We start from the raw sequence: 144,179 nt of genomic DNA on the forward strand, positions 1-144,179 counted from the left end.
GCTTATTACACTGAAAGCACATGGGATCTTCTTTAAGATCTTTTCTTTCCTTGTGCCTGTTTGGAAGCCAGTTCCTTCTCATGAAGCGCTGGAATGTTTTGGTAAGTAGCGCAATTTCTGATTTTTTATCTGAGTCTTCATTCTCAGATAGGGCTGGGAAAGCTAGAGTTTTCTTTACTGGTTGCTCTTCTTCCCTTCTTTCTTTCATGTGGACTTCATAGGCCATAAGATTGCCTATTAAGTCGTCCAAAGTAAGTTTAGATAAATCTTGAGCTTCTTCAATAGTAGTAGTCTTTTTCTCCCAATCAGTTGTGAGAGATCTCAAGATTTTCTTCACCTTTTCAGTCTGGGAATATGTTACACCCAGAGATTTGAGATCATTGGTGATGTTGGTGAATCTGGTAAACATCTCTGTGATGGGTTCATCTTTGTTCATTTTGAACAACTCATATTTTCTAACAAGAGATGATATTTTGGCTTCTTTAACTTTGTTGGTTCATTCATGAATAACCTCCAAAGAATGCCAAATGTCATATGCAGATTCACATATAGATATTCTGTTGAATTCATTCTGATCAATGGCACAATATAAGGCATTCATAGCCTTTGCATTTAGGTTTGCCATTTTCTTTTCTTCATCAGACCATAAGTTATAGTCTACGGATGGAGATGTGTATGGATGCTCAACAATTTTCCATACAGCAAAGTCTATGGATTTGAGAAAGATAGCCATTCTGCACTTCCAATATCCATAGTTGGAGCCATTGAAGAAAGGAGGACGAGATGCGTGTTGACCTTCAATATCACGAGCATAAGAGGTAGATGTCATTTGTGCTGGAAGACTTGTTACGTCGAAACCAGCAAACCTGCTCTGATACCAAATAAAATTCCACTAGAGGGGGGGTGAATAGTGAAATATGATTATGATCGATAAAATAAAATAATTAAGCAATAAGGCACAACACATAAAACACAGAAGTTATACTGGTTCGGTCAATATCTAGACCTACATTCAGTCCCCAAGCAAACCACTTGAGATTTCCACTATAACATCCGAGTCACCGGATAAATAGTACAACACCCTCTTTCCAAGAAGTCTTCTTCTCTCAACAGAGAAGGGGCACACCCTCTTCCCAAGAGGTCTTCTTCTCTCAACAGAGAAGGGCAACACCCTCTTTCATAGAGGTCTACTTCTTTAAACAAAGAAGGAATACAGTGAACAACAGAGTTACAATACTTCCTATAGAACCTTCAGAATGATATGAATGCACGAATGAAGGATTCTAAGAATGTTCTGTTTGTCACTCAGAGGATACTCTTTGTCAAAAAGCTGGACTTGACTTTTTCTCTTTTCTTTCTTTTTCTTTTTCTTTTTCTCTTTCTTTTTCAAGGCTCTCTTTTCTAATCACGAATAGAAAATTTTTCTCTTTGTAAGCTCACACGTCTATTTCATTCCATTGGTTTGAATAGTTTGTTTGTGTGTGTTTATATAGCTTATAAAAAGTAGTCGTTACATTTTGGAATTGTAATTTTTTGAAATGTGAAATGTTAGGTCATTTCAAAAACATTTTTTTAGAGAAGTTCGAGAATGCCTTTTTCCATAAAGGTGAAATAGAGGGTACACTAGTCGTTGTATTATTTTTAGGTAATACATATTTTATGTAAAAAGTCTATTTCTTACAATAGTACATTGAACGTTGGGTTGTAGTTTTGTCTTTATTCTAATTAATGATTTGAGGTACATTAGTACTTCTTTACTTTAAATGAGTGTAAGTACTATGAGTGCTTTGAGATATTTATTTGTACATAGTCATGTCAAGTGTTTTCTTTATGTTGTGTATTTCAAAGTCTCCAGAGAGAATGAGGACCAAAAAGTAGGTCGACATTCTTTGGGAAGGATATTTAGAAAGGATTTGTTACAGAAGGCATTTAATGCTTTGTAGAGAGAATGATGACTTCAAGTAAGTCGACATTCTATGGTTATGAAAAAAGGTAACTAGAGTCCTTTTAAAATCATATAATATTTGTTTTTCTTATGTGTAGCCGATTTATGTTTTTTTTTTGTCTTCTTCTTGTATTAAGAAACATTTCATTAAAGAAGATAACTAAAGTCTTTTCAAAAACATATTTTATTTGTAGTCGTTTTTATGTTTTTGTCTTAAACAATATTTCTTTAAAGAGGGAAACTAGAGTCTTTTCAAAAACATATTTTATTTGTTTTCTCCATATAGTCGATGTTATGTTTTTTGTCTTTTTCCTACATTCCTTTTTTCATGTTGTCTTGTATATAGTGTAAGGTATAATGACAAAATGTCTTTTTCATAAAAGGTTGTAAGAAGGTACAATTATTATATGACAAAATATCTCTTTCATAAAAGGTTGTAAGAAGGTACACTTATTGGTTTTCAAAAAAGAAGCTTTTTGAAACTATCGTATACTTTTATGATATAGTTTTTATGAATGAGTATGTAATATGCAATATGCAAGTTCCTGAAGGTTCTGTTACATATGACTCTAAAGAAGAAAAAAATCTTCATCTTGAGGTAGCCGATTTCTTCATTTGAACTTTAGGAAAGCATGGCTCATCAAGCTTTTTCTTCAAGGAGTATGATTGCACCATAGTTGTACTTGAACAGGAAGTCTTCATCCTTATTGGGTGAGATATCCTTGCATCAAATACTCGTTAGATTTAAGGCAAAACATATTCAGTCATAATATAACATTATTTCAAGAGAACATATTATCATATCATATAAAATCAAATGAGACAGTGTATCATATTATGTGACATCAAAACCGAGTTTCTCAACATATGTCAAAGCCTCAAATGAGCTCTCAGTCTGGTCACGCCCAGACTGAAATGAGTCAAAGAAAGAAGAGGAACATAGAGCTTTATATCTAGCCCGACTCGGTTTGGAATACCCAGACTGAGTCTAGTCACATGGAGGTGAGACAAAGAGACCAAACTCTCTATCTCGGCCCATAGTTTAGACCAACTAGGTCTGGACAAACCAAGTTGAGTAGAAAAGAGGATGAAACAGATAGTGAAAACTCTTTGTCTCGACGTAAAGTTGGAGACCAACTTGGTCTGGGCATGCCAAATCAAGTCAAGTCAAAAAGCAAGTGAGACAAAGAATTTCACTCTCTGTCTCGGCTAGGTAACAGACTTGAACGGACCTGGGTTCGCCCAGTATGAGAATCAGTTCTTTGTCTAGGTTGGATCCATATTAAAGTAGATTTAAAACTAGATCTGAGTTAGAAAATCCAGAATTGAACCAGAAAGGTCCAGTTTGGATTAAACCTAAACCAGGCTGGGTTAGGTTCAGTTTGAGGATTGAGCACAGATCAAGCTGGGTCAAAGATAGGTTCAATGAATCTAGAATTGTTAAAAACAATATTAGTGTATGAGAGGATGGGGTTAGGGTTTGTACTTTCAACCTCTCATGTGAAGAAACCTACACGTTACCAGTAGGCCAACCATGTCTAGTTTATCAAATAGTGCAAACAAAATATATATATTTACTTGTTTTCGGTTGGATATATAGAATTCATATCAGGGTCAGATGTGATCTAGAATTTGAGAATCAGATCAGAAAGAAAATTTGGATCTCTCGATAATCTTGTTAATCGGATCCTGACCTATTTGAAATATAAAAAGATCATTTTGTCCTTGTTATGCTCATTTAGTAAATCAAACATAACTCTTTACTCCAATATCGAATTCTAATGGTTTTTGGACTCCTGAACTTTTCTCTTCGAGAAGGATCTATTTGCATAGGGCAAGATGGCAAACTCTAAGAGTTTGATATCAGAGTTTGGCAAGGAGGCTTATAGGTATTTCTATAATTTTTATACAAACATCAACTTTAATGAGGCTTTTAGTAATTGCTTGGGATTTATGATCATTTTATATCAGGATTTGCAAAAAGACTAAGGATGATCCTTAGTTTGAGATTTGGGTGATCTGAGGTAAGTACATTTGAAAATAACTCTCTAGATAAATAAGATATAGCTGAATATATGGATCCAAAGCTGATATGATCACGTAATGATCAAGTTGTAATTCACTTTGAGACAGTAAGTAAATAACTTTGATTGCATGTTTAATAAAGAATATGATTATGCTTTTCATAAGGCACATGAAAAGGGGGAGCATTTGCCATGTTTTAATTGATTAAATAAGCTTTGTCTAATATATTTGAAGGCTATGGATTTAAATTGCATGCAATGTGATTCAATTTTAATTTGAATCAAGATAAGGGTTCATTAATTAGTGTTGATTTTAAGCATGAATATGCTTAAAAATTACTATCAATATAGATGTTGACATGGATAACTTGCATTAATGGGTTGATAAGTAGTATGGCAAAAAACCTATTGTTGGTCAGCAATATATGGACAGTTGGTATTGAACTAATTGTTAGGTCGTCATCCCTTGGGTGGTTATAAAAGGATCATGCATTCCTCTTAAAAATGACATGTTAGGAGGATTGGTGTCCATGTTGGCTTTTCTTAGAGTTCATGTGGTTAGTGGAGGCTGGCCACCTCTACTAACCGTGTGAGGAGATAACCGTGATTATTGAAGGCTAACCACATCTACTAACTATGTGACGAAATCTTATTTTACTGCACATAGGATGCAAGAAAAAAGTGGCATTACAATGTGCATGTGTACGTAGATATCTAGCATGAATGCTTAATTGAATGCATGAATGAATATTTCATTTTTCATGCTTTAGATGCTTTATGCATTGTATGCAACAAGGTCATGTTAATTTTTTAATTATATTTATGATTATTTGGATCTGGATATATTGATCCAAAATAATCAGGTGTGATTAACTTGATGAGTGTTTTAACATGTTGCATATGATGATGATGCACTTGGATAGTGAAAGTATAGTATATGGTAAATTCTTGAAAAGTGAGAGCATAAATCATGTTTGGCAAATCATTTTTTATTAATTCATAGGATGATAAATTTTTATGAATCTATAGGATGATAAAAAATCATAGTACTTCACTAATGTGCTTGAAAATTTTGTGCATGGTTATTAGGACAAGATGATGTCCTATGACATGGTCATGAAAGAATAATATGAATCTCATGATTATCTAAGAATGTGAGACCTTAGCTATGTTGAATATGCAAAATAATTCACCATGGTCTTCTATAGACTAGATCTAGTGAATGTGAAAATAAAAATAAATTTTGCATATGATATTGCACATTAAGGGTTATGATTAAAAAAATTTACATAATGTAAAACCCATATAGTTATGTGAAATGAGTGAATGATGAAAAATCAACTTAGTCTGTAAAAATCCCCATGATAAAGATATATCATAAAAAGAAAAGTCGAGCTAGTGTATGTAAAATCTCATGATATTATGGCTAAACTCATACTATATGTGAAAAAAATCATGATTCATGTGATAATGAAAAAACCATATGTCTATATAAGAAATAACTTATAGCATGTAAAAAAACATCATATATAACTCTTATAATTGTGTAAGGTCACTTGGTGCATGCTTTGCTATATATGATACATGATGCACCAATTGTGATATAATATGATTGTTTGCCCCTATTGCCAAGTGAAAGATATTAGATCTAAATATAGCCATTGGGTCTCACTAACTACTAAGGTAGTAGACCTTTGGAATGCGGTAATAATGGGAGTGGTTATTGGAGACAAGGTAAGTTATTTACAATTTGTGGTATAACTCCCCACATTTTCTAGGCAGATGACAATACCAAGGGGTGTAATATGTAAGGGCCTAGAGATCTCTTCTAAAGACACTTGATTGCAACAACAAAGGAGAAAACCCCCTTGAAGCAAGTCATCAATCCTCTCATCCTTTTTATCTTTCTAGATTCGCTGCAGGTATTTAATATGGGCCAACACTCTTAATTACATAGAGGAAGTTTCTTTGTCATAATCCTTTAAGGAAAACCTCGAATACAACCTTAGAAGAATGTCAAGGATCAAACTAGCATGTATTAGTCTTCACTGGCAACAAAGGTTCAAGCATCTGAATCCTCCACATGAGCATGTGGGATACTCACATGTGACAAGTTCATCCCAAAATTTGGTGAAAAAGACTGCAACAGAACTCTACATTTGCTTATGGCTGATTATTTTATATTGAATTTAGTGTATCATGGGAGCATTGGATTGTGAGAAGCGATTATAAAGTTTGCATCGGGTAATGACACTGGCAGCAAGGTTCTTGTGCAGATAGTCAAGATACATGATAGGATCATGTTGTTGCAGTGTTCCAGTGTCACTGCCATGGAAGGAGGTTCACTCAGTTTTAAGAAGAGAGCCATCAACAAAATAGAGTTTATTTTTAGCATGTCGGGTTCTTATGGGGCCAAATTAAGCCGGCCCGCCCCAACCCGACGTCCACCCCTACCTACACAGTCTATACACCTTTAACTGTGAAAATTATTTTTATACATTAAACATGCAAAAGAAATATTCATGTACCATCCTTTGAATATCTATAGCATAGACACACTTCTTTGGGTGCAATCTTAGGTGACATGCCACAACAAGATATATGAAATGTATGATGATTGCCTTATTTTTTAATAATTAAAAAAAGAAATAGTTTTTAATGGTGCATCTACAAGTTTGGCTTCAGTCCATCAGCGGATTCTTCGTGAGGTGCCCAATATTTCTTTTGGCTAATATATCGCCCTCTTTTCTTTTTTCGGTTGATCCCTCTTCAACCGATCGCTAATTTTTTCCTATCTATAAAATTTTCCTGTCTTCTTGTCAATATATATACGTTTTTCTACGTACATACAATATCTAAAAACATTTTTTATCAATTTAAAATTAAAACATTTTCACCGTGCCACTTTTTTAAAAAATTAGAACGATTCGTGCCAGCGATTAATTTTGTTGACAGATAACCTAGGGATGCCTAATCGCCACCATCTTAAGGTTACCTCAAACAATCGATTAGATCCCTCTCTCATATTATATTAATTTTTGTTGATAAATAACCTAGGGATGCCTAATCGACACCATCTTTAAGGTTTCCAATCTTTCGCAGGTTCAGTTTGCCCAACCTTTCAAGCAGGGGACCTTAACCAAGTGGGTCAGACTTGGGTTGGATTCGCAGAGCCTATCTATTTGAACGAGTTGGACCTGGGCCGCAACCTAGACCCAGGCTCTGTTCAGATTCAGATGAGCTGAGCGTTGGCCAGCTGCCGAGTTACGAAGGTATTAAACCGAGCCATGCTACTGAATAAGATGGTCAATTCTTCTGTCATGTACAAGCGGTATAAACACATGAACATGTTTGAATTATTTAAAACAATAGGTGACAAAAAAAAGCTGAGCCAGGACTCTATGACCTACCAGATGAGAGAGAGAATTCATTCAGCCTGAAAATGAACGGCACCCAAGGCACTCATAAATTCCAAAAGACCATATATAATCTATGAGTCTCTCACCCGCATTGGATTTAGAGTGCTACTAATAGGGATGCAATTTTCTATAAGCAAGGGCCTTCAGGTTCCTTACCTTGGTGTTTGATTTGTTAAGATATTTGATATTCTTCACCAGGCACAAAAACCATAATCTTGCTTGTACAACCAACCCCCATTTCATAGTCCCTGGATCAAGCCTATCTAAAAGTTTGGTATTCATCATAAATGTGGAATTCGTGAAGACCATGTTTGAATTCATGGAATCAGGTGGAATGTGTCCAGTTCCATCAAATTTTTTTCTACCCAAAACAGGGGAAAAGAGGATTCTAATGTGAAAAATCCAAGCACCACAAAAGGGTTCCAATTCTCAATGTAACCCATACAAAGAGAGTTCCAAAATGAGGCAAAGAAATTTAAGTCCGGGTTATCAAGGAGAAGATGCAACATAAAACCAGTATCCCTTTCTATAATTCCAACTAACTTCTCTGAAACAAGCAGGAACTTCTGAGATGTCAATGGAGTGAACAAGCTTGAAGTTTCACATGGTTACTAAGGGTGATGGAGACGTGAACAAAAGATGCATCACTAAACATTTTTTATTTCATCGCTCAACCAAAAGTTGACAAACTTAGATGAGCTAATAAATATATGTAATTAGAATGAAAGATAAATCTAACTGAGGCATCACTCTCATCTAAGGTTATAAGAAAACAAGGAAAATGTTAAGATGAATCCCGTTCTGTACAAGACTACCTTTGACTATTCTTGAGCTTGAGCCTCTTTGCCCCTTTCCTCTGCTGCTCTCTCCTCTCTTCCTCCTCAATGAGGGCAAGTTCCCTCTCATCTTCCTCCTTCGCAATCCTTGCACTATAGAAGCAAAAGAAGAAATGCATACATTAATCTGCTGGAGAAATCTATTCAAATGCATTCAGGATTCAGCAGAGAAAACAAAAGATTCTGTATAAATTCTTTCCGCAAGATTGCAAAGTCCAGCCTTTGATAGAAGCTATGTAACACGGACACTCCATTTGGGGTGTCGTATCCGTGTCGACACGGGTACCGCCACCAGATGCAGTGTGGGCGCGCTGCAGATCAGGTCCCGCACTGCATCTGGTCAGGTCCACAAAAAAACCGACCCGTGTTGGGTTTTTTAAAGAACTCTCTCTCTCTCTCTCTCTCTCTCTCTCTCTCTCTCTCTCTCTCTCTCTCTCTCTCTCTCTCTCTCTCAGCTCTCTCCACCCCTCGCAGCATCGCCTCTCTCAGCACCTCGCAGCGTCGCCCTCTCTGCACAGCTCAGGTACTCGTCTCGTCTTTGTCCCTCTCTCTGTCTCCCTCTTGACAGAGACCATATTCCTATCAGCGGATTGTCCCCTCATGTAGAGAGGGGTTACTGTTGATGATACTCTAGCGGTAATCATCTGTTGTTGTCAAACACTTAATAAATATTCCTATCAACGGATTGTCCCTCATGTAGAGAGGGGTTACTGCTGATGATGTTCATGAATTTGTATGACAAAATGTGTGAGGGTTGTATGGGGCAATAATCTCTATGTTTCACATTTTTAATGGCACAAAAGTGCTTTCATTAAGTGTTTAATCTACAAGGTCTTGGCTATTGCAGCTGCCACTTGTCTCTTTTGTTTTTCTGTTTAAACCAAGGTTGTAAGTATCATATTGTTATCCATATCGGTCAGGCCTAAAGTAATACCGTATAGTAAAATATCATATTTTTTAATACAAATTCCGAAAAAGCAAGAAAAAACAGAAAAAAATTACAAATATTCTAATATATATATATATCACATTAAACAATGATGAATTGCACAAAATACAACCATAAAATCACATATGAAGCATTTATGTCTCCATAAGCTGCTATGAATGGCATGCATATCTCATAAGCAGGGCACCGCACCCGCGTCGCACCCAGGCGGGTGCGACACTTGGACACAACTTCCTTTGTGTTAGGTGAAGTCAACCACACTGAGATCCATTTCTATCCAAAAGCAGATTCAGTTAGCCCTAATCAAGTTCATTTTTATCAATATTATATATATAAATACATAAATGCACACAAATACATATAGTGTCAACTTAAAACTGTTAAAAAAAAATTATATATATATATCCTCCCCGCACCCAAGTTTTTTTAAAGTGCCGCGTCGCCGCATCCGCACCCGCTTCTGCACCTATGTGACATAGCTCATAAGAAAAATGTAAATTGTGAAATAATAAACAACACTAAGCTAACAAGTCATCTGATCCATAATAGTGCATGTTTACGTAAACAAAAACAAAATCCCTAAGTGTTTCTCAATACTTAAAAATTTTACATAACCAAATTTTTTTAAATTCAAACAAAAATGAAGACTTCTTCTTCTTGCAAGAAATCAAACCCTAAATCGAGGACTCTTCTTATATATTTCAAAAAAAACAGAAAAAAAATGAATTGAATGCAACATAAAATACGTTAATCGTATATCGTAAGATACACCCTGTATCGGGGTGTATCGTAGGATACACCCCAGATAGGTACGATACACACCCGTGTCTCATATCGATTAGGCCCAAAGTAACGATATGTATCGTATGATACGGTACGATACTTACAAGGTTTAAACTTTAAACTAAACTTTTCTTTAAGTAGTACTTTAAACCTTTATAAGGAAATTATCTGACTGAATATATTTAGATTATTTAGATATTTCAGACTGAATATATTTAGACTGCATAAATATTTATTATTTAGATTAGATTCAGTTTATAATTTATTAATTTAAATATATTCAATTTATATTCACTATTCTGTTGTTGTTGTTGTTGTATTCTGTTTGCTAAGTACTAATTGTTAGGTATTAATATCTATTATCTATTTATCTGAAATTGGTATTAGCTTGTTATAACTTGTTTCTTAAATGTTAATTTGTTAGTCGTAGTTTAGTTGGTTGTTATTGAATTTTGATTCTTTGAATAAAAGTTGTTAGCACCTTCTCTTACTAGTTTAGTTGGTTGCTAAATATTAATTGATTAAATGTTAAATTAGTTTATGTTGTCTTGTTAGAATAATAGATTTTGATTTTTTGGAATTTATTTTATATTTATGTAATATATATATATATATATATATATATATATATATATACCTCTGTGTCCCCGTACCTACATTTTTTGGAATTGCCATGCACCCTCCGTACCCGCACCTGTACCCGTACCCATGTGACTTAGGATAGAAGGCATCATAACAATTCAGAATAACCAGGAATCATCAAAGCCCTTGTATCAATAAAGTTCTACCTGGATAACAGGACCACAGACATGGCTATGAATTTCAATTGATAGGTGAACCACCTCAAAATAATCTGTTACCTTCTCCTTTCTTCTGCTTGAATGCGGCTAAAGCCAACCTCCATGTCACTGTCATCATCATCCATCCCGCTGTATTTTTTAGGATCATACCTGTACATGATAAGTGAAAATCACAAACGTAAGAAGTCATAAAAAGGCATGGTAAACCAAGTAACCAACTCTTTGCAACCAATTCCTAAGTTGCAAATTTATATAGGGCAGTTCAGAGTCTTCAGACTATGAATGCCCAAGTTCCAGGACAGGTCCACCTTTTGATGAAAGCAACCAGCTTAACCAAACTTCAGACCCACTTTTCACCAAGAATGATACAAAAGGAAACACTCACCGAAACATTTGCCTGATCAAACTGCGGTAATCCTCTCCACCTCCTTCATCTTCATCTTCATCAGAATACTCATCTGCAGGCCTCTTCTTTGGCCGGCTGCTGCTCATAGGCCGTGAAGGAAGTTGTTTTGGAGGCTTCACATTCTAAAATGAAAAATTACAATGAGAGAGAGCAAATGATAAAAAACAAAGTTGTCAAAAAGATCCACATAGGGAAGGCAATCAAATGCGCACCTAGTACATGCCTAGGGATGTCACCGGGTCGGATCTAGGTATTACTGAATCCGACTTAAACGGATCTGACCTGATCAGATTCGGATTCGGATTTGGAGTATGATGGAAAAAGATAAAACCGAATCCAGATCAGACTTAGCTTAAAAGCCGATATTTATACTTAATCGGATTCAGATTTTAGTCGTCACTTTTTAATCGGATTTGGGTCTCAATGCAAAACTCAATACAGAACCCAAATCTGATTTTTAATTGGATCTGGATTTGGCTACAGAATCCGACTAATCAGATATGGATTGGGGTCAGATATTGGGTTACATCTGACCCGTTGACATCCCTATACATGCCCATTTGTATGCTAGTTCCAATTCCTGCAATATGCAATATGAACTTCGCCCATGCAGCGCCATGGTGAAAAGAGGTGAGATAATTTTATTCTCCCACATGCAAAGTTGTCGCTGACTTTTTCTCCTACAATCGCACCCTATACATACCCCTTGAGAGTTCAAAAATGACAACCCCAACAGTGTTTGTTTCAACCATTGGAGATTAATCCAAAGTTTCCAGGAAAGAAAGCAGCAATCGAAAAGCAATGATGGAAGCAAGAACTTTTCAAGTCCATGTGAAGTGGGACATAAAAACTGAATTAAGAAGTGAACCAAAAAGCATTTAGTGCTTCTCATACAATGATACAAACCACTGCAATGGACAATATGAAGTGTGTGAAAAGCATGCTTGAAGATGCAGAAAGTGCATTAAAAGCATGTAGGCATAAAGTAAAACATGTCTGCTTCCCGTGGTGCACCAGAGGCAAGAGAACCGTGACATGATTCTAAAGTAAGGTTCCAAACTTAGCGTGGCATTTCCAGTAGAAATAGATTAATCATAGACATCAGACAGCATATCACTATATTCCCTTGCAGCCAAAAGCAAATCTGAGGTAGCCAATGAAACATTTCCGCAAACTCAAAAAGATACAGAAGAAAAAGATGAAACCATGGACTGCCATCAAATATTAACAAATACGTAAAAGCCATAGACCCAAATTGTGCACCTTGGCTTCTCAGTGTCTGCGTATCAGAGTGTGTGTGTGTGTGAGAGAGAGAGAGAGAGACCTGTTGTTTTACAGAAGGTGGGCGTTGAGATGTTCCTGCAGGTGGGCGTTGAGATGTTACTGTAGGTGGGCGTTGAGATGTTACTGCAGGTGCACGTTGAGATGTTACAGCGGGTGGGCGTTGAGATGCCACTTTAGTAGATGTAGATGTGAGTCGTTCAGACATCATTTTATCAATTGGCCTCTCAGCCTTCTGGGGTAGCCTTCCCTGCTCTATGTGCCGCTTTTGGACCAGTGTTTGTTGCTTTGGCAAAGGCATCTTTGGTGCACCAACAGAAGGGTTACACTTGTTATTAGCATGGGAAGATTTCTTCTGATCCGATGTAACACCATGTGACTTCTGACCTGGCAGTGACTTCTGATACGTCACTTTTGTTCCAACAGGCCAGCCGGGTCCAGCACCTGTATTACTAGCGAGAAGTTTCCTAGGTTCGCCTGAGGGTTTAGGCTTGTTTGGAGGAGCCCCTTTTTGTACCCCAACCTTATGTAGCAGCCTTCCAGCTGAAACTGTTTTATTTTTATCACGAACAGCATTCGACAGGTTGGCAGGCTTGCTCACTGATGGCTTTCCGTTTGCAGTCACTTGCCTTGGCCGAGCATCTTAGACATCAGAGTGACCTGCATAAGTACTCCCCGTGAAAATATAAGAAAGAATAAACTCAAACATAGTGGACATAAGGGCACCATCGACACACCAGAAGTAGGGATGATTTTCTGTTGAGGTGGCCCCTCCTTTACAGGGGCAGGAAATTCTGCATCTCCTGACAACAAAAATGAATAATCTCTGGCTTCTTTAAGTTTCTGTATTTTCAACTTTGCCTGCAAGGATACAGTGATTCATTTTGATGTGAAATTTGCACCTTGTCATAGATAAATCAACGGAACAATTATTTATCGCCTTCATACCTTGTCAACAACTTTCACTGGCCGCTTACTTTCAGTAGACCTTATATTTGCATTTGGAGTGGTAATGACATTCTTGTTCTGCAGCTACGAGTATTCATAAGTTGGGTCAGCAGGAGAGAAACATGCAACAAAGCCAGCAGGTTCACATGCTCATACCTGTGAAGCAGCCTTTGGTCCAGTGGCTGTAATATGTCGTAAGTCCAGCATTGCACGCCTTTCTTCAATCACCCTTTTTGCAATAACAGGCTGAGAAGGTCCAAAAAAAGAACCAAAGCTGCAGAATACAGAACTTATCATTTTGGAATTTGGAACGACATGATCACTACAAATATTCCATAAATTTGAAAACGATTAGAAATAAACCAATGCTTAGATCCAGCATGATAACAGCCCTATGACATGCTGCAGCTATACAAGGACAAGTAATCGTTAAAAATCAAAGTACTGAACATACATTTCATCAAATTACAAAAGTTCTCCATTCTTCTCTATGTCAAGCTCAGACATATTTACTCAGGAAGTAGCTAATGCATATGAAGCCAACTGCTTGTCATTAGGATGCTATTTTAGGCTATGTCTCCAAACACGGATAAAAAACCATTTTGGCAAAGTTTTCCATTAAGAATATATAAGAGGATATGGTACAGGAGTAAAAATAGAGCATTTACGTGATTTTCGGCACTCCATCCAAGTGCAGAGGCAAGACTTGAACTCAAGAGTTGCAACCATCTGCATGTCACGGCCCAAGCAAGTCTCGGCAAGTGAACAAAAGGAAAAAAACAACTGCTAGAACCATCTCAAGTTAGAAGAGAATAAGCCTGGCAAGGCAGTGGAAAGGCTAACAAAATATTGGCCTTTTGTCCTCAACATGGACTGCTGCACAAAAAGAATAAGACGAGTCTAGCAGGATGTATTCAAGAATGCAGACTTGAAATAACTGAAAATACTTGAAAACACATCACCAATGTTGTGAAAAGAGTGCCTCAAGGTGCAAAAAGCACTGATATAGCGCAATTAGCCTTGAGGTGGGCACCTCATAGGCCATGAGGGATACACCTCAAAGTGAGGTGTGCTTCAGGCTATTTGGGTCCAATTGGGGTCAAAGCCCAAATTTGACCCAAAGGTCTCTCTCTCTCTCAAGAAGAAGAAGAAGGTGGAGGCAGAGGCTCCCCAAGTAAGCACCTCTCTCTCTCTCTCTCTCTCTCTCTCTCTCTCTCTCTCTCTCTCTCTCTCTCTCTCTCTCTCTCTCTCTCTCTCTCTCCTCCTTCTCTTCTTTCTTCTTTCCTTATGATCTTCTTCTTCCCTCCTTCCTTTTCTTCTTTTGTTCTTCTTCTTCCCTCCACGAATTCTTCATTTTCTTCTTCTTTCAGTCTCCTTCTTCGTCCCTTATTCTCCTTTTCTTCTTGCTTTGTTTAGTCCTTCCATGATGTACACCTTATGGAGGTGAGATAGGCTCCATGAACTCGATTTGGAAGTAAGGCCCTACCTTTCAAATCTGCTGAGATGTAGCTTCTTGAAAACAAAAATGAAAATGTTTGTTGTTCGTACTCATGACATAAAGCACAACCTATGTCACAGGGATTCGGCCAAGACAGGTGCCGCACATGCGTCGACGCGGGTGCGGCACCGGGTGCGGTCAACCCGACCCTGGGTGCGGTCAACGCACCCAGGGTCATTTTGGTCCATTTTTTTGGATTTTAAAAAAAAAAATTCTGTCCGCTCCGGGGGGAACCCCAGACCCCCTTATATATATATATATATTAAAAAATTTTGCCGCACCCCCGCACCCAAGGTTTTTGAAAGTGCCGCACCCGCACCCATGTGCACAACATAGTTCAAGAATTTTTAATTGAAAAAACAAGTTTAAGCTCTTTTTTTGTGTGTGAGAGCAAGCATAGATATGGATTATTATGTGTGATTTTAGTCATTTAATAAAGCTAATGTTTCAAGCAAGCAAGCATGCATGAAAAAACAGCTTGATGTTTGTTTAGAAAATAGAACTTTAGATGAGTTTTGTGTATAGGGTTGAGAAATTTGTTATAAAATTTGCTCTTTACATAACCTAGTTGTGTGCATATATATATATATATATATATATATATATATATATATATATATATATATATATTAAAAGTTAAAATTTGTTGTATTTACACATTAAAATGCACTTGTGTGTGTATATATATACATTGATTTAGTAATTTATTGATCTACTTCCTTATTTGTGTTTTATATGTAATTATAATTGTAATTGATTGTTTGTTTTTATAACTCTTTATTTGTGCGTTATATGTAAATTTTAATTGATTCTTTGTTTATACAACTCTTTGATTTTTTGGTCTTTGCTTATGAGTTATAATAAATATATATAATTTTCATTTGCATTGTTGCAATTGAACAATGGAAAAAGATGCTGAATGTGATCATGGAACTAAAGTTCCAAATCCCACCGAGGATAAAAAAACCCATAGGGTATGTAATATGCAACTACTGTCAGAGAGATTACAGGTGGCATTTCGAGGTTGAAATATCATTTAGTTGGCACAAGACAGTGTAATTCCATGTGACAAAGTTTTACCTAATGTGAAAAGGTTCTTTCAGAATTATCTATGGGATCATAAGGAAAGGAAACAAGAAGAAGAACAAAGTTAGAAATTGGTAGGAGTTTTATTTTGGTTCAACAACATCATGGCCGATAATGTTGAGGTCGGTGGATCAAGTAGTATGGCAAAAAAAACACAGCAGGACCCATAGACCAATTTGTACAAAAAGAAGCACGACAAACCATAATTAATAGTGCATTCAAAAGCGATGAGACAAAAGGTATATGGTGTGTCATAGGGAGGGTTTTTTATGCCAATGCTGTACCATTTAATCTTTGTAAGTCTATATTTTGATCTAATGCTAAATGTTGTTGGAAATTAAGAGTGAGGGTTCAAACGACTTTCTTACCATAAGATCAAAACATGAATTTTAAAGGATGAGGTACAATCTACACATGAAATGTTAAAAGATATGTCACATGGGTGCGGGTGCGGGTGCGGGTGCGGGTGCGGGTGCGGGGATTCGGCACTTCCAAAAAACCCGGGTGCGGGGGTGCGGCAGGGGCAAAAATGTAAAAAATTATATATATATATATATATATATATATATATATATATATATATATAATTTTGAAGTTTTAACAGTTTAACATTTAACAGTAAACATTGTCATAAACTCATAATATGATTCATCATGCATGCAGTATATCAACCTAAATATCAAATTATCAATCAAATAAGTAAAGCAATTACATAAATCGACCTAAATATCAATCAAATAAGTATTGCATAAAAGAACTAAATTACATACCAAAGTATATCCTGATGAAGTAATGAATGCTAATAATTTTCTTCTTCATCATCAAATGCATCATTAGAAGGAATACTGGGTTCAGCTAAATCCATGTTTGTTACGTTGAATTCATGTTCTCCCTCGAAGTCACACTCTTCTGGGTTTACATCCCAAAATTTGGATGTTCCTTGTCTGCATTATAAACCCAATTTGAAAATGATAAATACAATACAACTATATTTAAATGAAAACTAAGAAATAATCAAATAACTAAGAGAGCAAATTAGTACATGTATTCATCATTGCTTCGCGAAAGTAATCGAAGATTTGAATGAACATATACTAAATCCTCTGCACGCTTGCTGGTGAGTTTATTTCTCTTCATGTTGTGGATTTGAGAATATGTGCTCCAATTTCTTTCACAACAAGATGAACTAGCAGACTGCGATAGCAATCTTAATGCAAAACGTTGCAGAAGAGGTGTTTCTGATCCAAATGTTGACCACCATGTGATAGGATCTATATTATCTTCTTCTCTCGCGAATAATGCCGATGCATATAATCTCGAAGATGAAAATTTTCCAAACTCTTGTGTGACTTGATGTAGAAGATATGCTTCTGGAAAAAGTCTTGTCATACACATATTTCTATGTCTTGATAGCTCTGGGTCTAAATTTGGAGGGACACGACCAATACCACCAGCCCACCACTTATCTGCATAATATTTTGGATTAAGAGAATGTGTCATGCAATGCAAAGGAGTGTTGCTCTTATCTCATCTTCTGACTAAAATTGAATGAATATGATTAAAAAATTTGAATCATCCAATGCAGGATTTTTTTCTTCATGCATGAAAACTATAGCTTGTATTTTTTCAATCATATTATCCCACATTTCATAAACTCTGTGAAGCATGGGCTCATCCTTATCAACTTCTCTTAACATTTCCCAAATAGGTTGCGTAAATTGAAGGAAGTATACCACTATGACCCAAAACTCATCATCAAGAATGAATTTCTTAATTTCTTGAGCCTTCATATCATCATCAACACGATATAATGTCCAATTTTCATCAGTCACCATGTTAATCAAAGCATTCTTCACTCTTTTAATCATCTTCATCATCACAATGATGGATGCAAAACGTGTTTCAGCAACCTTCAACAATTTCAAATCAGAATGACTATTAAATATAGCATTAGCACGATGGTGGTTAACAACAAAATTCCTAATGCTTTTGACATTTCTTTCTAAATCTTCAATCTATGAACATAAAGCATATGCTTGTGAATTTTCTTCTTCTTTGGGGTTGCATATGCTCTTTAGGGCTAGATTTAAGCTGTGTGCTACACAGGGAGTCCAAAAAATATGAGGGTACTCACTCTCCAAACTCAACGCTGCACTTTTACAAACCGGAGCGTTGTCTGTAATGATTTGTACCACTTTCTGATCACCCACTTCTTTTATCACTTCTATAAAAAATCCCTTCAAATACTCTGCATTTTTATATTCCCCAGATGCATCAACTGCTTTTAAGAATATTGGGCCACTAAGCGAACAAGCAATGAAATTGATTAATGGACGCCTTTGAATATCTGTCCATTCATCAGACACAATGGAAACTCCATTTTGCTCCCATGAATATTTTTTAATTTCTAGCAACCTCTCCACGTTTGCCCTCTCTTCTGCAAGAAGTGTGGTTCGTATTTTTTCTAAACTTGGAGGCACATAACCACTCAAATTACAATTTGCCAAGGATGTAACTAAATCCTTCCAATAAGGATTTCTAGCCGCATTAAATGGGAGTGAACCAGAATAAAAATACCTCCCAACTTTTCTATCCAATTCTTCTCTTCCATATGTATTGAATGTTGCTTGTATCGTTCCTCTACCTCCTAGATTGACTTTTCTTTTTTTTCAGCATCTTCTTGGTGGCTTGCAAATGGCACACTGAGTGCAGAAGAATCGTCCATTGCCTTTCTCTTCTCATATTCTTCTTGTATTTTCTTGTATTGCCTTCGCATTGCCTCATCAACTTTTCTGCAAGCTGAAATGCCATGTCTTGGTATCTTCAACAAATGAGCCTTCACTCTTGTGTAAGACCCAACAAAATCTTTTTCGCAGAGCTTGCATCGAAATCTTTTGTTTCCACCACCTCCTTCTCCAGTTTTTGCAAGTTTATTTACATGTATCCATAGTGGCCCCACATCTCAATCCCACTGCAACTATCAGCAAAACTAGCAGCAGAACTCACATGTTGGGATGAGGATGACGCAAGTCCTTTCCCTTTATCGGTCATTTTTATCCTGAAAACACAAAAAAAAATACATTACAATTTTCAAATCAATTCGAAAACACAGGGAGAAGGGGGGGCTCAGCCCCTCCCCTGCCAACCCAACAAGAGAGCGAGAGCGAGGGGGGCTCGGCCCCTCCCCTGTCGACCCAAAAAAAAAACATATGGGGGAGGGGCTCGGCCCCTCCCCTGTCGACCCAAATAAAAAAACAAACAGATGGGAGAGGGGCTCGGCCCCTCCCCTGTCGACCCAAAGAAAAAAACATATGGGGGAGGGGCTCGGCCCCTCCCCTGTCGACCCAAAGAAAAAAACATATGGGGGAGGGGCTCGGCCCCTCCCCTGTCGACCCAAAAAAACAAATGGGGGAGGGGCTCGGCCCCTCCCCTGTCGACCCAAAGAAAAAAACATATGGGGGAGGGGCTCGGCCCCTCCCCTGTCGACCCAAAAAAAAACAGATGGGGGAGGGGCTCGGCCCCTCCCCTGTCGACCCAAAGAAAAAAACATATGGGGGAGGGCCTCGACCCCTCCCCTGTCGACCCAAAAAAAAAAAGATGGGGGAGGGGCTCGGCCCCTCCCCTGTCGACCCAAAGAAAAAAACATATGGGGGAGGGGCTCGACCCAAAAAAGAAAAACATAAAAGGGAGGGGCTCGGCCCCTCCCCTGTCGACCCAATCGACCCAAAAAAAAGAGGTAGATGGGGGAGGGGCTCGGCCCCTCCTGTGCCGAAAAACGAGGGAGCAGGGGAGGCTCAGCCCCTCCCCTGCCGACCCAACAAGAGACCGAGAGAGGGGGGGGTGCTCGGCCCCTCTCCAGCTGACCCAAGAAGAGAGTGAGAGACATACCTGCGAGCCGAGAGGAGGAGCCGAGAGGAGGAGTCTGGGCGGCGACGCTGGGGGCGACGGAGCTGGGGCGGCGATGGGAGAGCTCGAGCTCAGGGGGAGAGAGAGGAGAGATTAGGGCAAAAAAAAAATTTTGCCCTAATCCTCCTCCTTTTCATCGAGGGGAAAAAAAATTTTCGCCCAAAAATGTGGACAAAAATGACCCTGGGTGCGTTGGCCGCACCCAAGGTCGTGTTGACCGCACCCGGTGCCGCACCCGCACGCGATCCCGCGTCGCGCCGCGTCGACGCGGGTGCGGCATCTGTTTTGCCGAGTCCCTGTGACATAGGTTAAAAGAGATCGAAAAAGAATAGCCAAAAGTTGATTGCAACAATATGGTAGATGATTGGACATATGGCAAGGAAAGAAATTTAATTAATTTTCTTGTGAATAGCTCATCTTGCATTAGTGACATGAAAAAACTGATGAAAATTTGTGTAAGTTATTTGAAGTTAAAAAAGTTTGTTAAGAAAATGTGGTGCAATTCATTACACATAATGCACCAAATTATATGTCAGCTAATAATATATTAACAACAGATAATACATTTTTTTGACACCACGTGTGGTGTATTGTTTGGATTTGATGTTAGAAGATACTGAGAAGGTGTCAATTTTTAAAGATACAATAGAAAAGGCAAAAAAATACAAAATGCATCAATAGTCATGCATAGATATTAAATTTAATGAGAAAGTTCACAAAGAAAATAAATTTTATATTCAATCGTCACTCATTTTGTCACATCACATCTCAAGCTTCCTAGCATTGGCAGCCACAAGAAAAAGTTGAAGTTGATGCTCTTGTCTTAAGATTTTAGATCATCTAATTACATGAGGATAACAAGATTGCTCATATTGTTATTAATGATCATAATTTTTTTTGTCATATCATATGCAATTAATGTTACGTTGTTCCGTGAAATTATTGTGATTAGAGGATGAAGATGAGCCTACTATGGGATTCTTGTACAAGGCAATGGATATAGCAAAGGAGGAAATTTGCTTTGAACCTTGGTAACGTGGAAAGAAAATATAAACCTATTTGGGACATCATTGATAAACGATGGGATGCAACCGAGTATTTAAATCTTTAATTTCATTATGTTGAAAACTACACCCCAAATGGAGAAGTTATGATCATAGTTTAAAAACTCATCGGGTTGACCTGGTGACTCGATTGACTTGGCCCAGATGGCCTAGTCACTGGGTCAAAAAACATATGTAACTCTGTTATTACAAAACTCGGCCGAGTCATGGGCAAGTCAACATATATATATATATATATATATATATATATATATATATATATATATATATGAAATATAATATAAATATTGTGTATATTATATATAAAAATATGATTATACATGTATTAATAAAAATTATACATTAAATATATTATAAAATTATCATATAATATATATTATATATAATGTATTGGTAAAATACTATAAAATATAAATAGTATATACATATATTTATATATTTTATATAAAATATAAAGTTAACATGACTCGACCGAGTCACCGGGTTTTAAAACCATGGTTATGATTGGTTTATATGATTGTAATGAAAAAATGGTTTCTGATGCAAATGTTTGATTGAAAATTACAATACAAATAGATGCATTTAAAAAGGCAAAGGGGTAGTTCGGTAGAGGCAACCAAAGGAAAGTAAAAAGTCATGGTAAGTTTATAATTATGTTAATAAATATAATATTATTTTTATGTTTTGTTTTTTGTTAATTGTGAGATTATTATTGTATCATTTTTTTATTGTTTTATTTGAATGTAACTTGGAGATCATTTGGGCATGAAAATCATGAACTAAGGAATTTTGCAATTCGAATTATAAGTTTGGCATGTAATGCATCGGGATGAGTGAAAATAGAGTATGTACGTGACTTATAATTGCATTCAAAACAAAGAAATAAACTTGAACAAGAGAAGATTAATGCATTGGTTTTTGTCATGTACAATATGAATGGAGCAAAATATGAGAAAGACTACCAAAGAGCCAATATGTCTAGATCACATAGACTCAAATAATGAGTGGATTGTTGAGAATATCCAGTATTGGTTAGCGATTCTAATTGGTTGGAGGATTTATGGTTGGACCCGAACTTCAACATAAGAACCATTGAGCATATGCTTACTAAAAAAGTCACTTTGCATCACGGTTCACAAAGTGGTTCTAGGAAAGACAATACTACAAGGTCATCAAGAGCTCTAGGTAAAGCTATATTCATTTTACCTTGTTAAGAATATAAATGTATTTTTTTAATTATATAAAATCAGTATCTAATACATGAATTTTTATTAAAAAGAAAAATAAGTGATTGAGGATGTGAAGGAAGAAAGTGCAGCTGATGAAGAGACACAAAATGAGGATAAAGAACTTGTTTATATAGATTCCTCAAATGATGACATTGAAGGCTTGGATATTGATGATGACGAGACACAAGTAAAGCCTAGGGTCTAATTCATATCATAGGACTATAGACATTCCTATGTTTTTTTGGTCCTTCATTTGCATTTGTGAATGTTGTAACTCTCATTTTGGAGAGTTTGAGTTTTGAACAAATACATTAACTTGTGGTTGTTAATGCTAATACGCATTATATGATGATGACATGATGTTGATGAATTTGATTGTTAGTGATTTTGTGGCTCATATTTTATTTATTAGATACTTATATAGATAGATCAAATTATTGCATTAATGTTATTTTTACATGTTATTCTCATATTTTTCAATATTTATTTGAGATTTCCTATTTTTTATTGGTTGTTGCTTCGTCAATAAAGCATTTATATTATTTATTTGTATTTTATATATTTTTTAAAGTTTTTTGAGTTTTTACAAATATATTTTTTATGCTTACAATTTACACCTTCAGGCTTACACCTCACTTCATATTTTTGTGGAGCGCTTCGCTATGCCTCAATGCTTTTCACAACATTGCACATGACAAGACTTCATGAACTTTATCTACTGCAAGACTTACTCCACTTGATATATTAAATAAACAAGTCTTACCAAGACTTTTAATGACCATAAATCTAGACCCACTTGCCCAAGACCCTAGTCAGCCAAATTCAGCAAAGATTGAACTCTGCATAATCTCCATTCAACGTATGATACTGGCACTGATACAAATTGAGTGATCAGCAACTTCTTGAAACTAGAGTATGCAAGGAACAAAATCACATTGTCATGGATGGCTGCCTATTTGGATTAGTTGAATCTTGAACACTTTGAATGGTACCATAGATGTAAATCTAGCAGTTCCCACGGCAAATATGAATACATGATCCATATTAATATGATACAGATTTGTTCATGAAACCAACTTTATTCCATCACGTACAGTTTATCCTATATTTGCATTGCTGGATCTTGTGTGCTAGAATCGACCTATACAAGTATACAAAGATAGCATGTGAGGGGTGAAACTGACAACTGACTCTAATAAGATGGGCAACTGCAAGAACATTTTCACACAAACATGCATGCCTATAGTTAATGGATTTGGGTTTGGATCCATGGACACAAAACCCAAAATCATCACTTCACTTAATCCTCTCACGTCCCTCATTTCACTCCTCATTCCACACACCTTTCACCTCAGACCCTTTTCTCCCCTTTTTCCTCACCTACCCCCTCTCAAATCCCTTGTTTCACGCATAATTTTATGCATGCAATCACCATAACCCACCCCCCTTAACTCACTCGCATTTTCACTCTCGTGTCTCTCCTCTCATTGACCCTCCTCCATTCTCAGGCGATGAGAGGGGTCAATTCACCCCTCCCGTCCTCTCTCTTCCGGCGAGCAAAGACCCCCAGCAGCACCAGTCGGTGACACCAACCTATGCCTCAGCCGGAGCTCGATAGAGCCCGGCCATCACAGCTGAGCGTTGCTATCGCTGTCTACCCCCCTTTCCTTTCTGTGTGAACACGTTCGGCCACTGTCACCTACCTCCTCTCCTTTTCTGTGTGAACACAGTGTCCGAATAGCCATTGTCACCCACCTCCTCTCCTTCTTTTCACTATCACCCACCTCCTCTCTCCTTCCTCTTCTTCTTCCAGGTTTCTGTCAAGCACCCCGGTCGTGGGTGACTCAGCCCAGCCAAGCCGTCGCCCACCTTCCAGCTCCCTGCTGTCGCCTGACTCGTAGGCCCGGCCCAGCCAGTCGAGCCTCTTCACCTCAACTGCACTGCGGGTGGTGCAGATCAGCCCGATTCCTCCTCGCTCATCATGGCATTACCGGTTGGCAGGTGCGGCCTGCCAACCTCACTGTCGAACCACCGATGTTGTAGATTGTTGCCTCGTCGTTGCAACCCTTCTCCCTTGGTTGTCGCGAGGGGTACGATAAACCGCCCTTCATAGTGGTTCGCTCCACTTATCACTGTCCAGTGCGATAGACCATGCACGCACTCCTGTGCTTGTGACACGAAACCTGAGGCGCGTGTAAGACCGCGCCCGCTTTCACATCTGTCGGCAAGCACGATCCACATTGTGTAATCCTAGAGGGAAATCCCTAGGAATATTTTTGGGAGTTTCTGCTTCTCATAAAAACTCCACGGATTACCAGGTAGGATTAGTTTCACTTAGCATGTATGCATAGCCTTAGGTTGCAAGATTCAAAGTTCGTATATTTGTTAAGTACGAGTATTTTACGCACAAAATACCAAGGTTTTAAAACCCGTGACTCGGAACTCGACTCGTTCTTTATTGACTCGTGACTCGGCGGGTCAACTCGGTGACTCGGACCGGGTTTTGTTAACTTTTGATTTTAAAAGAAAAACAATATATAATCTGTCTGAAACCATGTTTTTGAGTAAACAGTCTCCAAACGTCTGTAAGAATATAAAAACAACTGCAAAGGGCTATAGAGGTTTGCTTGAATAATTGAATTTGATATCTATACAAGCACTTTGACTAATTCATGACTTGAATTAGAGGATTTGGTCACCATGAGTTCAGTCTGCTACTACCTAAGGTTCCTAAAATGGCCAATCATATATGCTAGCTTGTTTTAAAAGTTTTAATTCCCTCTCTAACAAATCCATAAATGTAAAACAGGGATATATGTGCATATTGAAAGTTTACAGAGTGCCCAATATCAACATAAATAAGCAATTTTCTCATGTATAAAACTATGCAGGAAATATATTAATGGCACAACTATTAAAAGACTACTAATATTTGAATATGTACAATGCTTGTTCACATAACAAATGGATGATGAAACCTAAATGTGACTTCCCATAGGCACAGTTGACCCGCCATATATAGTGAGAATCATTTCTTTAAAATATTTTGCTAGAATAAGTTGATAACACAGGGTGAACAGTAGTTCGAACAACATGGCGATTTTATTCTATGGATTTAAATGCTTTTTTATCTTTAAATGATTTTTATTTTCTTTTTTATACAAAATCTGGGGGTAACCCTTGTTAAAATATATGTACTTATATATTTCGAAACTGTAATTTGAAACTCAAAAAACAAATTTCAAACATCCCAAAACTCGCCCGAGTCAGGCCGAGTCAGGCTGAGTCAAGCCCGAGTTTTGGCAAACCGAGTTTGCCTTGCCGGGTTGACTCGCTGGAGGGGCGAGCCGAGCCGAGTCAGCCGAGTCAACGAGTTGACTCGGCGAGTTTTAAAACACTGCAAAATACATATGCATGTTTTGGATTTCATAGACTTGTTGATTTACATATTACGAAAATGTTGGTCATGCATGTTCTGTATTTCAAATGATACTAGATATTAACTATGCATGTTTTCGAACTATAAGTTGTTCAAAAAAATGAGTTTTGTTGCAGTGAAACCGATTTGCTTAGTTGATTATAGTTGTTTAATCAGATTTGTTTTAGGCATGTTTATAAATGAAAAATCAGATTGTCAAGGCATGAGTGTAGTTGTAAAAATCGAGATTTATAAAGTGTGTTAGCATGATGCTTATGCCTATGACATGATGTAGTGCATAATGAATGATGTAATGCATGTTGAATGATGCATGTATGTATTGCATAATGATTAAACTTCACCATGAAATGTAATATGCAACTGTTTCTTTTCAAGTGAATGTTCGAGCTCAAATTTGTGCCTCCTAACCTTGTGTATGGTCAACTAGATCGATATGGGTTGGTGTCCTAAAGTGGTGGCCGACAACCTTGTGACTGGTTAATTAAAATCATATGTGCTTGTACCTTGTGGAGGCCATTGATCTTCAAGAGAATTAATTAAATAATGAATGATATGCATGTTAATTCTCTTTTGGCTTACAATGAGAAGGTAAGCGGTATATTAGGCTTCGTGAGATTTTGTTAAGCACGGAGTGTTGCTTCCCCAGCCACGAAGATAGGGGCTAGCTACCACCGATGTCGCAGGGTGGTAGTGAGATTGTTTCAGCTAAAATTAAATTCAGATATATCACGTTGGGGGTGTTGGGGTCTTTCTCTCGACAGGTTCGTCCCTCACCCAAAACCAGAAAAGATGTGCAAGGCCAAAGTAATAAGACACAGATTGATTAAATATATCCTTGTGTTTCTAATCCAGATATTGTTTGTGTTTACCCACAGAATATTGTGAAAGAGAAATGAAAATGTATTGTGCATATAATGAGGTATGACATGCATCATCTAAAAATATATATATAAATAAAGGAATTATAAGTTACTCATGCATAAGGTAAATGTTTTGCTTGCACCGGTAAGTCATGCATGAGTAAGATTATTGCATATGATATTTAATTGTTGCATTACAATTATTTGTTAACCGGTTATGCACTGATAATTGTTTATTTATCATATGTGTATGAAAAGAATGTTATTTCATATATGCCCGTTTCTATGCATATATGTTTTGTCATTGTATTCTTAACGGGGCTTGTGTACATCTGACGCCTACAAAATTTCAGGTAAAGAGTAGTCTATTGGAGTTGTTGCGAGAAGCTGTGACGACATCGAGAGCCAGTCATTTTTCTTTCCCGAGAACTGAATTATGGATACATATTATTACTGATTTTGTAAAACATTATGGATTATTCTGAAATAGAAATACTCTATTTACTAAAATAAAAATTTTTAGAAATGTTATCTGCATTAAAATTCAGTATTATCATTATTGTATGAGCAGTAACCTGCCTAAGGTTTTAGACCAAAGTTAAAAAGATTTCGGCTGATGAAAAAAATCATGTGTTTTTCAGGTTTTAAAAGCCTTGGGGCATAACACCTTAGTTCTCTCAATCTTTCTGCAACTCATTCCACCACACCTGGGTTGGACCTCGAAGCTGTGTCGCCACCAACGAAACCCTATCATGCTCTAGAATATTGTTGACGACCCGAAAGCAAATGCAGAAATCGAGGCAGAGAGAGAGAGAAAGAGAGAGAAAGAGAGAGAGAGAGAGAGAGAGAAAGAGAGAGAGACGGTTGTAGGAAACAATTGAACATCTTCTTTGATTAGGGCTCCTCTCTATGTTAAATAGAGAGAAAGGCCAAAGCATTGAAATTACACGTAAGTCCCTCATTAGAATAAAAATTCAAATAGCCTCTAGTTTAGGAAAACTTAACCATAAAACCTCTTAATCTCAACACTCCCCCTCAAGCTGGAGCATAGATATCGATCATGCTCAGCTTGTCACAACAATGGGAGAAACTAGGCCTCGCAAGGGCCTTGGTGAAGACATCAGCAACTTGATCTTCGGAAGATACATGATCTGTGCAAATATAACCAGCCTGGATCAAGTCACGTACATAGTGATAGTCAACTTCAATATGTTTAGTCCTTTCATGAAAAACTGGGTTGTTGGCAATATATGTAGCAGCCCTATTGTCACACACCATCACTATAGGTAGGGATACGTTCACCTGAAGTTCGGTCAAAACTGATTTTACCCACATGATCTCAGCTGCGGTTTGAGCCATAGCTCGGTATTCTGATTCGGCACTAGACCTGGCTACAATAGTTTGTTTCTTACTTCTCCAGGTAACAAGATTTCCTCCCACAAAAACACAGAATCCAGTTGTTGACTTTCTATCTTCGATAGACCCCGCATAATCTGCGTCAGTGTAAGCAACAACGTCCAAGGAAGGATTTTGTTTAAATAACAGTCCTTTACCCGGAGATGACTGTAAGTACCTGAGAACCATCATAGCTGCATCCCAGTGAGCTTTGGTAGGTTTATCCATGAATTGACTAATTTTACTCACGGCTAATGAAATGTCTAGTCTAGTAACGGTCACATATAACAACTTACCCACCAAGGATCTAAAACTGGTACTATCCACATATTCAGATTTCTCATCGAACATATGAGTTTTGGGATCCATAGGAATGTTAGCTGGCTTCGCTCCTAGCATTTCAGTCTCTTTTAATAAGTCCATCACATACTTTCTTTGTGACAAAACTAAGCCCTCTTTGTTTCTTGCAGCCTCAATACCCAAAAAATATCGAAGGGAACCAAGATCTTTAGTAACAAAATGTTCCTGAAGGTGATCCTTTGTTGCGAAAATATCTTGGGCACTGCTTCCTGTTAATATGATGTCATCGACATATACCACCATAATCACAATTCCAAAACTAGTTTTCTTGATAAACAAGGAGTGGTCTGAGGCTGACCTGACAAATCCAAAATTCGACATTACCTCAAATAATTTTTGAAACCATGCCCGAGGACTCTGCTTCAAGCCATAAATAGCCTTATTCAGCTTGCACACTTTCTGACACTCCCCCTGAACCTCAAAGCCTGGGGGTTGTTGCATATAGACTGTTTCATGTAAATCTCCATACAAAAAGGCATTCTTGACATCCAACTGAGACAAGGGCCATCCATAGTGCACTGCAACAGAGAGAACGAGACGAATAGTGCCAAGACGAGCGACTGGGGAAAAAGTTTCAAAAAAGTCAACACCATAAGTCTGAGTATAGCCTTTTGCAACCAACCGGGCTTTCTACCGTTCAATTGACCCATCCGAGTTATATTTAATGGTATATACCCATTTGCAGCCAACAATATATGCATCAGTTGGAGGATCAACCAAGTCCCAAGTGCCCCTAGAGCATAGGGCATCCATCTCATCCTGCATAGCCTGCATCCATTTGGGGTCGAAGAGAGCCTGACTGTGATTAAGCGGAACAGAAGAGGCAGACAAAGCCGAGATAAAATTCTTCATAGATGCCCCAAGATTAACTTCAGAAACAAACTGAGAAATGGGATGAAGGGTGCACTGTCTTTTCCCTTTTCGCAGAGCAATAAGAAGATCCTCATCAAGAGCAGAAGCTTCAGTATGCTCAGAGATACTTACCTCAGGAGAAGGAGATAATGGGGGCATGGAGGTAGGTGGTAACCTGTGAGTATACACTATAGGAGGGTTTCTATATCGAGACTCCCCAGAGGATGGAGCCACAGGCTGTGGAGTGAACGACTCTAAAGGAAAAGGAGGAATTGGCAGAGGAAAGACATCACCCTGACTCTCTTGTAACCTTGGAGTAGTACTCGTGAAATATGGGGTAGACTCAAAGAAGGAAACATCTGCACTGACATACTTTTTATGGGATATAGGATCATAACAACGATATCATTTTTTATTCTTAGGATACCCAAGGAAAACACATTTAATAGACTGTGAAGCAAGTTTATCTCGTTCAGGACCCAGCTTATGCACAAAGCACACACATCCAAAAACTTTAGGGGGGATAGGAAAAAGAGGAGCCTCAGGACGGAGAATTTGGATTGGGATCTGTTCTTCTACAGAACTTGAAGGCATGCGGTTTATAAGAAAACCAGCAGTCAAAACTGCATCTCCCCAGTATGACGCAGGCATATTGGATTGAATCATTAGGCATCGAGCGACATTTAGAATTTGTCTATGTTTTCTCTCAGCCACACCATTTTGTTGGGATGTATGAGGACATGTAAATTGAGGTTGAATCCCTTTCTCAGAATAGAATTGAAGCAAGTCTTTGGATTTGAACTCAAGAGCATTATCAGTGCGAACAATTCTAACACACACGTCAAATTGAGTTTTTATTTCAACAATCAAAGATTTAAGAATGACAGGGCCTTGAGACCGATCTTTTAACAAGAACACCCACGATAACCTTGAGAAGTCATCAACAATGACCAAATAATAACGACACTGAGACCTACTAGGAATCCTACTCGGACCCCATACATCGACATGAAGGAGGTCAAACAATCTTTGACTCGATGGACTTTGACTAGAGGGAAAAGAGCTTCGGCAATGTTTTCCCAATTGACATGTTTCACACTGAAGAGAAACTGAGGGAGGTATATGAGAAATGACACGACGAAGTTTTGTCACTGGAAGGTGACCCAAACGATGATGCCACAAAAGAGGACTTGAGGATGATGTAACAGCAGAATTGGCTGAAACCTCTGGTTGGTGTAGGTAATACAGACCACCTTCCTCATAGCCACCACCAATCCTTCTCCCCGTCAGCAAGTCTTGAAAGGTGCATCCCATAGGATCAAAAATCACTCTACAATTTCACTCTTTTGTCAATCGACTGACAGATAATAAATTTTGTGAAAACGAAGGAGCATGAAGAACATGCGACAATTGAAGAGTAGGGGTAATAGACATGTTTCCTTGCCCTACAATTGGGGAAGAGCTACCATCAGCAAGATGTACCCCTTTTTGACCTGTCACAGGTTTTAAACTCACAAAGTTGCTCGAGTTTCCGCACAAGTGACCAGAGGCTCCAGAATCAATGACCCACCTACCACCTTGGCCAAGAAGGCCATCTCTTGCCGAGCCTGCAACCTCTGCACCAGGAGGCTTCGAAGCGGATGAACATACGGCAAGGAGCTCATCATATTCAGCCCTGCTAAGAGTTACAGAGTCATTGGAATAATTTTCACCTGGTTTAGCCCCTTGAGCCATAAGATAAAATGATGGGCTTGATTAAAAAAAAAGGTACAACCACACGTGCACCCAGTTTGCTGAAAATCCAAATCTGATTCACAACCAGCTATGCAACTGGCTATATCGAGTTTTAATTTCACAGATAAACCCTGAGATTCATGACCACCGACTGTAATATGACGACTATTCAGACCCAATATATCACATCCACCTTAACAATGAACTGCTATAGGCAGCATATCACACCATCACCAGAGATAGCACTAAAGACCTGCTCCACACTCCGCAGATCAACGACAGCTGATGGCCTTCACCGAAATACCTTGAAGCTTCAGCACAACTTTCTTCCAGACTTGACGTCAAACCTAATTCCAGATCAACGTCTAAAAAAAAACTTTTAGCAATCCAGATCTCCACCTGATCTGGTTCCACGAACATTAGATTTTTCTCTCCACCTTCACGCGACTTCAACCTTCACGCTATCTCCTGGTTGGGTCTTCAAACAATTTCCAGATCTGGCAGCAGACAACTTCAACTACAATAGAAGCAATATCAGATATGAATATGATCTGATTTTGAGAAATCTGACTTTGATAGAGAATATCAGATCTGAAGGAATATGCAGGACCACGACTTATATAAGAATCCCTACAGTTTTTTCTTTCGACAACCAGAACATTAAAGAAATGGCGATATAAGCAAATTAACATCTGTTCTCACAGCACTCCTGCTACTGCCAAAAAAAAACATATCACGACATAGCCTGCTGCTTCCACGAACAGAAATCGTTATTAACATTCTGTTTTCACATCACTAATGCTACGACCAAAAAAAAATCACGAACCAGCAAGAATCACGCCTGCTGATATTCATGTCCTGAAAGTGAACAGCCAAATAAGATCCGAGAAGAACTCGGCACCCAGATTCACAACCAATGACAGCATGTTATTAAAAAAAAATAATTTCAGGACTCAGCAGGGAACTTGGCAACCATATTCACGACCCACGATGACAGGTGCACGCAGAAGCATAGAATCACGACATCCAGAAACTGTCAGTTGTTTTTTTTCAGCAACAAACAAAAACTTTTCATATTCCGATCTTAATGACACACACTCATCGTGTCAAAGATCTATCATCAGAGAAAAAGGAGCGACACACTTGTTTCCACCTTTTTCAGTTTTATTTGAATATTTTTTTTTTTGAGTAGGTCGATCACGCTCCCGGGATCTACCGCTTTGATACCATGTTGACGACCTGAAAGCAAATGCAGAAATTGAGGCAGAGAGAGAGAGAGAGACGATTGTAGGAAACAATTGAACATCTTCTTTGATTAGGGCTCCTCTCTATGTTAAATAGAGAGAAAGGCCAAAGCAGTGAAATTACACGTAAGTCCCTCATTAGAATAAAAATTCAAATAGCCTCTAGTTTAGGAAAACTTAACCATAAACCCTCTTAATCTCAACAAATATAATGATACTTGAAGTAGAACCACACCGCATAGACCCAATCAAAGAATATCTTGGTATCCAAGGGATCATGAAACTCTGAAAACTCCACTTTGAACTTATAGGCATTGGCATGCTTGTGTTAGATCCATAGTCACAGATATCGCCGATATTTTGAAAATATCGCAATATTAACGCGGTACAATGGCAAAACGATATTAAAGTTAAAATATTGCAATATTTTCAAAATATCAAGAATTTATATATATCATGATATTATCATGATCGCAACACAGCAATGGTGTTTTTTTAATAGAGATGTTGTAAGGGTATTTTAGGGTTTTTCTAAAAAGGGGATACATATGTCTTTCTTAAGTTTCTTAATAGGTTAGTTTGGGTATAAAGTTTATACATGTTTTACTTTTGCGAGGGTTTTGTACTTACCTGTCACCTTTTAAAAAAGAAAGAAAAAAGAGAGAGAAAGAAAGAAGAATAAGAGGAAAGGACGAAAGAAAGGAAAGAAGAAAGAAGAATTTATGTTATATTATGGCTCATTTGCTTTATATTTATTTTTTTTTCTTTTTCCAATTTTTTTGTTTTTTATCCCAATATTTTCTCAAGATTTATTAGAAAACCAATAATATACTGATATTATACCTCACTGAGATATAGCTGATACCGATACTTGTGATTGTGGTTTGATCTTAGTTAATTGGGATCACGGGGCATGTCGATTATTCTGGGCTTGAGAAGGTTCAACAGAGTTGAGGTTAGGCTGGGTAGGCTTAGGTGGGCCATGTGAAGTAGAAATGGGTTGGGTTTGGGTATGGTTTAAGTAGGGATCATTATTTGGGTTAAGCAGTGTTATTAAAAAAGCACCTCAAGGCGCAAAAAGCGTGCCTCACCTCAAGGCGAGGGGCTTTAAGCCTTGAGGCGCACGTAAAAAGCGCAAAAGCTCAGAGGCGTGCGCCTCATACGCCTTGAGGCGCACACCTCGAGGCGAGGCGCGCCTCACGCTGAGGCATACACGCCTTAAGTTTTCGTGGTCAAATGAGGGTCAAATCCCTCATTTAACCACAAAATAGGGTTTCGACTAGGTTAAAAAACAAATTTAACCTAGTTCCTCCTCCACGCACGCTCTCCCTCTCCTCTCCCACTCGCTTTCCCTCTCCTCGCCCACTCGCTCTCCCTCCCCTCACGCTCCTCCTTCCCCATCGTCGCCCACGTCGCCACCACTTCCACCGCTGCGCCCGCTTGCTCGCTCTCCCTCTCCCGGAGGTCAGGTAAGCTCTTTTCCACCGCTGGGATGAATTGATATCTGAATTATTTTGCTTGTGATTCTTGTGATTAATGTATCTATGAAAGTTGAATTGAAAATGGTAGCTAACCATATTGTTAAGTATGTGTTAGTCATCTTTTCTACTTGCTGAGTTTAAACTCTATAGAGACAGTTTATTTTCTTAAATTTCTGTAACTGCTAAGCTGGAGGATACCCTTGGATCTGATTCAACCCTTTGAACCTGGGTTAAAGATAGTGCAACTGCGGGAAGCTATCACATGAAGCCCTAAAAATTATGTAGTTACGCATATGATTATTTTGGTTGAGTTATTATTTTATTTTTTTCCTTTGTGAAATTTCTGACGTAAGTTTTTCTGTTTATGATTTCAATTCAAGAAGTTACCTGTCAATGTGTGATTTCACTCACTGTGCACTCCAGGATGTTCAATAAGAACATTCAAATTTTGACACGGTCCTTATTGAACACTGATTTATATCTATAAATCACCTTTCCATTTCCATTAATATATGAGTAAAACATGACACGGTCCAGAATATATATATATATATATATATATATATATATATATATATTAGTCTTGTTTAAAGTGGGGATGTCAATAGTTTGAATATGGGGTCAGATACCAACCGTAACTGTAATGGGTATGATTATATGTTTTATAATCGGAGACAAAGTCATTAATTTTCTGTTATCAGGAAAGTAGAATTGGTTACACACCAGAAAGTACACCCGGCTCGTTGGGACAAGAAATCAGGTGCAATCACATTTACTGTATGATAGGCACCAGAAAGTACACCAAGTTTTTTAATTAGTTTTAAATTTATATATGTTGATTTTTATTGAATATGAATATAATTTTTTGTGTTAATATATATTTTCTTATATGCATTTTTGCAGTTGAACAATGGGAAAAGATGTAGGATGGGATCATGGAGTTAAAGTTCCAAATCCCACTAAAGATCCCAAACTCGTAGGACATGTAATTTGCAATTACTGTCATAAACAGACTACATGAGGCATCTATAGGATAAAGCATCACTTAGCTGGCACAAAACATAGTGTAAGCATGTGCGAAGCGGTTTCACCTGATGTGAAAAGATTTTTTCAGAATCATCTAAAAGATCAGAAGCAAAAGAAACAAGAGGAAGAAGAAAACAAGTTGGATATCGGGAGGAGTGTTTATTTTGGATCATCAACAGGCAATAATGTGAACAAAGAAACCAATGGATCATGTAGTGATGCAAAAACAAGCACGGATAGTCCTATAGACCTCTTTGTGAACAAAGAAGCACGACAAATCATAATAAACACTGCTTTCAAAAGAGATAAAAGAAAAAATGTATGTCGTGCCACATGTAGATTTTTTATGCAAATGCATTATCATTTAATCTTTGCAACAATCCATATTTTGGTGCAATGATAGAAGCTATTGCAAATTATGGGCGAGGGTTCAAACCGCCTTCTTATCACGAGATCAGAACTTTGATTTTGAAGGACGAGGTAGATTGTACTCACGAAATTTTAAAAGAGTTCAAAAATGAATGGCCAAAGGTTGGTTGCAGCATTATGGAAGATGGGCGGACGGATGGAAAAGGAAGAAAATTAATTTTCTTGTGAACAACTCATTTGGGATATTATTTTTGAAGTCCGTTGACATTAGCGATATGAAAAAAACTGGTGCAAATTTGTGTAAGTAGTTTGAAGAAATTGGTGAAAGTAATGAGGTGCAATTCATTACATATAATGCACCAAATTATGTGGCAGATGGAAATATGTTAACAGCAAGAAAAACATGTTTTTGGACACCATGTGCAACGCATTGCTTGGATCTTATGTTAGATGATATTGAAAAGATATCAATTTTTAAAAATACAGTGAAAAAGGCAAAAAAAATTACAATATATATCTATAGTCATGCATGGGTATTAAATTTGATGAGAAAGTTCACAAAGAAGAAAGAACTTCTACGTTCAGAAGTCACTCGTTTTGCTACAACATATCTCATGCTTCATAGTATTGGATGTTATAAAAAAGAGTTGAAGTCGATGTTCTTGTCTTCAAATTTTAAATCATCTAATTACTATAAGAAATTTGATGCTAAGAACATTTCTTATATTGTTCTTAATGATCATAAATTTTGGGTTGCTATATCATATGCAATTAAAGATACACTTCCGCTCGTGAAAGTGATGCGATTAGTGGATGTAGATGAGCCTGCTATGGGATTTTTGTATGAGGCAATGGATATTTGGGATATCATTGATAGCCGATAAGACTTACAACTTCATAAGCCTTTGCATGCAACTGCCTATTATTTAAATCATCATTTTCATTATGCTGACAACTTCAACCCGGATGGAGAAGTTATGAGTGGCTTTTATGATTGTGTTGAAAAATTGGTTTCTGATGCAAATGTTCGGTTGAAAATTATGACACAAATCGATGCGTTTAAAAAGGCAAAGGGGTTGTTTGATAGAGAAACAATTGTTACAACAAGAAAATTAAAAAGTCCTAGTAAGTTTGCAATTATAATGTTATTTGTTAACATTTTTGTATGTTTTTGTTAATTATGACATTCTTAATGTTTTTATCAATTTTTTATTGTTTTATTTAATTTCAGCTGACTGGTGGAGTTCATTTGGGCACAAAAATCATGAGTTGATGAATTTTGCAATTCGAATTTTAAGTTTGACGTGCAGTGCATCGGGTTGTGAGAGGAATTGGAGTACTTTCTCATTGGTTTATGACTTTGTATTTTATTTTTAAAATACATTTTTATAAGTATAATTATCTTATAATTGATTATCAATGATTTGAAATTATAGGTGCATACAAAATGAAGGAATAAACTTGAACAAGAGAAGATGAATGTATTGGTTTTTTTAATGTACAATATGAAATTAAGAGAGAGAAATATGAGGATGAGGGCTACCAAAGACCCTATATGTCTAGATCATATAGACTCAGACGATGAGTGGATTGTGGAGAAGGAAGCTCCAGTGTTGCCTAGTGATCCCAATTGGTTGGAGGATTTATGGTTGGATACGAACTTCGACATAAATGCCATTGAGCATGTGCCTATTGAAAAAGTCACTTCACCTCATGATTCATAAAGTGGTTCTAGGCAAGACAGGTCTTCAAGAGATCGAGGTAAAGTTATATTCCTTTTACCTTGCTATGATTATAAATATATTTTTTTAATTACATAAAATAAGTATTTAATATATGATTTTTTTATTGAAGGAAAATGAAAAGCAAAAGAAGTGATCGAGGATGTAGAGAAAGCAAGTGCAGACGATGATGAGTCAGAGAATGAAGATGAAGGAGAACCTATTTATATGGATTCATAAGATGATGACATTAAAGACTTAAATATTGATGATGACGAGACACAAGAAGAGCCTAGGCCCTAATTCATATCATAGAGATATGGCCATTTATATTTTTTGGGGGTCTTTCATTTGTAATTGTGAATGTTAACACTCTCATTTTGAAGAGTTTTGGACAAATATATTAACATTTGGTTGTTAATGCTAACCAGTGTTATTAAAAGCGCACCTCAAGGCGCAAAAAGCGTGTCTCGCCTCAAGGCGAGGGGCTCTGTGCCTTGAGGCGCAGGCATAAGGCGCAAAAGCCCTGAGGCGCACGCCTCATACGCCTTGAGGCGTACGCCTCATGGCGAGGCGCGCCTCACCTTGTTTTGGTAAATATATATTTTTTATCCATTTTACATTGAAATTTGAGGATCTCAGTTGGAACTCGGGTTTGGCCCATGTATGGTATGAAAGTTCACAAACCATATCATATATTAATTAGACCCTTCGGGTCTGACTCGGATTCTTTTTTAACCTTTTTATTTATCATCAAACCCAAACCATTGACACCCTTAGGTGAAAGGTGCTTGACTAAATCAGCTTGATTGATTAAACTTGAAAGGTAAAGTTCTTGAATTAAGTTTTGAGCCTGAAGTGGACCTTCTTGGGGCATTTGCACAAGAGCTCCAAACCAGTTTTTGTCCTTTTAAATCTCTCTTTTTTCTTAAGTTAGCCATGGAGAAGCTGCTGCTATAGCTTTGACCTGAGTCATTGTCTGCAGTATAAAGTTGCACAAGTGCTCTTCATCTTACCATTGAGGCTAGTTTCTCAGTTTCCTGTCATTGCCAAATAAAATAATTAATAGAGAAGAGTTTGTCTTTCTATGTTGTTCTATTGTAAACGAGTATCGATTTTTTAGTGTATTTTAACTTTTGTTGGTTAATCTCATAGATTTTCCAGTTATTTCAATTATGTAATTAGTTTTTGTTAGGCAAGGGCGACAACCCTAAACCTAAATAAATCGGGTTTGATCCATAAGAAATCGGGTCCCAAACATAAGCCCAAGAAAAAAAAACTTTTTTTTGGGGGGGGGGGGGGGGCGCTGCCCCTTATAACCCCCCGTCAGGGGCGTCCCCCCGCCCGCTGACCGTGCAACGGGACCCGCGCCAGGGAGGAGAGCCCCCGGACCCCCCCCCCTTTCTGTAAGGGCAAAAACTCTGAATCAGGCTCCACAACTCATCAGCTTCTTAATATATTTTAACTTTTGTTGATTAATCTCATATATTTTCCAGTTATGTAATCAGCTTTTTAGTTACTTTTATATGTTAATCTCATATTTTTTAGAATAATCTCAGATATTTTAACTTTTGTTGGTTAATCTCATATATTTTCCAGTTATGTAATTAGTTTATAACTTTTTTTGTTATTCTCATATATTTTCCAATAATGTAATCAGCTTTTAGTTACTTTTATATGTTAATCTCATATTTTTTAGTAGTTATTTGAGATTTTCTATTTCTTATTGATTGTTATTTAATCAATAAAGCATTTCTTTATTTATTTGTATTTTTAGATATTTTTTATAATTTTTTTAAAGTTTTCATTTTTTTTAGGCTAATGCTTTACGCCTCGCCTCGCCTCGGCTTTTGGTGGAGTGCCTCGCTACGCCTCGACGCTTTTCACAACACTGATGCTAACATTCATGTTCTAATTATGACATGATGTTATTAATGCTAATATGTATTTCGTTGTTAATGTTAATTTTTTATTGAATGAATGCTCGGATTTTATTTCTTAGATACTTATGTAGATCAAGTTGTTGCATTAATGGCACTTTTACATGTTAATCTCATATTTTTCAGTATTTATTTGAGATTTTTTATTTTGTGTTGGTTGTTGCTTCATCAATAAAGCATTTTTTTATTTATTTATAATTTTAGATATTTTTTATAGTTTTTTTAAGTTAAAACAATTTGAGGCTTACACTTTACGCCTAGAGGCTTACACCTCGCCTCATATTTTGGTGGAGCGCCACACTACGCCTGAACGCTTTTCGCAATACTGGGGTTAAGGTTTGTGTGGTCCGAATAATGGGTTTGGTTCAGATCCGGTTGGATCACGACCGGATTGGGTACATTAGGAGTCGTAGGATAGAGCATGAATTGGGTTTGGGGGTAATAGGTATGGTCTTGACTCGATCCAGATTCATAAAGTGGTTGGGTCTGGTTTTGACTCGGTCTAAAACCAAGTTGGAGCTTCGTCCAGGCCTGATTAGGGCAAGTTTGGGTTGGTCCAACATTAATGGGACAAAAGTACCGGGTTTGAAGCTGATCCAGATGAAAAAAAAATTAACCATACTCGGCCTCGGAAGGTTGGAAATGGGCCTGAACGGGACACAAATAACAATTTGCAAAGATTTTTCACTATTTATAGCAAATTAGTAATCGGGTGGATGGACACAAATAAAAATTTGCAAAGATTCTTCACTATTTATAGCAAACTAGTAACTGGGTGGATGGTGATCAGTCATGCACCAAACAAGCAATCAACTTTTACACTCATACAAGATGGAAAACCAGATGGCAAAGTGAGAAAACAGCCACAGCCTTTTACCTGTCTTTGGGAGGTTCTTTCTTCTCCTTGGAAGAGACCACAACCAAGCCTTCCTTTTTCATTTTTTGCCTTTCAATTTCCTTTAGCTTTTGCCTCCTTTCCAAATATTCTAGTTGATCTTTGGTGAGCGGGGGTTCTTCTTCTTTTTCATTACTTCCTTCTTCATATTCAGCTTCTTCCTCCTCTTCATACTGTTCATCATCTTCGTATTCGTCCATATCTCTATCACTCTGCCGACAATACATATTAAATTTGTGAGAAAAAAAAAGGAATCAATATCAGCTACAATCCGTAATACACAACCACAATAAAAAATCCAAAAAAAATTTGTTCCATTATAAACTACAAATCTGCTTACATATCTATTGGGGCCCCTCATTGCTTTATAACTCTCCGAACCTAATGATCTCAAAGCATGTATAGTGCCCCAATATCTGTATATGTCAAACCAAGCAGAAATATTAACAGAGCATATACTAATCAAAATCAAAACGAAACCAGTGTTGCACATAATTAAGTGAGACAAAACCGACAGTCATTCAAACAAAATAAGAAGCATTCTACATCTCTTTTGACCATGTAGATGACCAATGAGGAAAACCTCTTCAAACCGATGGTTGGTCGTTCAGAAGAACTAATTTGTGTGCCCTGTTCTCCACCAAGAGCACCTCACACATCATTCACTACAAATAATACCACCAGAAAACCAACATCCAGGAGGCAATCCTTCTGGAAGCTTCCTCGGAAGTTCTTTATTATTATTAGATTAATTCCCCCTTAAAATTACTGCAAATGAGAAAATAATAATATATGAAATTCTCCATGATTCTCATAAAAAATTAGGGAAAATAGAGGCAGTCAAACATAATCATATTCTAGAATTTTTGAAAAGAAAAAAAAACACATCGATCTTCCATCATCATCATCTTCTATCAAACCATTCGTTTCATCCACCACAAAAAAGTTTCCATCTCCTCATTACTCCCTCCCCTTTCAGATTCATCCAAACCCTAATTTCACCTCATGCATGCGATTAAGGTCTATTGGAGGGAAAAGAACATCCAACCACACAAAACCTGGATTTTCCTTTAAAAAAAGGCATGCCTAACGATTATAGTGTTGTTTCCAGCCCTAACCTTAATCCCAACCCTAATCCGTACGGGCTCTCTTGGTGGTAAGGGGTCGTCGGAAACGATGCGCACAAAAAATCCCCAGACGTTTTCGGCCATATCCTCGACGGAAACAACAGAGGAAGAAAACAGCAAGGCCTTTCCCGGCGAAAATTCCCCAAATTACAGGACAGATCCGGCCAGATCTAAATGTATTCCTCAAATTCCGGCCTCTACCTGGCCGTTTCCGACGCAGATCGTGACCACCCACCCTCCTCACCCACAGGCAGAGAGAGAGAGAGAGAGAGACCTGAAGATCTCGCCGGCTTCTTGCACCACGCGCAGCCCTCGATACCGCTGGAGAATACGAGAGAGAGGGAAAAGGTTAGGGATTGGGAAGGTAAAGTTAACGTGTCGTAGGAGCGGCGGAGCCACGTTACGTTCAGGGTGGGCACGTACCCACCTTGACCTGAAAAAAGTGTCCCAATGGTTTCGGGTCTGGGCAGTGCCCACCTTGACCCGAAGCATACATAAAAGGTGTCCTGGGTGAGGGTGGGCACTATAGAGCCCTACCAAAGGCCAAAGCACGACTTCGATCCCACCTTGTCTCAGAAGGCCATCAATTCGCTGTCCCGAGGCGCCACTGCATAGGTCATCTCTCTTTAAGTTCCTGCTCACGCCGTGGACAGGTATGCCATCTGACAGTCTCTCTGGCACTGTGAATGGTGGGACTTCTTCTTATTGTGTTTTTTTACCGTTAGGGATTTTTATGATTTTTTAGAAGGATTTAGGTTTTTTGTTTATTTTTTTCTTAAATAATTGTGCATCAATAATTAGGTTTTAGGGTTTTTTTAATTAGTATTTAGGTTCTTTTAATAAGATAAACATTTATTAGTTATTTATGCATTTTTTCTTTGATCAACATTAGACATAATACAGCATATTTGATTTTAGTCAAAATTTATGGGGTTTTATTATTTTTGTATGAAACTATGAATGATATTTGTTAGGATTGAGGGTTTTTATTTTATTTATTTTTAATAGCATGAATATTTAAGTAAGTTTTAGGGGGGGGGTAATATATATATATATATATATGGGGGGGCACACGAATGGTGTTTATTTAGGATTTAAGTTTTTTATTTACTTTTTATTTTTTAAATAACATGAACTAAAAAAAATTATTAGGTTTTAGAGTTTTTTGTGCTTTCCTCTTTCTAAGTAGCATTTAGGTATTTTTATGTTTTTTCATCTGAATCAATATTAAACTTGATTTCACCTATTTCGTTTAGTTATAAACTTAAAATTTTAGAGGTTTTATTTTTGTTAGGATTTAGGTTTTATATTTATTTATTTTTTAAATAACAAATATTTAATTAGTTTTTAGGCTTTTGTGTTTTTTTTCAATTAACATTTAGGTAATTAACATTTAGGTGTTTGATTTGTTTTTTAAATTGAGATGAATATTTAGTTAGGTATTTTTGTGTTTTAATTTATAATCAACATTAAACATTATTCTACTTAAGTAATTTTAGTTAGAAACTTAAAATTTTAAGTTTTTTTTTAAATAGGGTATACATGTAAATGATGTTTGTTTGGGATTTAGGGTTTTGACTTAATTTTTTTTTAAATAACATAAACTACGAATATTTCATTAGGTTTTAGGATTTTTTGTATTCTTTTCAATCAATATTTAGGTATTCCTTTGATTTTTTTTTCAATCAGCATTAAACTTGATTCCACATGCTTAATTTTAGTTATATTTAAGGATTTAAAGTTTTATTAATTATTATATAATGATATTTGTTAGAATTTAGGTTTTATATATTTTTTAAATAGCTCTTTTTATTATGCATTTATACCCACCCTAGTTTAGATTTCTGTCTCCGTTTAAAGTGGGTTGTGCGTTATCAAACAGGGATGCAACCAAGCGTCCAAAAGATTCCTCCAAAAAATGAGTTAAGAGGACTGTGTTGGTCAAAAAGTGTACATCGCACGAACACGACACAGAAGAACACCTTACACGTTATTATTGTTTGATTTTGCTAGTAACAATTGTACACAAAATTACACATGAGAGCAAAGTTTGAGAATACCTGTGACATAGTAGGAAAAGAAAACCTATCAATCCCAGCCAAACAAGGCTTTTTTTTTCCTAGTGAGCCCAAGTCGAGTTTGGCGTGGAACCCGACAAAAAACTTATCTCATTTGGATATTTGGAATCATGTCAGTGATGTCACGCAGTGCTCGTCTGCACCCACCACTGGCCCGTCACTTGGTTGTTTCTGGACGTCAACCTCAGTGTGATCACCCATCTCCCATCTCATGGTACTGAAACCAATGAGAGATTAAGGCTCAAAAGGCTTAAAGTAAGGGTCTTGTTCTAGCTTGCCTAAGTGGTTAGGGGGGTTTGGGAAAGGCGGTGTCACCCATCTTGCCAAGGATCGATTCCTTCTGAAATCATTCCAGTGGCTTGTTTGGTGGGTGTCCCTTTTGGGCTAAGTCACTCACCCCAGGTTTACCCTCTAAGAGGAGGGGCCTAGGCAAAAATCTTGTCTCATATATATATATATATATATATATATATATATATATATATATATATATATATATATATATATATATATATATATATATATATATATATATATATGCATTCTTTAGGCCCCTTTTTTTGTTAGGTCTCATTGAGTCCACTAAAAAATCATAGTTTTAAGTATTTTTCTTCTCACATCAAACATGATAGATGTGATCTATAGGTTTTGTTTAGTGGGAACCGGCTTTTGGATCTCCGAAATCTGACCTGTATACAGGTTTTTCCCATGATCTAAGATCAATGTCCATGAAGGTACCAGTTTTTCCCGGCTAAAAAAATATGTTTTTTTCATAAAAAAAAACATGATCTAAGAGTCAATTCCCACTAAATCTAGCATGTTACACACATGAAAGGTTCAGATCTATCATAAAACACTTAAAACCTATGAGGCAAAATGGGGCAGAATGAGAAATGAAACTTAATGTATTCAGTTCTCATATATAGTCAACTTTACTGTTAAATTTGATATAGAATTAACATTATACCTTCAACATCATATTTTTCTAAAATACACCTTAAAAAGAGTGAAGGAACCTTTGAAGGACTAACTAGTAAATTAACTCTTTTAACTCATCTTAGGTTAGTGATAACCTAGGTTAAATGGATGAAAGTTTGTTTTAGAATAACAGTGCAAAAATTTGTGCCTCTTTTAAGTTTTCAAAACTTATGTAAGTTTTATATTAATGCCCAAACTTTAGGTGCATTTTTTAACAAAAATCCTATAGGTATGAGACCACATTTGCTATAGTCGTCTATAGGTACAAATGTCACTTTCTTTCCCTTTTTTTATGAAATTAACTAAACATTAGAAACTTGATCACATGTTTTTCTTGTTGGGAATTGGATTCTAGATTGCTCAATTACAAAGGCAGGTTTTTATAAAACATCGAAAATACCAGCCTACTATGTGTGTATTTGTACCTATATATGTCTATGCTTGTAGCTATATATATATATAGTTATGTTAAACATTAGCTACATTCAATCAATCATGTTAAAATAACTAAAATGCTTTTAAAACAATGGCATTTTTTGAATGCATGTTTGTTTTGTTGAGTAATATAGGTCTTTAAACTTGGAGGAAAATGAAAAGACAAACATAACTATTCTGACATCAAAAAGTAAACATGTATTTTAAAAAATGTTATTTATAAAAATATTTTAATCATTTTAGTAAAAAGTTGGATTTATCTAATGTTAAATAAAACTATTTTAAAATTATATTAACTATATGTATATATATACAAAGTGATTGGTACGTAGGAATATCCATACAATATAATCATAAAAATGGTTTTAGTTTTTAATGTCACAAGTTGTACCTTTTTTTTTAACAAGTAGAAACCACCAATGTGATTTGGAAGATGCGAGTAGAGCCATGTTGACCTAGAATCTCATATGTAGTTGTAGTTCTGCAAGGTCTATTGCTCCAGTTGCGGTTCAGTTGGTTCATGAATTGCCAAAGGAGTGAGTCTAAGGAGTCAAGGAAAGGTGAGTCCCCACTGATTCAACCATGTAGAATACATTTATATGGTTAGAACTAAAAAGTTGTTAAAGAATTGATAAAAAATGGAGTGCATTATGTCACTCTTTATATATATATATATATATATATATACACATGAAAATTCTGTACTCTATATTAAGGTACTCTCTGACTGAATCTTGGCAAGCTCTAGTTGTCCAATTTGACCCCATGAATGAGTACAACATATTCCATTTACTAGGAATTGCACTTTGAATTGAGTGGTTTGAATGGAAAAAATGGGTTTTATTAATATTGAAATTTGGAGGCATTTTGGATGATTGAATTTTGTAGCACTTAGAAAATCTGACTATACAACACAAAACGATCTAAAACATGTTTTTATTAAACAAACCATATAAACCATGTCTAAGACTTGATTAATAAAAAACTAAGATAATGTTAGGAAACCGGTTGTTTATACTAGGGGTACATGCACTCGAGCAGTGGTGGGCATCGGGCCGGACCAGCCCGTCTAGAGCTTGGCCCACTGGGTTTTAAGTGTGGTCTGGTTCTTAATGGGCTCGGTTTTGAAGAGCAGCCCATGATCTGGCCCATTGGCTCAATGGGTCAATGTTCTGCAGGTTGGACCAGCCCGACCCAAACCTCATGTGTAGGTTGTTTTTTAATGAAGTTCATAAATTAAAATTTATAATATAAAAAATAATTAATTAAACAAAAAAAATAATGCACTTTTATAATTATTTTAATATAATAGTTGCAACTAATTAGGTAGTAATAGTTACCAGGTTACTTTGCTGCTAGATACTAAAAAATTAATTAAGTAGCTCAAGCCCATCAGGTCGGTCTGGTAGCCCGTGGGTCGACTTGAGCCTATTCATCTATATAATGGGTCGAGTTTCAGCTCTAGGTAACGAGTTAGGGCCTAAAATCTTGACCCAAACCCGGCCCATGGTGGGCCAGGTCAGCTTGGCCACCAGGTCGCCTGACCCATGGTGGGTCGGGTCGACTTGGCCCACCAAGTCAACTTGGCTCATGGGGCCGCCTGTCCCATTGCCCGGCCCTACTCAACAGTAGTCAATATTTTTCATACATGATTTAGCCCTTGAAAAATCAACTGCAAAGAACAAATTCATAAAACCCAAGGCTATTTTTTTCTTTAATCAAAGAAGCATGATTTAGGTGCCAATTCCTAACAACGGTCCAAAATCTTTGCAAAATTTATAGGCTCCAAATATATTAAAAACACATGATGCAGGTATGGATTCCTAGTAAATGGACCATGCCCAACACATTTATGTTGATAGAAATGCAAAAAAAAAAACGATGAAGAAGCCAAATAACTCATTTATTATATATGTTTCACTTAGAATATTTCATTTAGCATGTATATATATATATATATATATAGAGAGAGAGAGAGAGATGAATGAAAACCTACACACTAAAAATCATGCCAAACCTACCACCACACGTTTTATTGAATTTTTTATGTTTTTTTTTTCAAAATTCTGACCGTACAAATGTAATCTATATGCTTGTTTTTATAAGAACCAGTTCCTGGAGCATTTGATTATGATGCATTAATAGGTTTTTATAAGTTTCAAAAATGAACGATGTACAAACTTTATAAGTTTTTGAAGCTCCAAATACCATTTTTTCTATCCAACATTCATGATCCAAGTGTTGGTTTGCAGTAAATCAATCATGTTGAATACATCTGTACGGTAAGAATTTTGAAAAAAACATCAAAAAAATTTTGGTGGGTAGGATTGGCATATTTTTTTGTGGGTAGGTTTTCATTATTACACACAAGTCTCCAGTTGGGATGCATATACTACCTCAATGAGAATGAGCAGTGTTTTATTTCTCATATTTTAAAAGTGAATTTAACCTCCCAGTTATGATCTTCATGATCTGTTTGGTGAGCATTGACTTTCAAATCTCCAAAATCTAATGTGTGTGCATGTTTTGTTGGTTATTAAAAATGGGAAAAGACCATAATGTATAACAAAAATGACAAGTTTTTTGGAATGCTTCATAATTTTTAAATTTTTTTCCGTGTCCAAAATTGCAAATAACCAACATTGTTAAGACTCTTTTACCTATCTCATGTGTTAAACTCACGAAGTTTGTGCGATATATCACTCCTCTTGTCAGATTCACAAACTCTCACTTAAAAAGTGGTCTGCACATTTTTTTAAAGACATCACGAAGTTCTCATAATCATATTTTTAAACTCAAATCTTGAAACTTCGCAAATACTTGACTAAATTCTCATATATAATATGAAATTCACATAAAAAAGTGTGTAAACCTCCTGTTAAACTGAACCTTGTAACCTCACATATATCTTACTTAATCGGCATATGCCATATAAAATTCACAGAAAATATTTGTGAATTTCTTTCAAAATATGCAAATTTCCTCCCATCTATTTGTGAATGTCCTCATGCATGCATCTATAGTTGTGAATGTCCTCATACTTACATAACCTCACACATTTGGGAATGTCCTCCTGTCTATGCCCCTTATGTGATCTTTGATAAAAGGAGTTTGTTGGAAAAAGTTGATACTTAAAAATGGTGATAGACATTTAGTGATGCTTCAAAAGCACTGCTAATTAAATCCTTTAGTGATACTTCAAAAGCACCAATAAAAATTTTAGCGCTAATTCAAAAGCACATATTTGAGGGAGAAATCGTAAAATATAGTATGATATTCACATTCTCATATGTGTGAGAGAAACTTCACATATTTGGGAGAAATTCACAAATAAAGGATAAATTTTGCACATTTGAATAATTCAGAGGAAAGTTCACAAATTTGAAGGAAATTCACATGTGCGAAGGGTGAAAGAAAATCTTTTTACAATCAATCATTTTAGACATCGGGCATATTTCAAATTTGTAAGTTTTTTCATGAAACACATCATTTTTGTCATACAATACAATCATTTTTTGTATTAAAAAATAAACAATCATAAATGCTCCAAAAAATTTGAAGACTTAAAAAAAGGACTTTTTGTAAGGAAACAAAACACAATCTAAGGGTTCTCTATAAATTGTTTATGTTGAACATGGAAGCAGATCAGGTCATGCTGAACATGAGTGTTTTTGCTCATGACAACATCGTGGCCGTCTGTTTGCATTTTGGATGAATGCCACATGGTTTTGTTGACTTTTGAGCTTTTTAAAATGCAAATCGGATGGCCATGATGTCAGCATGAGCAAAAAACACTCATGTTCAGCATGACCTAATATGCTTCTGTTGAACATGTGTACAAAATAAGATTGGGTTAAAACAACTTACATTGCACCTATGAGTTTTAACTCACTGGTAAGACTTTTATTTTTTTTTCTCTCTCTATATATATACCTATATATATACGTGACAAATATTTGGTACCCTTATTGGTAAGGAAACCCCTAATTGAAACTTGTACTTAGAGGTTGTTTTTGACCAAATATAAACTCACGAATGTATTCAACATAGTCAAATAGTAGGAACCAACTCTTGGATCATGTTTTTTTAAGCACGATATTTAAATTAATACTTCCACAAATTTTTATCGATATCTAGCATATTTCAAAGTTTTGTTGATATTTTATCAAGCTCAGTTAGTTTATAATAATTTAATTAATAAGTAATTTATTATCTTTATAACTTCATAGTTTTTTCGTAAATGATATATATATATATATATATATATATATGGGTCTAAAACTTAAACAGAAATCATGCTTTATTTTATTTATTTTATTAAAAAATGGTAACATTAATCACATGATATTATTGTTGTTTTTGTTTAAACAAGTAGTAAATATATTCTGGCCAGTTGTAAATTACTAACAAATGTTAATTTATTGATAATTTGGCACGATATAATCAACACATAGGTGATATGCGATATTGATAGCCAATAATATGTTGTCAGTATAGGCTTATGATAAAGGTTTCTTTTTTTAATGACAAAGGAAACCTCACCGAGAGTAGGTTACTTAATGGGTCTGCCTCCCTGCAAGGTAAAACTCTGAGTTGAGGGCATGACCACCAAGCCCTACATACCCCAATTGTGTTAAAGCAAAGGCAGCCCCATGTGCTAGTTGGGATTCAATCTCGGGTCTTCAGCTTGACAGAGGACCCCGTTGACCACATGGGAATCCACTGCGGTGGTATGATGAATGTTTTCAAGCATGCCCTTAGTAGATCAACTACTATCGTGTGCTATGTGCTAGAAAATGACTGTCCTTACAAACAAGTCACAATGAAAAATTAAGAATCAAAATATAAAATATTAATGTAAAACACTAAAATAAAAATCTAAGTGTCTTATATTAATTATTTAATAAGTCACAATACATATAAAAAGTATTATATACAAGTATTCTTAATATTATTATAATATTGTTAGACATAATTTGTTATATTCACTTAAGAATGTAATGGAGGTGTAGGTAGTACAAGGAAAGTGGAGAATAAGATGTGGGTTGAGTGTTTGGGAAGCAAAGAAGGAGGATTAGGGAGGTCAGCTAGCTTGAGAGGAGAGAAGAAGACATGTTGAATTGGGTTGTTTGGGGAGAGATATTATGGATGGTTAAGGAAGAGATAAGTGGAATCTCAAGTGGTTAGGGGTCTAATGACTTAAGTCTAACATTTTTAGACCAGTGCATACTTCTAAAGAAAACTCACAAGTGAATGCTCTTAACAATGCATTAAATAATCAAGTAAGACACTGGCAATTATGAGTTAAGAGGCTTAGGCTGAACCTTATATAGGTCGCGTCCCTCCTAACAATCCCATTACATGTGTTTATTACATTTATGTCATCCTCGTTCTTAGTGAAAGCAAAATGACCAAAATATAAGCGAAAATTGTAATGCATGTTGTGCCACCTAAGAAGAGCCATGTAGGCAGCTCGACCAAGGTAGGTGCATGTATCATAGTTATCTATCAAGAAGCTTACCAATATTTTAATTGCGGCTAGTTTCAGGCTCCAACTTGTCTCATTTATAAAGAAGTGAGTCAAGCCAAGCTCTTTCGAAGCTATGCTATATATATATAAGTATTCTTAATATACTTATAATATTGTTAGTCATAGTTAGTTGTCAACAAAATAACCAAGATTTTAACTAACACTAGTTATAGTCTCCAACTTGCCTCATTTATAAAGAAGCGAGTCAAGTCAAACTCTTTTGAAGTCATGTTTTTTTCAAAGAACCCAACTAATTTCACATCATAAGTGGGTAAGATCCCATTGCGATAAGTTAATAAAACAATGTGCAATGGAAAAAACATCTAAAAAGTTAAAGCTAGGAACACTTTAATTGCAAGCACAAAATACAATTATTGTTACATATGATAGGTAAGTTTTCATTTAACCAAAATAAATAACACTATTTAATGTAGTGAATGATCTGCTTTAACACTATATATCCTAGAGTTTGGAGGTCGATCAGGCATGAAAAAGATTTTTGTAACCTCATGTGTTACGGACTATCCCAGATCCGACTATGAGAAACCATTATGGATTCAAATCCGTTCAAGCGACCCAGTCTCACAGGGACTGGAGAATGCTCTTTCTTATTTAGATTTTTATTTTTGGCCTTTTATTTTGTTCTAAACTCTATAAATAAGTGTAATTATTTTTTATTAATTATGAATAAAATTAGTATATTGGCTTTTTTTTGTTCTCCCTAGTCTTGAGCTTTAGTCCTAGAGGGAACACATTTTCTTCCTCTTCTCTTTCACATTTTTTTCAACAGCAGCCTACCAAGAGGGATCAATATTCTCCCTCTTTCTGCTGCCCTATCTAGCGTATAATCTAACAAGATTGAGAACATATTATTCTCTTTCTTTTCAAAATTGGATTTGTAGAAATCATCCTTCCATAGGGACAAATTTGTAACATTGGTATCAGAGAGAGACTTTTCGTGAGATCAAGAACAATGAATACACATTTTTGGAGGCAGATCAAGACCTTTTCTCGCAACAACAAAGGCCCATGTCCTTCCTAAATTCGTTCATATTTCTATCATCACATTGAATCGAAACGTCAGAGAGTTTGAAGTTTGTTTAAGAGATGATGAAGGTTAATGAGTCATTCGACAATTTCAGCAGTTGTATGAATAATCTCAACAACACTATAGATGGAGGGTTCGACAAAATATAATGAGCACTTATAGAGCTCGTGTATGACCTCCCTCTCCACCTCGTGACTAATCATCCCAGGAAACCCACCCGATGTTTTTTCATCGATCGAACCAACCCGACTTTCGCCCACAGGAAACCCATGGCTGGATCCCAGTCATCGATCGAACCAACCCGACTTTCGCCCACAGGAAACCCATGGCTGGATCCCAGTCATGTTGTTCTGTTTTCTTTCCTAAACCCATTAAATATGACATATGACCCAAGTAACCCAATTATTTAAATCAAATGTATCATATCGTTACTCATCCATCTACTTACCTGACCCAGTCCGATCCTTTCCAAAACCATTCCCCAGGCTCCAACCCAATCTATGATCTGAAATTAACCCAAACCTTAACCCCAATTAGCCACATCCAAACCAAACTTAAACCTAGACTTTACATATCCCAAGACTCAATCCCATCAGGTACGTGAAATAAACCATGAGCCTAGTGTTTGACTTCAGAGGTGACAAGGATCAATTGCTGCACTAGTTTCTAGAGAACTCTCGCATTGAGGATAATGCATGTTTGAGAGAGGTGAACTATTACAAATCGGCTCAAATCTGACCCTAAGAAACCGTTTTGGATCCATATTCGCCTAAGCGACCCAATCTAATAGGGGCTGGATGATGTCCTTTCTTATATGGATTCTTATATTTGGTTTTTTATTTATTGTAGGACTATATAAACAAGTGTCGATTACTTTTTTGTTCTTCTTGTTCTTGAGTCTTAGTTTTAGTCTTAGAATGAACGCCTTTTCTCTCTCTCCTCTTTCACCTCACTTTTAGCAGCATCCCACCTAAAGGGATCAATGTTATCCCTTTGCTCACTATTGACCTTATATAGCGCAGAGTCTATCCAGATTAAGAACATATTTTTCCCTTTTTTTTTTCCGTGTCAGATGCTCCCCAAGACTGAATTTGTAGAAACCGTCAAGCAGAGTTTCTAATTAAGAAAAAAGGCTAAAAACAAAATTTCCATACATTAATGAGAAAATGATATGCATCATAAAATCAATGTTCAAATTTTGCTGGAGACTACACATGATCCGTCTTTAAGTAGTAAGATATCTCAAATCTGCACAAAAAATTAGATCATTATACGTATATGATCCTTTTGCACACCTATTATGGGTAGGGGTGTCAAGGGGTTGGAGCCTTGGCAGAAATGGGTGGGTTCAGAACTGAATCCAACTGAGAGGTCTCAATTCCTAACGTGGACCTGGGTCTGACGAATCCTACCATAGGTAAAGCCATATCTGGGTCCGTTTAGGATTAGATAAACCAAACCTAGCCCATACATGATAAATAATATTTTTATGTTTTTTACATTGAAAAATTTTGGATCTCAAAGGGATTCGAGTCAGATCCGGATCTGCTATGAAATTTCATAAACCACACTAGGTTCATATATATTAATCGGACCTATAGGGTCCGACCGAAATTCTAAATCAGACCTCCTTGTTTCATACCAAACCAGAGTCCCTATGAGACCCGGTACGGGTCGGAATCTGGTTGTACCCGATCCGTTATCAATTTATTTATGCGTCACGTGGTCGTTTTCTTCGTGTACATTTGTTACAAATCAGAGGTAATTTAGTAATTAGACAAACCCAAGGTGTCTGCGTTTGGCGTCCACCACCACCACCGCTCAACGCGTTTGAGGGATAAAGAGAACGTCCTGTGGACAATGGGGCGGCCGCTCCGCCTCCCCTGCGTCGGGCTTCCGCTCGCCGGAAAATTCCTCCGGTGGCCAGGAAATGTAGAGTGAGTTGGATTCCGGTGATGGATTCCGACCAGCGGCGGCGGAGCCCCCGGTTCCGCCTCTGCGGGTGGTGCTTGACCTTCGTCCTCGCCCTCGTCGTCTCCTCCTCCTTTGCGATCGCCGGCGGCCTCATCGCGCTCCTCCTCCGAAACCCCTCCGCTCCCCTCCCGATAGCCGTCGATTCCCGCTGCAGGATCCTCTCCAGCAGTGAGTGCCCTCCTCAACCACTGTCTCTCTCTCTCTCTCTCCCTACGTTTTGTTTTGCATGCTATAACATGAATAGAAGTCCTTCATTCTTCGGAATTCATGTGAATGTGGCGACATTTTGTTTTAGTTAGTTGTGATCGATGATCAGATGCAGGAAATTATGGGTTTTCTTTGAGTTAGTAGCTCAATTACGTTAGAAATCCACAATCCCTAGAAGGATGCTAGGGATTCTTGAGGATATAGAGAAACTGATGAAGCCTCGGTTAATTTTCCGATCTTCCTATTGAACATATGCGAGGGCGACGGTCATTGCGCTCGAGTTACGGAAGCTAAACGAAATGGTAATCGGCTTCAATATGCTTCGAGCGATGCGGAGATAGCCACCGTCGAAAGAGTTTCAAATTTCAATAAGCATTTTTTTTTAAGTTTTCCCTGTTGCATTTGTAATGTGGTGGTGTTTGTGGAAGTGCAGATCACGTTGTTTGAGATTCGCCTTCCATTTTTCATGAAATGGGACAAGAACGATGGTGCTTTTACTGTAAATAAGCAGTGTTGGAGAAGATAGACAGTGAGCATGAGTTAATTCCACCTATGATCTTTTTAGGCAGAGAGATGTTAGAAATCTGCCCACCTATGATCAATTTTGCATTGCTCTGTAGTAGTTCCTTCATTTAAATCATCAGTTATGTGGAGTTATTGCCAACCGAGCACCACCAACAGCTTCTTCCCTGAACCTTTTTTCCCCCTTCTTGTAACACCTTGTAGAGCTGATCTGATTTATATTTCCATTGAATCTAGGTTAATGTAGAATTAATAAAGAAGGCACGATGAAGCAATTTGGTTCATTTTCATAAAATAAAAAAAGAAAGACAATGTCTTCACTGTGACTGTAAAATGGAGTTGAGGAAGATAGATAAAGAGCATGATGTAAACCCAGTATCCTGTTTTTGGGAACAACGAATCTGTGAGCTGTGAAATATAGCTTGTAACTTTTTTTTCTCCTTATTCATGACCTCAAGCGAAAAAACTTATCTGATGAAACAAACCAAAAAGCGGAAGACTTGTTGAGCTAACAATTATTCTCCGGGTGAGCCCTAACAGCCGCTTCATTCAAAAAGAGGAAGAGTTTCCTGTTCCAATTTTATATTTAGAGAATAGCCTAAGCAAACTTACCGTGTAGTGAACACACTTTAGCTCAGCCTCTAGAATCTTAGAATGAAACACACGCCAAGCAGACAGTGGGAATTGTTATTGTTCTTGTGTTTTGTCCAAAGCATTTCCTGACTTAGATTGTTCATGGTTAGAACTTAGACTCTTGACTTGAATTCACCAAGTCATGGCTGGGTCATGTGCGGTTTCGCATGGTCTATGAGCCAGAAAGGCTATGATACCGTGTTAAGCAGTGGAGGGCATAAAATGGTTCCCAAGGATGCCAACTTATCCTATTGGTTCTTACTGTGGATCTCTAAGACACTGCCCCAATTAGTATAACTCAAGCATTTGGTCACTTTATGTGTCAACTTGCATCCCACAAGAGTAGCCCATGGGGATGAGTTTCTACATATGGTCACTTTATGTGTCAACTTGCATCCCACAAGAGTAGCCCATGGGGATGAGTTTCTACATATGGTCACTTTATGTGTCAACTTGCATCCCACAAAAGTAGCCCGTGGGATTAGTTTCTACATATAAACTTTATCTCTTGGTTCTTGGATGGAGTTATTTGCATATTCAGGTTGGAAGAAAACTTCTACTTATATAATTCATCTTTTGTATAAACCTAAGCAAGCTGGCAAATTGACCCTATGAGAAGTTAGTTTTCCTATTAAAAAATAAGAATGAAATATGTGCATCCCTATAATTATAGTTATGGAGTTGTCCTTTATAGTATACAGTACAGGTTGAATCAAAACTTCTGCACATAAGTCAGATCAACATGGCTATCCTACAGTTAGTGTAGCTTTCACTCCACTCAGTTTGCATTGACCATTGAACACGTTAATTATGAAAGGATTCTGCTCATGCAACGTGATAAACACTATGATTAGTGTGTAACATGGGCATCCAGCTAGTGTTGACATCTGCATGTAATGTCAATTACATAGTCTGGCTCAGGGTTTTGGGTTTTGGCCTGAATCAAAATGGCTCATCCGTCTTCAAACTTTGAACCTATCTTGCAACTATATCACTCACTTCATGCATAATCTCGATTCATAACCCATTGCTATAACACTAAATGGGCATCAAAATGTAACACTAAATAGCAGGTTTGTATCTTCCAATTGATTCATTTTCCTTTCTAATATTAAGTGTCCGAAAAAACCCCCAGCCTAGTACTTACCCCATGCCTTTGGATGGGGACTATGAGTGGGTTTGTCCCCAGCCTGCCTTGATACCCAATGAAGCCATCACTGTCTCCCTCTTTAAAATCCTTTGTTGCTCAAGAATGTAGTCTTCATCTAAAAACGATCAATGGTCATCAGTAGCCAATTGTGTACATGAAAAAAAAACACAATGTGTTGGATGTCTAAGAGCTGCTATTCTTTGCTGCACATTGCCTTCTTTCCTTCTGTTGATTATTGATGGTTTTGATTATTTCAGGATTTGATAACTGACTTGAGTTTTCAAATTGCATTCCTATTGCTATAAGCCATGATGAAACATCCAATTACTTTTCATGATTGTTTTTCATATTTGTTTTTTGATAATTTTTTAAACCTTTGCTGATTCTTTTTTATCTAATATCTGATGGGATTTGCTCTTAGACATTGATCTTAGGTCTGCTAAAGTTTGTGAGCTTGGATTGTTCAATTACAAATCCAAAAATGTATTGAACACTGTGGAAAGAACCAGATTCAGATGCCATTATGATTATTATTGGACTTCGATTTTTAAGGTAAGGTTTAGGCTAAACTTCTCCTTGTCAAACATCTTACACTTTTTACTTTGCCCTTTTTCTTTTACAAAGTGCATCAGTTATCACTAGTGTTTGCTGAAAATAGGTATCTTATGGAATGCTGCATACTGCTTCTCATTTCTGAGCAGATGTCCTCGATATCCGTCATAACTGATAGCTGGAATGCCCTTATAACAAAATTTCCATGCACAGTCTTTTTCCCCCTTTATGCATGCAGTGATTATGAGCATCTTTATTGCATAGTACCATCCTCCATGATATTTTGTGATAGATATAAACAGTTTGTACCACCGCGGGGATTGCCTGTGTGGCCAGCAGTGTGGGTGTGAGGGCGTTGAGATGAAGACACTGGATTGAGCCCCACTGGCACGTGGGTGTGTCCGTAGCTTTTACAGGTAGGCCACGTAAGTCAGGGTCATTATGGACCCCACCCAGGGTTTACCCTGAAGGGAAGCAGGCACATTTAAGTGACCCGGTTCTCGGTTTTTGAAGTATCTCTTACTGCTAAATCATGGTTTGCATGATTCAACACTGCAATAGATGTTTTTTTCATGTATATTTTGCTAGGTGAGAGACATAGGTTAGTCTACTGCAGCATTCATGCACATTTATCTGGGTTCTTATGGTCGTTGGTCACATTCTTATTGCTTGCAAGCATAATGATGATATGATCATTAATGAAGTCCTTCTTCCTTTTTCTGTATTCATTAAGTAAATGACTGAGCTTACTGTTGTGATTTATATTAAGTCTGGACCTTTTCAGGTATACTCGAGATATTTGAGTATCTCATTGTATTATAAATATACATGAAAGAATTGAGTATTCTTACATGGTCAAGCTTTTAGAAATTTAGAGAATTCATTGTTCCCATATCTCTCTTTAGTTACAGGATTGTGGCTATGAAATAAAAAATGTTGCAATTTTTGGGGAGGATTAACTATAGATAGTATCGGGAATCTAGTTGCTTAATTTTTTGTATATCAATCTTACCAGCAGTTAGGTAGGATGTGGGTGTCTGTCATGTCACACACACAATCATACTCAGCAATATGGGTCCTGCCAATATTTCAGTATGACAAATGTCAATAAATTATAGGTTTTTATAAATATCAGAAATTTTATTTTTATTATGAATAAAAGGAAAACTTTTATAACATAAAAATATGAAAACTATAAATTTGTAAATAGCTTCTCGACAATATAAAAAACTGAAAAGTTATTAAAGTGGAGAAGGATGCTTGGGAAGGGAAGTCTTCTTATTGAACTTTTGGACCACATGGCTGATTTTTCAGTTCTTTGACACTGTATCAGGTCGTAAGGTTCATAAGGACAGGTGTGGATTAGAAATATTTAATGAGGATTAAGCCCTGAAAAGGGCTGCAAGCATAATCTTCATTTGTGGTGTTGGTAACCTTCAATGAAACACCTAGGGATGTTGCTTTTTAACGGCTTTTCTTTGGCTTCTGTTGAAAGACAAGAGTTAGAACCAGAAAGCAATCATGGTCAGCAAAGTATTTCTTTCTTGTGGGTTGCACTAGTCTGATTTTTCATGGCTCGTCAACCCTCCCATTTAATCAGTTTTTGATATTCCAAAGAAAACTGAGAGACTTCTGAAAACATTCAAATCCTTTCTTTGGAAGAGTAATGTGAATGGTGGAAAGAACGAATTTGGTTGTTTGCTTGCAAGCAGTATTACCTAGGTCCTTGGGAGGCCTAGTGATTAAGGATCTGAAATTGATGAGTACAACTCTTAATTAATGGCGGTGGAAGTTCATTAAAATGAATGTCTGGAAAATCTTCCAAAGGAAAAATATAAGCTAGTGATGGCCTTGAGAATGGAAAACAAATCGTAGGTGGCAAGATGACTTTAAGAGTATGGAATGCTGATTAAAGTCCTTGAATATATTTTTAGGTGGAGCAAAGTCCAGACTGGATGATGGTTAAATTATTGTCCTTCTGGAAGAACCATGGTTAGCGGAGAGGCCTTTGATGTATTGGGGTGCGAGATTCCACTAAAAGGCCAACCGTTTGAGCTGGGTTGTAGGAATAGCTGAACCTAATGAAGCTTCTTGCAGTGTTGCTGCTAAAGAAATATGTGGGAAATCTGTTTTCATAAAGGAATACCTATGTCACATGGGTGCGGGTGCCGGTGCGGGGATTCAACACTTACAAAAAACCCGGGTGCGGGGGTGTGGCAGGGGCAAAAATGTAATATATATATATATATATATATATATATATATATATATATATATATAAAGGGGAGAGAGAAAATCCTTTACGAAAAAAAGGATTTGAAAAGGCAGGAGCTGTCAGCACCTGACAGGAGCTGTCAGCAGCTGTCAGCCGATTTTTTTTTTTAAAAAAATTTCGCAGCCCATCAGCAGCTGTCAGCAGATTTTTTTTTTTAAAAATTTCGCAGCCCATTTCATAGGGCAAATTTTTTTAAAAAAAAAATCCAAAAAAAATGGACCTAAATGATCCTGGGTGCCGGTGCCGCACCCTCACCCGCACCCGCGTCGAGTCGCGTCGACGCGGGTGCGGCACCCTGCTAGCCGAATCCCTGAGACATAGAGGAATACTTTGTCTCAGATCCTGGTAAGGTGCCAAATCATAAGTGCTACCTGCCTTCCTGTAATGGAATACAAAGAAACACAAACAAATGCCTCTTATGGGCAAGTACAACACACACAAACAAAGACCACTTATGGGTCAATATACAAACACAATCACAATCACAATGCCACTCATGGGCAAGAGAGAGCATAAAAATTATAGATTTTATTGAGAGAGTGCTTAAGAAAGGTTAAAATACAAGAGGGGTTTGCCCCTTATATATACACCACACACATGCATAGAGACCATTGGGACCACCCCCAACGGTGACTCTATGGGCTCTAGACCATAATGCCCTTAGCTTTTAGCTAAAGGGCATTATGTTAAATAAATGAAAAAAATAAAAAAGGAAAAAGACTGATGTGCCCCTAATTGGCACAACATATTACAATAAAGGAAATGATTAAAATACCCCTAATGGGTATTTGCTATTGCATCAAAAGAAATATAAGGTGCAAACTGTTCGGTTCAGGTATTGTTGTAACTCATAGGGAAGTATAGAAATAATAGGGCATAGAGCATAATGACCTTTCCAAAGAAGGGCTAACTTCTTGGTCAAGGTGTCAAAGTATATATATATATATATATATATATATATATATATATATATATATATATATACCCTATTATTGGTTAGGGTGTCAAGCTAGCTCCTTCTTTGGAAAGGTCATTCTGCTCTATCCCCTATTATTTCTATACTTCTCTATAAGATACAACAATACTTGAACCAAACAACTTGCACCTTGGGAATTATTACGGTCCTAGATTCAGAGAACTCACCCAGATCCGTGCTCTAGGATTCAGACGCCACATCAGCAGAAAAAGAGGGCTTCCTAGGTTAAAGTGGGGGCTAGTGTAATACCTAGGAAAAAAAAAATTTTAAGTTATCCGGACCCGGGTCGGACCCGGATCCGAGTCCCGTGAAGGGACGGCTAACGGTAGGCCGTAAGGGCCTACCGAGCGGTGCCCGTCTCCCTCACCCCTGCTTATAAATGAAGCAGGCAGGAGGGGGGGGGAGCATCAGACGCTCTCCTCTCCCCGTCTCCTCTCCCCGTCGCCTCTCCTCTTCCCCCACCATCTCTTTCAAGTCATCGCCGACCCAGCCACCTACCGGCGCCGACGCTTGCCATCGCCGTCGCCGGCACCCGCTACCTACCTCCGTCCGTCACCATCTGCCTCCGCCGGCGACCTCCAGGTGAGTCCCCCCCTCTCCCTCGTCTTCCTGTTTCCCCCATGAGAGGGGAAGGCTAACCCCTCCCCCTGCAGCCTCGACAGGAGGAGGGGGGGGGTGGCTCTCGGCAGGGGGGTTTCGCCCCCCCTGCCTTTCGATTTTCCGGCAGGGGGCAAGCCCCCCTGCCTTTTGGTGGCTTCCGGCAGGGGAGTTTCACTCCCCTGCCTTGTACTTTCCGGCAGGGGGCGAGCCCCCTGCCTTATGTTGTTTGGCAGGGGGTTTCGCCCCCCCTGCCTTATGCTTTCCGGCAGGGGGCGAGCCCCCTGCCCTATGTGGTTTGGCAGGGGGCTTCGCCTCCCCTGCCTTATGCTTTCCGGCAGGGGGCGAGCCCCCTGCCCTATGTGGTTTTGCAGGGGGTTTCGCCCCCCTGCCTTATGCTTTCCGGCAGGGGGGCGAGCCCCCTGCCTGATGTTGTTTGGCAGGGGGTTTCGCCCCCCTGCCTTATGCTTTTCGGCAGGGGGCGAGCCCCCTGCCCTATGTGGTTTGGCAGGGGGTTTCGCCCCCCTGCCTTATGTTGTTTGGCAGGGGGTTTTGCTCCCCTGCCTTGTGTTGTTTGGCAGGGGGTTTCGCCCCCTGCCTTATGCTTTCCTGCAGGGGAGCGAGCCTCCCCTGCCTTGTACTTTCCGACAGGTAGGGGGCGAGTCCCCTGCCTTGTGCTGTTTGGCAGGGGGGTTTCGCCCCCCTGCCTTGTATTTTCCGGCAGGGGGGGGGAGCCCCTGCCTTGCATTGTCTGGCAAGGGAGCAAGGCCCCTGCCTTGCTGCCTCTGTCCTTCCTAATGCAAGGGGCTGAGCTCCCTGCCTCCCCTAGCTTTGGGGTCCGGTACCGCTGCGGGTCTTACCGGACCCGTTCCTCGTAGTATTATGGCACATTCATCCTTTTGACCTTGCAGGTTGCACCACGGAGCCTTCTCGTGTTTCGCGGCCTGAGACAGTTATCACTTACGCTCGCAAGCGGATAAACCCCCGCACCCCTTCTAGGTAGGGGTTTGCGTAAAAAGGAACATGAACAATGAACTGCTAAAAATAAAGGACTTAACCAATAAATTAAAATATCTACATATAATATATATGTACGTTCCTTCCTGCACTTTATTTTTCCTGCACTTTACTTTTCCTGCACTCACTTTTTCGTTGCCGTCGCGCTATACGTGCCAAGGCCTTCCTTTTTATGTACCTTTCCTTATTGCCTTTTACTTCCAGGACGCGGTTTCGCGATCCTGGTCCCGTTTCCTTTCTGTACTTTACTTTTTCGCTGCCGTCGCGCTATATGTGCCAAGGCTCTTCTTTTGCACTTTCCTTTCTTGTTTTTGCTTCCAGGACGCGGTTTCGCGATCCTGGTCCCTGTTGATTTCATTTGTCGTTGCTTCCGCTATTTCATACATATATATGTCACTCTTTCTTTTTATTGTCATAGACTCAACCCTGCCGTTGATTGGTAGGGTTCGACAGCAGAGCTTAGCCTTGCGTAAGAGTTACGAAATGAGATACTGATCTATAATACACCAAAAAAAGGTCTCAGGCGCCTTCACAGGCAAGATGCTCATTTGGGTCTAATGGACCAGGGCATGAAGAATGAGGCGGCGGTTGAGAAACCCCCGTCGCGCTCAATTCGACTTTGTTTCGCCAAGAGAGAGGACGAAGGGTACCAACTCCGATGGACAGGCCATTAATGGCTATTTACGGGCAAAGGACCCGTCTTCCTCGGTCATCGGAGGTTAGGGGAAAGAGGCTGCACTAGATAGCCTAACACTTCTGCAGAAGTTAGATGCATCCCTACTGGGCCTTTGGGGGCTTGCTCTCTCGACCACCGGTCGCCTCCTTAGGATAGGATTCAGTCAGTCAACCGAGGTAATTTAAGATACATGGCATAATAAACCCTCGGATTGGTCTCGATTGTTTCGGCTCGTGTGCCATGTACGTACCCACATGGCCAGTTAACAAGTGATAATCAAATTAAGCATGCTCACCCTTCAGTTGTTGTTTTTGTACACTTGCGGTATTACGTGCTAGCATATTGGTGAGTTTTCCTGTACATTATATTATTGCTGTCGTGGTATGTCTAAATGCTTTACCTGTTAGTTGTTCTTGTTCTTTTTACACTCCTACTAGTTTTTCGCGAGACTAACCCATTTTATGGGCAGGTGATGTGTAGCGGCGACAGGCAGTCAACGGTGCATGCGACGTGGCTCGCGACTATACTTTTCCTTCCAGACTTCTGGCTATCGTCGCAGGGTTTTGAATTTTGGGTTTTTGTTTTAATCTGGGGGCTGGGCCCCCTGTTGATTTTCCTTGTATAATGACTTCTTATTAAGAATGTAGTACTCTTTTTAGCCGCCTGCTATTTATCGCCATGGTCATGTTTGAAGTGCCGAGCTAACGTGCCTGGGATTTGCAAAAAACTTGATTTTTAAACTAGAAAGATATTTTTTTTGAAGACTTTTCAGAACAACGGAGTTCGCGCTTTCAGGGAACTCCTTCATAAAAACTTTACTTGTCAAGTTAAGAAATTTTGGGGCGTTATAGATTGGTATCAGAGCCAGAGGTTGTGAAGAGTAAAGTCTCGACTACCGAGCATCCTGTTGCACTGTGAGTACCTGTCCCCTTTTCCTTATTGTTATAATTTTGGCCTAATTGGGGTAAAATTTTGTGCCAACAGTAAGATGGACGCATCTGGCAACCCCACTATTAGTCCTGGCGGGTCCTCGCGTACAACACATACTCGTATTTCTTCGGAGGGTGGCCCTTCTTTGAGTCTGGGTCACCTCGAGGGTTCTGTGATCGAGTTTGGGTCCTTTCGCTCTCCGTTGCCCGTTTTCACGGATGAGTGGTGCACCCCGCTACCTTTGGCCTTTCAGGTTTCATTAGCGACAGCTTGGGCCGAGGTTTTTTCACGGGTAGGCGGGAGGGTGCCTTCCTTCGTCCAGGTTCATCAGCGGGTTGTTGTGGTGGATTCTGGGGAGCCTAACCCTCAGGAGGCGGAGTATAGCTGCGATCGTTGCGGCATGCTTGGGCACTTCGCAGATCAGTGCTTTCGCCAGATAGAGCCTTTGGTCACACAGGGTTCAGTCGATCCCGTTCCTCCAGCTCCTGCCGCTGTGGCCTTCTCCACCCCAGCTAATAGGGGGGCGTCTCCTCCTCCACCGCCTCGGGTCGAGCCAGCAGTGATAGGCAAGACCCCAGCTCCGTCAGAGCTTCATACGCCAGCCTCTGTAATACCGATTGTTGTGCCTGAGTCTCCGACTATTTATGTTTCGGACTCGGATGTGTCGTATTCTCCAGAGTACACGCCTGCTACTCCTCTTTACGGGGAATATCCTTCGGAGGACGATGATGATCTCCCATTTACCCCCAAGCGCAGGTTTAGACGCACAGGGAATAAGAGGGAATATCTTCGTCAGTTCTCCGGTCCCGCCTGAAGGGAGTCTTGGATGTTGAGGATTGGTCTGGATCTATATGCTTCTTGTACCAGACTACTTTCATTTTGATGTTTTTGTATCGGCATTGCCGAATATTCTGGATACGTTGTACAAAAAGGAATGATGAAATATAAGATGTTACTTGTTGTTTTAGTCGTAAGCTTAACTTAGTTCGTTGTATTATTTTCAAGGATGAGGAGAAGTTCGAACGAAGATTCCGTCGACGAATGGTCTGAGCAAAGGGGATTTGTGATGGATACCCTCAGCACTTTGGCCGAGGCGATCAAAAATCAGGTTGCCACACAAGGAGAGCGTGTTCCTACAACTTCGGGGGTTACTTTCGAGAAATTTTTAAAGTTAGACCCTCCAGCTTTCTTCGGCAAGGTGGATCCCGATGCCGCGGAGCAGTGGATCAAGGAAATTGAAAGGGTGTTTTTGGTCCTTTCAGTTTCCGATGAAAAGAAGACTTTATTTGGGTCCTTCCGATTAAAGGACAATGCTAGAGTTTGGTGGGACGCAACTCGGAAAAGGCATTTCCCAGATGCAGAGGTCATCCCATGGGACGCCTTTAGGCGTGCGTTTTACGAAAATTACTTTCCTCCTCATGCGAGGGAAAAGAAAAAGGTGGAATTCTTAGAGCTGTGTCAGGGCAGCTTATCGTTGGGCGATTACATCGCCACGTTTCAGCAACTGGAACAGTACTGCCCTACCCTTTTTTATAGTGAACGCGAGCGAGCAGGCAAATTTGTTCGTGGCCTAAAGGAAGGACTCAGATACAGGGTCCTTTCAAGCATGCCCGTGACCTTCTCAGCAGCTGTTGAAGCAGCGACCCTCTTGAATGAGGATTGAGAGCGTTCTAGAGCGGCACAAGTTAAAAAGCCACCTGCCTCTGGAGGGGACCAGAAGAAAGCACAGTCTCATGATCAGGTGCGGCGACCACCCTTTCCCGTTAAACCTGAAGGAGGGAAGCAGCAAGGACCACCTGCAAAGAGGCAACGCCCGCAGAACCGCCCACCACCTCGACGACCAGTAGGGAATGGATGCACTAGGTGCAAGGGGTCTCACGTCGGACAGCCATGCCCCTTGGATACGGGGGGTTGTTTGTATTGCGGTAAGATGGGGCACTACGCTCGAGATTGTCGCAAAAAGGCGGCCGACGAATCTAGGCAGTCGGGTGGAGTACCTCAGCCTCCTCATCAACAGCAGACACCGCCGACATACCAGCAGCAACCGCAGAGCAGCGGAGTAAAGAAAGTTCCAGGGCGAGTCTACGCCACTACCGTCGAGTAGTTGACCAAGGGGGAGCTCGTACAAGGTACTCTCTTAGTTGCCGGTCATGCTGCTTTCGTTCTGTTTGATTGTGGTGCTACGCACACCTTTATTTCGGCAAAATTTGCGGCCCAGTTGCAATCGCCTGTTCTGCGCTTGCATACAACTTTAGAAGTATATAATCCGTTGGGGGAGAACGCTAGTTGTGCGACGTTTATCCCTAATCTTGATGTGGTGATATCGGATCGTCTTTTGCCTGCGTGCGCCATCTTGCTGAATATGTCAGAATTTGACCTCGTCTTGGGCATGGATTGGTTGTCTCAGCATCATGCCAAGATCGATTGTCGCCAGGGCAAGATCACCTTCTCCCCTCCGGATTCTCCGAAGGTGGAATTTCGAATTCCTCGACCCATGCGAGCAAGCCAGATGATTTCAGCCCTAAAGGCTCGTAGCTTCATTCGCAAGGGCTGTCCGGCTTTCCTCATCAGCGTCGTTGAGTCAGATCCTACGCCTACAATTATTGATACCCTAGACGTGGTTAGAGAGTTTCCGGATATCTTTTCCCAGAGGTTGTTTGGCCTTCCTCCGCCTCGAGAGGTGGAGTTCAGCATCGAATTGTTGCCTGGAACTGCCGCAATATCTAAGGCCCCATATCGGATGGCACCCGCCGAGCTTGAAGAACTAAAAAGGCAGTTACAGAAACTTTTAGACCAGGGATTCATTCGTCCCAGCGTATCACCCTGGGGAGCTCCTGTACTCTTCGTAAAGAAGAAGGAATGAAACCTTGAGGTTGTGCATAGATTATAGAATGCTTAACCAGGTGACGATTAAAAATAAGTACCCTTTGCCGCGTATTGAAGACCTTTTTGATCAGTTGCAGAAGGCCAAAATCTTCTCCAAGATCGATTTGAGATCTGGGTACCATCAGCTTAGGATCAAGGACAGCGATATATCCAAAACAACTTTTCGCACCCGGTATGGGCATTATGAGTTTACAGTTATGCCCTTCGGTCTTACGAATGCTCCTGCTGCATTTATGGACCTTATGAATTGAGTGTTCAGACCATTCTTGGACATTTTCGTGATAGTGTTCATCGATGATGTTCTCGTCTACTCAGAAAGTCGGGAGCAGCATCGTGGGCACTTGCGCATCGTTTTAGAGACCTTAAGGAAGGAGCGGCTCTTCGCGAAGTTCTCCAAGTGCGAGTTTTGGCTCGAGGAAGTAATGTTCTTGGGCCACCTCATTTCTAGCAAGGGCGTTTCTGTAGACCCTTCAAAGGTTGAAGCTGTGCTAGACTGGCCGCAGCCGCGGAATGTCCGTGACATTCGAGGTTTTCTTGGGTTAGCAGGATATTATAGGCGTTTTATCCAGGATTTCTCAAAAATCGCATTACCTATGACTCGGTTGCTGAAAAAGGAAGCAAAATTCGTATGGGATGATCGTTGTCAGGCCAGTTTTCAGCTATTAAAGGAGCGTCTTACGACTGCTCCTATCTTGGCTTTGCCGACCGGTAAGGGCGGCTTCGTAATTTATACCGACGCTTGCGGATCGGGCCTGGGGGGCGTCCTTATGCAGAATGGGAAAGTAATCGCGTATGCATCTCGTCAGCTTAAGCTTCACGAGAAGAACTACCCGACGCATGATCTCGAGTTAGCTGCCGTCGTTTTTGCGCTAAAGATTTGACGTCATTATCTATATGGAGAACAATTCGAAGCATTTACCGACCACAAGAGCCTTAAGTACCTCTTCTCCCAAAAGGAATTGAATATGCGACAACGTCGCTGGCTTGAATTTTTGAAAGACTATGATTTTTCCCTTTCTTACCACCCAGGCAAGGCAAACGTGGTTGCTGACGCCCTCAGTCGCAAGTCATCAGGGGTTCTCGCCAGTATGTTATCAACAGGTTGGAAGTTGCTCGAAGACCTTGCATCCTGGAACCCGTTTTCTGTAGCACCCGGTCCGGTGAGGTTGTCAAATTTGGTAATTCGACCTGACCTGTTTCCCAGGATCGTTGCCAGCCAAAAGGGTGACTCTCGCTTTGAAGAGTTGAGATCGCAAGCTTTGTGTGATGGTTCTTCTTTCCGCATGGGGAAAGGAGACAGTGTTTGGTTTGGACAGCGCCTTTGGGTCCCAAATGACCCCACCCTCAGGAGTGAAATTTTAACTGAAGCCCACAAGTCGAGATATACCGTCCACCCGGGGAGCACAAAGATGCTGAAGGCCCTGCAGAGGAATTTTTGGTGGAATGGCGTGAAGAAGGATGTGGCCGAGTTCGTCTCGAGATGCCTCATCTGTCAGCAAGTAAAGATCGAGCATCAACGGCCAGGAGGAGCGTTGCAACCCTTAGATATCCCAGAATGGAAGTGGGAGGGGATCGCCATGGACTTTGTAGTTGGCCTTCCTAGGACTCGACGCAAGCACGATGCGATTTGGGTGATCATCGATAGACTCACCAAATCAGCGCATTTCCTACCTATCCGCCTTGGCCAGTCCCTTGACAGCCTGGCCGATCTTTATATCCGCGAAATTGTAAGGCTCCACGGTGTTCCGGTTTCTATTATTTCTGACAGTGATCCAAGGTTCACGTCAAGATTCTGGGGCAGCTCCAGCAGGCTCTAGGCACCAAGCTGAGTTTTAGCTCGGCTTTCCACCCTCAGACTGATGGTCAGTCTGAGCGAACTATACAGACCCTAGAAGATATGTTGCGGGCCTGCATGTTGGAGTGGAAAGGTGAATGGGATTCCCATCTCAGTTTAGCGGAGTTCGCGTATAATAATAGTTTCCACGCTAGTATCGGCATGGCTCCCTATGAGGCCTTATACGGAAGACCGTGCCGATCGCCCGTATATTGGGATGAAGTGGGAGAAAGAGGACAGGAGGATCCTCTTGTGCTTCAGCATTATTCGGAACAGGTACGAATGATTCGGGATCGTCTCCGTTCAACTCAAAGACGACAAAAAAGTTACGCCGACCGTCGTCGCCGAGAGCTCGTTTTTCTTGTATGAGACATGGTGTTCGTCAAGGTTTCTCCAACCAAGGGGGTTTTTCGTTTTGGAAAGAAAGGGAAGTTAAGTCCCCGGTTCGTTGGCCCTTTTGAGATTTTGAATCGCATCGGCGAAACGGCTTATCGCGTAGCATTGCCTCCCCAATATGCACAAATTCATAACGTCTTCCATGTGTCTATGTTAAGGAAGTACGTTCACGATCCTTCCCATATCATCAAGTTTGACGACATTCAGATTGATGAGGATATGAATTTCGAGGAAAGACCGATAGAAATCATCGACCGTCGCGATCGGGTGTTGAGATCGAGGACAATACCTTTTGTAAAGATCTGATGGCAACATCATGGAATTGACGAATGTACTTGGGAACCCGAAGCGGATATCAGGGAAAAATACCCAGAATTGTACACTCGCATATGATATTAATAAAAATTTCGCGGACGAAATTTGTTTAAGGGGGTTAGGATGTAATACCTAGGAAAAAAAAATTTTAAGTTATCCGGACCCGGATCCGAGTCCCGTGAAGGGACGGCTAACGGTAGGCCGTAAGGGCCTACCGAGCGGCGCCCGTCTCCATCACCCCTGCTTATAAACGAAGCAGGCAGGAGGGGGGGGGGGGAGCATCAGACGCTCTCCTCTCCCCGTCTCCTCTCCGCGTCGCCTCTCCTCTTCCCCCACCACCTCTTTCAAGTCATCGCCGACCCAGCCACCTGCCGGCGCCGACGCTTGCCATCGCCGTCACTCGCCGTCGCCGGCACCCGCTACCTACCTCCGTCCGTCACCATCTGCCTCCGCCGGCGACCTCCAGGTGAGTCCCCCCCTCTCCCTCGTCTTCCTGTTTCCCCCATGAGAGGGGAAGGCTAACCCCTCCCCCTGCAGCCTCGACAGGAGGAGGGGGGGGGTGGCTCTCGGCAGGGGGGTTTCGCCCCCCCTGCCTTTCGATTTTCCGGCAGGGGGCAAGCCCCCTGCCTTTTGGTGGCTTCCTGCAGGGGAGTTTCACTCCCCTGCCTTGTACTTTCCGGCAGGGGGCGAGCCCCCTGCCTTATGTTGTTTGGCAGGGGGTTTCGCCCCCCTGCCTTATGCTTTCTGGCAGGGGGCGAGCCCCCTGCCCTATGTGGTTTGGCAGGGGGCTTCGCCCCCCTGCCTTATGCTTTCCGGCAGGGGGCGAGCCCCCTGCCCTATGTGGTTTGGCAGGGGCTTTCGCCCCCCTGCCTTATGCTTTCCGGCAGGGGGCGAGCCCCCTGCCTTATGTTGTTTGGCAGGGGGTTTCGCCCCCCTGCCTTATGCTTTCCGGCAAGGGGCGAGCCCCCTGCCCTATGTGGTTTGGCAGGAGGTTTCGCCCCCCTGCTTTATGCTTTCCGGCAGGGGGCGAGCCCCCTGCCTTATGTTGTTTGGCAGGGGGTTTCGCTCCCCTGCCTTATGTTGTTTGGCAGGGGGTTTCGCTCCCCTGCCTTATGCTTTCCGGCAGGGGGCGAGCCCCCTGCCTTGTGCTGTTTGGCAGGGGGTTTCGCCCCCCTGCCTTATGCTTTCCTGCAGGGGAGCGAGCCTCCCCTGCCTTGTACTTCCCGACAGGTAGGGGGCAAGTCCCCTGCCTTGTGCTGTTTGGCAGGGGGGTTTCGCCCCCTGCCTTGTATTTTCCGGCAGGGGGAGGGGGGGGGGAGCCCCTGCCTTGCATTGTCTGGCAAGGGAGCAAGGCCCCTGCCTTGCTGCCTCTGTCCTTCCTAATGCAAGGGGCTGAGCTCCCTGCCTCCCCTAGCTTTGGGGTCCGGTACCGCTGCGGGTCTTACCGGACCCGTTCCTCGTAGTATTATGGCATATTCATCCTTTTGACCTTGCAGGTTGCACCACGGAGCCTTCTCGTGTTTCGCGGCCTGAGACAGTTATCACTTACGCTCGCAAGCGGATAAACCCCCGCACCCCTTCTAGGTAGGGGTTTGCGTAAAAAGGAACAGGAACAATGAACTGCTAAAAATAAAAGACTTAACCAATAAATTAAAACATCTACATATAATATGTATGTACGTTCCTTCCTGCACTTTATTTTTCCTGCACTTTACTTTTCCTGCACTCACTTTTTCGTTGCCGTCGCGCTATACGTGCCAAGGCCTTCCTTTTTATGTACCTTTCCTTATTGCCTTTTACTTCCAGGACGCGGTTTCGCGATCCTGGTCCCGTTTCCTTTCTGTACTTTACTTTTTTGCTGCCGTCGCGCTATATGTGCCAAAGCTCTTCTTTTGCACTTTCCTTGTTTTTGCTTCCAGGACGCGGTTTCGCGATCCTGGTCCCTGTTGATTTCATTCGTCGTTGCTTCCGCTATTTCATACATATATATGTTACTCTTTGTTTTTATTGTCATAGACTCAACCCTGCCGTTGATTGGTAGGGTTCGACAACAGAGCTTAGCCTTGCGTAAGAGTTATGAAATGAGATACTGATCTATAATACACCAAAAAAAGGTCTCAGGCGCCTTCACAGGCAAGATGCTCATTTGGGTCTAATGGACCAGGGCATGAAGAATGAGGCGGCGGTTGAGAAACCTCTGTCGCGCTCAATTCGACTTTGTTTCGCCAAGAGAGAGGACAAAGGGTACCAACTCCGATGGACAGGCCATTAATGGCTATTTACGGGCAAAGGACCCGTCTTCCTCGGTCATCGGAGGTTAGGGGAAAGAGGCTGCACTAGATAGCCTAACACTTCTGCAGAAGTTGGATGCATCCCTACTGGGCCTTTGGGGGCTTGCTCTCTCGACCACCGGTCGCCTCCTTAGGATAGGATTCAGTCAGTCAACCGAGGTAATTTAAGATACATGGCATAATAAACCCTCGGATTGGTCTCGATTGTTTCGGCTCGTGTGCCATGTACGTACCCACATGGCCGGTTAACAAGTGATAATCAAATTAAGCATGCTCACCCTTCAGTTGTTGTTTTTGTACACTTGCGGTATTACGTGATAGCATATTTGTGAGTTTTCCTGTACATTATATTATTGCTGTCGTGGTATGTCTAAATGCTTTACCTGTTAGTTGTTCTTGTTCTTTTTACACTCCTACTAGTTTTTCGCGAGACTGACCCATTTTATGGGCAGGTGATGTGTAGCGGCGACAGGCAGTCAACGGTGCATGCGACGTGGCTCGCGACTATACTTTTCCTTCCAGACTTCTGGCTATCGTCGCAGGGTTTTGAATTTTGGGTTTTTGTTTTAATCTGGGGGCTGGGCCCCCTGTTGATTTTCCTTGTATAATGACTTCTTATTAAGAATGTAGTACTCTTTTTAGCCGCCTGCTATTTATCGCCATGGTCATGTTTGAAGTGCCGAGCTAACGTGCCTGGGATTTGCAAAAAACTTGATTTTTAAACTAGAAAGATATTTTTTTTGAAGACTTTTCAGAACAACGGAGTTCGCGCTTTCAGGGAACTCCTTCATAAAAACTTTACTTGTCAAGGTAAGAAATTTTGGGGCGTTACAGCTAGGGTGATGATGTGGCAGCTAAGGTGTCCTCTTCACTAGTGGAAAAGTCAATGGACACATGTCTATTAGATGAGGAAGAAGAGCCTGACATGTATCCACGCTAGAGCAGAGGAGATCCTCCCAGTGAGGCCCATAGGGAGGACATCACATTAGAGGAAGAGGGTGAAACATCCTCACCTTTCTAGACCCTTCTCCCCCCTTCCAAGAAGGAGAGGTTGTGTAGAGTCCACCATGTTTTTTTTTAACTTTTTAGGACTTTAGGTATGGAGAGTTCAATTCTGACTAGGACTCTAGTCTCTTATTCTAGTTTAGTTCTGGGTGCCTAGTAGGTTGTCTTTTTTGGCAACTAAAATGTGTTTTAGGTTTATGAGATAGTTTAATTTTATTTAATAATTATGGTCTCTATCCTGGACCTCCCATATATAAATATAGGTTTGGGTAACCCCTTTTTATTATTGAATTTTGATTGGTTTCTCTCAAGCTCTCTCTCTAGCCGTCTCCCTCTCTCTAGGTGTCTTTCCTTTTTTTTTTCTCTCTCACGCCTCTCTCTCTTCTCTTTCTTTCTTTGTTAATCAAAGGTTTACGTGAGGGCCAGAACCCCAAGAGCTTATTGATCTATCCTCCGAAAGGGCCCAAGCTCCTTCATTACCCCTGACTGTGCGTATCTGCTTCCCGACGAGCCGATTGACATCTCCACATTACAGATCATGTGTCTGAGCTCTAGAACGTGGGGAACACCATCTCATCATGCTACAGACCTCCAAGGTACCTCTATAACCCCTCCATAGCCTTAGATCAACCTTTATTAGTTTTCTGGAACCTGAAACCCAAAACCAGATCTTGCCCTAAATCAGTAACCCTTAACCGTCAACACCCTTTCCCTCTGTCTAGAGCCTATACTAGACCCTTACACACGTGCCTAGGACACCCTAGAACCCCTGGACTGGGTCCTTTTAGTTCTGGACAAAAAACCTTACCAGAATTGCTTATTGAGCACAAACCACACCTACCTGATTAGCCGTTTGACCCGGTTTCTCAGCGCTTTGCCATAGCTGCAACCACGAGAAACCTTAGACCTCTCCCCTACCTTGTCCAATAGGATTCAATATCCCTGGCACATGTTTCACAGATCCCACGATCCAAAAACCGTAGGTTCGATTCTCTTGAGTCAGTCAGGCTCAAATTGCAGTATCTATCTATTGTAAATCCTGACCTACCTTTTCTGCCCCTCTTTTGATCCTTCTACATTGAAAAATTCTGAGGGTGTAACATGTTGGTATGAGAGCACACTTATTCAAATGGAGCTGCTACCACCCTCCAATATTGGCAAGATGGAAGAAGTTCACAAACATGCCGAACAAGCCTGAATGATTGCCGAGCAAATGCAAGCCAAACTTTTTTGACAACGTCAAGCGAGCGTGGAGCAAGGCAACCGCTTGGAGCACATAGAGCGGGCTATTGCAAACCTCATAGATCGCATTGAGACCATCTCTCTCCACACACCGAGGTAGCCAGACAACTGGGGTTTCGTTTTTGCTAGTGGACACATGTCGGTCCCAAATGCCCCGATTCTCGGAGAGCCGTTGTTTGAGCATGCACGAGGTATGGGTAAGAAACCTCGCTTTAATGTTCCTCCCTTTTTTGGTGACAACGTGCGTGATTGGATATTTAAACTCAATCACTTTTCACCTGTCATAATGTGCCACAAGAGGCATGTGTTGCAGAAGCGGTCACCCGCCTTGAGGGTGGCGTCTTTCGATGGTACAAATGGTTAGACATTGCACATGGAAAGCCCTCTTGGGATGATTTTGTTGAGCGCATTACAGAGAGGTTTTGCGCTAAGTTGACGAAGAGACCTTGCTCGGATCATACGTTGGTGGGCTGCATGAGGACCTTTGTATTGAGGTCCTAACTGAGGAGGCCTATAAGGTGGCCAAACTTCATAACGAGAAGCAAAAGAGACTCCAAGCTATGCGGGGACTGAATTTGCCTACCGATGCTTGCAATCGTTCCTCGGGTGGCCAAACCAAGTCCGGTTCGTCCAAGGGGGTAACGTCAACCCCTAAGGTGGAATCTATCTCACGTGCACAATGTGAGGAGTGCAAAAAAAATGGCTTGTTCTTCAACTGTAAAAAGAAGTGGTTTAAGGGCCACATATACAAGCGCTACCATATCTTCCAAGTGGTATAATCGGATTTTGAAGAAGAAGAGGCGCCAGACGATCAATCACCAGATGATGAAGATAGTGATGAGGAAACTTGTCATGATATCTCCTACCACACACTCTCGGGCGTCTCTACGCCCAACTCCATGAGGATTCATGGCCACATAAGCACGCGAGAGATAAACATTCTTATCGACACTGGTAGCACTCACAACTTCATTCGTGAGAGTATAGTCTCAGAAATCATGTGTAAATTCAAGGAGCACCCTTCATTTGATGTTATGGTTGACAACATGACTAACCTCAAGTGTTTAAGTGTCTGTCTAGATGTGAGTTTGCAGTTCCAAGAAGCTAAATTATTTGTGGACTTATACGTCTTATGGATCCATGGTGTAAACGTGGTCCTTGACATGTATTAACTACCTTAGTTGTCAAAGGCGATGCCTAGGCGCAGCCCCATCACCTTGGCGACTAGGTTTGGGCTATGGGGCCTTATATTATCGCCTAGGCTGCGACTGCCTAGGCTTTTTTTAGAGCCTAGGCTTAAATTTTTTTTGATGATTTTTTTTGAAGACATATCATTTATTTTCTACTTTGAGAAGAAGAAGAAGAAAAACGAGAAGACATGTAATTTGTCCATTGCTTGTATTATGTCTATTGTTGAGAAGAAGAATAAGAAAAAGAAGACATATTGTTTGTCTATTGTTGAGAATTTGTATATTGCTTGTATTATGTCTATTGTGTCGTTAATTTTTTTGTATACATGATTTTATTTTTTGTGTATTGTTTTTTACATTGTTAGTTGTATTGTTTGTTGATTCAATTGTTAATTGATTCTTAATTTGTTTGAGCAAGTTAAGCTTATGTAATATAATTGTTTTACAATGTTCAACAACATATTATTTGTCTATTGCTTATTGTTGATTGATCTTATGTTGTATACATGTTTCTTATTATATTTTTTTATGTTTTATTTTTTTTATTTGGGTTACCGCCTAGGCTTTTTTAGGGGCTCACCTAGGCTCCTAGCACCTATGATAACTAAGTTGACTATGAACTTTGAGGAAAATGGCTTGAGAGTTCTCCAATATGGAGATGTCTTTCCAGAAGGACAGAGGGAAGATTAAGCTTGTTGCTATCAAATCTCCTACAATGGAGTAAGTGCAGCATAAGAGGGCATTGAAGTTGCTACGGGGCACCAAACGTGCCTACTTGTTTATCACCCAAGTAGTGGATCCAAAAAACACCCGAACCCCTTGGATGTTTTTCCTCATATTGCAGATTTGTTCTGACGTATTTGGTGAGCCACATGGGCTCCTTCTAGACGGTCCCAAGACCATCACATACCTTTGAAGGAGGGCACTAGATCCGTGAGAGAGATGTTGGGACAAGGGATCATCCGCCCTAGTGTGAGTTCATTCTTCTCACTGGTGCTCTTGGTGAAGAAGAAGGATGACACATAGAGCTTTTGTGTCAACTACAGGGCCTTGAACGATATCGCAGTGAAGGGCAAGTTTCCGATCCTGATTATCGATAAACTACTTGATGAGTTGCATGCTGTGTTGTGAAAAGCGTTGAGACATAGCGGGGCACTTCAGAAAAAACTGAGGCGAGGCATAAAGCGTAAGCCTTAAATTATTTTTTTGAAAGCTTAAAAAAAACTATAAAAAATATCTAAAAATACAAATAAATAAAAAAATGCTTTATTGATGAAGCAACAACCAATAAGGAATAGAAAATCTCAAATAAATGCTAAAACTAATTACATAATATGTATGTCTAAAATACCCCTAATGGGTTTCACTTATTATATAAAGAAATATATATATATATATGTATATATATATATATATATACATATGCAAACAATAAGTCTTCTTCTTCTTCTTCTTCTTTGTTCACACCTCAGGCTGGCGCCTTGAGGCACAGAGGGCCTCGCCTCAAGGCGAGGCACACCTTTTGCGCCTTAAAGCGCGCTTTTAACAACACTGGTTGTACGGTACTGCGTACTTCACAAAGCTAGATCTTCGTTCAAGGTGTCACCAAGTGCGTATGGCCTGTGACAACGTTCATAAGGCAAATTTTAAGACTCATGAAGGTCTCTATGAGTTCCTGGTCATGCCCTTTGGTTGACCAATGCACCCGCAACCTTTCAAGCTATCATGAACGATGTTTTCAAATGTATGCTACAGAAGTTTGTGTTTTCTTCGACGACATATTGGCGTATAATCGTTCTTGGGACGCATATATGTAGGATGTGCATGTGATTTTTAACACCTTACGGTTGCATCACTTGTATGCTAAGATGTCCAAGTGACTCATTAGACAAGAACAAATGAGCTATCTTGACTATATTATCTTCGATCAAGGCGTCCGAGCGGATCTAAACAAACTTGATGCGATGCGAGTGTGACCTAAGCCACAAACCGTAAGGGCACTTAGGGGTTTCCTCGGGCTGACCAGGTACTATCAGAGATTCATGAAAGACTATGGTCTCATAGCCCAACTCCTTACCTCTTTCTTGAAGAAGGATAGCTTCACGTGGATCGACAAATCCACCAATGCCTTCGAGAGGTTAAAAGAAGCCATGTACCAAGCTCTTTCTTTAAGGTCTTTGTGGTGGAGACGGATGCATGCAACAATAGGGTAGGTGCTGTCCTCTCTCAAGAAGAACACCCCATTTGCGTTCATGAGCAAGGCCTTGCCCAAGGAGATGCTTGCAATGGTTCTTGCGGTAGAGAAGTAGCACCCCTACTTCCTTGGGTGCAAGTTCATTGTTAAGATCAACCACCAAAGCCTCAAATATCTGTTGGGGTAGCGTATCACCACCGTCAGCCAACAAAGATGGGTCACAAAACTCATGGGATATGACTTCTAGGTTCAATACGAAAAGGGCGTGGAGAACAAAGTGGCTAATGTACTTTTTTTGAGGATTTGAGGTATACAACTTTTGCACACACTCACCACTATTGAATGTGATGTATGGAGTAAGACATGTAACACCCAAGCATGCCATAGTGGTATTTATAAGATTGTGTGTGAGTTGGGTACGAACCCGGATAGTCACCCTAACTGCACAGTTAGAGGTGGGGTCCTGTTCTACAAAAGGACAAATCTACTTATCGTTGGAGAGTGACGTGATCCAGGCTCTATTACACAAGGTGCATGATACACCTAGTGGCTGACATGGGGACGTGTCCAAAACGTATGAGGCCTAAACCTTTTTTATTGGTCGGGCATGAAACTCATGAATATGTGCGTCAATGCGTTCAAGCCAATAAATACACAACAATGAAACTGCCAGGTTGTTACGACCTTTGCCGATCCTCGAATGAGCATGACAAGATATTTCCATGGACTTCGTGGAACTCTCATGTGAGAGAAAAGAAGTCATCGTGACCATAGTGGATAGATTCTCTTATCATGCTCACTTCATCGGATTACCACGAGAGTATTCCGCTGAGTTGGAAGCTAAACAGTTTGTGATTCACGTGGTGAAAGTTCATGGGATGCTAAGGAGTATTATGAGCGATCGGGGCTCGATTTTCTTGAGTCAATTTTGAACCACATATTTCAAGTTAAGTGGGACAAAGTTGAACTATAGTACTTAAACGGATGGGCAAACATAGTACGCTTACAACACAAGTCATCACTCCTCCATAGAGATGACTTCGATCGAGGCGTTATACGGGTTTCCTCCCTCACCAGTAGCCGCATACGAGGATGAGAGTGCTGCATCTCCCAAGGTATATCATGTTCTAAAGGGGCAAGATGAGATTCTCGCTACGTTAAGGCAAAACATCGCGAAGACCCAACAATGCATGAAACAAATCTACGACAAGGGTCGATCTGATCGGGCTTTGAAGGTAGGAGTTTGGGTGTGGCTGAAACACAGGCCTAGATGACATAAGACTCTCCTGGGCCAAGATTACCACAAGCTCCTGCCCAGGTTATATAAACCGTACCAAGTGGAACGAATTGAGAAATTGGCCTACCGTTTGACACTTCCTTAGGAGGTGAAGATCCATCTTGTATTCCGCATATCTCGCCTCAAACCGTTTCATGCCCTATGATGAATACCATGTGCCCCAACCCACTACCATCCTAACAACGAAGCGACTGAAAGTACGATCGGATGATGCAAAAACATCTCATTGACTCAGATCACGGTGAAAAAGATTCAGCCACATGGGAATGGGGGTTCGACTTGAAGAAGAAATTTCCAAAATTCAGACCTTGGGGGCAAGGTGATTCAGCTATTGTGGTCCTAGATTCAGAGAACTCGTCAGGATCCATGCTCCAGGATCCAGATGCCACCTCAACAGGGAAATAGGACTTCCCAAGTCAAGGTGGGGCCTAGGGTGATGATGTGGTAGCTTGTTAAAATATGTATATATATATACATATACTTATATATATATATACATACGTATATATATAAGTATATATATACATATATGTATATATATACATTTTTCCATTTCTTAAAATACCCAATAGGGGTATTCTTGTAAAACCACATGTACCCTTTTTCTCTTTTTCTCTTTTGCTTTTTTCCTTTTTTTCTTTTTTCTTTTCTCCTTTTTGTAAGACCACAAGGGCCCCACACATGTAGTCGTTGGGGCTCCCAACGACTACATGGGAGCCCCTTGTGGTCCCTTCCTTTGCACTCCCTCCTCTATAAATAGAGGAGGTCTCTCCTCTTGTAAAGCATGGGTTTTTCACCCCTCTTTCTTTCTTCAATAATATTCAACTTATGACTTTAAGTCATTTTCTACTTTTGTGAGTTTTGTGTACACATCTAGTGTTTGTGTTCTCGGCTCTTGGTGTCACTCTTAAAGAGTGCTTTTGCTATATTGGTGCTTCCGCCTTTTTTCGTTACATGGTATCAGAGCTCGGTTGGTGATTGGGCTTCTCTTTGTTATCTTGGGACGTGTGCCTCTCAAGCTTTTTGAAGAAAGAAAGAATATTTGGTGCCGATGGAACATGATTCTAAAGTTGAGCTTTCTTTTAAGCTCAATGGGTCCAACTATCTTATGTGGGCCTCCGCGATGGAAAATCATCTAAGAGGTAAGAAACTTTGGGGTTTTGTTATGGGAACTACTTCCGAACCCTCTCTTGTTCTCACTAAAATCGAAAATGATGTTGAAAAAGTTTTAGATGGCGATGAGCGCATCAAAGCTATCAATGACCATCAATCCAAAGTTAAGGATTGGGAGAGTAACCATGCCAAAATTTTGGCATGGTTTATGAACAATGTTGACCTTAAAAATTGTGCTAATATTGCCAAATTTAGAAGGGCCAATGAGGCTTGGTTTTTCCTTAAGGGTATGTATACCCAAAAGGATCTTGCTCGACAATTTTTTTGTCAAGAAAAAATCCGTTCCACCAAACAAATGGATATGAGTGTCCGAGATTACTTTAGCTCTCTAACCCCTCTTTGGGATGAACTTGCTCTTTTTGAGCCCAAATGGGTGGCCCCGGAAGATATTGAATTAAGAAGGGAACAAATAGAAAATGAGCACTTTTTTCAATTTCTTCATAGTCTTCGACCGGAATTTGAACAAGTTAGGGCATCCCTTCTCCATAGAAGCAAAGCCTTACCCATAGAAGACGCCTTTGCCGAAATATGCCAAGAAAAAACTCGACTTAGCCTAAGCATTAAGAGTGATGGAGTTTTGGCCGTTACTAGGCCCAGATCAAATGTAAAAGCATATAGACCTCCTCACTTTAACAAAAACAATGGGCCTAGAAAGGGAGTGATATGTCATTATTGTAATGAACCGGGACACATTAGACCGGTTTGTCCCAAACTTAAGGGAAAAGTAGCCGCGGTCGGAGAAAATTCTCCAAAGAAGGAAGAAGAAAGTGCTAAAGAGGGAGATATCAAAGAAACTCTTAATCATATCTCCGAAGTTCTCCAACATCTTCTCAAGACGTCTTCCTCAACATCCGGAGCCGCCATCGCCTATTCTTCATCACCTCCAAGTATGTGGATACTAGACTCCGGTGCTTCTTTTCATATGAGATCTCATAAAAACTCTCTTTCAAATATTTTTTCCGAACCCATATCCTCTTATGTCTCAACGGCCGATGGAACATCTTTGAAAATTGAAAGTATTGGAACACTTGATTTTAAAAATTCTCAAAACTTTTTTGTTCCTAAAGTAAGAATCGTTCCAAAAATTAATCTAAATCTTTTTTCCGTTTCCCAAATCACCGATCATGGATGCCAAGTCTCTTTCTCACCTAAAGATTGCACCGTGCAGGATCTCCAGTTAGGGAAGCTGATTGGGCAAGGCCATAGAAGGGGTGATGAAATTGTCTACGAAGAGACAATACATAAACAAACATAAAAACTTTATAAAAGAAGTGCACGAAAGCACTCTCACAACACCTGAACACAATACGCAAAAAGCATATAAATAATAAACATGCAATAATGCATGTATTTCAATATATAAAAGCAAATGCTTGAGACTCTCAAGCTTGAAGAATTACAAGGGGGAACACCTCTATTTATACAAGAAATGAGAGGTGCAAGGGGGCTCCCCAAAGGAGTCGTTGGGGAGCTCCCAACGGTCACAATTGTGACCGTTGGGGGCTCCCCAACGACTCTACTGGGGAACCCCCAAGGTACCTTTTTGAAATTACAAAAAGGAGAAAAATAAAAAATAAAAGAAATTAAAAATAAAGAAAAATATACAACATATTCCAAATGGAATATGCGCAAAATGTAAAAGGACTAAAATACCCTTTTTGGGTAAAAAGGAAAAAATGTATAAATATATATACTTATATATAGAGATACGTATACATATAACATATGTATACATATCTCTATGTTTATAAGTATATATATTTATACTTACAATAATGTTTTTGAGTATACATTTTAACACCCCCCCTCAAACTTACGGTGTGATAACCGCAAGTTTGTCAAGAAGGAAATGGAATCTAGGCGAACAAAGAGCTTTTGTGAAGAAGTCCGCAAGTTGATACTCAGACGTCACGTATGGTAGATCAATGACCTTCTTCAAGTATTCTTCCCTGATATAATGGCAGTCCATCTCTATATGTTTTGTTCGCTCGTGAAATGTGTGGTTCTTGGCAATGTAAATTGCACTTTTATTGTCACAACAAAGTTTTGTTGGTTCTTTGACAACTACTCCCATATCTTTCAAAAGACGTTGAATCCATACTATTTCCATGGTGGTAGATGCCATGGCTCTGTATTTGGCTTCAGTGGATGATAGAGAGACCTTCTGTTGCTTTTTACATCGCCATGAGATCAAAGATTCTCCTAAGAAAATACAAAAACCAGTGGTGGAGTGACGGTTACTAGGGTCACCTCCCCAATCTGAGTCAGTATAAGCAAGCAATTTTAATTCAGAAGAAGAGGATAGGAATACTCCCTTATTCACCGTTCCCTTCAAATATCTGATGATGCGAAGCACAGCGCTCATATGAACGGTTGTAGGAGCATGCTGAAACTGGCTGGCGATGTGAATGGCATGTGACAAATCGGGTCGAGTAATGCTGAGATACATTAAAGATCCTACCAACTGCCTGTAAGGAGTAGGGTCAATTAGAGGAACCCCGTCGTCAATCTTCATTTTTGCTCCCACAACTTCAAGAGTTTCGCATACTTTGTCATCAGAAATTCCTGATCTGTCAATAATCTCACAAGCAAGTTTAGATTGAGACAAAAAATAACCACGTTGCGAATAAGCAACCTCAATTCCAAGAAAATATGTCAGAAAACCCAAGTCTGACATCTCAAATTTTGAAGTCAAGACGGACTTAATACCCTTGACTCCTTGAACATCATTACCTGTAATTAACATGTCATCAACATATAGTAATAATATTACAATCCCTGCCTTAGATTTTCTAGTAAATAAAGCAGTGTCAGTATAACATGAGGAGAAGCCATTTTCCAGCATTACACTGGTAAATCTGTCATACCAGGCTTTGGGGGCCTGTTTCAAACCATAAAGGGCCTTTCGAAGACGAAGGACTTTATCTTTAGGGATCTCCATGCCAGGTGGAGCATCCATATACACTTCTTCATTAAGATCACCATTTAAAAAGGCATTTTTCACATCCATTTGAAAGATATTTCAATTTTTAATAGATGCAATAGTGATAAGACACCTAACTGTAACCATTCGGGCTACAGGAGCAAAAGTTTCTTCATAATCAATCCCATACTCTTGCCCATACCCTTTTGCAACTAAGCGAGCCTTATACCTTTCAAGGGATCCGTCGCTCTTAGTTTTAACTTTAAAAACCCATCGACAACCTATAGTTTTCTTTCCTATAGGTAGAGATTGAAAATCCCACGTTTCAGCCCTTTTAAGAGCATTAAGTTCATTTTGCATAGCTTCTTGCCATTCTATACATTTCTTTGCTTCTTCAAAGTTTCTTGGTTCAAAATAAGAATGAATGACACTAAGACAAGCCCTATATCGGGGCGAAAAGGAATCAAAGGAGACAAAACGAGTGGGAGGTCTCCTATTCCTCTCAGACCTTCGGTGATCGAGAACAGGAATAAGTTCACTATATTGGTCAATAGCACTTCTAAAGGTGTCTTGGTTTCTACGAGAGTATGTTATAGGATCACTTGAAATCCTGTCTTCTTGTTGGTTTTGCTCTTCGATATTACTCTCAATGTTCTCATCATGGTTTAATGACATATCATCATCACTAGATGTATCATCATTACTAGATAATAAGTCAAAAAGGAAGGAATAATCAAAATTTTCTTGTTGAGAAACATTTTTTTCAAATCCACTTTCATTTTCCAAAAAAGTTACATTTCTAGAAACATATAATTTATCTTCTCGAAGATCATAGCATCGAAATCCCTTTTGAGTTTCGGAATATCCAAGAAAAGCGCAGGGGATAGCCTTGGGAGAGAGTTTGTCATTCTTATCCGTAAGTATGAAACACTTACAGCCGAAGACTCGTAACCTATTATAATCCGATTCGAGTTTATACAAAATCTCGAAAGGGGATATTTTTCCTAATATTCTAGAAGGCAAACGATTTATCAGATAAACAGAAGCAAGAGCAGCTTCAGCCCAAAAATTTTTTGGTATGTTTTGGGAAATAAGAAGGGTTCTAGTGGTCTCAATAATATGTCTATGTTTTCTTTCGGCCAACCCATTCTGTTGGGGGGTTTTAGGACAAGATCTTTGGTGAATGATTCCTTGATCTTCAAGATATATTTTAAATTGGTTGGAGAGATATTCTCCTCCAGAATCACTTCTAAAAATCTTTATATTACTATTAAATTGATTCTTGATCATCGAATGGAAAGTTATAAAGCATGAAAAGACTTCATGTTTGAATTTAAGAAAAAAGATCCATGAATATCTAGAGAAATCATCCACAAAAATAACATAATAAGAAAAACCTCCTTTTGAGACAACAGGTGCCGGTCCCCAAACATCGGAATGAACAATTTCAAAGGGTTTTGATGAGAACATAGTTCTTTGCTCAAAAGGTAAACTTTTCATTTTTCCGAGAATACAGTCATTACAAGAAAAGGAACTTTTACATAGGTCTTTTGCAAAATGTAAGTAAGACAACTTGGTGATATTAGGATGACCAAGTCTTTTGTGCCACATGTTTATATCTTTGTTTCGGGCAACATTATAAAAAGATTTTGGAACTCGAAGAGATTCCATGTAGTATAAATCGCCTTTTCTAAAGCCTTCCCCAATCAATTTTCCGGACAGGCGATCCTGTATTAAACATTTATCACATGAAAATTTAATATCACAACCATGATCCGAGAGTTGAGAAACAGAAAGAAGATTTAAATTAAGTTTAGGTATAAATCTAATTTTTGGAATAAAAAAATCTTGAGTTTCAAAATTACCTATTCCTTTAATTTCAAGAGAAGTTCCATCCGCAGTAGAAACAAAGGATGGAGAAGCATTTTTTGAATAATCGGAAAGTGAAAACATGTTTGGGGACATATGAAAGGATGCACCTGAGTCCAAAAGCCAAGAGACTTTACCTGGAATGGAAGAAGTAGACACGGCGGCACCGGATGTAGCTCCCTTGAGAAGAGGTTGAAGGGCTTCCATTATTTGGTTCAACGAGAGTGACCCACTTGATGATGCCTCTTCCTTTTGTGGTGCGCCGGTGGTGGCCATAGCAAGAAGCTTCTTCCATTTGGGACATACCGGCTTGATATGCCCCGGTTCTTTACAAAAGTGACATATAGTCTTGCTATAGTCCCGCTTTCCTCTTTGTCCACCATCTCCTCCTTGATTTTGGAATTTAAAGTGAGGAGGACGATAGGTCTTTACATTATTTTCGGGTCTTGATACGGCATTAACCTCATTATTTTCTTCATAATTACAAGGAACCATAAGAACACTTGGTCCTTGTTTACATAAATTCATACGAGTCTCCTCACCACTTAATTTGGTGAGAACATCTTCAAGAGAGGGAGGAGTAAATGAGGATAGAAGTGATGACCTTATTTGCTCAAATTCCGGTCTCAACCCATTCAAAAAATTGAAGAAACGATCTTCTTCAAGTTGCTTGTGGCGGAGTTCAATTGCCTCTCCACTCCATTTTGGTTCAAGCATAGAGAGCTCATCCCAAATAGAGGAAAGATCGGCAAAATATTCCCTAATAGACATTTCACCTTGAGTAAGGGAGAGGGCCTTCTTTTGAAGGTAATACTTATGAGATAGATCTCTTGATGTATACATCTTCTCGAGATAATGCCAAGCTTCCGATGCTTTTTTGAATTTGATAATGTTGGCATTAATCTTCGTTTCGACGGATGCGAAGAACCAAGAAAGAATCTTGAAGTTCTTCATTTCCCATTCGTCGTGTTTCTTTGAGTATTCTTCAAGAGCTTTGATCCTTTCCTCTCCCTCAAGAATCTTGATATCACTTCCGTCCATTATGGTTATCTTGGGTTCCGGTTCCGGAATTGTTCCTTGCACATAACCCCACAATCCTTTTCCTTTTATGTGGGCCTCCATATTCCCGGCCCAAATATGATAGTTGGACCCATTCAACTTGAAGCCAAGGGCAAAGTGAGACTCTTTCTCACCCATTAAGACGTAGAGAGAAGAAGAAAAAAGACGTACCAATACGATGTTTCAACTTCTTCTTAGCACAAGATCCTTCTAAAATATTTGAGAAGCAAGATCCACCACTTCAATCTCAAAAAATCCGAAGGCACGGTTTTCGAGGCACTCGAACAAAGGCGGATCCCACGATCTCCAATCACCAACCGAGCTCTGATACCATGTGAAATTGTCTACGAAGAGACAATACATAAACAAGCATAAAAACTTTATAAAAGAAGTGCACGAAAGCACTCTCACAACACTTGAACACAATACGCAAAAAGCGTATAAATAATAAACATGCAATAATGCATGTATTTCAATATATAAAAGCAAATGCTTGAGACTCTCAAGCTTGAAGAATTACAAGGGGGAACACCCCTATTTATACAAGAAATGAGAGGTGCAAGGGGGCTCCCCAAAGGAGTCGTTGGGGAGCTCCCAACGGTCACAATTGTGACCGTTGGGGGCTCCCCAACGACTCTACTGGGGAGACCCCCAAGGTACCTTTTTGAAATTACAAAAAGGAGAAAAATAAAAAATAAAAGAAATTAAAAATAAAGAAAAATATACAACATATTCCAAATGGAATATGCGCAAAATGTAAAAGGACTAAAATACCCTTTTCGAGTAAAAAGGAAAAAATGTATAAATATATATACTTATATATAGAGATACGTATACATATGTTACATATAACATATGTATACGTATCTCTATGCTTATAAGTATATATATTTATACTTACAATAATGTTTTTGAGTATACATTTTAACAGTGATCTCTATTTTATGGATTTTTTGACGCTTCCATCTAAGTGATCTTGCAATCTTGTAAAAGACAAAAGTATTGGAATTTGACATGAGAGACTTGGTCATCCAAATTTTGTAAAAATGTCTCTTTTTCCTTTTTTGAACAATACTTGTAAAGACAATCACATGGCTTGTAAAGATTGCATTTTTGGGAAATCTAAATCTACTCCATTTCCTCAAAGAAGTTACTTCACCACTCCGCCTTTTGAACTTGTTCATTCCGATGTATGGGGACCTTCCCCTATTTTGTCTAAACGAGGTTTTTTGTACTATGTGGTCTTTATTGATGACTTCACTCGATTTACATGGATTTACTTCATAAGTCGCAAATCCGAAGTGTTCACCTTCTTTAAAGAATTCCATGCGATGGTTAAAAATCAATTCTTGGGAAACTTATCTATTCTTAGGTTCGATTCGGGAGGCGAATACATGTCCAATGATTTTCAAAGCTATTTAAAAGAAAACAGAATTTGTCATCAACGTTCTTGTCCCATAACTCCGCAACAAAATGGTCTTGCGGAAAGAAAGCATAGGCACATAATAGAAACCACAAGAACGTTATTAATTTCGAAAAATATTCCAAAATCCTTTTGGGCCGAAGCGGTTTTAACCTCAACATACCTTATCAATAGAACCCCTTCATCTTCTTTGAAAAATCTCTCTCCATTTGAAAAACTTTACAATATGTCTCCCGATTATAAAAGACTAAGAATTTTTGGATGTAAATGCTTTGTTTTAACTCACAAAAATGATAAACTTTCTCCTAGGGCTATTGAATGCATTTTCTTAGGATATGGTGAAAAACAAAAAGGGTATCAATGTTTTGACATACTAAAAAACAAACTTTATATCTCAAAGGATGTCATATTCCTAGAAGAAGAAAATGTTTTTTCGCACCAACCAAATGAAAACATTGATTATTCCTTCTTATTTGACTTGTTGCCTCAAGAAAACATCATAGATGATCATATTGATCCTAGTGAACCTCTCATTGAAGATCATTTTGAACATCCAAATGATGATCAAAATTTAGAAGAAAATATGTCAAGACAAATACAAGTCTACTCTAGAATAAATGAAAGAAATCCACCTTGTGCCCTTGAAAAATTCTCTCAAAGTGAGTCAATCGAAGAAACCCCTCAAAGAAGATCAAATCGTATTTCAAAAGTACCAAATAGATTTGTTTCTTATGATTCTTTTTCTCCCAACTATCGAGCATGTCTACTTGCTCTTCACTCCTTTCATGAACCATCTCACTACAATGATGCTAAACAATATGCTCATTGGAATGAAGCTATGAAACTAGAACTTAATGCTTTTAAAAAGGCACAAACTTGGAAAATCATTGATCCTCCCAATGGCAAGAAACCCATTGGATGTAGATGGATTTTTAAAGTAAAAACTAAGTGTGATGGTTCATTGGAAAGATATAAGGCTAGGTTAGTGGCAAAGGGATATGCCCAAGAGTATGAGATAAATTATGATGAAACCTTTGCCCCTGTTGCTCGAATGACTAGTGTTCGAGCTCTTATTGCAATAGCCTATGCTAAAAAATGGCCTATTTTTCAATTAGATGTCAAAAATGCCTTTTTAAATGAAAATTTAAATGAAGAAGTTTACATGGAACCACCTCCGGGTATGAATTTAAATGGTAAAATTTTGAAATTGAAAAAGGCCCTATATGGTCTTAAGCAAGCTCCTAAAGCTTGGTATGATAAGTTTAGTAGTGTTTTAATCAATTTAGGATTTACTTCTTGCTATACTGACACTGCTCTTTTTGTTAAGAAAACAGGTAATCTCATCGTTATTCTCCTATTATATGTTGATGATATGATCATCTTTGGGAATGACAAAAAGGGGGTAAATGATGTAAAGTCTATATTAAAAGAAACCTTTGATATGTCTGACCTTGGATTCTTGAGATATTTCTTAGGAATTGAAGTGACATACTCCCCACGAGGATACATTTTATCTCAGATGAAATTGGCAGCAGACATTTGTACCAAATCTGGAATATCTGATGAAAAGAAGGTTGAGACTCCCGAAGTTATCAATGCAAAATTGAGACTTGAGGATGGTGTTCTTCTTGAGGATCCAACTCCCTATCGTAATTAATTGGATCTCTCACTTACTTATCCATCACCCGTCCAGACATAGCTCATGCAGTTCATGCTGCAAGCTATGTCACAGGGACTCGGCAAAACAGATGCCGCACCCGCGTCGACGCGACGCGGGATCGCGTGCGGCACCGGGTGCGGTCAACATGACCCTGGGTGCGGTCAACGCACCCAGGGTCATTTTTGTCCATAATTTTGGGCGAAAAAAAAAATTTCCCCTGATGAAAAGGAGGAGGATTAGGGCAATTTTTTTTTTGCCCTAATCTCTCCTCTCTCTCCCCCTGAGCTCGAGCTCTCCCATCGCCGCCCCCAGCTCCGCCTCCCAGGCTCCTCCTCTCGGCTCATCCTCTCGGCTCCTCCTCTCCTTTCGCAGGTATGTCTCTTACTCTCTTCTTGGGTCGGCTGGGGAGGGGCTGAGCCTCCCCTGCTCCCTCGTTTTTCGGCACAGGAGGGGCCGAGCCCCTCCCCCATCTACTTCCTTTTGTATGCGGAAGGACTCAGGAGAAGATGCTAGCAGCATCAAGGATCAACAGGAGCGAGAAGAGCTATCGTATTTGTTGGAGGAGGAGGGAAGAAGGCAGCCATGTTCTTCCTTCCCATGGAGGAAGAGGAAGCCAGCAGAAGAGGGCAAAACGCCAATTCAGAGAACTAAAATGCCCTAATCATGGTAGCACTGTCTGTTGTTCTCTATAAATAAATCAATAATAAATACACCATAAATAATTGCTGGTCCCATCAAGTTGACTTGACCAGCGAGAATACAGACACCTCTTTTACCCTCCGTCAGTGTGAACCCTACCAACTGATACATCCTTTCGTCTTTTTTGTCCGTCCTTTATTTTTTTTATACGAAGAGAAACCTCGCTGAAGAAAGGAAAACTCCGAGTGAAAACTAAAATACGAGAACCAAAATATGAGAACCGGAAATATGGGCATTTTCGACATTTGTTTTGCAAATCCAACCATATGTTAACGTGCTTGGCATGATGAATTTGCTTGGAATCAACCATAGGATCGTGGGTATTTTTGATAAAAAAATATTGAATATTTTATATGAACCATTGATTTTAAAGCCTTGAAAAATCGCACTATTCCTTCTAATAATGCATTTGATGATGAAGAAGAAAATTATTAGCATCCATTACTTTATCAGGATATACTTTGGTATGTAATTTAGTTCTTTTATGCAATACTTATTTGATTGATATTTAGGTCGATTTATGTAATTGCTTTACTTATTTGATTGATAATTTGATATTTAGGTTGATATACTGCATGCATGATGAATCATATTATGAGTTTATGACAATGTTTACTGTTAAATGTTAAACTGTTAAAACTTCAAAATTATATATATATATATATATATATATATATATATATATATATATATATATATATATATATATATATATAATTTTTTTTTTTACATTTTTGCCCCTGCCGCACCCCCGCACCCGAGTTTTTTGGAAGTGCCGAATCCCCGCACCCATGTGACATAGGTTGCAAGCCAGTTTCAGCACGCACCTACTACAGTTCATATGGCTGCTTTAATGAGAATTGTGCGATATATCAAAAATACCATATCCAAGGGACTCTTCTTATCCTCTTCCTCATCTCTTGAATTAACTGCTTTTACTGATGCTGACTTGGGAGGAAATCCCAATGATCGTATCTCAACTACTGGTCTTTACATTTTTTTAGGTGAATCTCTCATCTCGTGGAGATGTAAGAAGCAGCAAAAGGTCTCACTATCATCCACTGAAGCTGAATATCGCGCTATGGCAATGACAACAATGGAAATCGTGTGGCTCAGAGGACTCCTTGGTGACATGGGTGTCTTCATTTCCTCACCCACCAAGCTCTGTTGTGATAACAAAAGTGCGATCTACATTGCAAGCAATCATACGTTTCACGAACGGACCAAGCATATCGAGATGGATTGCCACTACGTTCGAGATGAGTACCTCAGAGGAACTATCACATTACCATACGTCACTTCAGAATATCAACTGACTGACTTCTTCACCAAAGCGCTCCCAACTCCACGATTTATGTTTCTTCTTGGCCAACTTTCGGTCTTCTCCCCGTAAAGTTTGAGGGGGCGTGTTAAAATATGTATATATATATACATATACTTATATATATATACATACGTATATATATAAGTATATATATACATATATGTATATATATACATTTTTCCATTTCTTAAAATACCCAATAGGGGTATTCTTGTAAAACCACATGTACCCTTTTTCTCTTTTACTTTTTTGCTTTTTTTCTTTTTTCTTTTTTATTTTCTCCTTTTTGTAAGACCACAAGGGCCCCACACATGTAGTCATTGGGGCTCCCAACGACTACATGGGAGCCCCTTGTGGTCCCTTCCTTTACACTCCCTCCTCTATAAATAGAGGAGGTCTCTCCTCTTGTAAGGCATGGGTTTTTCACCCCTCTCTTTCTTTCTTCAATAATATTCAACTTATGACTTTAAGTCATTTTCTACTTTTGTGAGTTTTGTATACACCTCTAATGTTTGTGTTCTTGGCTCTTGGTGTCACTCTTAAAGAGTGCTTTTGCTATATTGGTGCTTCCGCCTCTTTTCGTTACAGTAGCTGAGGTGTTATCTTTACCAGTGGAAAAGTCAATGGATAAATGTCCATTAGAGGAGGAAGAAGAGCCTGACACGTGTCTATGCTAGAGAAAAGGGGATCCTCCCAACGGGGTCCACAAGGAGGGGCGTCATATTAGAGGAAGAGGGTGAGACGTCCCCACCTCTCTAGACCCTTCTCCCTCCTTCCAGGAAGAATAGGTTGTGTAGAGTCCACCATATTTGCTTTTTAATTTTTTAGGACTTTAGGTATGAAGAGTCCAATTCCGGTTGGAGCTCTAGTCTCTTATTTTAGTTTAGTTCTGGTTGCCTATGAAATGAAATGGGGATCTTCGAAACACGAGCTTTGATTAACAAGAGCAAGTGTCAAGAATGACACTAAAGCATAACCCTTAAAAAGGGTATAACTGGAAACAAAATAAAAATAAAAAATGTATTCTTTATTGATATGAAAAACCAATTGCTTAAGAAGCATTGGAGTAAAATACAAGAGGGGCTGCACCCCTTTATATACACAGCTGAAAGAGGACTCAATAGAGCTGTTGGGCACAGTCCAACAGCTCTATTTAGAGCTGTTGGAATGTGTCAGTCCAACAGCTCTATTAAGAGCTGTTGGACTGTGTCAGTCCAACAGCTCTATTGCTAGTCAAGTCTGGACAGGACTTGACTAGCAACAGTCATTCTAGTTCAAACTGAACTAGATGACATAAAAACAAAAAATAAAAATAAAGGAAAAAAATACAGAAAAGAAAGAAATTAAAAATGTATTTATATATATATAATAATATAATATTATTATATATACATATATGTACAGTTTTACATTTTAACACTCCCCCTCAAACTTACGGTACAATGAGCGAAAGTTTGTCTAAGAGAAAGTGAAATCGGGGAGCAGCGAGAGGCTTTGTAAAGAAGTCTGCTAACTGATATTCTGAAGTGACATATGGCAGATCAATTATCCCGTGTAGATATTCCTCTCTGACGTAGTGACAATCCATTTCGATGTGTTTGGTGCGTTCGTGGAATGTTCTGTTACTGGCAATGTAGATCGCACTTTTGTTGTCACAACACATTTGTGAAGCCTTTGTTGCTTCAACTCCCATGTCAGCAAGCAGTCGTCGGAGCCAAACTACTTCCATGGTCGTGGTTGCCATGGCTCTGTATTCAGCTTCGGTGGATGAGAGAGATACCTTCTGCTGCTTTTTACACCTCCACGAGATTAATGATTCCCCTAAAAAGACACAAAAGCCAGTGGTTGAGTGTCTGTTATTGGGATCACCTCCCCAATCAGCATCAGTATATGCAATTAAATCAAGAGAAGAGGAGGAAGATAAGAAAAGTCCTCGTGAAAGAGAGGACTTGATGTATCTGATAATACGCATGACTGCTCCCATATGAACAGAAGTAGGAGCATGTTGAAATTGACTTGCTGTATGAACAGCATGTGCTATATCTGGTCTGGTAATGGATAGATAGGAAAGTGCCCCGACAAGCTGTCTGTAAGGAGTAGGGTCTGCAAGAAGTTCTCCATCATCAATCTTCATTTTAACATTAACAACTTCTGGAGTGTCAACTTTCTTATCATCAGTAATACCAGACCTGAAAACAATATCAAAAGCAAATTTAGTCTGAGATAATAAATATCCTCTAGGAGAATAAGCAACTTCAATGCCTAAAAAATATCTCAACAAGCCCAAATCAGTCATTTCAAAATGAGATTTAAGAAGTGTTTTGATTGTTGCAACTCCCTGTTTATCGCTTCCGGTGATGATCATATCATCCACATAGAGAAGAAGCACAATGATCCCTGCATCAGAATTCTTAATAAACAAAGCAGTGTCAGTTAAACAGAATTGAAAACCAATATCAATCATAACACGACTAAACCTATCATACCAAGCTTTTGGTGCTTGTTTAAGTCCATAAAGAGCTTTTTCTAAGCGAAGGACTTTACCCTTAGGAATACTTAGACCAGGAGGGGGTTCCATATATACTTCTTCAACTAGCTTTCCATTTAAAAAAGCATTTTTGACATCCATTTGAAAAATAGACCATTTTTTGATAGAAGCTAAGGCAATTAAGGTTCGGACAGTAGTCATACGAGCCACCGGAGCAAAGGTTTCTTCATAATCAATCCCATATTCTTGGGCATAACCTTTGGCTACTAAACGGGCTTTATATCTTTCAAGAGTACCATCACTCTTGGTTTTAATTTTATAAACCCATCGACATCCTATAGTTTTCTTCCCTGGAGGAAGATCTTGAATATTCCATGTAGAAGCCTTTTCAAGTGCATCTAATTCAGCTTTCATGGCTTCTATCCATTTGATATCATTTTTTGCTTGAAAATATGTGGATGGTTCTTCATATGAGTGAATTAATGCAATAACTGCCCTATATGTGGGTGAGAAAGACTCGTATGATACAAACTTTTCTGGAGGCCTCGAGATTCGGGATGATTGTCTAGTTGGAATGTTAGAATATTTCTCAAGTGCACATGGAGTATTAGACTCTTGTCGCCTGGAATATTGAATACTAGTATCTCTATGAACTTCTTCATTTTCAACATTAAGATCAATAATTCTGTGATCATCATCAAAGTTACAATCAAGGTCATATTCATCAGATGTTGATGTTAGATCTAGCAAAAAGGAGTACTCAGTGACGTCTTTTAATTTTCTAAAATCAAAGAAGCTCTCCTTTTCAAGAAAGGAAACATTTCTAGACACATATAGTTTATTATTTTTGAAGTCAAAACATCTATAACCTTTCTGGTTTTCAGCATATCCTAAAAAGGCACAGGGAATCGCACGAGGGGAAAGTTTATCATTTTTGTCAGTAAATATGAAACATTTGCACCCAAATATTCTTAATCTAGAGTAGTCTGGAGAAATGTTCATAAGTTTTTCAATGGGAGTGATATTTTGTAACGAAGAAGATGGCATCCTATTAATGAGATAGGTGGCAGTTAAGGCAGCTTCTGCCCAAAAGTCTTTAGGGACTTGATTTGCTATTAATAAAGTTCTAGTGGTTTCTATAATATGGCGATGTTTTCGTTCTGCCAGTCCATTTTGTTGAGGTGTATAAGGACAAGATCTTTGATGTGTGATGCCATGCAATTTAAGATAATTTTGAAAATCTGTGGATAAAAACTCTCCCCCTGAATCTGTGCGAAAAATAGTAATATCATTTTGAAACTTGTTTTTAACCATATTATGAAAAGTTTGAAAGTATGAAAATACTTCAGACTTATGTTTGAGAAAGTACATCCACGTATGTCGGGAGAAATCATCGACAAAAATAACATAGTAAACAAATCCTCCTTTAGAAATTACTGGTGCAGGACCCCAAACATCCGAGTGTATTAATTCAAGTGGTCTTGAAGAGAAAAAGGTTCTGTTCTGAAATGGTAATTTTTTCATTTTGCCGAGAATACAATCTTTACAATCAAATGATTCAGAGTTACAAAATTTCCCTAGATTTGGAAAATGTTGGATTTTGGCTATATGTGGGTGACCAAGTCTCTTATGCCACAGTTCCAACTCTATTTTTTGAATATTATAACAAAAAGCTTTCTTCGGCATTTCCAAAAAATCCATGTAATAGAGCCCTCCTTCTCTATGGCCTTCCCCAATCAGCTTACCTGACTGGCGATCCTGTACCCAACAACCATGAGAAGAAAAAGAAATATTACACCCATAATCAGAAATTTGAGATACAGATAAAAGATTTAAATTTAATTTGGGAACATGTCTAATTTCTGGAATAAAAAATTTTTTTGTTTTATAAATTTTTTCAAAATTTCCTATTCCTTCTATTTCAAGAGAAGTCCCATCAGCAGTAAAGACCTTTGACACACTTGTTTTATTTTTAACACATTTGGATAGACTTTGATTATTTGGGGTCATATGAAAAGATGCACCAGAGTCAAGAAGCCAAGAAATTTTACCTAAATCAGAAAAAGATGAGGCTGCTGCGCCGGTTGAAGCTTCAGATGAGGAAGAGGCACCTTTGATGAGAGGCTGAAGAATCTCCATTAGTTGGGCCAGGGAAACTGGTGCATCCTGATCTTTAGGCTCCGATCCAGCAATTGCAGCTCTTTTTTCTCTCAGTTCCTTAAGTTTGGGACATTGTGGCCTGTAGTGTCCCGGTTCATGACAGTGATGACAAATAACTTTCTTCTTATCATAGTCACCATTTTGTCGGTTAAAGTGAGGAGGCCTATATGATCGAACATGATTCCCTGGTCTAGACATGGCTAAAACGGAATCATCTTCAATTTTTAAAGAACCTTTCCGGAGACGATTTTCTTCCATTGTTAACTCTTCAATAGTTTCAACAATAGAAGGAATTTTTCCCCTGTGAAGTAGGGCCGATTTAGTGGTTTCAAATTCCGGCCTTAATCCAGTGATAAACTGGTAAAAATGTTCAGCATCGAGTTGTTTCTGACGAAGCTCGATGTCTTCGGCACAATGCCACTTTGGTTCTAAAAGGGAAAGTTCTTCCCAAAGTTCGGACAACCCATTGTAATATTCACGAATAGTTTTGTCTCCTTGTGTCATCATTCGAACTTTTTCTTGGAGGTTGCACACGTGTGCAATATCTTTAAGGGAATACATATTCTTAAGGTATTCCCATGCCTTATCGGCATGATCAAATTTGGCAAGACTTGAGCATTTTTTAATGTCAACGCTATTGATAAGCCATGACATTATCTTCGCATGAGATATTCTCCATTCTTTCCATTTCTTCTCGTATGAGGCAATAGCCTTGATTTTCTCTTCTTCCGATAGAGGGACCTCTTTATCTCCCTCCTTTTTAGTAAGAGATAGCTTAGGTTCCGAATCGGAACCATCCACAATCCCCCATAAGCCTTTTCCCCATATATGGTGCTTCATGATTGAAGCCCATGTTACATAGTTCGTATCGCTTTGTTTCATAGGCATGATGGTGACTTTATCATTGTCATCCATCGATTACAAGGAGAGAAAGAATAGGGATAGAAGAGAAACAAGAAGAAAAATGAGAAAGAAAGAAAAAAAAAAAAAACAATACAACAAGATGTGAAATCTTCTCCAATGAAGTGATAAAACACTTCTCTTCAAGTGGCGAACACTTTTGCAAACGGGCACGGAAACCGAGGCAGCTTTTCCTCAAGATTTAGTACTTCCGCGGCTCTGATACCATGAAATGAAATGGGGATCTTCGAAACACGAGCTTTGATTAACAAGAGCAAGTGTCAAGAATGACACTAAAGCATAACCCTTAAAAAGGGTATAACTGGAAACAAAATAAAAATAAAAAATGTATTCTTTATTGATATGAAAAACCAATTGCTTAAGAAGCATTGGAGTAAAATACAAGAGGGGCTGCACCCCTTTATATACACAGCTGAAAGAGGACTCAATAGAGCTGTTGGGCACAGTCCAACAGCTCTATTTAGAGCTGTTGGAATGTGTCAGTCCAACAGCTCTATTAAGAGCTGTTGGACTGTGTCAGTCCAACAGCTCTATTGCTAGTCAAGTCTGGACAGGACTTGACTAGCAACAGTCATTCTAGTTCAAACTGAACTAGATGACATAAAAACAAAAAATAAAAATAAAGGAAAAAAATACAGAAAAGAAAGAAATTAAAAATGTATTTATATATATATATAATAATATAATATTATTATATATACATATATGTACAGTTTTACATTTTAACAGCCTAGTAGGTTATCTTTTTTTGACAACTAGAGGGTGTTTTGAGTTTACTAGATAGTTTAATTTTATTTAATAATTGTGGACTCTATCATAGACCTCCCATATATAAATAGAGGTATGGGGAACCCCTTTTCATTATTGAATATTGATTGGTTTCTCTCAAGCGCTCTCTCTAGCTGCCTCCCTCTCTCTGGGGTGTCTTCCCTTCTCTCTCTCTTTCTCTTTTCATTTTTTCTTTGTTAATCAGAGGTTCACGTGAGGGCTAGACCCCCAAGAGCTGGTTGATCTATCTTCTGGAAGAGCCTAAGCTCTTTCGGTACCCCAGGTCGTGCGTATCTGCTTCCCGACGAGTTGATTGATGTCTTCGCATTGCAGATCATGTCCGAGCTCTAGAACGTGGGGAACTCCATCTCAGCCTGCTTCAGACCTCCAAGGTACTTCTATAACCCTTTAATAGCCTTAGATCAACCTTTATTAGTTTTTGAACCCGAAACACAAAATTGAATCTTGCCTGGTACCCGATTTATCCGATTTTCTTAAACCAATAACCCTTGACCGTCAACACCCTTTTCCTCTGTCTAGAGCCTATACCAAATTCTTACACACATCCCTAGGACACCCTAGAACCCTAGACCATCCTTTCAGTTCTGGACCAAAAACCTTACTTGAACTACTCACGGAGCCCAAACTGCACCTGCTCAATTAACTGTTTGACACGACTTCTCAGCGTTTCTCCCTAGCCGCAATAACGAGAAACCTCAGACCTCTTCCCCACCATGTCTAGTAGGGTTCAACACTCAACACATGCTCTACAGATCCCACGATCCAAAAATTGCAGGTTCAATCCTCTTTGAGTCTGTCGGGCTCAAATTGCAGTATCCGTTTGTTGTAAATTCAAACCCACCTTCTGGTCCCTCTTTCGAACATTCCACATTGCAAAGTCCGAAGGGTGTAACAAGAATTCCGCCAAGTTATTTGCATTATGTCATTGTTATTGATAGGCCTCCCACATAGATGGCCTTGAAAAAAAAATGGAGGATTGCATTTGCCATGTTTGTGTTATGTTCCGAAACATAAGATAGTGAGTGGCCTTCATATGTGTTGGTGCTATTGCCACTTCCAACATTGCTTAGAATTCTGAATTTGATCACTTGGGCAACAAGTCAAGGAAAGGAGTGGATGCATGTAAGTTAGTCACTTTAGAAGCCAAGACCTCATTATATAAGATGTTCGTTTGGTGTTTATTACATTCTCAAACTTTTGCATTTTTTCTCTTTTGGGGAGAGGGGTTAATTTTAATATCCTAATAATTTCTTTTGTTGATTTTCCATTTAATTCATCTTCTTGTTCTATTCATTTTGTTCATTGCATTAATTATCAAAATCAAGGTTTTAAGTATCGTATCGTTACCCCTATCAGTCGAGCCCAAAATAAGATACATATGGTATCATAAAAAAATACAATTTTTTATTAAAAAAAATCAAAAAATCTAAAAAAATCATGAAACATCATAAAAAATTAGCAAAAATTAAAAAAAAAATCACAACACATGAAACAATGTGGAATTACACAAAATACCATAAAATCACATATGAAGCATATATGTCTCACAAGAACAATGCAAAATATTAAATATCTTACAATTAAGAACATGCCTCAGGACTCATACTTTCATATTACATAAAAAAATATTATGGTAATAGATGCACTCGATTTTCAATTGTTTTTCACTCATTATTTGAGTGCCCCGTTGCCATATCGGATTATATCATGCCATCTTTGTTGGAGTGTGGAACCTGATTTCTACCTTGATATAAATATTTAATTTTTGCGGATCTGATTTCGCGGTAAGTTGGTAGGGAGTTGTAGGTGAAAAGTCTATTTGTCTATGTATTCTTTACTTGTATTTCGGTTCTGGATAATATATCAGACCCGACCCATACCGTAAACAAAGGATATATATATATATACATGTTTTAGGTCACGATTTCATAATTGGAAATTGTGACAGCCGCAACTATTTCTTTCTCTTTCATCTCTCTTTCATGTGTGACAAATCCTAGTGAAATCTAACATGGTATCAGAGCAAAGATCCATCTAGGGCTTCAAAGTTGCTTCCAGAAGGTTTGACCTGAGAGATCGACCTGCATCCAATCAAGAGGTTTTCTTCTTTCACCTTCTCTTCCATCTTCTTCTTTCTTTCATTTACTCATTCTCTATTATTCTTCAGCCCGAATATTCAGATTTGATGTGAATCAGCGTTAGACCTGAAAGACTTCGGTTCTTCTATCTATTCTCGTCTCACAGTTTGTATTGAATATTCAGATCTGATCGTGTACATGCGTCAGATCTGAAATATTCAATCCTTGCGTCAAATCCCAAATTTTCTTGATTGTGCATATTCTTCGTCTCACACCTCCTCATTCTGTCAGATCTGAAATACCCAGATTTGATCGTGAATATCCTTGGTCTCGCAATTCCTATTTATGCCAAACCTTGTCTGAAACCATTGGATCTGATCATCCATCAGTATCAGATCTGGGATACAATATTTCTTGATTGCTGAATCACGCAAATCGTTGTGCCTACAAATCGCTGTGCCTACAATTCGTTATGCCTACAAATTGCTGTGTCTACAAATCGCTGTGCCTATAAATCGTTGTGCCTGTAAATCGTTATGTTTGCAAATCGTTGTGCATGAAATACACCTGTTGTCAAATTCCATATTCACGAAACCCTTTGTTCTTGAACCAACAATGTTCCCATATGCGATTTATTAAAGTCTGTTCAACGTGAGTTGTGTTAAAACTGCTTGCGTTGGCTGTTTTTGTTGTGAATACCGAGAAGGAGGAGGGGAGAAGAGAGGAGAGAGGAGGAGGGATTTTCCTTTGTAATCGGCAGCCACTCTGATTTTCTATGTGCTGCACTAAACATCATTAGAATATAATAGGTTTACAATCACCTTTTTACAATGGCAAGATTGCCCCTGGTTAGTAATGTAAAATACATTATAATGGTAACATACACGTGCATATGTTTTATATGGATATGGATCCAGAACTGGATCCATATCCAATCTATATTCTAATACCCTCCCTCAAGTTGTGCATGGGATTGAACCATGTGCAACTTGTTCTTCAGATACCAAAAGCGGTTACTTGTAAGACCTTTTGTGAACATATCAGCAACTTGGTCTTCTGAAGGCACATAGACCGGTTCAATCTCTTTGTCTGTTATCTTTTGTCTGATGAAATGTTGGTTAATCTCAATATGTTTGGTCCGACCGTGATGAACAAGATTGAACGCAATTTGTACAACACTTCTATTATCACACATGGGGATTGAACTTGAGATACTCTCTCCCATTTCTGTAAGGAGATGCCTAACCCAGGTTACTTCTGCTGTGGTAGCTGCCATAGATCTATATTCTGCCTCCGTGCTAGACCTTGCCACAACTTTCTGTTTTCTGCTACTTCATGAAATAAGATTGTTCTAATGAAAACACAGTATCCTGAAGCCGACCTCCTTTCATCTAGGTCTCCTGCCCAGTCTGCATCTGTATAGGCCAATATGTCATGTTTCGGTGTTGCCCACGAAGATTGAGCATATTTGAGTCCATCACCCACCGTGCCTTTTAGATATCGAAGAATACGTTTGACGGCATCCATATGACCAGTCTTTGGTTCATGCATAAACTGAGATACTTGATTTACAGAATATACAATAGAATATACAATATCTGGTCTAGTAAAAGTAAGGTACTGTAACATGCCCACTAAACTGCGATACTTGCTTGCATCAGGATACAACTCGCCATCACAAATGCTGAGTTTTTGATTGACAACACTGGGTGTAGGCACAAGTTTGCAATCTGTCATTCCTGCTTTGGCCAAAAGATCAAGAGTGTATTTGTGTTGAGTTAATGACATTTCTCCATCCTATCTGTCCACCTCTACACCAAGAAAATATCTTAGCTTTCCAAGATCTTTCATCTTGAGTCGCATACTCAGCAAAACTTTAATTTGTTGAATATGCTCTGGAGCATTGCCAGTGACCACTATATCATCAACATATATAAGCAAGAAAACTACAGTGGTTCCATCCCTGTATATGAATAAAGAATGGTCAAGTTGGGAACGAATAAAACCGTGGTTCTGAATCTCTGAGGAGAAGCTTTCAAACCATGACCTGGAGGCTTGTTTTAAACCATACAATGCTCTGGTTAATTTACATACATATGCTTTTGGGTCTCCCTCTGCATAACCTTGAGGTTGCTCCATATAGACCTCTTCTTTTAAGTCCCTATGAAGAAACACATTTTTGACGTCAAGTTGACTAAGGCTCCACCCATGTTCAATAGCCAAGCCGAGGATAATACGAATGGTTCCCATTTTCACTACTAGGCTGAAGGTCTCATCATAATCTTCACCATATTCTTGGGTGAAACCTTTGGCAACAAGACGTGCCTTGTATCGTTCAATGCTCCCATCCGGTTTATATTTAATCTTATACACCCATTTTGAGCCAACAACATTTTTATCTGGGGGACGACCAACTATCTCCCATGTTCGACACTCATGAAGTGCCTCTATTTCCTCATTCATCGCCTCAATCCATTTGTTAGATTGAGCAGCTTGACAAAACCCAAGTGGTTCTTCATGTTTTTCAACCTTGGATAGGAAAATTTGAAAATCCATAGAGAAGTTATCGTAACTTACCCATTTTTCAATTGGATGTCTTATCCTGCTTGATCTTCTTGGTGCCTCTATGTTATTGGGGAATGTCATGTGTTCTCCAATAGGTGCATCTGTTTGCACTCTGGGTCTTCTGGTGTAGACGTTCCCTTTGTATCTCTGACATTCTGTTTCCGACACCTTATCTGAAACCGTCTCATCATGTATGTTTTCAGGAGCCAAAGTGCTACATTCAGCCGCATGTGAAATAAGTTCAGCACTGAGCCATGGATTATACCAATTATCAGTCATAACACCATGTTCACGATCATAGTTGGCTTTATTTTCTGGAAAGCTACTTTCATCAAAGACAACATTTCTGGAAATTCTGATCTTCTTATTGATGTGGTCATAATACCTGTACCCCTTGTGTTCATCTGCATAACCTACAAACTGGCATATAGAGGCTTTGTCTTGAAATTTGTTTCTCATGGATTTGTCAACATGTACATAACATGTGCATCCAAAAACTCGTAACTCATCATAATTAGGTTGTATTCCAAAGAGAACATAATAGGGAGACTGATTTTCAAGGATAGGAATAGGAAGACGATTTATCACATGAGTGGCAGTGTGAAAAGCTTTTGTCCAAAGGTTGATAGGCAAATTACAACCATGCATCATACTCATTGCACTTTCCATACGTTCAACAATTCCATTTTGTTGTGGAGTATACGGGCAAGAAACTCTACGATGTATCCTATTATCTTGGAGGAAATCTAAAAATTCTTTGGAGGAATACTCACCACCTCCATCACACTGGAGAATTTGAATATTTTGGGAGAATTGATTTTTAACATAGGCATGAAAGTGACGAAAAATAAGAAAAACCTCTGATTTGTGTTTCATGAAGAATATCCAGGTAAAACGAGAGAAACTGTCAATAAAAGATACATAGCATTTACTTCCTGAAGAAGAAGGATTGGGAGCTGGACCCCAAACATCAGAGCATATTATCTCAAAAGGGATAGAAGATCTTTTATTTATTTGATGAAAGGGAAGTACATGACTCTTGCAAACTTGACAACTGGAACACATTTTATTCTTTAATGAAAGTGAAACAGACTTTGAAAGAAAACCATTGGACACTAACTTTTCAATAAAGACTTGACTACAATGATCAAGACGAGAATGCCAGAGATCTGGCTTATTACATTTGGATAAACTTAGGACGTTTTCAGAGAGGTGATCAGGCTTGGCCTTCAAGACACTGGAGGCTGGTTCTTCACTGAAGACATACATGTTTCCACGTCGCTCTCTTTTAGCGAACATCTTCTTCGTTTGAAGGTCCTTGACAAAGACAGAAGTAGGAGTAAATTCTACAGATGAATTGGTAGAGTCAACAAGTTTAGATACAGAGACAATGTTTTTCTTTATATTTGGTGCATGAACAACATCAGATAAAGAAATAGATGACTCAGACAAAGGAATAAGGACATTGCCTATGTTTGAAATGGGGTGGTGAGTCCCATCTCCGGTTACAATATTAGATTTTCCAAAATAGGAAACCAAAGTAGAGAATTTACCTGCATTGCCAGTGACATGAGTCGCTGCCCCGGAGTCAACATACCATATTCCATCATCATTCTGTTTCAAGTTCAAGTTGGCCATCGCAGATAAGAGAAGATCCTTAGCATCATCATTGACCCGAAAAGTACCTGCAGTTCCTGGTGTAGCAATATTTCTATTATTTTGCGCTCTATTTCGATTCTGCGGGTTGAACCAACAGTTGGCTTTGATGTGGCCTCGTTTATTACACTGATAGCATGTGGGAACATTCCTTGAAAAACCGGCTATGGAATTTGGTGTAGGTAGTAATCCACGTCCACCCTGGATGGCAGTTCCCCTGCCTCTGCCACGTCCTCCTCGTGCTCGATCAACTATCATTCCTGTGGCAAGAACCTCATGTGTAGATGATTGTCCAGCTGGAGCATCAGACATGCTCTTCAGAGTCATTTCATATTGAAGGAGTTTGACACGTAATTCCTCAAAATTGAGTAATTTAGGTAAGCATAATAAGGAGGTCACAAGGACATGATATTCTGATCCCAAGGCATTCAATGTTTGTTGCACCTTTTCTTTATCTGATACTGGATACCCAACCATGGCTAATTGGTCCGTAATGCTTTTAACTTGATTTAGGAATTCAATAATGCTCATTGCCCCCTTTCTTAACATCTGAAATTCGCGTTTGAGAAACATTACTTTAGCCTTTGATATCTGAGAATATGTCTGAGCTAAAACTTCCCACAAAACTTTGGATGTGCAATCATCAGGAATGAAAATCAATATCTCTTGAGATAGTGTGGAAGTGATGTATGCAACAAGAGCCTGATCACGCTTCATCCAAGAAACAAATGCAGGATTGCGGATAGTACTCGGCAATCCTCCATCTTCTTTGGTTTCAGTTATGATAAATTCTGGAGGTATTGGAGTAGATCCATCCAAGTGGCCTGAAAGGTCTTGACTACGAATAAAAGGTGCAATTTGCCTTTTTCAAGTCAGGTAGTTGTTGGTAGTTAATTTCTCCGAAACTAGTTGTCCAAGGAAGTTGGAAGAAAGACTCGAATAGCCTGAAGTATCCATTGGTAGCTGGTTGACAATGGGAAGACACTGCTCGCCTGAAGTATTAGTAACTGAAACTGAAATGAAAACACTTGTGGCTGAAGTAACAAGAAAAGAAAACGACAGAGTAATGCAAGATTAAGTAGAAGAGAATAAAGTAGTCTGACAAAACAATTTTCAGACCAACAATAACGTTGGCGTGATATGGGAATACAACAACAACAACAACAACTACGCCTTTATCCCAAAACAATTGGGGTCAGCTGTGATATGGGAATGAAACTGCAAATAAATCTCAGCGAAAGAAAATAGAAGAAACAGAAGATGACGTTGAACCAACAGTATCGTGATGTTCAGAACTGTCAGAAAGGGAAAACAGAAATTAATGACAGCGTGGGAGAAAAAAAAAAGTTGGCGTGATATGGGAATGAAACTGAAAATAAATCTCAGCAAAAGAAAAATAGAAGAAACAACAGATGACGTTGACAGAAATGGAGTATTTCAGCAGTAGAAGAAGAAGAAGCAGCAGATGACGTTGACAGAAACGAAGTATTTCAGCAGTAAATAAATCTCAGCAAAAAGAAAAATAGAAGAAACAACAGATGACGTTGATAGAAATGGAGTATTTCAGCAGTAGAAGAAGAAGAAACTCGGTTGCTGTTGAAGAACAAAGGGCTCGACTGAAGTAGAGAGAGAGATAAAAACAGACGTGACCTGTTTGTAAACTTGACTGAAGGTCGGCTCGTCTGCGAACTCGGCTGTCTGAAGAGGAGAAAAAGCAGGTACGGTAGGTCGTGGAGCAGGCCCTTTCACGATCCCTGATGAAGAAATAGGCTCGACTGAAATAGGCCCCTTTCACGTTCCCAATGAGGAGAAAGACTCGACAGAAGGCTTGGCAGATCGTCACCAATGGGGCAGACTCTTTCACGATCCCTGACGAAGATACTTTTACGCCCATATTGATCGGTGCTCTGATACCATGTTAAAACTGCTTGTGTTGGCTGTTTTTGTCGTGAATACCGAGGAGGGGAGAAGAGAGGAGAGAGGAGGGATTTTCCTTTGTAATCGGTAGCCACTCTGATTTTCTGTGTGCTGCACTAAACATCATTAGAATATAATAGGTTTACAATCACCTTTTTACAATGGCAAGATTGCCCCTGGTTAGTAATGTAAAATACATTATAATGGTAACATACACGTGCATATGTTTTATATGGATATGGATCCAGAACTGGATCCATATCCAATCTATATTCTAATAAGTTGTTCTGCTCCCTTTCCTGCATTTATCACAACAAAAAAAAAAAAGGAAAAAAAGGGACCAAAAAGTTTCTCAAACAGTGGACTGGGCATCTCGTGAACACTTTGTTAACTTTAAGCTATGGACTCCTCCCATTCTTCCCAATCTGGTCTCTCTTCAAGTTTTCTCAATCAGCTTGTTTCTGAAAAGTTGACCACCTCAAACTTCTTGATTTGAAAAAGACAGATCATTCCTTTTATAAGGAGTCAAGGTCTCTTAGGTCATCTGCATAGAACCGCTTCAGCTCCACTGGAATTTGTTGCGTAAGAAGAGAAGGATGATAAAGGGGCAATCTCAATTGTGTATGTCAAAAATGCAGAATATCTCAACTGGGAAAAGAAAGATCAGTCAGTGGTCGCGTACATTACCTCTACACTCTCTCAAGAGGTACTTATTGCAATTTCTGACAATTGCATAACCATGCAACTTTGGGAGAGACTGGTTCAGACATATTCACAAGTTTCTCAGGCAAGAATGTTTTTTCTCAAGAGAGAATTTTAGCTACTGAGAAAAGACTCTATGACTATCATGGAGTATCTAAACAAGATGAAGACTATCATAGATCAACTTGCGGTTATAGGATGTGCAGTGAGCGACAGTGATATGGCGCAACAAACCTTGAGTGGATTGGGATCAGAATGTAACATGATTGTTACCTCATTACTGTGTTTGCCTGCTCTTCCCACCTTTGATAAGCTTCATGCTAAATTAATTCAGTATGAAATGACTCTGAAAGGCTTTTCTGAGGATAATCACACTCATACGAATACTCAAGAGGTCTTTGCCATAGGAATGACTTATGGTCGAGGACGAGGGCGAGGAGGACAAGGGCAAAATGGACACGGGGGACGTGGATTACTTTCCATTCCCACCGTTACTTAGGGATCAAGACCCATTCCCACATGTTTCTTTTGCAATAAAAGGGGGCATATCAAGGCGAATTGTTGGCATAATCCTGAAAATAAAGGAAAGTCTCATTAGGCAACATCCAAAAGGAAGTTTAACAACACCAAAGACAATTGAGAGATTAAAGAATTGTTAATACCTGCCTTGTCGGGATTGAATCTAAAGCAGAATGAACAATAAACTTGGTTCGTTGACTCTGGGGCAACAACTCACGTGACCGGTGATGCAGGTAAACTTTTCAAACCTATTCCCTATTTTGGAAAAAGTAAGATTGTCACCGGAGATGGATCTTACCACCTTGTTACTCACATTGGAAAGTCTATCATCCCCATGTCACATTCTATTCTTGAACTCTTCAATGTCCTTCATGCTCCCAATATCAAGAAAAATAGTCTCTGTTTCTAAACTTGTTGATGATAATCATGCTTCAGTCGAATTTACTCCCTTCTCTGTGCAGATCAAGGACCTTCGCACGAGAGAAACATTCGCTGAAGGAAAGAGACAAAACAATATGTATGTCTTTCAAGAAGATCCATGTCATTCGGCCTGTCCTGCTCACCCGGATTTGAAGTCTCCATTAGAGTTATGTCTTTCTGAAAATGTTCTTAGTATTTTTGAATGTAATAAGCCTTCTCTATGGCAGAGTCGTTTAGGGCATTGTGGGAGTCATTTTATTGAGAAACTTGTTTCTAATAATCTCATTCTAAAAGAAAGTCTCAATGTGGAAGAAAAAAGTCAAAAGTGTTCCAGTTGTCTTTTATGCAAGAGTCATGTATTATCCTTTCGTTCTATTAATAAGAGAGCTTTAAAGCCTTTTGAGATAATATGTTCTGATGTATGGGGTCCTGCTCCAGTCATCTCTGGATCTGGAAGCAAATACTATTTAATTTTTGTTGACAGTTACTCTCGATATACTTGGATATACTTCATGAAAAATAAGTCTAAAGCTTTCTTTTTGTTTCAGAACTTCCTGTCCTTAGTAAAAAATCAATTCTCCGAGTCCATTCAATTTTTCCAATGTGATGAAGGAGGGGGGAGTTCACATCCAGTGACTTCATTTCCTTTCTTCAAAATAATGGGATAGGAAGAAGAGTGTTCTATCCACACACTTTAACAGAATGGGATTGCTGAGCGCAAACATAGGCATATTGTTGAAAGTGCGATCAGTATGCTTCATGACAGTCATCTTCCCATTAATTTGTGGACATAAGCCTTTTATTCTGCTGTATATGTGATAAATAGACTGCCCATGGTTGTCTTAGAAAATAAGTCTCCTTACCATTGCCTTTTTGGAATTCATCCTGATTATCATGATTTACGTGTTTTTGGATGTGTTTGTTATGTGCATATTGATCAGTCCTTGAGAAACAAGTTTCAGGATAAGGCTCAAAAGTGTAGATTTGTAGGATATGCGGATGACTACAAAGGATACATATGTTATGATCCCATTAGCAGACGCATCAAAATCTCAAAAAATGTTGTTTTTGACGAGCTGAACTTCAATCATAAAATTGGCACAATTGACATGTCTTCTACCTCAGTTGAAGTTTATTACCCTTGGCTGAATTCAGATCTCTTTGATAGTTCGAATGAAGAATGTCATTCGGACTGTGTGCAACACGAAGAAGAGAGTTCCAAAATCATTGGTATATCGGAATCGCAGAACTGTGAAGCAACACCACCATTGGAATCGGGAAGGTATAAGGGCGTTTCCTACACTAGACAAAGAACGACTGCTTTAGAAATCCTAAATCGGGCTCAAGAGGCTGCACCTACCTCCTCACGCACCCTTGATGTCAGGAAATCCAGTCGCATGCGGCATCCTATTGATAGGTGGGTCAGTTACAACAATTTCTCCATGGATTTTCAACTCTTTTTGGCTGCTCTCAACAAGAAAGATTAACCTATTATGTACTACCAGGCAACCACTTCTAAGAAATGGGTAGAAGCCATGAATGATGAGATGTAAGCCTTGCATAAATGTGGAACCTGGGAAATTGTTCCTAGACCGCCTGACAGAAATGTGGTAGGATGCAAATGGGTCTACAAAATAAAATATAAACGAGATGAGACCATTGCACGATACAAGGCAAGACTCATGACAAAGGGTTTCACACAAGAAGCAGGACAAGACTATGATGAGACTTTTAGTCTAGTGGTGAGAATGGGAACTATTCAAATCATTCTTTCCTTAGCTGTTGAACATGGATAGACACTGAGTCAACTTGATGTTAAGAATACATTTTTGCATGGAGATTTGAAGGATGAAGTTTACATGAAACAACCACCTGAATACTATGAGGAAGATTGTAAGACAAATGTATGCAGACTAAAAAGGGCTATCTATGGCCTAAAGCAAGCATCTCGCTCTTGGTTTGATAGCTTTTCTCTTGAGATTCAGAAGCATGACTTTGCTCACTCCCTACTAGATCAATCATTGTTCATCTTTAGAGGGAAAAATGTGATCACCTTATTGCTAATTTATGTTGATGATATTGTCATCATAGGAAACTCTGAGGATCATATCAAAGAAGTAAAGAAACTACTGAGTCAGAGATTCAAAATGAAAGACCTTGGTGCCCAGCGTTATTTTCTTGGAGTTGAAGTTGATAGCCGAGTTGATGGGTTGACTCTTATCCAACACAAGTATACGATGGACGTTCTAACCAAATCATGTATGAATGATTGTAAGCCTCTAGGGACTCCAAGTATTCTTCACAAAAAACTGAGCGCTCATGATGGAGATTTGTGTGAGGATCCCACTAGGGATGTTACAGTATCTCACATTCACTCGACCTGATATTGTTTATTCAGTCAATCAGGTGTCCCAGTTCATGCATGAACCGCGTACTAGGCATATGGAGGCTGTTAAAAGGATACTCAGATATCTAAAAGGAACAGTTGGGGATGGATTGATATATTCTCCAAAACCATTTGGCAAGGACATGTGCGAGATTACTGTATATTGTGATGCGGACTGGGCAGGGGATCCGGATGAACGAAGGTCTACATCAGGATATTGCATCTTCATTGAAAGAAATTTAGTATCCTGGAGCAGTAGAAAATAAAAGGCCATTGCTAGATCAAGTACTGAGGCTAAGTACAGATCTATGGTTGCCGCTACTACTGAAGTCACATGGGTAAGACATTTGCTAACTGAAGTGGGAGACGTGATATCTCGGTCTGTCTTGCTGTGTGACAATCAAAGTGCTCTCAACATGTCATTCAATCCGGTTCATCACAGTCGTGCCAAGCACATTGAGATTGATCAACATTTTGTGAGACAAAAGGTTGAAGAAAAGGAGATCGAGCCCGAATTTGTTAACACTGAAAGATAAGTTGCAGACATATTTACAAAAGCTTGATCAAGGATCGTTTTTGGACACTTAAAGGCAAGTTTTTCATGGTTCAACACCATGATCAACTTGAGGGGGGGTGAAAAAGTCTATTTGTCTATGTATTCTTTACTTGTATTTTGTATTCCGGGTCTGGATAATATATTAGACCTGACCCATACTGTAAACGAAGGATATATATATATATATACATGTTTTAGGTCACGATTTCATAATTAGAAATCGTGACAGCCACTGCTACTTCTTTCTCTTTCATCTCTCTTTCACGTGTGACATATCCTAGTGAAATATAACAGTAGGGAGGTAGTGCTCTCAAGGCAAAATTTTTTGGAGGGTAATTTTGTAATTTTACTCATAATAAAGATTTTTTACCTTAACCCATTTCCTTGGGTGAAAAAATGGTGAAAATGCACTTTTACTTTAGCAAACCGCAAAAGCCCTCTCCCTTGTGCACGGATCGGCCCCCAAATCGCTCTCATGAGTCCTAGGGTGAGTGGATACATTTCTAACAGCTTCTATACAAATGAGGGAGTCGACCCTCAAGAGGTCTTTAAAACCCAAAAATTGAAAAAATTAGATTTGGCCATTTTTTAATTTTGCTGACCTTGTATCATACAAATACGATAAACCCTGTATCGTACTATACAACTATGATATGAGTGCGTATCGTATCGATATTCTTTATAGTAACTATGCGTATCATACAATACATACAACATTGATTAAAATACTGGCAACAAGAACTAATTAAAGGCACCATGAATAGTTCAAGATGATTATCAAATGAACTGATGAAGATTTTAGTAAGCACAATCTGCTTTATCTTCTTAATTGAACCCTTAGTTGGGTTTATTTTTGAGTACAAGTAAAATAATAACGAGAAGTCTTGTGCATATGTTAAGATCCTATTATGAAGTGGTTCACATACATTCTTTTGGTACTGCCTAAGACAGAGCAAGATTATTGCAGTTCATAAATTGGATTCCAGCTGCCATGAACATGTGCTTGCTATCTTATGAATATACTTTAGTCATTATATTTTCTAATGTAGAAAGAAATCTTATTATCTTATGGATTTTCAGTTTTTGGGTTAAATCCTTTCTTTTTCAATAAATAGAGGTAAGGTTTTGTAGGTCGAGTACAGACAACATCCTTCTGGACAAATGCTCCATGCATTTGCAGAGGCTCCCAAGGAGGCCCTTCCACTTGACTGCAGACCCAGCTTCAGCTCTGCCTGGTTGACAAGAGACAGGTTCAAGGTACTTTTTTCTGAGTTTTGATCTTTCATGATGCCCATTATTCTGTCTTATAAAAAGTTTGTAATTTCATTATGAGATGGGAGCTAATCTGCTGTTGTTTTATTCTGTAAAACGTTTGTGGCTTTATAACTATTTCATTTGAGTATGTTTCAGGTAGTGTTGTTCAGTGCAAAATTTAGGATTTTAGTGTTTCTAACCACCCCACGCAATCTCTCTCTCTCTCTCTCTCTCACACACACACACACACACACACTGTGTGTGTGTGTGTTTCCACAAGTTTTAATATCAAAGCTTATTGGAGATCTGAAATTTGCCATGGATCCAGGATTTGTGTTAGCGTTGCTTGTGTCCTTTTGATGGCCTATCTGTGTTTGTGTTTCCTTTTTATTGTCTCTCTTAGGTTCTTTTAGTCATTCTTGGTTATTATCATCATCATTACTATTGTTTGACAACAATGACAATGGTAACAACAAAGAAAAAAAAATTCTTGTTCTTTTCATCTTTTTCATGTTTTAACAGATTGTGGTGTTATGGTTGCTTCATGATGATTTCCAAACTTTTTCTTTAGTTTGATTAGATAGAATTGATTGGCTTCTTTTTGCTCTGGAATCATGTGTTGGGTGGATTTGACAGTCCATAGGTTCTACGGGATGAAAGTGGGGCTCTGGAAGTAGAACATTGAAGACTTGAAAAGTCCTTGCTTTCTGCTTTCACTTCCCTTGTTGCTTCTTAATACTATTTTCCTTGATGCCTTGGGTTTGAGACTTTGAGTCTGTTAAAAGCTTCATACAAGCTATCAACCCCACTTGCTACCCAAATCCTATATTTCTAGTTTGCATATTGTCAATCTTATTTTGTTATCTCCTGTTATGTTATTCCATACAGGTGAATGAAACTTACAATTGCAAGTACATTCCCGGGATGGCCAAGGTTGACATTTATAGTAATGATTTTTTTAATTGCCATTCAGAAGAGCCATCTCCACTTAAGCTGATGGGGAGATTCTTGCTTCTGTAAGTATCAATGTATGCCTTGTATTACTGCCATTTTTCTGGGGTGATAGAGTAAGCAGAAGCAATGGGGCAATTTTATAGATGGATAAAATATCACCAAGTAAAAATCTTTCCCTCTTTGATATGAATACTTTTGAGGTATTTGGCTTGGAAATTTGGTAACTTGTTATGCATGGTGATCTGACCGAATGTAGAGTAGGTGATTTGGGCCAATTCTCACCAGTTATGATAGTTGAGTAATCTGTAGGCCTGTACCGTAGAGGTGCCTGAGAGTTTGAATAATCTAATTTAACAAAGTGGAGATTTGACCATATAAAGTTGGAATTCATTTCTTTACGGGGAACCCAGATTAGCAACCAATTGAACACTTGTCAACTTGACTTGCTCAGAAATGGGCAGTTTAGGTCTATCAACATTCTTTTTTCTCTATCTCATTAGCTTGCTTATCAAATTTCGCAAATCCTTAACCAACGTAAGTAGGGAAGCCTTCAACTGATTATAGGCCTGAATAATGAAAGGTGCACAGACGAGACTGGATAAGTGGGTTGTGGCTAACTCATGCATGGACATATGTGCAACCACACATGCAGATGTTTCTCATATTCTCATATTGCTTGTGTTTCCAGTTTTGCTCAATCAATGAAAATGTTCTCCAAGAATGGGAGACCGGGGCGTATGTTTCTCTATTTTGTTGCTGGTGTAATTTTTGGCCTTCCTTTCATTCTTCTGGTCCGATTGGTCAAGTCGCTTGCTACTGCATTGCTCCTACTGAGAAAGAAGCTAGTTATCAGAAACTTATCCGTTGGTATCTACAGAGTGAGGTTGGTTCGTGCTTGCTTCCTTCTAGCTTCCTTGTCTGCTATGGGCTGGATAAGTATGCGATATGGGAGGGTTTTTCATTTCTCTGATTTCAGTTTTTCAGTGAGACGATAGTTCTTGGAAAATGGAGATGGTTTTAGTTCACTTTTTAGCTTTCACATGTATCATGCTCAAACTTCACATTCTGGAAATTATACCTGAAGTATTGGTTGTCTTGTACAATGGTCTTCTACTTGGATGTAAAGATATGGCTATGGCAGTGTATGGATGGTCTGCTAATAATAATTTTCTATCTGCAATCCATGGATGTATTATCTGATTTTTGTTAGTGTGGGTTGTTTAAATTCCTTTTCTGTTAGTAGGGATGTCAACGGATTAGATATATATGCGATGTCCTACCCAATTCGGAATCCGACTAATGTTAAGAAAACCGAATCCCATTAGTAATCTGATTCGGCTTCAGATTAGGTTTAGGTTCAAGGATTTCATGACCGAATCCAATTACATGCATTTTTTTCTAATTCGGTATTAGCTTTTTCTCATCTAAACCTGAATCTGAATCCTAGTCCGATAAGCCATGGCTTCATCCGACCCAAATCCGAACTGTTTACAGCTCTATCTATTAGATCACTGCCGAATTGTTGCCAATGTCAGCGATACTTGGTGTGCGATGATGCTGATACTATGTCCTAGAAGCACACCATTTATGCCGTGTCCCTGCTGGCATGAGAGGACACGCTGATTTGGACACTGACACATACAGATATTATTCTAATATATTTTAATATTTTAAATATTGTTTCAGTAAAAGAATACATTTTTAATTATTAACATATCTACAAATATTTTTTGTTGATTAAAAAACACTAAAAAATTTCTGTGTCCTCGTGTCTATTTTCAATAAAATTTCAAACTAGTGATGCGTGTCTTCGTATCCATGTGTCCTTGTGACATTATTGATACCAGCAAGGAGCTGGTGAAAAACTTGAATGAATTATATTCATAAAACCAGGTTTTGACTAACCGCAAGACTCCTATGTAATAATAAAAATCCATATACCTATTCACTACCTTTTAGAGGGAGACTCCTGCGTGATAATAAAATCCATAAACCTATTCACACTTTCATCCTTTTAGAGGGCCATCGGTTATGAAGTGCCAAATGAGGCTTACTACCAAATATTTGTATCTCCCAAGCTGGTGCACAGCCCCATGTCTGCATGGATTAATGCAAAATTTTCCTTGAGGTCATGTTGTTGCTTTCCAAAATGCATATAATTTTCATTCGGAAAATGACAGTATTGTATGACAAATATGATGCAATTTTTGAAATGTCTTACATTTTTCGGCTATTATCTCTATGTTTAAAATTATAAATATCTGGTTTTAAAAAGACCTTTTTTACTATTTGCACATGCAATTTTCTAAATATAAGTGAATTTTCTCTCATATTATTTTTGCAGAACAATCTCTGTTCTTAGATTTGTATCTCTCTGATCCGATGTTGAAAACTTACGTTTTTATGGTCATTGAAAAGCTGAGACATAGGCCTGTAACACAGAAAATATATGCAGAACTTTGCATATATAGCAGGAACTTTACATATATCTACGAGAATATATATATATATATATATATATATATATATATATATATATATATATATATATATATATATATGCAAAAATCACATATTTAGGAGGAAAATCATATATATAAGCAAAAAATCACATATATAAGAGAAAGTCCATACATATTTAAGAGAAAATCACATATATAGGAGGAAAGTCACATATATAAGAGGAAAATCACATATATATGAGAAAATCACATATAGTTAAGAGAAAATCACATGCTTAGGAGAAAATCACATATATTTAAGAGAAAAACCATATATATAGGAGAAAATCACATATATTTAGGAGAAAATCATATATATAGGAGGAACTCCATATATATTTAAGAAAAAAATACATAAAATAAATGCAAAAATCATATATATATATATATATATTTTGCTTAATAGTCTTTGTTCTCATGTCTGCTGCTCCGACATCGAAAACCTATGTTTTTACAGTCGTTGAAAAGTTGAGACACAAGCCTATTTATTTTGAGTTAGAGCAAAAAACCCCTCTAGGGTTTTCATTTTTGAGCTCCAAAATCGAAATAAAAGCATATTTTGCAGATTGGAATAACTGAATAATATATCTTTTAGAGGACGTTTCTCCTTAATCGCTCATCTGATCAAGGTGATCTTGATGTCATTAAAAAGCTAACATTCTAATCTATCTTTGTCATTTTTTTTTTATTTTCAACGCATGTGGTTGAAAAATAGCATAGAAAAGACAAAAAAAGCGTAGCTACACTTGTTCCAGTCCGTAGAGCATGCTTCTATTATGGTTTTAGAATGTAGATACGGGAACCCTAGAGGGATTTTCAATTCTGACTCAAAACAAAAAAGTTCTAGGCCTATTACTCAACTTTTCAACGACTATAGAAATGTAAGTTTTCAATGTCGGATAAGAGAAATACATATATGAGAATAGAGACTGTTTTGCAAAAAATAATCACATATTTAAGAAAAAATCACATGAAAGAAGGGTAAAAATATCTTTTTAAAGTCACATATTTGCGATTTTAGACATGAGGAGCAGGAGCGGCACAAGAGAAGTTGAGGCCCTAGGCAAATTTCATTGGAGGCCCATATTTCTCCTTTTTTTTGCATTGGAAGCCTTCAACATTTGAAATATAAGCGTTGTATTTTTTTCATTTGAGGCCCTATGCGGTAGTCTTAAATCTCAAAGAGAATAGCATTTTGTGAAACACATCATATTTGACGTACAGTACTATCATTTTTCGATTTTCATTTTTAAATGAGCATGAGCCTTGGTTTTGTTGCTGGTTTTTTAAGTGTCACTTGGACTCACCATAACAAGCTATAAACTACCACATACATATTATTTTGTTTTTACTGTTCTTAGTAACATTTCAACAAAAAAACGTTTTTATATATGAAAAATATTAATTGATCAAAACATGAAAAAATCCATGTTGTGACGGGTAAACGAGCTGAACTAGTTAAACTTGACTTTTTTTTGTTTAATACAGGTACAAGGCCTTAGGCCAAGCTTATCCTTCACAAGCTGGAACTTATACTATTATTATTATTATTATGGTTAATTTAATATTAAACTAATTGTGTTTAGTATTAGATGAATTCAACTTTATGAAAATGATTAAAACACACTTAAAATAATGATATTTTTGAAAAATTGCAGACTCTTCAATTTCCTCCATGTTCAAAAGACCCATAATACCCAAAAAAGTAACTATGCATTTAAAAAAAAATAACATTCTTTCTAAAGTATTTTAGTCATCTTACGAAGGTTGAATCTCTTTAAAACAACTAGTTTAAAGTATATATATTAACCCTTATTATTATTATTATTATTATTATTATTATTATTATTATTATTAAGGGTCACTTAATGTGCCCCTCGACAGTCGACACCCACCGGGCAAGCCAATGGTATTGAGCCCAAGAAGAGTTAATCCTGGGTGAGACGGGTCATTTAAGCTCAACTCGTTAAACAAAACGATCTCATTATGAGTGTTTTTAGGAGTATGAACGAACTAATTGCCAAGCGAGTTAGGAGCGGGTTGGTTCATTTACTAACCCAATGGCTAACCCCCCTCTCTCTCTCATGTGAGGGGATTAAAGAAATGCAAAATCTTAACTAGTTAATAAATTTGTATTTTAATATTATTTGATCATTTTAATATGATATAATATTGGTATTAGAAAATTTGGATATCTTTTCTTTGGATCACAGGAGCTAAGTGGGCTAGAATCCAGATCTAAGCTCAACTACTAGGTCTTAGCCAATTGCCATCTCGTGCAGTCACGTCAAGGCCTGACTCCGCGCAGATGGACGAGATACATGATCTGTGATTCATCTAGGTCAGTTGTGGTCAGTGTTGGATAAAGCCAACCTATGTCACAGTGATACGCCATCTGAAGGGCATATCATGGATGACACGGTTCAGACACACAGTGACACGATGCCCCGGCCCATATGCGTTTATCCATTATTTTAATATCTTAAACATTATTAATATTTTATAAAATATTACATGTATATGTTAAAAGTTTAAAAAAAGTTTTTTATTTATTAAAAAGTAAAAGAATCTGTCCCTTGTGTCTTAATTTTAATTTTTTTTTGACTCGCCTGTCGAATTCGAGTTGTGATTACCGACTTACCTGCATTTTTGTCACATAGAATCCAACCCATGGAACACCACATAAAACTAGTCGGATCTAGGATCCAAACCTCATTACGATGAAGAAGTATCTATGGATGTCAACGGGTCCCATGTAACCCGACATTCGACACAAATCCAAATTCATTGAGTCAGATTAGGTAGCCAAATCTGAATCCAATTAGAATTTGAATTCGGATTCAAGATTAATTTTGCATTGAAATCCAAACCCAAATCTGATTAAGATCTAAATCCGTTTAAGTGTAAATATCAGGTTTTAAACTAGTAAAATTCGGATTCAGTTTTATCTTTTTTCCATCCAACTCCGAATATGATTAGGTCAGATCCGAATAAGCCGGATTTGGTAATGACTAGATCCAACCTGAATCTGATATGTTGACATCCCTAGATGTATGAATAGAAATGAAGTTCAATCCAGTAATGCCAGATCCAACGAGGTTACTTATACCCAAAACCCAAACAAAGTCCGACTTGCTTATATCGACCCAAAAGTCCATGTTCGAACCTACTCCATTCACCTTGCCTACTAGTTGGTGGTGATATTTTCTGAATCCATACAAGGCAATGTTGTCTGTATCGGTGTCCTACCTTACTCTATATTGAAAACGATTTAAAGAATGTGCCTACATAGACTTGAATAGGACATTTTTATTTTCTGTTTTTTATTTATCACTTAAAAAAACTATGTCCGGGCTCGAAGACCTAATTGCGCTGGCTCAGCCTGTCATACCTAAGGTAAGCAAGATTTTGTCTGATTAGACCACGAATTACAAATGTCTAAAAAAGCTCTATTGCTATTTCTCGAGGTAATCCACATCGATGCAATGAAAGCGAAGGGCTTACCACAATGATGGAACGACCCGAATAATTGTTTACCAAGTAGAGTCTCGCAAAATCTTCCCTCTTTGCCTTTAATTACATCTGAAAACGACTTGTAAACTTTATTGTGACCGTCCCTCGTTCGTTGTCCGCGGATCCCATTATCAAGAGGTCTTTGGCTCCGAGGCTAGGACCCTTACCCCAAGGGCCTATGCTGGGCATCTACTTGCACAAGGGAGTTAAAAAAAAAATTTATTAAAAATCTAAAAAATATTAGATATTAAATTATTTTAAAAATATTAAAATATTAAAAATTGGCTGACGGCTGAATCAGTCCATATTCAATCCATTTTAGGCGGGTACGATATGAATACTGACAACATTGGTTTAAGCTCACGTATGATTAGCTCACAAGGAAATGATTCTCACGATCCCCATTTTCTCACTTCATTGCAAACACGAGAAAATAGGTCTGCAAGAGAAAATGTGATTCATTCTCTCACACTAAACTGGGCATGTTTCTTTCACATTGTCGAGTCTCTATAACAATTCAGAAAAAGAAAAAGTTTGAGCAATGTTTGGGGCATGCTTCTTCTGGTAGGAAATGACTTCCTCGGTATTGGAAATGTTTCTTAATGATAAAAGAATTATACTTCTGAGAATTTAATTTTTTCTTAGTTAATTACAAACTCCATATATATAATGAAGAATTTTCTAAAAAAGCTTAAAATTAATTTTAAATAAAGCACCAGTTTCAATTACATTTAAAAATTTTTAGATGTAAGGCACTTGTTTTATGAGTAGGGGTAGCTGCCTACTGCTTGTCCGCTGGGCTTTTAAAATGGTCATTTTCAAGTTTTTTTCAACTCTGGCATACAGATCTATTCTACGTGTGAACGGGCTATTAGACCGTTTGATTTTGACACTAGGTAGTTTTTTTTAAGGTTTTAAAATCGATGCTTTACAATTTTCATAAATATTCAAGCTTAAAAACTCATGTTTTTAATAGAAAACAAACATGACCCACATGTTGTTCGTCATGTTTGTTTTATAGCAATTGGACCCTGCCAAATGCATCTGCAGTCAGATTCACGAGAAACACCTTTGTTCAGTTGCAATAGGCACCTAACTTTGTGAGGTTTTGAGCAGGGATCCAGAGAGCAACTAAGTCACATGCCTATTTGACATTGGCATGTTAGCATAAAATGGATCTCAGAAGGTTCAATCCAAAATTTAACATTCTCCCACTTGAGCCATTGACATGAAAAAACACACAATTGAGGTTCTTTACCGTTATCTCGATTTAATTTCTATTTAGGTTTAGATATTATCCAGTATCACAAGAATGAACCATACAAGTCACGGAGATGAATACCTTTATATGAGATGTCATATTTCCATATACTACAATACTATTCATTGTTAGTGTTTAGCATGTTAAAAATACCTTTATGAATGAGTTAGAGACTAACTCATTCTATTGGTTTTTTAAATATTGTTATTCTGCTTTTCTCTCTAGCCAAATGAAGATACTTTATATAGAATCAACAATGCACAAACCCATAGATAATCAATTTAGTTTCATAAATGTGATCACATATAACCATAATGTATTGTCACACATTAGAAGTAATCATACAGACCGATCCCTATTACATGTTGGGAATATAATCTCGATGCTAACCCTTTAGTAACGAGATTCATAGTCATTTTCTTCTTACCGATTGTATCAATACACACTAAATGATTCTCAATCATTTATTTAACAAAAAAGTACTTTAATTTCATGTGTTAACATGAGTATAACTCTTGTTGTTATTCGAGAAAAACACAATAACTTTATTATCACATAAGATCTTTAGTGACCCTCCCAATAGAGTATGCTATACTAAGACCTATAATGAAGCTTCTAATCCATATGACCTGAGATGAAATATCATTTAAATCAATAATTTTTATTCCAATGACTTTCAGAAATTTTTTCACTGTCATCCAATAAGAGATGAAACCTCGAATATTCTTAGCAACTCGCTATTACAAAAGCAACATGCTATGATTATTTGAGCACTCCCACTTCTCAGAGATATCTTTCTAAGAACTCTCACTTTTCATAAACGACCTTCTGTTCGACTGTACTATTCTTTGTATGAGTGGGAGATTAATCACTTTATATGAGATTCATACCGAAAAGGTAAATGTGTGACCCTTTACTATTCATCTTTTCTAAGGCAAGCATAATAGAGTTATTATCATTTTACTTTGGTGAAAAAAATAATACTCAAAGTTGTTTCACCTTCTCAATCCAAAGAAATTGACTTCAATTGGTGAAATTATAGTTCATGTAACCAAAGATAATTCGACACTATAACTTTGGGTACAAATATGCTTCATAGGTTGGTATACACATCTACTATTATACCCTATATGAATTTGGAATACAATGACCTACCTTTGGGTACAATCATTGTTTCATAAAGTTATACAAATCATAAAATCAAATCTTAACACAATCCAAATAATCATCAATCAACACAACTCATGTCACTTTGTTGATTGTATGAGTCAGTTAATCAAGATCTTTTACCGCAAATATATTCGTATTATAGAGCATGCCCATGCATACATGATAATGCATGTATATTCATAACAAAGTATGTATTATATCATAAAAAAATATAAATGCATGCTTCAACTTATATGCATAAATAAAATTTTGATGAAAATACATCACAAGTGTTATAAATTTAGTCATAATTCATGCTTAAATATCATGCACAACTTAACTAAAATAAAATGCAAGCATGAGACATGCAAAAGTCATACTTTTATGGTAATAAACACCTATAATGCATGAGAAAATAACAAAAACATATTTTACAGGTAATTCCCGGGGTTCCCATGTTGGAACCGGTTAAAAAGTACTTCAAACTGAAATAAAATAGCCCAAATCAGACAAAAATGACCCTGAACTGGCCAACAAAGGTCCAGAACCGATCTTAGAACAACCAAACCGGTCAAAAACTTATACAAAAGCCTATAAACCCCTAAAACTGAATAAGAAAATCCTTGTTCCTTCACTAATTTATGAAAATAGGGTCTCTACATTTAGAAATGGGTGAAAAACATATAGAAATTGGTGAAAAAGGGCTCCAAACTAATTATGGAATACCCTGTATCAGTCATAGAACCAATTTGGTGCTTTAAAGGGTTTAATTAGTACGTGAACCTTATTTCAGACCTAATCTGATCTAGTTCAGATCCAAATCCTGTTCCAATGGATCTTGGGCCAGATCTCATGTTCCAAATTCGATCTGAATTCTATTTGGATCATAAGATCCAACCCGTCATTAACATATACAACTATAATTATAGAGTTACTCTCACTAGTCTTAAGATATATGCACCGATCAACAATGCTTTCAGTGAATCCAAAGTTCAAAATCACCTGGTTGAACTTTTTATACCAGTGGCGATAGGCTTGTTTAAGTACATAGATTGATTTCTTCAATTTGCAAACTGATTTATTCAAGTCATCTACACTAAAACTAGGAGGTTGTTGCATATATATCTTTTTATTCCAGAAGAGCCATTTACCAGATGTTAGAATAAAATGGATTGTGGAAGAACCACTTACCAGATGTGTATACCAACCCATGAAACACGTCTAGACATTTTAGCTTGGGCTCATTGAGGGCGTCAATTAGTTTTCACACAGGGTGTAATAGTAGATATGCATATCAGCCATGAAGCACGTTCACACCCAAAGGTACAATGCTGAATTGCCTCTTGTTACATGATCTGCTAGTTTCACCAATTGAAGTCAATTCTTTATAAATTGAGGAGACGAAACAACTATGTGTATTATCATTTCTACTAAAGTAGAATGATAATGATCCAATTATGTTTGTCTTAGAAAATGTGAATAATAAAGTATCTCAGTTTTTTACCTTTTCAACATAGTCTCGTTTGAGCAATTATAAGGTCTTTTCTTTTTGTTGTTTGCAGCACCAAATTCTTTGATTATTAATGGTTCCAGTAATATCTCCATCTTAGACGAATCCAATTTTTTAGATTAAAAAGAAATAGTGTTATTCACTCTAAGTTATATGAACTGAGATTTGGCTCTTAGAATTGACCAACCTCCTGCTCTTACAGAGCAGAGTACAGTTAAGCAGAAAGCTACCTTTGAGAAGTGGGAGCACTCAAATAAATCTGTTGCTTCTGCAATCAAGAGTGTTTAAGAACATTCGAGGCGCCATCCCTCACTGCAGGACAACGAAGAAATTCCTGGGAGCTATTAATGCTTAGTTTGTCAGTTCTAATAAGGCTAGGGCCAATACACTGATGTCGAAGTTGGTGTCTATGAAATATTTTGGTGATAGTCACATCCAACGTCACATCTTACAAATGAGGTGCATTTTAGGAGTTCTATTAGGATAGATGCATATCAAAATTTTGAATTTTAGAAATTATAGGATTTAAGTTCCATACCTATGAAGGATAAGGGCTCAACTTTTTTGCTCATTGTTCCTCTGAATAATAATAGAGAAAATCCAATCAATGAACATTAATCTCAAGTAGAACAAGTTGTTGATGGTGACATATAACAATAGGAGGCAGAGGTTCATTTTGAACCACCTATAGCACCTGTATGAAGGTCTATGAGGACCAGAGAATCTGCTATCCTTCTAGACTATGTGGTGTATTTTCAAGAGCCCAATAATTTCATACAATGATGATGATCCTTTTACCTTTGCAGAAATCATTGAAAGTGAAAGATCGATACATTAAATCAATGTCATTAAAGGGTTTCATACAGATGGAGGGTATTGATTATAATGTGATTTTTTCTCTTATCTTAACTAAAGAATCATTAAGGATAATTATGATCCTCATAGCTCATTTTGATTTAAAGCTACATCAAATGAATGTTAAAATTGATTTCCTGAATGAGGATCTGAAAGAGGAGGTATATATGCAACAACCTCCGGGTTTTAGAATAAATGACTCGAAGAATTTAGTTTACAAATTAAAGAAATTAATATATGAACTTAAACAAGCTTACCACCAATAGTATAAAAAATTCAATCAGGTAATTTTGAACTTTGGATTCATTGAAAACATTGTTGGTCAGTGTATATACCTTAAGGTTGGTGAGAGTAAGTTCATAAATTTGGTTTTATATATTGATGATATTCTTCTTGTAACTAATGATTTGAGTATGCTACATGAGATAAAATATTTTCTTTCTTCTCATTTTGACATGAAGGACATGAGTGAGGCCAAAATGCATATGTCATTGGGATTGAGATCTGTCATGATAAAACTAAGGGTGTCCTTGGCCTCTCTCAGAAATCCTATATCCTTAAGGTTCTTAAAAGATATGGGATAAAAAATTATTCTCCTAGATCAACACCCATAGTGAAAGGGGATAAATTGACCCTAAAGAACTGTCTTCATGATGATAATGAAAAGGTTTAGATGACAACTGTCCCATATGTTTCGGCGGTTGAGAGTTTGCAGTATACGCAAACTTGTATACAACCAGATATCGCATTTGCTGCGAGAATGCTTGGTAGATATCAGTCTAATCCAGACATTACATACTAGAAGGTAGTGAAGAAGGTCACACACTATTTGTAAGAAACGAAAAACTATATGTTAACCTACAAAAAAGGTTGACCACCTAGAGGTCATTGGGTCCTCTAATGTAGACTTAGGAGGATGTCTCGATAGTAAAAATTTAATTACTAGATACATCTTCCTATTGGTAGGTGGTGCCGTCTTATGTAGAAGTAAAAAATATTATACAATTGCAGCTCATATCATAGAGACAAAATTTATTGCTCTATATGAGGCTTCATCTCAGGCCATTTGGACAAGAAACTTTATTATGGGTCTTGGGATTGTGGATACTATTGAGAGACCACTAAAGATCTTTTGTGATAATAAAGCTATTGTGTTATTCTCAAATAACAACAAGAGCTTAACCTCGTGTCGACACATGGAGTTAAAGTATTTAGTTGTTAAAGAAAGAACTATAGATCATTTATTTTATATTGATACAATTGGTATGAAGGAAATGACTGCGAATCTCCTTACTAAAGAGCTAACACTGAGATTATATTCTCATCATGTAAAGGGGATGAGTCTGTTTGATTCTTTATAATGTATGACAATGCATTATGGTTATTTGTGATCACATTTGTGAAGCTAAATTGATTCTCTATGGTTTTGTGTATTATTGATTATGCACAAATGATCTCTCATTTGGGTAAAGAAAATAAGAGAATAATAATATTAAAAGACTAATAGAATGAGTTAAAGACAAACCTATTCATAATGGTAATCTTAACACGCTAAAACACTGAAAATGAATTATATTGTAGTATATGAAAATATGACATTTTTGTGAGTATTCCGTTGAGCAAAAGTTTAAAGTACACCAATTTTTTGCATACATATGGTTTTGCGATAGTTGTCACCTTTATTGCATTCATTATATGCATTGCCCTAACAGTTGGCGTCTCTATAGGTTAATGAACTTCCTTATCCTAAAAAGCATTTACAGTTCAGAGCATAAAGTTATGTTCATTCCCTTGTCTATGATTCCTGTCGGGACACGTATCTGCCCAATGATCGCCAAAGTAGATTTGATAATCACAATGATACTAGTTGACCCCCTAAAAATTATTCATGTTTTGATTATTGTTATTATTATTCTGGACATCATGTCAGCCTTAATTCTGTTGGTTTCCATGGCTAGCAGTTTGTCTATTGTTATTCCTTCGATTATCCTTTCGATTATTATTGTTACTGTCATTTCCATGTTGTCTACTTTGAAATGTTGTGTTGTACTTATTAAGTTCGGTAAGCTTCTCCGCAACAACAAGCACTGTAACAAGAGTTGGAGGATCATGCCAAATGAGTTTCGTGGCTACCCACCCCTGCAATCCATGCATGAATTAGAATAATCAATTTGCGTTGCCCATGACCTCGATGTTCAACATCACCGAGGTGCCCTTCTCTGTTGAGAGAAGAAGACCTCTGTGAAAGAGGGTGTTTTCCTTCTTTGTTGAAAGAAGTAGACCTCTGTGAAAGAGAGTGTTCCTCTTCTCTGTTGAGAGAAGAAGACCTCTGAGAAAGAGGGTGTTGTACTATTTATCCGGTAACTCGGATGTTATAGTGGAAAGCTCAAGTGGTTTGCTTGGGGACTGGATGTAGGTCAGGGTTTTGATCGAACCAGTATAAACTCTGTGTTTTATGTGTTGTGCCTTATTGCATTCTGTTTTTAATTTATCGATCTTTTAAAGAATTTCACTATTCACCCCCCCTAGTGGAATTTCATTTGGTATCAGAGCAGGTTTGCTGGTTTCAACATAACAAGTCTTCCAGCATAAATGGCATCTACCTCTTATACTCGTGATATTGAAGGTCAACACACATCTCGTCCTTCTTTCTTCAACGGCTCCAACTATGGATACTGGAAATGCATAATGACTATATTTCTCAAGTCCATGGATTTTGCTGTATGGAAAATTGTTGAGCATCCATACACATCTCCATCCGCAGACTATAGCTTATGGTCTGATGAAAAAAAGAAAATGGCAAATCTAAATGCAAAGGCTATGAATGCCTTATATTGTGCCATTGATCAAAATGAATTCAATAGAATATCTTTTTGTGAATCTGCATATGATATTCGACATTCTCTGGAGGTTATTTATGAAGGAACCAACAAAGTGAAAGAAGCCAAAATCTCATCTCTTGTCCGAAAATATGAGTTGTTCAAAATGAACAAAGATGAACCCATCATAAAGATGTTTACAAGATTCACCAACGACCTGAAATCTCTGGGAGAAACCTATTCCCAGACAGATAAGGTGAAGAAAATCTTGAGATCTCTCACAACTGATTGGGAGAAAAAAACCACAGCTATTGAAGAAGCTCAAGATTTATCCAAGCTTACCTTGGATGACTTAATAGGCAATCTTATGGCCTATGAAATCCATATGAAGGAAAGAGGAACAACCTACAAAGAAAACTCTAGCCTTTCCAGCTCTTTCTGAGAATGAGGACTCAGAAAAAGAATCTGAAATTGCGCTACTCACCAGAAAATTTCAGCGCTTCATGAGAAAGAACCAACTTCAAAATAAGCACAAGGAAAGAAAAGATTCTAAGAAAGATTCTATGTGCTATCAGTGTAACAAGCCAGGTCACTTAAGGCGTGACTGTCCTCTTCTCAAAAGAAAATCCAAAACTGAGGAACCAAAGAAGAGGTTCTTCAAGAAAAAGGCTCTGCATGCTCAATGGGATGATTCAGAACCACCCACAAGTGAAGAGTCAAGTGATGATGAAGCTGAAACCGCCAACATGTGCTTCATGGCAGAAAGCTCTATAAGTGAATCCCTTGATTTCTCCTTTGAAGAACTTCAAAATGCTTTTCAGAAACTTTTTGAAGAATCAAGAAAAACGATTCTCAAAAATAAATATTTGAAATCTGAAAATCTAGAGCTTATGCTGAAAAATGAAAAACTCAGTATTGAAAATTCTGAGTTACAAAAGAAAAATTTTTTTGATTACTTCTGAAATCTCTTCTACTAGCTCCAAAACTAAAAATCTTTAAGTAGAAATTTCAGAATTAAAAAGTAAAATTGAGAACCTTATGAAAACAGTTTTCAAGTTTACTAAAGGAAAAGAGAACCATGATAAACTCATATCCTCTCAAAAAGTCTCTTTCTACAAGAATCGTATTGGCTACTCTCATTTCAACAAACCTTCTTGTATGAATCAAAAGACCACTTTTGTCAAAGGTTCTTCTGAACCTAAAAAGGAGTATTATAATTTTAATTCCTTGTACTCCTCTAAAGTTATAGACAAACCCAAATCAAAATGGATATGGATTCCAAAGTCTAACAAAAAGGGACCCGACCGGGTACCAAAAAGATTTTTTACTTAATGTTTTGCAGGCTTCAAAGAAGAAGAACAGATGGATACTAGACAGTGGATGTTCAAAACATATGACAGGACATTCAGATGTTTTTGTTGTTCTTCATCATAAAGAAGGAGAAACTGTCACCTTTGAAGATAACAACAAAGGTTTGATAATTGGTATTGGTAATATTGGCAATATTGATAAACCTCTTATCAAAGATGTTCTCCTTGTTAAAGGCTTAAAACATAACCTTCTAAGTATAAGTCAAATGTGTGACACAGGATATAATGTTAGCTTTAAACATGATGCATGCCTTATAGCAGACACCAACGAAAACATCATTTTAAAAGGTATACGAAGAAATAATATATATGAATTATACCTAAAAAACATTACTGAACATTGCCTTATAGCTAATAATGACACTCAACATTTATGGCACATGAGAATGGGTCATGTCAACTCCAAATACATGTCTAAATTAGCTAAAAACAATTTAGTACGTGGGTTACTTAAAATATCTTTTAAAAAAGACTATTTTTGTGATGCATGTCAACTAGGAAAATTGTCAAAATCATCTTTCAAATCAAAAAATATTGTTTCAAGTAAAAGACCTTTAGAGCTTCTCCACCTGGATCTTTTTGGTTCTTCTAGAGTAGCTAGTCTTAATCATAATAAATATGCTTTTGTCATTGTAGATGATTACTCAAGATTTACTTGGGTTATATTTTTGAAAAACAAAAGTGATACGTTTCGTGAATTTGAAATTTTATGTAAAAAGTTACAAAATGAAAAATCTTGTTCTATTATAAAAATCCGTAGTGACCATGAAGGAGAATTTGATAATGAACTTTTTGTAAATTTTTGTAACTTGCATGGTATTTCATAACTTTGCCTTTCCTAGAGCTGCACCTCAAAATGGTGTAGTAGAAAGAAAGAATAGAACCCTTCAGGAATCTGCTAGAACTATGCTCCAACATAATAATCTTGCTAAATCTTTTTGGGCAGAAGCTGTTAATACTGCATGCTATATAACAAATAGAGTTCTTATTAGGCCCTTATTAAATAAAACTCCTTATGAATTATTCTATGACAGAACTCCAAGAATAGACTGTTTTAAAGTCTTTGGATGTAAATGCTTTATCTTTAACACAAAAGATAGCCTGAATAAATTTGATGCTAAATCTATTGAAGGCATATTCTTAGGATATTCAAGTCATAGTAAAGCATACAGAGTTTTTAATAAGAGTTCAAATACTATTGAAGAATCTATGCATGTCAGTTTTTGTGAATCTATTGATCAATTTGTTCTTAAGCAGACTAACGATGATGATGTTGAAAGTACAAATTTATTCCTAGATAACACAGCTAAATCTAATGAAGATGATCATCAAAGAACATTTGTTGAAATCAGAGATCATCCTCAAAATCAGATTTTGGGAGACTTGACCAAGGGGGTTCAAACTAGAGCTCAGCTGGAACGGATTGCAAACATGGCATTCATTTCTCAACTTGAACCAAAGAAGATTGATGAATCCATCATCGATGAGTTCTGGATGCTAGCCATGACTGAAGAATTGAATCAATTCCAAAGAAATGACGTTTGGGATCTTGTACCAAGACCAAAGGATCATCAGATCATTGGGACAAGATGGATCTTCAGAAACAAGCTAGATGAAACATGTAATGTTATAAGAAACAAGGCAAGACTAGTAGCTCAAGGATACAACCAGGAGGAAGGTATTGACTTTGATGAAACATTTGCTCCTGTTGCTAGACTTGAATCTATTAGAATGTTTTTAGCATATGCAAGCTATATGGATTTCAAACTATATCAAATAGATGTTAAAAGTGCTTTTCTAAATGGGTTTATAAATGAAGAAGTTTATGTAAAACAACCTCCAGGCTTTGAAAATGAACAATATCCAGATCATGTTTTCAAACTAAAACATGCCTTATATGGATTAAAACAAGCACCTCGTGCTTGGTATGACAGACTCAAAACCTTTTTATTAAAAACTGGTTTTTCTGTAGGCAAAGCAGACTCTACTCAATTTGTGAAAATAATGAATAATCATACCCTAATTGTTCAAATTTATGTGGACGATATCATCTTTGGATCTACTAATGACATTCTCTATGAAGATTTTCTAAGTCCATGCAGAAAGAATTTGAAATGAGTATGATGGGTGAACTCACCTACTTTCTTGGACTGCATATTAAGCAAACCAAGGATGGAGTCTTCATCAATCAATCTAAGTATGCTCATGAACTTCTGAAGAGGTTCAACATGAACTCAACTGCTTCAAAGAATACTCCTATGAGCACAACTTCTGTTTTGGACAAAGATGAAGATGGTAAGTCTGTGGATACAAAGGTATACCGAGGTATGATAGGATCACTACTCTATTTAACTGCTAGCCGTCCAGATATCATGTTCAGTGTTTGCTTGTTTGCTAGATTTCAGTCAAATCCAAAAGAATCACATCTTAAAGCTGTAAAAAGAATAATGAGATATTTAAAAGACAGTTGATTTTGGATTATTTTATTCAAAATCTTCTACATTTGATTTAATCTCATACAATGATGCTGACTTTGCTGGAAGTAAATCTGACAGAAAAAGCACAAGTGGAACATGTCATATGCTAGGGCACTCACTAGTTTCATGGTTTAGTAAGAAACAAAACTGTGTATCATTATCAACTACTGAAGCTGAATACATTGTTGCTAGCCTAGCATGCATACAAGTCATCTGGATGAAACAAACTTTAAAAGACTTTGGTTTAAAATTTGAAAATACAACTATTTTCTATGATAATACTAGTGCTATAAACTTATCTAAAAATCCTATTTTACACTCACGAACTAAGCATATTCAAATAAGACACCACTTCTTAAGAGAACAAGTCTTAAACAACGTAATTAAACTTGAATTTATACCCACTAATCAACAGTTAGCAGACATCTTCACTAAACCTTTAAAACATGAAGACTTTACACAAATTAGAAGAGAATTAGGAATATGCAAATTAAGTGACTTATGAATAATCACACTTATTTAGATTAAAACATCTTATGAGTTGTGTTAAAAAGTTTTATTTTAAACCGAGTCCTTTTTATCAATTCTTTCTTTTTTTTATCTATCATATACATTTTCTTTGTTTCCACTATTTAAAGTCAAACTGTGTCTCCATATTCACGTATACTCTAAACATTCATAAAAACACCTTCATCATGACACATCCTTTATGTCTTTCAACTTGTCATCTTTCAAGTATACTTCAATTATTTCTCCTTGTCCTATTTCCTTCCACGCATATCCATAAGAACCATTTACATTAAGTAAAGCTATCATGACATCGTTCACATCACTCATCTCATAACACCTTTTATCACTTTTTGTAAAAACCTCTCTTACGATAAGCCAGCCTATCTCCAACATAATATTGTATTTTAAATTCTCACTTATTTTATTTCGTTTCATATATTCAAATAAAATATCCATTTTCATGACCTCCTCTATTAAGTCACTTCACTCAACTTCATGTTAAATCAATCTCTTAACAAATCTATACAAAATCCTCTCTCGAAAATCCATCTTTCTCTCTCTCCATCTCTTTCATTTAAACCTTTAAAAAAAATTTGTCAATCATTACTTTATGTCATTCATTGATTATTGTCCTTGTACATCCTACTCAAAAATCCGTATATGACACCACCTTCACTTTATATCTACTCTCACTCTCACTCTCACTCTCACCACTCATATCCATAAAAATACTTCCTATTTACAGAAATCATTATATCTCTTTTGTCTTATTCTAAACTTATTCTTCACGAATTTAGAATGCATTCACATAAAAACATTGTATAAAAAGTTGTTTGTTTTTATTAGCCCATTATTTATTTCACTCCTCACATCTCATCACTTCCTCACGCGAAAATCCATAGATTATCCACTTTCTTGACTTTATTCATTCATCACACATCTAGTCTAAAGGGCACTCCATACTCATTGTATGACACATCTCACAATTCGATAAACTCTCCCATAGTAATTTTTCCCCATATAGAAAAATTACTTGTGAAACTATGTTTTTCTTGTCATTCATACTAATATAATACACTATCTTTCAAAAAGTGATTTGATCCATCATTCACAAGCCTTTCAAGTTACAACTCACGAATTTCTTCATTCAACTAAAATCTAAAAATCATTCACCTCAAATGTCATTCTTTTCTTATCAAAATTATTTTCTTCTCTCTATTTAATGAATTGGTTCATCCCTCACCATTCCACTCAAATTTCTCCATCTTCATACAAGCTATCACTCTCTCTAAGTTCTTCTTTCTAAGTTTCTATTTGATCAAGCATACTTGAAATGACATCCTCTTCAACATCCGACATTAACATGCTTGAGGCCTCAGAGTTGAGATTTCCAGATCTCATTCACACATATCATTCCATTAACTTCATGCCCATCCAACCAGGCAAGTTAGTTCATCTTGAAGCTTTTCCATCATTTGATCTACAAACATCACTTTCCGAATTTATTCATGTCCTAGCCTCTCCCTAATTAATGACCATTTATCCACATCTCATCAAAGTGTTCTACACGAACCTTTCTGTCGACCACGATCACTCTACTATCACTTCCATGGTTCATGGAAAAATCTTCTCTTTCGACATGTCTAAGCTAGGCCACATTCTGAATATCTTTTCCTACGGGATTGAGCTCCCCAACATAGTTCCTCTCGACCGAACCGTGTTTAAGAAAGTCCTCCTCTCCACTCGCTCCACCCACTTTCCGTGGCATGAAAGCAACTTAAAGCCTCATGCTCTGTTGTTGTCCAAAATCCTTTCATCCAACGTAGTCCCTAAGTCGACCTCTAAAGGATTTATTTCCAATGAAATCTCACTTCTTCTTTATGCAATCTTCTGTGCCTTTTCCATCAACTGGTCCAGTGTCATCTTTCATAACATGATTAACTTTCGTTCCTTTCACTCTCTTCCTTTCAGGCACTTCATCACCCTCATTCTTGAATACTTCCAAATACCGCTTGAAACCGATGTCGTCTATCAATCCAACCGCACATTTGATGACTCATCTCTCCATGAGGAAGAGTCCTCTCACCCAAACTCTGACGACGAAGGCCCCCCAGAAGCAGATCCAGCAGCAACTTCTGACTTTGACATCTTCTCAGCACTTATCAATGTACAAAACACCCAAGATCTCCTTCTCAAGAATCACGCATCACTGCATCAAGCCTTCGAATCACTGCAAATCGGCCAAGATGCATTACTTAGGAAGTTTTACCCCTCATCCGACTCAGAATGAACTCTTTATTCATTTGGCCTGTAATAACTTTATTTTTTTTGGTCTGTAATAACTCTATCTTCTCTGATCCCCTCCTTTTTGTCCATGACAAATAGGGAGAACAACCTGTCTCCAATATTGGAGAAAAGTTACTCTGACATTTTTCTATATTTTTATGCACTTTTATGATATTATTATTACTATGCATAATGACTTTTTGACAGAGGGAGCATATTTTGTCATCATAAAAAAAGGGGAGAATGTTGAAAAACTATATTTTGATGACACACAATATGATACACTGTCATATTTGATTTAATATGATATGATAATATGTCTTCTTGAAAAATGTTATATTATGACTGGATATGCTTTGTCATGTATCTAACGAGTATTTGATGTAAGGATATCTCACCCAAAAAGGATGGAGACCTCCTAATTCAAGTACAACCTTGGTGCAATCATACTCCTTGAAGAAAAAGCTTGATGAGCCATGCATTCTCAAAGATCATCTAAAGGAATCAGCTACTTCAAGATGAAGATTTTTTTCTTCTTTAGAGTCGTATGTAACAGAACCTTCAAAATCATGCATATTGGATATTACATATTTTATCATACGAGTCACTCATTCACAAAAGCTATGCTTTATAAAAGTATATGATATTTTCAAAAAGCACCTTTTTGAAAACCAATCATTGTACCTTCTTACAAACTTTTATGAGAAAGGTATTTTAGCTCATGATTTCAAAAGCATTAATTGTATCTTCTATCATGTATAAGACAACTTGAAAAGAAATAAAAAGTAATGATTTCAAGTATGTAAGAAAAAGACAAAACATAGAAATTGACTAGTTGAACTAAACAAAGAAAAACTAAATATGTTTAGAAAAGACTTTAGTTACTTACAACTCAAAGAATGACGACTTAATTAAAGTCATTATTCTTTCTAAAAACATTAAAAACTTGTTTAGAAATGACTATCTTAATCCCACTCAAGAATGTCGACTTGCTTAAAGTCTTCATTCTCTGTGTAGACATTAAGTAGCACATCATAAAGTATTTTGAGATTTGACCATTTACAAATTAAATGACTCAAAGCATTTATTGTACTTACACCCATTTAAGTAAAGAAGTGACGATTTCCAAATAAAATACTAAAGTACTACAAATCATTAATGTGAATAAAGACAAAACTACATGATAGTTTATAATCCAACATTCAATGTACTATAAGTCATTTATTATGAGAAATGGACTTTTTACATAAAATATATCATACTTAAAATACTACAATGACTAGTGTACCCCATACACTACTTTTATAGAAAAAAGACTTTTTCGAAAATCCATAAAGTGTTGTTTGAAATGACTTGACATCTCACATCCCAAAAAAACCATCATTTCAAAAAGGCAACGACTATTTTTCTAAGGCTATATAAACACAATCAAATAATTTATTCACAAGGACATGTGAGCTTACAACGAGAAAAATTCCTATTGATATTTGAAAAAGAGAGCCTAGAAAAAGAAAGAGAAAAAGTCAAGAACAACTCTTTGACAAAGAGTATCTTCTGAGTGAAAAGAACAGAACATTTTGAGAATCCTTCATTCGTGCATTCATATCATTCTGAAGGTTCTATAAGAAGTATTATAACTTTCTGTTATTCACTATATTCCTTCATTGTTGAAAGAAGTAGACCTCTGTGAAAGAGGGTGTGCCCCTTCTCTGTTGAGAGAAGAAGACCTCTGTGAAAGAGGGTGTTTTCCTTCTTTGTTGAAAGAAGTAGACCTCTGTGAAAGAGAGTGTTCCTCTTCTTTGTTGAGAGAAGAAGACCTCTGAGAAAGAGGGTGTTGTACTATTTATCCGGTAACTCGGATGTTATAGTGGAAAGCTCAAGTGGTTTGCTTGGGGACTGGATGTAGGTCAGGGTTTTGATCGAACCAGTATAAACTCTGTGTTTTATGTGTTGTGCCTTATTGCTTTCTGTTTTTAATTTATCGATCTTTTAAAGAATTTCACTATTCACCCCCCCTCTAGTGGAATTTCAGTCGCCACTTCCACCTGTTTGCGTGACATCAAGTATGTAGATTGCAACAAGGGAGGTTTGGTATTAAATCTCTATCTGATCACAACTCAGCGTGTTTGGCAAAACAAAGTTGGATTTGTTAACGGATATTGATGAGCACAAGCCATTTTTGCATGAATCGTTGATTAGCAAAACGACTTGTGCATAAATCGTGGAAGATTCGTTACCTATCAAAAGGAACCTTTTACCTTCTTTCCTTTTACTGTTGCCTAACCATGATCATATCCGTTATGTTAGGCCTTTATTGTAAAAGCTATATATATTTTTCCCTGTACCAAATAATTATAAAAAAGTAAGAGAGGATCTTCAGTGAATGTAGGTTGCAATCAGCCGAACCACTTACATTGTGCATTTTTTCATTTTTGTTACTGTTTTGTTCCAGTATATCATAGTTTACATGGTATCAAAGCATTGATTTGAAGCTTTCCATCATGAGCTTCAACCATGGAGACAGTCAACTGGGCAACGATGGGTCTGTTGCAAACCGCATGCCATCTACAAAAAATGGTGATCCATGAGCAAAATCCTGTCCTGAAAATCACATCTACTCCTCTCAGTGGCTCAAACTACATTGGATGGTCGAAAGCAGCTAGCTTATTCCTCAGCGGCAAAGGAAAAATCGGCTACGTAAATGGTAAAATTTCTCAACCTGCTCTTGATGAACCAAATTATGATGAATAGGAATTTGCGAATCATTTGGTTATGTCGTGGCTCCTTAACTCGATGGAACCATTTATCACTGAAGGATTTCTCTTTCTTGAAATGACTGAAGAAATGTGGACTAGCCTAAGGGATGTATATGGCGAACAAAATCATCTTGCAAGGATCTATCAAATCCAGCAAGACATTGCTCATCTCCAATAGAGTGATAAACCATACCAGGTGTATCTTGGACAGTTTCGTGGTCTGTGGGACGAAATGTCCCAACACCGACCTATGTCTATAGATCCAGATGTGATCAAACGCCGCCTGGAGGAAGACAAAATTTTCAATATGCTTGCTGGACTTCGAGAAGATTTTGATGCTATTAGAAGCCAAATACTTATGTCGACGTCTCTTCCATCTTTCAATTCTGTGTGACAAATAATCCAACGTGAAGAATCCAGACGTGTGATGAATCGAGATGCAAAAATTAAAAACTCTGACCAAACACACGAAAATACGGTGTGCAAAGCTGAAAACAAACATGTTACTCAACAAACTAATGTCAGTGAGAAACAACTCAGCTCTGATGGAAACCAGGTTTTTTCCGACAATGACCTAAGATGAAGTGCACCTATTGTAAAAAGGTCGGACATACCCGTGAGAGGTGCTGGGATCTCTTCAGACGACCTTCAAAAGTTCGTCCAGCGTCATCACTTGCTCAACCCACCAAACAGGCTAGTGTAGCTACAATTAGCATGGAGGATCTTGCCAAGTTTTTTCAAAATATTGGGCAATCCAACCTAACTGCTTCCCAGCCTACTGATCAGCCGACTGAATACAAATCAGGCAATTTTCTGGCCATGAATGCTCATGTTATTTCTAATTATTGGATTGTGGATACTGGAGCCACAGACCACATGACAGGACACAAAAATCTTCTTTGCAATTTTCGGCCTACTATTAAGAAATCTGTCAGAATTGCCGATGGAACAAGAACTCTTGTTCTGGAAACAGGTGAAGTTCAACTTTTAAATCAAAACATTGGAACTGAGGCCTTATATGTTCCAAGCTTTCTTGCAAATATGCTATCTGTTAGCAAAATCACAAAAAGTTATGATTGTGTTGTTGTGTTTTTTGCTGATCACTTAGAGTTTCAGAATTCGGTGACAAAGGCAGTGATTGGTAGGGGAACCATACATAACTGGCTCTACATATTGGACTCTGGTTCACAAGCCCTTGCTGCTCAAATTAGTGATAACAATTTTGAATTGTGGCATAATCGTCTAGGCCACCCATCTACAAGTGTGTTAAAGACTCGCCTTCCAAGCATATTACAGTCTACTTATCCAAAATCCTGTGATGCTTGTGAATATTCTAAGTTTACTAGACTTCCATTTGCTAAGTCTGAAAAACAATCTGATGAACTTTTTTAATTGATTCATAGTGATGTTTGGGGCCTAACTCCTGTTAAATCTCATAGCGGTTTTATGTACTTTCTTACATTTATTGGTGATTTCTCTCGGATGACATGGGTGTATTTCCTTAGGCACAAATTTGAGGTTACTACATGTTTCGTAGAATTTTATAACATGGTTTTCACACAGTTCAACACTAGGATCAAGTCCTTCAGAACTGATAATGGAGGAGAATTTATAAATGCCGCTATGAGCAGTTTTCTCAGGGAAAAAGAAATTCTTCCACAACACACATGTGCCGGTACACCCCAGCAGAATGGAGTAGCAGAACGAAAAAACCGTCACATTTTAAATGTGACTCGCGCCATAATGCTTCACATGAATGTACCTAAAGGGTTCTGGGTTGAAGCCATATCTACTGCGTGCTATTCTATTAACCGTCTGCCAAGTAGCTCCATCAATAACAAAGTACCTGTAGAGATCCTCTATAACAAACAGGTATCTCTTGCTCACATTCGAGTGTTTGGTTGCAAATGTTTTGTGCACATACAATCCAAAGATCGGGACAAACTATCACCTAGAGCAGTCAAATACATCTTTCTTGGGTACTCCTTTGTGAGAAAGGGTTTCAGGTGTTATGACCCATCTACTGGTACATGGTACACCTCACGAGATGTTCATTTCTTTGAAAAAGAACCATACTTTTCCACACCTATCACATCGCTATTTGACGATAAACATGAGGGGGAGAACTTTAGTCATGATACTGAAATCATCTTGCCCAACCTCCAAGTGGAAGAAAACATCAACCCTCTTGTCATTAGTATTGACGACAACCAAGTTGAGGTATCAAACTGTCAGCCTATATCAGACACCTCTCCTACTCACCCAAGTACCTTAGCTCCTGTTTCCCTTAGAAGATTGACACGTGTCTCACAAGCTCCTGCTAGACTCCATGATTATTTCACCTATCTTGTTTCTGGATCAGATAAGACCGCTTATCCAATAAAAAGTTATATGGAACTTGATAAACTAAAACCCTCATATTATGCTTTTGTGTCACAAGTTTATACTCACTCGGAACCAAAAACTTTTCTCGAAGCTAGTGAGGATTCCAAATGGAGAGAAGCTATGAATGAGGAACTTAAGGCTTTGAAAAGAAACAACACATGGGAGCTTGTTGATCTTTCTGAAGGAAAAAAAATTGTGGGTTGTAGATGGGTCTACAAAATCAAATACAGGAGTGATGGCAATATAAAAAGATATAAGACAAGACTCGTTGCCAAGGGCTACACACAAGTAGAAGGTATTGATTACAATGAGACCTTTGCACCTGTAGCAAAAATGAATTCCGTTCGGATTCTTTTGTCTGTTGCGGCAAATCTACATTGGCAAACATATCAAATGGATGTTAAGAATGCATTCTTAAATGGAGACCTCGATGAGGAGGTTTATATGCAACCTTCGCCAGGAGTCACTCTTCCAAGAAGTAGAATGGTATGTAAATTAAAAAAGGCTCTCTATGGATTGAAACAATCTCTGAGAGCTTGGTTCTTCAAGCTACGAGAAGTTTTGTTAGCTCAAAAATTTAATCAAAGCAAGGCAGATCACACTTTGTTCACCCGTATTCAAGAAACGGGAACCGTGATGGTTCTAATATATGTAGACGATATTATCATCACTGGAAATGACGTGAAGACCATAGCTCAAACCAAACAAATTTTACATGATAAATTTGAAATAAAGGATCTGGGAAAATTAAGGTACTTTCTTGGCCTTGAAGTAGCTCATTCTGAAGAAGGAATTTTTATTTGTCAGCGTAAGTAGTCTCTTGATCTCTTAAAAGAGACAGGTTTATTGGGAGCAAAACCAGTAGACACTCCTCTTGAAGCTAACCATCGGCTGAATAAAACAGAAGGACAACCCCTAACAGACATTAGTGCTTTTCAAAGACTAGTAGGGCAGTTGATCTATCTAGCAGTCACAAGGTCAGATATTACCTATGCTGTAAACGTGCTAAGTCAGTTCATGCATCAGCCTCATGAGCCACACCTAAGAGCTGCACATAGAGTCCTTCGCTATATCAAAGGCACTCCAGAAAGGGGCATCATTATGAGGAGAAACAACAATCTAGAAGTTATGGGATATACCGATGCAAGTTGGGTCGGAGACTTAGATGATAGGAGGTCTACAACTGGTTTTTGTATATTTGTTGGAAGAAATGTAGTCACCTGGCGAAGCAAAAAACAAAACGTGGTAGCTAGATCAAGTGTTGAAGCCGAATACAGAGCTATGGCACATGGAACATGTGAATTAATATGGATAAAGGCGTTATTGAGAGATATGGGAATTCAGGTCGGAAGCCCAATGATAATTGCGACAACAAAGCTGCCATACATATAGGGGCAAATCTAGTGTTCCACGAAAGGACCAAACACATTGAGCTCGATTGCCATTTTGTTCGAGAAAAAATCAACTCAGAAGAAATCCAGACCGAATATGTCAAGAGTAAAGAGCAATTGGCTGACGTTTTTACAAAAGCTCTAAGTCGGGATAGCCATCAACACATGACTAACAAGTTGGGACAAATTGATATTTGTTCTCCAACTTGAGGGGGAGTGTTAACGGATATTGATAAGCACAAGCCGTTTTTGCATGAATTGTGGATAAGCAAAATAACTTGTGCATAAATCGTGGAAGATCAGTTACCTATCAAAAGGAACCTTTTACCTTCTTTCTTTTTACTGTTGCCTAACCATGATTGTATCCGTTATGTTAGGCCTTTATTGTAAAAGCTATATATATTCAGGATCTTCAGTGAATGTAGGCTGCAATCAGCCGAACCACTTACATTGTGCGTTTTTTCATTTTTGTTACTGCTTTGTTCCAGTATATCATATTTTACAGGATTGTAGATCGCAAACCATGGTCTCGTTTACTCCAGGAAAGTACCTTCAAGATTCATCAGTATGGTTTCCACAATTGTTTGCTCACAAATCACACGGATGGCGCAGTCTGCTGCATGGCTTACACTTCATTCGTGATTCTCTCCGATGGCATCTGGGCAACGGCAGACAGTTTTCTTTTTGGACGGACCCTTGGGCTTCTTCTACTCCGGTCATATAGCATTTGGGAATTCCTGTTAATAAATCCCAGCTGCATTTTCTAAAGCCCCTTCGAGTAGCAGAGGTGCTTATTTCTCAGCATGTTAATGAAGTGTATGTGCCCCTTCAAGTGCAGCGTTTTCTTCTCAATCAAGGGCTGCTGGATTTTGCAGAGAATCACCATGCAGACGCCGATGATTCAATCACCTTTGGAAACCTTAGGTGTTTCAGTACCAAACAAGCATGGGAAGCAGGATGCTCTCCTCACCCGGTCATCCATCATACGCGTCTAATTTGGTGTAAGGGTCATTACCCTCGTGCGGCCATCACGCTCTTGTTGGCAACAGAAGATCGTATCCTTGCACACAATAGATTAAAAAATTTGGGTTTTTCTATGGCATCAGTTTGCAGTCTCTGCGTTCAAGCGGAGGAATTTTGTTCACATCTGTTCCTAGATTGCCCGGTAGCTCAGCAGATGTGGAAACAGGTCTGTTATAGATTTAGGAAGTGGGGTGTTCCTTATGGAACACTTGCATCTTCTCTAATGTGAAGAGTAAAATTCGCATGCCCTCTAAAATTTTTCGTCGGACTTGGATGGTGGCCTTTCTGATCGTTGTTTGGAAATTTGGGGTTATAAAAAAAAAAGCTCATTCATTTGGCTTTTAAAATCTAAAACCTCAGAGTTCTAGTTGGTTTAGGACTATGGTCTAGAATTTCAGTTCGTTTAGAACTCTGTTTTCAAAACCTTTGAATTTTACCTGTTGATTTTTAACTCCTTTTCAAAGCTATTTTCAGTCTTTATTTCAATTTTTTCAAAACTTCGATGTGGGGCTCACTCAGTTGGCACCATATCTGGAGAAGTTCTGACCCAGTTAGAACTCTGCGTCATTGCAAAACTTTCAATTTCAAGTTTACTTTGAATATCTTTTGAGAAAATCTCTTGTTTTCAAGTTTTAAAATCGTTTTTTGAAAAACCAAATGGGTACCACTCGAGGTGGCACCACATTTGATAAAGTCAGGGTTAGACTAGGGTTAGTCAGTGTCTTAGTTAGGTTAGGGGTTTAGAAGAGTCAAAACCAACTTTGAAAATCCATTTTATTTAAATCTTTAACCATTTGTTTTTAAAAAGTTTTAAATTAAAGCTTTAAAAACCCAATGTGGGCCCACACTAGGTGGCGCCACATTTGGAGTCTCTTAGGTTAATTAGGAGTCTAGTTAGGTATTAATTAGCTTAATTAGGGTTAGGGGTAGGATAGTAATCCCATAAAAAAATCGTTCCCCCGCCCCCAACCAACTCAATTAGGAAAGAGTTTGTTTTTTTTAGAACTCTTTAGAAAACCTAAAAAAATTTCTATTTAAGGAGCCCATAGGGGGGGGGGGGGGTCGACCCCTATTCCTTCTCCTTCTCAAATCTTGGAGCTTCTCTCTCCTCTCGAGCACTTCCTTCTTCCTCCATTGCAGTTGTAGCCCCAAGGTGAATTTGCTAACACTATTTCATTATTTTTTTATTAGTCTTTTATGCTTTTCAATGGATTTCACCATGAAAACCTTCTTGTTCATGGATTTCAACCATGATTTTCAATTAATAACACCAAAACCGATCCAAGAAGATGATCTAATCTCGTTTAGTACTGTTTTTCGAGATTCCAATGCATGATAATCATTTATATTGTTGTTTTTTCATATTCTTAACCTATGAAATATGTGATTTACCCGTTGAATGGGTTAAATCCATAGTTTCCAAGGAAAAATTAATTTCAGCCATGAATTTCCTATATTTTATTTATTTTTCTTATTGTATTAATGTTTATTTCATATATTTCCAACATTAAATTTAATTTTGTTATACTGTTTATGTATTTTTTTTTGTTATTTTCCATGTTTAAATCATAGTTTTTAGTGTTTTCTTAGATTTTCACGTGTTTTGATTCTAGGTCTGTAGAAAACATACTGTTTCATGTTTAAATATTTCATAAAAATTTCTATTTTTTTTATATTTAGTCCACGGATATGTCAGTGAGTCACTGTAAAAAAATCAAAGGTTTTGGGATTCAGGAACTCTGTTAGAAAAATGCAAAATCGGATCATGATTTCTTTTACTTAAAATCGCTATTAATATTTAGATGTAACTTGCAGTTGCGTTATTTCTGTCATCCCAGGTCCGATTTGTAATCCGTAAACTGCAGTAGCTTCGTGTTAATGCCTATTATTTTCTGTAATTTCCTATATTTTTATATCAGTCTACTATTTTTCCCCTGTCAGAGAATCAGATCAATGTTTTAGAACTCGTTATGTTTTATTGAAACCCTAATTCAACTTGTGTAGATCGTATCTCCCTAACCGGAGATCCGATCAATGATTTGTATAAAGGGAAGTTCCTTATATGTATGTCCTCTATTCACTTCTAAAATTCTAAAATTCTAAAACTCTAAAACTTTCTAATGTATTATGCTATTTTTATCTGTATTTAAAACCGAAAGCATCTTTTTGATAGTTTTTATATTCGTTATAATTGATCAAATATTGCAGAAATGATATCTCCCTAACCAGAGATGATTTTTCCGATATGTAAAAAGGAGAATCTTTGTTTTTCTGTCTATTATATTTTTGTAAAATTGTATGAATTTTTATGGTGAATTGATCTCTGATTCGGGTCTAACACTGAAATAGGTACATGCCCGCAGGTAAAAATAGCATATTTTAGGGTTTACTGTAATTTTCATATTTAAATTATGTTCAAAATAGGTTTTATGATTCCAATCTAATTTCAGGGTTATAATAAGCGAAGATGTCAATTTTTACTGATTTTGGATATCATTTGATGCTTGGATGAGTTAAATTGCAAAATAGGGTGCTCGCAGGATCCCAAAGCACTGACAAAATCATGATTTTCATGATATTTTGGGTTTTTTTAGAAATTTATGTTTTTAGGGTTGGTGTATGTTTTTAATCATATTAGGGTGTTTCTTATTTGATTTTATGTTTATTTGGACCCCAAATCCAAAGTTTTTACCAAAATATTTTTTGAAACCCTGATTTCAAAGCCATAGTCTTGTTATCAGAGGCATTTTGGTCATTTGATTTCAATTTCGAAATTCCAAACTTTAATTTTCTTATTTTCAATCATATCATATCATTGTGTATTTGATTTATTCTCATTTGAATTTCAAAATTTTCATTTTATAAAATATCTTTCTGAAAAATCCTGATTTTAAGGCCATAGTCTTGCTATCAGGGGTATTTTGGTCATTTTACCCCAATTTTGAATCTTCAAATCTCATTTTCATATTTACAATTCAATTTCATCATTTATGTTTATATCAGGGAAGTATGAATTGGGTTTACATTTGGATAATATCTGATAATTTTTCAATATTTTCGGATAAATCTAGATAAACCTATATTTCTGTGTTAACATATTTTCTAGTTTTGCAGGGATATTCAAGGCTGTATTTATTTTATTTTCATTCAATTAGAAATGTAAATTGTAAATACATTTGGAATAAGAATTTCAATTTCTACTTAGATTAGGATTTGCATTGCATATAGTTTAAAACTTTGATATATAATTGCTATGTTTGTCATTCATGCATAAATTTCAAATTCACCGTGGTTGACATGAATGGCACGTGCACATGCTCTTAGGGAGTTGACAAATTTGGTGAAATTCGTATTCATGGCCATAGTCAGAATACAAATGAGACACAGATTTGTGATCTTCGCATTAGCCACATTCTGCCTACACTCTTAGGCTCACTTTAAAATGCACTGCATTTCTCAAAAATACAAAAAGATTTTATCAATTCCTCAAAACCATGTCTTTCAAATCTATATTCATTCATTTCATTCAATTTGCAAATTTCAATTCTAATTCAGAGAATATGATTTTCTCAAATTTTTTTTAAGTCTTACTCAGAAAATGATTATCTCAAAACTCTGAGCTTTCAAGTGGTATTTTAAGTATTCCTCAAGTTCAAATCATGATTTTTCAAGTCATAATATATTCAATTTCAAAGTTTGAATTCAGAGAAATCCAGTTTTCCAAAGTTATTTGAAATTCCTCAGAAATCGATTGTCACAAAACACTTGTATCTCTTCAGAAATCGATTTTCATTTCTTCAAAAATATTCTCTCAGCAAGGCTCATAATTTTCAAAGTGTTATATTTTCCAAGTATTTCAAATGTTCAAAGCAAGCATCATGTTTTCAAATCTGTATTTTCAGAAATTCATAGCACATGTCTGATTCTTTGTGCATTTAGGAATAAAACATCGATGTAGATATGTTCAACAAAGTAAAGCACCGGATTGATCATTGGTTCAATTACCCCTATTAAAGGTGCCAGAAACGGTTGAACCTCGTATCGACAAGCGAGTCCCATTCTTCGGAATTATCCTGCATGTTAAAACAGAGGCGTATTATTTTCAAAAACTTTTTTCAAGGTCGGTTTGACTTGCAAAAGTAAAATTTTGCGATGATAACACTGATATAACTTTGAACTTTTGTGAGTTCAACGTCATACCCTACTCTCTCTCTCTCTCTCTCTCTCTCTATATATATATATATATATATATATATATATATATATATATATATATATATATATATATAGCCATTGATAATGTATATAATGCCATATGAAAAAGTGTCAAATACCATTGCACCACTATTAGATAGTTGAACATTTTCTTTAAGTGCTTCCTTGACTTTGAACGAGTCTTGAACATTTCATTAGGGAAGAGGACTAAGCATATAAATAGTGAAGAGGCATGAAATGTGTACACTCCAAACTCTTTTGAAAATCATGGTATATGCGACTTGGTAGATTGTTTGGGCTTTGTAGCATCTAAAACATTTGCATTCACTTGAAGTAAATAAGAATTGAGAACATGACTGCTTGAGCATTTTTTGAGCAAACATATAAAATATGAGAGGAATTATCTTCAATACTATGCATTTAGTGAGTAGTATCTTCAAATTTATGAAGACTCAAAATAGTCTTTCAGCAATATGCAATGCGGAACAGATTTCAAGTTGTCATTACCTTGCCCTCACACAGTTTGAGTATCTTTAGATTTGCTTATTCATTAGATATTGATTTGCAACTGTCATATATGTTTACTTACATTGTTAACAAGAAATGCATCAATTTCACCTTATGGAAAAAAAGTTTCTTGCTTTTAACTCTTCTTTGTTAAGAGAGCTTTGGTTTGTAATGGTTTATATTTTCTTAAGGGTCAACAATCATAAGACTTAGTGATGAAAAAATATCAAATTTTGTAAAGAGGTGGGATCATTTATGTAGACATTAAAGAGATGAAAGAATAAATGTTATTTAAAATAGAATAAGCGGGAATTTTATGATGTATCATCAAGCGAGCCTAAATTTTGATGTTCTCTTAATTTATGAAGAAAGTTAATAAATTGGTATTATCAAAATGACTTAGTTGAATTTATCTATAAGATTCATTGGCTTGAATATAGCCAAGACTCCTTACATAGTAGAATATGTCACCTTAGCAGTCTCAATATAATAGGTTTATGTTTACTGTGCTTTCATTTTTTTATAATATAAAAGGTTTTTTTGTAAATTTATTTGTTATATATTATTTCATTTTCAAGTTTTTAATGTAGCAACATGCTTCTATTACTTACCATTACCAACCATTATGATGCATATACAACACAGTAAATTGTTCAAGCCAAATATAAGTAGGTTTATGTTTACTATGCGTTCTTTTGTTTGTGTTGTGAAAGATTGTTGTAGTGGATTGATTTTTTTATATATTACTTTTTTTTTTAGATTTTCAATGTTGCAACATGTTTTTATTGCTAGCCATTCTGACGAAGATACTAAGGTTTTAAAGGCAAGACACATAAATAGGTGTTTTAAAAAAATATGAATAAGGCACAAGCCTTGAAGCGTAGTGAGGTGTAAGCCCCAATATTTTTATGGTATAATTTTAGAAAATATAAAACTATTATAACTAGTAAAAAACATATTTGCTAACTATAAATACATATATATATATATATAACAATTTATTCTAAGTAATAATAAAAAATAAATTTATAAGTTATAACTAAAATATAGAATATATATGCCAATTTAATTTATTATATTGTAGGTGTTTCCTTGACTTTGAACACACTAACTTATTCACCAAAAAAAGCTTTTGTAAAGTATGATCAGTTTTTTCTCGATTCATCTTGTTTGGTAAAGACCAAGCATACTAGTACAATAATCAAATGCAAGATAAATAGCAGTAGGTAAAAAATAAGAACATGGATAATTGTTTTTTCATTCCACTGTCTACATAATGTTCCCAAATCTCTTTCTTTAGATAAGCGTTAA

The 144,179-nt window shown here is 38.0% G+C and overlaps 2 protein-coding genes across 2 annotated transcripts; one reads left to right on the top strand and one right to left on the bottom strand.

Annotated features, from left to right (window-relative positions):
• Nucleotides 1-8,020: 8,020 nt before the first annotated feature.
• On the bottom strand, nt 8,021-41,011 carry LOC149822519 (uncharacterized). Its single transcript, XM_089981604.1, has 10 exons — nt 40,892-41,011; nt 39,831-39,906; nt 39,473-39,702; nt 13,548-13,665; nt 13,392-13,475; nt 13,181-13,304; nt 12,487-13,085; nt 11,142-11,284; nt 10,817-10,906; nt 8,021-8,317 (listed from the first exon to the last, which is right to left on the bottom strand). Exons 2-10 carry the CDS (start codon nt 39,849-39,851, stop codon nt 8,200-8,202), a joined length of 1,527 nt encoding a protein of 508 aa, XP_089837730.1. The 5' UTR covers nt 39,852-39,906; nt 40,892-41,011; the 3' UTR covers nt 8,021-8,199.
• An 11,501-nt stretch (nt 41,012-52,512) lies between these two features.
• On the top strand, nt 52,513-111,520 carry LOC149822520 (exopolysaccharide production negative regulator). The gene is made up of 5 exons (XM_089981605.1): nt 52,513-52,828; nt 55,594-55,724; nt 109,264-109,389; nt 110,275-110,402; nt 111,029-111,520. Exons 1-5 carry the CDS (start codon nt 52,642-52,644, stop codon nt 111,333-111,335), a joined length of 879 nt encoding a protein of 292 aa, XP_089837731.1. The 5' UTR covers nt 52,513-52,641; the 3' UTR covers nt 111,336-111,520.
• Nucleotides 111,521-144,179: the final 32,659 nt, after the last annotated feature.

Source organism: Nuphar pumila, chromosome 11 (assembly GCF_984573655.1).
Source record: "Nuphar pumila chromosome 11, dmNupPumi1.hap1.1, whole genome shotgun sequence".
Classification (NCBI taxonomy): Eukaryota; Viridiplantae; Streptophyta; class Magnoliopsida; order Nymphaeales; family Nymphaeaceae; genus Nuphar; species Nuphar pumila.

Bases quoted from the DNA above. Each gene is read 5' to 3' on its own strand.
- LOC149822519 (XM_089981604.1), bottom strand. From the start codon at position 39,851: ATGAGGGGCCCCAATAGATAT. The intron at 13,305-13,391 runs GTATGAAGGCGA...GTATCCTTGCAG, and splicing joins CAGTGAAAGTTGTTGACAAG to GCAAAGTTGAAAATACAGAA. The intron at 10,907-11,141 runs GTGAGTGTTTCC...TATCATGTACAG, and splicing joins TTGATCAGGCAAATGTTTCG to GTATGATCCTAAAAAATACA.
- LOC149822520 (XM_089981605.1), top strand. From the start codon at position 52,642: ATGGATTCCGACCAGCGGCGGCGGAGCCCCCGGTTCCGCCTCTGCGGG. The intron at 52,829-55,593 runs GTGAGTGCCCTC...ATTTGCTCTTAG, and splicing joins CTGCAGGATCCTCTCCAGCA to ACATTGATCTTAGGTCTGCT. The intron at 109,390-110,274 runs GTACTTTTTTCT...TATTCCATACAG, and splicing joins TGACAAGAGACAGGTTCAAG to GTGAATGAAACTTACAATTG.